Genomic DNA, 144,179 nt, shown 5'->3' with positions numbered 1-144,179 from the left:
CTAAATCCTAAAACAACATAATGTTAAATGATAAAGATTTGAAGTGGTATTACAAAGATTAATGCAAATATATAATGAATCCTTGTAAAATATTTTATTTAACTGATTCATTAAGGAGGGATCCAGTAAGATTACTCTAAGAAGTTCACTCCACTGATATAGGGCAATCTGAATTCTGAAATATGCTTATTAGAATATGCAAAATCATCCTATACAGTATACTTGTTAAATTCTACAAGATTCAATTGCTTCCATTTCTAAAGATAAGATAAATTAGTTTTATCAGTTTTCTACAACTTATAGCTTTAAAAAGTAGTTCAAAAACAATGGGTGTAGATAAGGCAGAATATGTACAAGATATGAGACTTCACAATCTTTTTTTAAATTTATTTTTATTTATTTTTTTATTGAATCATCGTGAAAAAAGTTACAAAGCTTTCAGGTTGAAGTCTCAGTCACTCAATGATCAGATCTTCATCCCTTCACCAGTGCACATGTTCCACCACCAAGAACCCCAGTATGCCCCCTCCCAAAACTCCACCTGTGTGGCTAGTGATCTTCGCTTTATTCCCTCTATCCTTTGAATACACTCAATATTACAACAGAATACTATTATTATTTAGAATTTCCCCCCAACAATCAAAGCTGGTGAAAAGGTATCATTTGATAATTTGTTTTCCATTGCTGAGAATGAAGAATATATGAGCTCGCGCAGCTGCTGTCATGGCCGCACAGTTTTGGATTTCTGATATTTTAGCTCGGTTCACAATTTCGTGTGAGGCTGCTGCGGATCTCGTGTGGGCAGAGTGTGCCGGTAACACCCCCCTCCCAAGATCTCCTGTTCGCCATGTCACTGCAAACTCGTACCTCTGGGTAGTGGGGTTCTAGAAGATGGTGGTCGCCACATGGTTGCCGCCACTGCCCCTGCCGTCACCCCCACCGAAAGAAACTGTCGAGAGAGAAAAACCTTTCCCCTCCCGGGACGGCATGGGGTTGTAGTTTAGTTCACAGTCTAGATGCATTTCTATAAGGAGCCGCTGCGTGCCCAAAGTGATTAGAAGTCCTCCAGGATCATAGTCTTTAAAGAGCAGAGGAGCCATTTCACGCGCGGCTGCTCCAGATCTTGTGTGAGCGGAGAGTTTGAGACTTCACAATCTTTAGTGATAGAGTTAAAATTTTTCTCTATAGACAATGCACTAACTCATTTATAATATTTTTATATTCACCCTAATTTACTGAAGCAACTTGAAAATTTTAAGGCACATATTTTCTATCTATATAAATAATATTGCAATGGCAAGTTTAATATGAGGATTGCCAGAGGGAAAGAAAGGGGATAGGAGGGGGTGCACCAATTTTTTTCTATAGAAAGATCGCCTAGAATTTTGGTGTTGGCTGTGATGAGTCTTCCACATAGAGAGGAATGACTCTCTACTCCCAAAATTAAGCAGTACTGTAAGTCAATGATAAATCAATAACCTTTGATGAAACAAAAAGAAATTTCTAATTTGTGAACTAGAAAAGATCACTGTATCTAAGGCAGTTATTTTCATATTGATTTTAGATTCAGAATCTTTTGTTCAAGCAAAATGTACTAAAAAGGAGGATCTTCCCTGACCCAAAGCCGGGGTGTGGGGGTGAAGAACTAATTACAGAGCCTCCATGGACTCTTTTCTTTTCTCTCTCTCTCTTTTTTTTTTTGCTTTGCTTTTTTGTTTTCTTGAGCCACATTCAGCAGTGCTCGTGTGTTCATGCTCAGTGCTTAGCCTCTCTCTTTGTTCAGGGATCACTTCTGGCGTACTTGAGAGACTACATGTGGTGCTGAAGATAAAACCCAGGTCGGCCTCATTCAGGCAGGCACCCTACCCACTCTACTACTGCTCTTGCCCCTCTTTTCTCATTCTTGAAGTGACCTTCATATTTCAATCTCGTATGCTGAAAGTTTTATCTCACTTGTGTGAGACACACACAAAATCAAAGTCATTCAAAACTTCTTGATGTCTCCTCAAATTTCTGCCATGTCTTTAGCCCAAATTCTATTTAAGATACTAAAAGAAAATGCTAACACTTAGGTCATGTAATGATGCTCTAAGAAATTTTGAAATATAAAGCAGGTAAGTTTTCAAAATATAACAGCCTTTGGTACATGAGGGTCTGATATGCTATCAACTTTGAGGAATATTAGAAACAATATGCAGAAAGAAATAAACCAGATGCAAAAGATTAATTACTACTCAAGCCTGCTTATATAAAGTTCTAGACTGGCCCATTTCTTAGAGACAGAAAATATAAGCATCATTAGTAGGGGCTGATGAAAGGAGGGATCAAAGGTTATTGCTTAATGGGGACAAAGTCTGAGATGATGAGAAAGTTCTGGAAATCTATAGTAAGGATAAATTTATAACATTGTAACTGTATTAAGTTCTATTAAATTGTACACTTAAAAATAACTTAAATTGCTACATTTGATATATAATTTGTAATAAAATAATATTTAAATGACATGTTTGTTGATGTTAAACTCAGACTCATGACAAAGAACATAAGCACATGAAAGATATCTTGTAGTGATCATATTATTTTATTTTATTTAGGACTAAAAATACCCAACAATGTTTACATTACCTATTAGTTAGAAACCTAGTAGATACCTCCTGGTATCTAGATGTTCTGTTCCTAATCTACTATTCTTAAGGAGATCCTATAGAAACCTTGAGTTTTTTCATTCCATAATTTTCCCACATCTCTCAAATGCTGAAGCATAGACCTATCTTCCATAGGTTTGGTGGTATATTTCATTTAAATTAAATTGCTGATGTGATCTTATTATTTATTTATGTGTCATTGGGGGGGACTTTGGGTCATATCCAGCAGTGCTCAGGGCTTACTACAGACTGTGCTCAGGAATCACTCTTGGTGGTAATTGAGGGACCATATACAGTGCAAAGGATGGAATTCAGGTCAACCATGTGCAAGGCAAGAGCCTGAGCTCCTGTTGTATGTCTCTGGCCCTACTGATGTGACTTTAAAATAACAATTGGTTTTATTACACTCACTGATGAAATGCAAATAACTTCTTTGTGGTTACCAAGTAGCTATAAAGAATATCTCAGTCAGAGTAGACATCTAACAAGATTTATTTAGTAAACAAATACATGTAAAGGTGTTAATATATAGATTTATCTTTCTTCCTTCTGGCAGTCACATTAGCACTGTAGCACTGTCATGCTGTTGTTCATTGATTTGCTCAAGCAAGCACCAGTAACATCTCCATTGTAAGACTTGTTGTTACTATTTTTGGCATATCGAATATGCCATGGGTAGCTTGCCAGGCTCTGCCTGGCGGGCGAGATACTCTCTGTAGCTTGCCGGGCTCTCTGAGTGGGGCAGAGGAATCAAACCCGGGTCAGCTGCATGCAAGGTAAATGCCCTACTCGCTGTGCTATCGCTCCAGTCCAATTAAAGTTATTTAAATAAATAGTTTCTGCAAAAGGGATAATTAAAAAAGATATGCATGCATTTTATGTAATGAAGATGCCAGTGAAATGTGGGAAGGTAGATGCCTGGCAATGAGTAATATGAACTATGTATTAATAAATTAAATAGCACATTTAATTTAGGGACTAGGGAGACAGCTCATGCACTATACAGCATGAATTATATGGAAAAGACCTGCAGTTCAATCCCTAGTATTGCATAATCTCTGGCACCGTTAAATATCCCTGGTGACCCCCAAGCTCCTCCAGGCCTGAGCACTGAACTGTCTCTCTGGGTCACTCTGCCAGAGTAAGCGGTACTGAATTGGTTCTCAGAACACTATGGACTCCTGGAGAAGTCCATTAAAAAATGCATCTGGGCAGGACAGAGAACTCAATGAGCTGAGTGCAGGCTTTGCAAGCAGGAGGTCAGGTCCAATTCCTATCACTACACAATTCTGTGCACCACCATAAGTGACCTAAGCACAGAACAGGCGTAGACCCATGAGTACTGCAAGATATGATATCCATAGCCAAAAAAAAGTGGAAACAGAAAACCACACATAGAGACTTGCAAAAATAGTAGCTGATGTCACTGACAGCAGTCTTAGTAATAAAGAATAGAAGTTGCAGCTATCTCAGATGAATCAAGAAGACGGGTTCTAGACATTTGACTTCCATTAAAATCATGCTCAGAAAATTAGGCTGGGAGCTGCATGTGAATCCTGAACAGTGTGACAACCTAGTAAAATGAGATCCAAATAGGGAGCAGCATTTCATAATAAATAAATGCACAGTATACATCTGGAAATGATACCAAAAATTCACAACTTGAGTGAAAAAGACAATTAATTGGTAGTGACAACTGAGAAAAAATCAGGTGGTGCAAGTATCTGACAACAATTTAAGACAACTGTGACATAAGTGCTTCAACAATTAATTAAAAGTTTTCTTAAGGAAAATGAAAACTAGAAAACTCATAAAATAACAGAAGTTATAAAATGTGTTAAAGGTTCAGTAGTCCAATGGAGATGACAGAGAAGACAACTGGTGATCTTGAGCCAGAAGAAACAGATTCACATATATGCAAAGACATAAAATAGGGAGAAAAACAGCATATCTATAATACAAGTCTTAAAAGAACCTGAAATTAAACAAAATCCTATAAGACAGTAATAAAAGATACTATATATCTACACGATATTTAAGTTTATTACATAGTAACAGGAACCAAGAGAGTATAGCATTATGGAGTTATAAACATAGGTCAATGAATTATAAACTATGAGGTCATTTTTGCAAGCTACATGCAGAATAAAAGCTCAATATCTAGTCTAAGGTTCCCCAAATTATTTGTTTATTGTCCTCTTTTTACAAAAAAAATTTCATCAGTATCCCACAAGAAGTATATCTTCTTTACAGAAACAACCTCCAATTGCATCTGCTGTTACAGCCTACCTTGGATCATTCCAGCACCACTTAAAGTGGGTTTTACTGACTATGGGAAACACCAGTCTAGACTAAAGCCTCTTAAACTTTCTCCATTCCTAACCCCACTATTGTCTGAGAAATTTTTACACAAACTTCCTATAAGGAATGAGGAATGTATCCCATTGATCGCCGAATTTCTTGAGCGGTCTCAGTAACATCTTCATTTGTCTTAGCCCTGAGATTTTTAGATGCCTCTCTTTACTCGTCCTTCCCAAGGATGCTGCATTGGAGGCTCTTTCAGGGTCAGGGAAATGAGACCCAGAATTATTGCTGGTTTTGGCATATGAATACACCATGGGGAGTTTGCGAGACTCTTTCCTATGGACAGGAAACTCTCAGTAGATTGCTAGATTCTCCTAGAGGGAGAAGTAGGCTGTAAGATGTTGCTTCCAGGATCTTGGTTGTAAGTCTCTGGATGTTGGCCGTTGGTGAGATTACACGGTGCCGGGGGCAGTCCCTGGGTGTGACCGCCTTGCTACTGGAAAATGGGAGTTTTGGGCAGAAGAGGCCCAGTCCCAATCTGAACAGGCTTGGAGGTCTCAGCCTTGGGTCCCATACACCTGGGTTCCTCTGCCCCTACCTTCATACCTGAGGCTCATCTGAACGTGTGGAGAGGGGCCTTAAGCATGGTTGTAGCTAGGCTACGGAGGTCTTTGGCAGCAGGAGCTCTGCTCAGGGCAGGGAGGGAAACTGGAGCCCAGCCTCTCCGAGGGGCCTCCAGGAAGACAGCCAGGTGCGTGGGCAAGAGACTCTCTGTGTCACTCTCTTCCAGGAGCTTGCTTTTAAGCCTCTGGATATTGGTGGCCGTTGATGGGATTACTCTCCCCACCTTAGGCCAAAAGATGAAACAGCAAGTAGGGATTTTGACTTGCATCAAGTTGACCCTAGTTCTATTCCTAGCATCACATACGGTCCCCCAAGTCTCTCCAGGGGTGATCTCTGAGCATAAAGCCAGGAATATCACTAGGTAAAACCACCACACCCCCCAAAATGGAATTCTTATATGGATCAATTTAGAAGGAACTCCCTAAATTCAACAGTAAGAAAAGTAACACTAATTCTCCAATTATAAAATGAACAAAACACAGAGAAATTCCAATGAAGAAGACACATAAACTGCAAACAACTTATGAAAAGATATAATACTTCTCAATAAGGAGGAAAATGAATAACTGGTGGATAATGTTATTGTCAGTACAATAGTTGTGAAATTATTGTATAGCTTTAAAAAATTACAATTAGAAAGAACCAAGTGAATGTAGCAACTGTTTTTTGTTTTGATAACTTACATGTAAAGCAATGATTATCTCAATGAAAAATTTTAATCAAGAAGAAAAAACAGAGGGGATGGTGCAAGAGCACAGAGGGTAGAGCATTTGCCTTGCATGTGGCCGACCTGGGTTTGATTCTTAGCATCCCATAGTAATTCCTGCATGCAGAGTCAAGAGTAACCCCTGATCATTGCTCGGTGTGATCTAAAAAGCAAAAAAAACAAAAAAAAAGAAGAAGAAAAGAAGAAAAAACAGATTACCAAAACTCAGCAAAAATTAAAATTAGAAAACTATACATATGAATCAAAAATTTAAACAAAAGTCATAGAAGCAAAAAATGGGAAAAAGGTAAAGGAATAAATAGTTTTATCTAGGTAATCAAACATCCAAATATTGTGAGGCTAGAAACTGAACAATTCTTACCTAGACACTAAAAAACAATTATGTAATTCCAACAAAATTCTACTGAAAAATGACTTGCATATAGTTTTGCACATTGCTAGACTATCAGTCTAAGTGTTAGCTAGAATAAAGGCATTTTCATACAGTTTCACACAAAACTTGCCACATAATCTTTTATTAGAAATCTACAATAGGATGTATCTTTCCAAAACAAGAAGATAAAGAAAAAAGCATTAGAGGATAAAGAAAATAGGATAGATCACACACAACACCACATATACACACACATACACACACAAGCACAGCCCAGAATGCTCAGAACCCATCAAAGAGGACAAACTGCCAATCATAGGAAATGGAAGTACTCTGAGAAGTTAGATAATATATTTGACCTCAATAAGATGCTTGTTGCTCTAATAGAACTGATATTAATTTGTGATAAGTAGAAATAAACATAAGCAAATGATCACAGTACAGTACACTATTACATGATTGAGCGCTCACTAACGTAGACACAGACACTAATGTAATCTGTGCATTGTTGCTGAGCCAAAACCAATCAACAAAATCTGTTTTAGGACTTGTAGAAGACTGAAGGCAGAAAAGGGTGAGGTGTTAGGAAGCAAAGAAAACTTTTATGTTTAAAACAATGTGAAGGTCTTATCTTCCATATTTAAGAATCCACATCTGAAGATGTTTTAATTGCAACATAAATATTTATTTGAAATATATTTCAATATTAACATTATTTTAAATACGAAAATTAATAGAACAAATACTTTGTGTGCACAGGTAAAATAAGAAGAAAGGTTTATAATTAGCAGTCTTTTAACCCCATTTTAATTTTAACCATGGAAGTTTTACTTTAATAACTAAATTAACAGTAACTAAATTAAACAATGTAAGTAATTTGAGAAACTTGCAAATTCCAAAAAACTAAACTGCCTCTATTATCCTGCCACCAAGAGGGCATCAAAGCCAAAATATGGATCTATTTTCTCAAATTATAGTGCAAAACTTTAAAAAATAATAGCTGTTTCAAACAAACACAAAACATTCAATTACAGGATCTAAACTCTTCCTTTGGAAAATACTCTTAATCGGCAAGCACTCTTTTGAAAACACTAACATTACAATTGACATCGCAATTGACACTGGGGAAATCTTGGCAGGAAGTGAATTGAATAGCTTGGAAAGAAATCACCCACAGCTGTCCCTGCCTAGATTTATCCAAATTTGACCATTTAACATGAGAAAAACAGAGGAGCCACTAATTGAGAATGATAATCAGCAATCTACCTTAGGGTCACATTTGTGGAAGTTAATTCATTTTGATTAAGCCTCCAAACCATCAGTGTGAAGCTTGAAGCAATATTTCACTTGCTTGCTATTTCACTCTAATGGATTACATTATAGCTTATGATGTTTAGTTTTTTAATTAAAAATATTAACTATATATTATATCTAGTTACATTAACCTCTTTTCTCTAAAAACATTCCACCTTTACAGCAAAATTACTATGCCCGAATCTCCACCTATACAAGTAGCAGGCCTCACAGAAATCACCTCATATATTTTCAAGTTATTTATAAGGGTACCAGCTGTACTTTTATTCTGTGATCCAAGATTTGAAGTGCAGTCATAATGTCTTATTTATTTACCTTTAACAGAATTTTGTCATTTCTTCACCACTAAAAAGTAGGCCAACTTGCTAGCCTAAAGTTTAAGGTGTTAATTTTGGTACACATTCCATCTAGGACCCTGTACACTGAATTGGATTTCATCCATGCACAGACATTTCTATTTACCAAGAGCAACGTGTCTGGGGACCTTTGGGCATTGGAATCATTTCCAAACATCTGCCATAGGCCTAACAGTGAAAATGGGGTTTAACAATACAAACTCAATAAAATGTTTCAAAGTTATGTGAGCATTTTCCTACTTGTTAGGTTTGTGTTTGATTGATGCCTAAGGCTATTGTATAAATTTCCATAATTCATGCAAACAATACTAAGTAAATCACACAACAAAAACAATCCTATTAGACAGTCAATTCTCTTGAACATTGTTGACTTGGCACCATTTGTTTTATTATAATAGGAGCTTTAAATGTAAAGTCAAAGGTAAGTATATTAGTAATGTATGCAGAGCAATAGGGGCTTTGGTATTGTATATTGGGTGGGGGGGAATAACTTTAGGCAGAAACCTAAACTCGCCTAAAGGTATAAGGGCCTTGGAGACAGAAACATCTCTGAAACAAAAAAAAACCTTTTGAGATTCAGAATGTGACTAGGACTTTGGTTATGACTAGATCTTCTGGCAGGAGAGTCTCTACTACTAGAACAAAGATCACGCTCATAATATATATTCTAAAAGACATCAGCACAGTAAAAAGCACAGTAGAAATTACATCTGTACCTATATATTCATTGCAGCACTGTTCACAATAGCCAAAATCTGGAAACAACCCAAATGCCCTAGAACAAATGACTGGTTAAAGACACTTTAGTACATCTACACAATGGAATACTATGCAGCTGTTAGGAGAGATGAAGTCATGAAATTTTCTCACAAACGGATAGACTTGGAGAGTATCATGCTAAGTGAAATGAGTCAGAAAGAGGGACAGACATAGGACTGCACTCATTTGTGGAGTATAGAATAACAAATGAGTTCTATACTGCACTCATTTGTGGAGTATAGAATAACATCATATGAATATAGAATAACATCCTTGCCCTGACACTCAAGGACAGTAGATACAAGGGCCAGAGGAGTGCCCCATCATTGGAAACCTGCTTCATGAGCAGAGGGGAGAAGGCAGATGGAATAGAGAAGGGATCACTGAGAAAATGAGGGCTGGAGGAACCAGTTGGGGTGGGAGATGCATACCGAATGTAGATAATGGACCAAACATGATGACCTCTCAGTGTCTGTGTTGCAAGCTATAATGCCCAAAAGTAGAGAGATAGTATGGGGAATATTGTCTGCCATGGAGGCAGGAAAAGGGTGGGAAAGGGGGGGGAGAGTATACCAGAAATATTGGTGGTGGGGAATGTGCACTGGTGGAGGCATGGGTGTTTGATCATTGTGTGATTGTAACCCAAACATGAAAGAAGCTTGTAACTATCTCACAGTGATTCAATAACATTTTTTAAAAATTAAAATAAAAATAAAATAATTAAAAAGACATCAACAGCTCTAAGTCACCCCTCTTGACAACCACCCTAGGAAAATACTTTTGAAAAACTATATAAATTAACTTAGCAGAGGAAAGGAAACTATTTCTCTTGAAATTGTAGCAGGGCCGGAGCGGCCAACGCTAACGCGGCCGCAGTTATTTTTTTTTACCATTCCATGCCTTCTCCTTTGGCCACAATTGATAGAATTCATTCTATCTGTGTCTTAGTGGGCGTGGTCTAAAGTGGGCGTGGCCTCCTCTCAGAGCGGCCAACGCTAACGCGGCCGCAGTTATTCTTTGCTACCTCAGCTCAATCCGTACTATGTATTCCTTTGAAAACTCACTTTTGCGATCTCAAACATTTACGCAAAATAGCCAGTAGCTTAGGCTGACAGTATAAAAGCTATCCGTGAATAAGGGAAGTTTAGCACAATCGGAGCCCCTTCTTCCCACAAAAAGGAAGAGGAATAAATAACTACAAGGTTCCAACTCTGCACTTCCGTGACAATATGAAGAAACAGCGAAAATCCCCTCCACCAAGAGAGGGAGAAGAAAAGATACTAGAAACCTCAAAAGAGTCTCCCAACATCTACGACCTCTCAGATAAACAATTCAGAGAGGAAATATGGAGGAGAGTCGACCTACTCCAAGCAACTATGGAACAGACATCCAATAAATTAAGGGAGGAGATGAATCAAGCGCTGCAACGGTCTACCAAGAAAATACAGGAAGAAATGAGAGCAGAAATGAGAGCAGAAATTTCAAACCTTCGAACCGAAGTCTCACAATTAAGCAATCGGTAGATGAAATAAAAATCTCACTAGATGCCCTCAACAGCAGAATGACTACAGCCGAAGACAGAATCAGCGAGCTTGAGGATGAGCTGCAGAAAGCTTACAGACAGCAACAAATAATGGCCAAAGACCTCAAAATGGCTATAGAGCGAATCAGAGCCCTGGGGGATGACTTCAAGAGGAACAACATAAGAATCATTGGAGTACCAGAACCACAGGGAAGTAACCCCAATGAAAAAAACATAGTCAAAGACATCATCACTAAGAAATTCCCAGAGCTGGAGAAGGCAGGCGTCCAGATACAAGAAGTCCGAAGAGTGCCAGCAAAAAGAGACCCAAATAAAAAGACTCCAAGGCATATCATAGTCAGAATGGCGGATGCTGTAGATAGAGACACAATTCTACAAGTAGCAAGGTCAAAGAGGGAAATCACATACAAAGGAGCACCCCTCAGATTTACGGCCGATCTGTCAGAAGAAACCCTCCGAGCCCGAAGACAATGGTGGGACATAGTGAAAAAACTCAACGAAATGAATGCCTCACCAAGAATACTTTATCCAGCTAAACTCTCACTCAAACTCGAAGGAACCATACACTATTTCTCGGATAAACAACAGCTCAGGAACTTCATAGACTCAAAACCAATCTTGAAAGAAGGTCTAAAGGGGCTACTGTAAGACAAGGAGGAGCCCCATAAGAACAACAAATCCCACAGAAAGATGACACAAAACCACATCACAATAATCTCTCTCAATGTCAATGGACTAAATGCACCTATCAAAAGACACAGAGTGGCTAAATGGATCCGGAAATTAAACCCAACATTCTGTTGCCTGCAAGAAACACACCTGAACAAACAGAGTAAACATAGACTCAAAGTCAAAGGATGGAAAACAATCCTCCAAGCAAACAACCCCCTTAAAAAAGCTGGAGTGGCCATCCTGGTATCCGACAACATAGATTTCAGGATGAAAAAGATCAAAAGGGACAGCGAAGGTCATTTTCTGTTTATCAAGGGATATGTACAACAGGAAGAAATCACACTCTTAAACGTATATGCTCCTAACAAACGACCGGCTAAATATTTAAAACGACTCCTAACAGACTTCAAAGAGGACATCACTAACAGCACAATTGTAGTCGGAGACTTCAATATGGCCTTATCACCTCTAGATAGATCCACAAGAACAAAACTCAACAAGGAAACACTGACTCTGAATGAAGAAATTGAAGAGAGAGGCCTAATAGACCTATACAGGGCCTTACACCCCAAAAAGAAAGAATACACATTCTTTTCCAGTGCACATGGAACATTTTCAAAAATAGACCATGTACTGGGCCCCAGAACATACCTCAATAGAATCGGAAAAATAGAAATTGTATCAACCATCTTTTCAGACCACGATGCGCTGAAGATAGAAGCTAACCACCCACAAATACGGAAAATCAAATCAAACACCTGGAAATTAAACAATTCCATGTTGAACAATGAGTGGGTCAAGAAGGAAATCAAGGAAGAAATCAAAAGATACTTAGAAACAAATGAGAATGAAGACACGAGCTACCAAAACCTATGGGACGCAGCTAAAGCCGTGTTAAGGGGAAAATTTATAGCTCTCCAAGCATTCCTCAGGAAGGAAGAAAGGATCCACATAGATAGCTTGACTTCACGACTCAAGACCCTAGAAAAGGACCAGAGAAAGGACCCCAAACCAGACCGAAGGAAAGAAATAATAAAAATTAGAGCAGAAATTAATGACATCGAAACCAAAAAAACAATCCGAAAGATCAATGAAACAAAGAGTTGGTTCTTTGAGAAAATAAATAAGATTGATAAACCGCTAGCAAGTCTCACAAAGAAAGAAAGAGAGAAAACTCTAATAAATCGAATCAGAAATGAAAAGGGGGACATCATAACAGAAACCAGTGAGATTCAAAAGATCATTAGAGACTACTTTGAAAGTCTTTACGCCACAAAAAAGGAGAACCTAAAAGAAATGGATGGATTCCTTGATTCCTATAATCTCCCAACACTGAAGAAAGAAGACCTGGAATACCTGAATAGACCCATCAATGTTAAGGAAATTGAAACGGTAATCAAAAACCTCCCCAAAAACAAAAGCCCAGGCCCAGATGGTTTCACTGGCGAATTCTTCCAAACATTTAAAGAAGACCTATTGCCTGTTTTCCTCAAACTTTTCCAGGAAATTGAAAAAACAGGAACTCTCCCAAACAGTTTCTATGAAGCACATATCTCCCTAATACCAAAAGCAAACAAAGACACCACTAAGAAAGAAAATTACAGACCAATTTTCCTGATGAACACCGATGCGAAGATCCTCAACAAAATACTAGCAAATAGGATCCAACAACTCATCAAAAAGATCATACATCACGACCAAGTGGGATTCATCCCAGGGATGCAAGGATGGTTTAACATTCGGAAATCAATCAACATAATCCAGCATATCAACAAAAGTAAAGATAAAAACCATATGATCATATCAATAGATGCAGAGAAAGCATTTGACAAGATCCAACATCCTTTCATGATGAAAACCCTCGCCAAAATGGGGTTTGGAGGAACTTTCCTCAAGATAGTCGAAGCCATCTATCACAAGCCTACGGCAAGCATTATCCTCAACGGGGAAAAACTAAGGGCCTTTCCTCTGAGATCAGGCACAAGACAAGGATGCCCACTCTCACCACTCCTCTTCAATATAGTACTGGAAGTACTTGCGATAACTATTAGACAAGAAAAAGAGATTAAGGGCATCCAGATAGGAAGGGAAGAAATCAAACTCTCACTATTTGCAGACGACATGATACTATATCTAGAGAAGCCTAAAACCTCTACTAAGAAACTCTTAGAAACAATAGACTTATACAGTAAAGTTGCAGGCTACAAAATCAATACCCAAAAATCCATGGCCTTCATATATGCAAACAATGAGGCAGAGGAAAGGGACATGAAAAAAGCAATCCCATTCACAATCGTGCCCCAGAAAATCAGGTACCTCGGAATCAGCTTAACCAAGGAAGTAAAAGACCTTTACAAAGAAAACTACATAACGCTACTCCATGAAATCAAAGAGGACATGAGGAAATGGAAACATATACCCTGCTCGTGGATAGGGAGAATCAATGTTGTCAAAATGGCAATACTCCCTAAAGCATTATACAGATTCAATGCGATCCCTATAAGTATACCCATGACATTCTTCAAAGAAATGGATCAAGCAATCCTAAAATTCATATGGAATAACAAACGTCCAAGGATAGCTAAAACAATTCTTGGGAAAAAGATGATGGGAGGCATCACCATCCCCAACCTCAAACTTTACTACAAAGCAGTAACAATTAAAACAGCATGGTACTGGAACAAAGGCAGAGCCGTAGACCAATGGAACAGGGTGGAATATCCCTACACACAACCCCAAATGTATGACCATCTAATCTTTGATAAGGGAGCAAGAGATGTGAAGTGGAGCAAGGAAAGCCTCTTTAACAAATGGTGCTGGCACAACTGGACAACCACATGCAAAAAAATGGGTTTAGACCTTGACCTGACACCATGCACAAAAGTCAGTTCAAAATGGATTAAAGACCTCAACATTAGACCACAAACCATAAGGTACATTGAAGACAAGGTCGGCGAAACCCTCCACGATATTGAAGATAAAGGTATCTTCAAAGGTGACACGGAACTAAGCAATCTAGTAAAAACAGAGATCAACAAATGGGACTACATTAAACTAAAAAGCTTCTGCACCGCAAGAGATACAGTGACCAGAATCCAAAGACTATCCACAGAATGGGAAAGGATATTTACACAATACCCATCAGATAAGGGGTTGATATCAATGGTATATAAAGCACTGGTTGAACTCTACAAGAAGAAAACATCCAACCCCATCAAAAAATGGGGCGAAGAAATGAACAGAAACTTTACCAAGGAAGAAATACGAATGGCCAAAAGGCACATGAAAAAGTGTTCTGCATCACTAATCATCAGAGAGATGCAGATCAAAACAACTTTGAGATACCACCTCACACCACAGAGACTAGCACACATCCAAAAGAACAAAAGCAACCGCTGTTGGAGAGGATGTGGGGAGAAAGGGACCCTTCTTCACTGCTGGTGGGAATGCCGACTGGTTCAGCCCTTCTGGAAAACAATTTGGACGACTCTCAAAAAATTAGATATTGAATTCCCATTTGACCCAGCAATACCACTGCTGGGAATATATCCCAGAGAGGCAAAAAAGTACAATCGAAACAACATCTGCACATGTATGTTCATCGCAGCACTGTTTACAATAGCCAGAATCTGGAAAAAACCCGAATGCCCCAGAACGGATGACTGGTTGAGGAAACTTTGGTACATCTATACAATGGAATACTATGCAGCTGTTAGAAAAAAGGAGGTCAAGAATTTTGTAGTCAAGTGGATGGGCATGAAAAGTTTCATGCTGAGTGAAATGAGTCAGAAAGAGAGAGACAGACATAGAAAGATTGCACTCATCTATGGTATATAGAATAACAGAGTGGGAGACTAACACCCAAGAACTGTAGAAATAAGTACCAGGAGGTTGACTCCATGGCTTCGAGGCTGGCCTCACGTTCCGGGGAAAGGTCAACTCAGAGAAGCGATCACCAACTACATTGTAGTCGAAGGCCATGTGGGGGAAGGGAGTTGCGGGCTGAATGAGGGCTAGAGACTGAGCACAGCGGCCACTCAACACCTTTATTGCAAACCACAACAGCTAATTAGAGAGAGAAAACAGAAGGGAATGCCTTGCCACAGTGGCAGGGTGGGGTGGGGGGGAGATGGGATTGGGGAGGGTGGGAGGGACACTGGGTTTACGGGTGGTGGAGAATGGGCACTGGTGAAGGGATGGGTTCCAAACTTTGTATGAGGGAAGTATAAGCACAAAAGTATATAAATCTGTAACTGTACCCTCACGGTGATTCTCTAATTAAAAATAAATAAATTTTTTAAAAAAATAAAATAAAATTATATTGTTTAAAAAATCAAAAAAAAAATTTGATAAAAAAAAAAAAAGAAATTGTAGCAGGTACAGATGTTCATATTCCTGTTCCCAAACAGAAGAGAAGGGACTGGAGATAGAGTGGCCAAATTCAGTGAAAGATTTGATGCTGGGGAGGAGGAGGAGGAGAGAAAGAGAGAGAGAGAGAGAGAGAGAGAGAGAGAGAGAGAGAGCAAGAGAGAGAGACAGGGAGAGACAGAGAGAGTGACAGAGAGAGTGACAGAGAGAGACAGAGAGAGACAGAGAGAGAAAAGAGATTCTCAGATTTGGGGAGAGCTCTCATAAAGTAGGACTCCAGAGAGAGGCAAAAGCCCTTCTACTTTTATGCCCTTTTAAGAAAGTTGAGAGGGTGGGTCAGCATTTCTTTATTATGTTCCAAAAATGCTGTCTAGCAAAAAGGATGCCGAGATAATTCTTTTCTGGTGTCAGGATCCAACATGGTCAAGGTTGTCCAAATTATTACCCTAGGTCACCCATGTGACATTCCATACTGGTAATATTTTGGCTTAGAGCCATATCCCTAATCTTGCCCTCCTGTTTCCATGGTTCCTATCATTCCCCTCTCTTCAACAGGGAGCTCCACTTGTGACAGGGGAATAGGGATCAAGAAATCATCTGGCTTTTCCCTGCTAAAAATGGTCAAAGTTTTGGGTAGCAGATGGAATACCCTAAAAAATAAGCAGTCTGTCCATGGGCTCTTTGTGGAAGTCAGACGAAATACCCAATCCCAGCTGTATCAGTAACTGCAATTTAGAGATTTTGAACAGAAGTAAATTTTACTAAGGTGTTTGAGATGCATGGGTCAAGTATTTAAAGTGTATAAAAAACAAAAGATCTCAAGCTTTATTAAATATTATTCCTCCCTTCTTGAAGTAGTTCTTCATTTGATCCTTTAACCTGTGGGGTGAGAACCAGTAGTTGAAACTATTCCCCCTTCACCCCCGTTCTGTGGCTTTGAGAGCAAGACAGGGGCATAGATACCCCTCTTTTAAAGGAACAGAAAAAGGGGGAGACTTGAAAGAAACTGGAAGGTCTTAGAGGTTATTCTTGTCTTCTAGAGGGATCCTTTCCAATTAGGCAATTACAGGTTGCTAGACCACAATTTAAAAATCACTGAACCGAAAGACTATGATTCAATGGGTCTTCTAACCCATTTTGGCACCCAGAGCAGCTTCTTACAGAAATGCTTCTAGACTGTGAATTGTGCTACAACCCTGTGCTGCCTGGGGAAGGATTTTCCCTCTCTACCCTATCTTTCTGTGGAAGATGGCGACAGTGGCAGCACCCACGTGGCCAGTGCCACCTTCTAAGACTCCCAACAGAGGTATGAGTTTGCAGTGATGTGGCTCACAGGCGATCTTGGGATGGGGGTGTTACTGGCACACTCTCCACCCAGATAAGATCCAGAGCTGGTGCAAGCAAAACGTACCCGCTGCTCCTTAAAGACTATGATCCGAGAGGTCTTCTAACCCATTTTGGCACCCAGAGTGGCTTCTTACAGAAATGCATCTAGACTGTGAACTGAGCTAAAATATCAGAAATCCAAAACCATACAGCCGTAATAGCGGCTGCTCAAGCTCACAGAGTGTTCATTCTCAGCAATGGAAAACAAATTATTAAATGATGCCTTTTCAGCAGGCTTGATTGTTGGGGGGAAATTCCAAATAATAATAGTGAGTTCTCTATTGAAATATTCAATAGAAATATCTGTTGAAATATTGAATGTATTCAAAGTATAGAGAGAATAAAGTGAAGATCATTAGCCACTCAGGTGGGGGGTGGGAGGGGGCATATTGGGGTTCCTGGTGGTGGAACATGTGCACTGGTGAAGGGATGGGGGTTTAACTATTATATGACTGAGACTTAAACCTGAAAACTTTGTATTTTTTTCACGGTGATTCAATAAATTAATAATAAAAAAAAATCACTGAACCATCCCAAAGTAGTTCAAGCCAAATCCAGGCTTTAAAGGATGTGGCTGATTTTACTTCAGAATCTTAACTTAAATTTTTAATTTAAGTTTAATTAACTTCTCACAGTGGAGACATAACTGGTGCCCGCTCGAGCAAATTGTGAACGATGGGACAACAGTGCTACGGTGCTACTTTATTATCCCTTCTTGGGAATGGAATCTGGTTTTAACACAGAACCATGCCTCTAAAATGAAACATGGTTTTCTCTCCACCTTTACAATTAATATAACAGATTATTTTTCCTTAGTAAAAGTGGCAATTAATTTCCATGGGCACAGTTAAAACTGAGTAACTCACTGTTTGAGGCTACTTTGTTAACCTGTTAGTAGACAAACTTCCTTACCAAGTTTCAGTAAGATCCCACATTTTTGCTGTATTTATGCAAAGATACTGCCTTGAAGTACTAAATACATTAAAGACATCAAGAAGAGATAAGTGAGTGCTCTGTTCTTATGATAAGGTGCACCTTGCCTATTTGCTATGGGTCATAGGTCAGAGGGATAATTATTAAAATCTGGAATAGTGATTCAGGCACCTAGACATGGAAGAGTTCCCCATGGCGATAGAATTCCTGTAAAGTAATTTAATAGAAAGGCCCCCATGGCAATGGAAACTCTGGGAAGTAACACAACCAACTAGCCCTAGGGTTATTAGGACTTGCCTTGAGAACGTAGGAATTAAGGCCTGATAGGACCTTCTCTTGGTACAGTGCAGACCCAGAAAAGGCTGCACCTTACTTGGAAAGAGACTTCAGTGGGAACAAGGGCAGAAAATATAATTTCAAAGAACACCATCAACTACTCTCAAACTCTATCTCCTTGACAGCCACCCTAGGAGTGGACTCTTGCCTAGGTAGAAAGCCCCATGGGGGACAACTTGGGAGAAATCCTATAAAAAACAACGTGAACACAGGAAGTACATGCTTATGCTGTCAGCCCATGTACTGCCTGTGTTATGTGTTGTGGCCAAGTGTACATGTGTTGCCCACATCTCCCCTCTTGAGATGTGTACTTTCATATGTTCATATCTAATGTTGGAATGTGTACTGGGGCTCTTTCACGTTTGTGTTCTCCCTTGAGCACATTATTCTCTCTCTCCCTCTCTCTCTCTCTCTCTCTCTCTCTCTCTCTCTCTTTCTCTCTCTCTTTCTCTTTCTCTCTCTTTCTCCCCCTTCTGTTCCTCAAAATCTCCAAATAAAACCTGCTTTTACTTCACTGATTGTCTCCTGACATTATTTTCTGTAAGAAAGACAAAGGATCCAAATCTTGGGTAGGGCCTAGGACTGACTTTCCTTTTCTACAAAGAGCAATTCCCCCTCCAGTGAGTCAACAGCTCCCTGAGATTAACTCCTAGTCAAGCAGAACAGGTGGACCTCAGGTGTGGCTTAACGGCTACTTACTAGGACTGGCATGACTTGAGGTCCATGTCATGCAGGGGCTCATTGCAGAGTTTATCAGTCCTAGACTTCCTAGTGCATCCCAGAGTGGCAGAGGTAGATCGGGAGAAAGCAGGAGATCCCCTTCTCAAAGCTGTTGCCTCTCTCCTCTTTTAGTCACATAAGTCACCTGGAGACCCCACCAGTATCAACAGTAAAATATTACAACAGTAAAAACATTTAATGGTAAAAATTGATGCTTAGTATATTTAGTCCTATACTGAAAATCCCCACCTGTAATTTTTTTAGTGTCTACTTTTTCTCTCAGGGCACTATAATTTTGTCTTTTGGTTCCATGATGAGTCTATATTCTGGAATATCTGTCTAAAGACCTTTTAACAGACTTTCTACCAAAATACATATTAGAACAATTATTCAGAAGCAATTTAAAAGATTTTCTTATAACACTCCAGTTTGGCCTTATAGTTTCTTTACCAAAAATTAACCCTCAAACTTTATCTACGCATTCTTTTATATTCATCCTGTCCATTACTTTTTTTTCCATTCACAACCAACCAGTGTTACTTTAAGAGAGAATTTCTTTCTTTTCCTCCATAACAATATCTCTATCCATTATCTCTCTTAAAATATGTGCCTACTATTTTTATGGTCACATTTTAGAGGTTTAACCTCCTTAGTACACATTGATTCCCTAAGGAATTTGGAAACTAATTGCTAATCATTTCTTTCTCCTTTAGCAAGACAAAAGTACCCTACAGTACTTGTTAAAGGCTTTTTCTGCAGACTTCTATATACAAGGCATCAGTTTTGTAAATGGATAAAAACTTTAGGATGCTGATAATTAAAGATCTTATGACACATATCACACTTGGTGAGAAAGTTTGTTCCATGTTGTGAATTAACCAGAACAAATTAAAGAGAAACACTGAGATAGGTTACTAAGTGTACAACAGCATAATCTTAAAAGCAATGTGAAAACTATCTATCAATTTTACTTTATTGTTCAAAAATGCTCCTGATACCATGACACTTCACTAAATTGTAATCCCTTAGCTGGGGGCTGGATGGTAGCTATTTCAATGCTGATGCTTTTGACCAATCAGGGTGTAACTATCAAAGGCTGGTGTGGAGAGAGCTGGTGGGGAAAAAAGTTTGCAGAGTAGATTTGAGGCAGGCAGTTAGACAGGGAAGGGCCCCCATGACAATGGAATTCCTAGGAAGCAATAAAACCAACAGCTCAAGGCTGCAAAGAGCCCACCTGATGAGCTCAGGAGTCTGATAAAACTTCACCTGGAACCAACAGACCCAGAGAATGCCAGAATCCCTCGAAGATAAGATCCAACAGGAACAAAAACCAAGGAAAGGAATTTCAAAGAAGATCATCAATCACTCCCAACTCTACCACCTTGGCAACCTAGTATTGGACTCATAGCTAACTGGAAAGCTTGGGGGAAAACCCTATAAAAGTCACCTGGAACAAAGGAAGCGCTCACATATGCTGCCTGAGCCCACATGGCCAATCACATGTGGTGTCCTACCACATGTATCACCTGCACCTCCCCTCTTGAGATGTGTACTGGGTTCTCTCCGCCGTTGGAGGAGCCCACATTCTCTCTCGTGAGCACAATACTCTCTCTCTCTTTCTCTCCCTCCTTCCCTTTCCTCAAAAAGCCTCTAAAATAAAATCTGCTTTTACTTCACTGCTCAAGTACTTTGGAAATTCTTTTCTATAAGAAGGACAGAGACCTTTAAGGGCTGGGTAAGCCCTAGGACTGACTTTCCTTTCCTGCAATGAGCCATTCCTTGCTCTAGCCTGAATCCATAGCTCCTGGAGAAATCCCGTGGTGGGGATTAACTCCAATGTGGAGAAGCTCAAGTGGGCATCTGGTGTGGCTTGATGGCTACATTGTGGGGCTAGCTGGACTCTGGCCCATACTGTGCAGGGGCTCATACACAGACTTTATTAGTCCTTGCCTTCCCTGTCAGTCCTGGGATGGCAGAGGTGGATCAGGAAAAAGTGACCTTCTCTCTTCTCTCTGCCTCACATAAACTACCTGTGTGTTTGTGTGTGTGTGGGGTGGGGGAGAACCAACTTCACATGAACTCTCTTTAAGGAAAGATTTCTCTGTAGCATAAGATGGTGTTTGATAGCATTTTTACCCACAGTAGAAAATCTTTCTAAACTGGAGACAATACTTTAAAACCTGCACTTTTCTTATCAACTCTATGTAGACATCATCTGCATACATGTATTTAATATTGTTGTAAATCTTTTCTGTCATTTCAACAAGGTCCATAGTCATTTCACCAAGGGATGTCATTGTTGCAGGCAGGAAATTTGGGGCCTCTGGTAATGTGGACTGGGAAAAACACTGTGTCTCTAAGCAAAACCAGCCCACAGGCACAAAGACCTTTGAATACAGAACACATCTGAGGACTCTTAAAGGAAAGTCTTTGAATGCAGAATTCCAGGCCAGAGCATTGGCAAGGACCCCCTGGGAAGAGAGGCTCCAACCTGGAACAAAGAAAGACTGAGCTAAGAATAACAAAGAAAACAATCAACAGTTCCAAGCTCTCCTCCTTGACTACATCCTAGCAACAGACTTTGAAGAAGAGTTTGGGAAAACTATAAAAAAACAAATTTTTCAGAGGCTAATGCACTCATTTCCTTATTCTGGGGGTCGCCCACAGCTCTTCTAAGGATGTGTGTTTGAAGTGCATGGTCTATCTTGAGAGTGTACTCTCTTTCTGCCTCATCATATTTCCCAGATTACACGGGTCTTGCTTTACTAGTTATCTTCCTCCTGACAGTTGTTTCTGCTGTCAGAAGAACCAGAGGATGAAACCTGGGCAGAGGTAGGTTTCACCTTTCTTTCTCCTGCAGAACAAATTCCTTGCTCCAGACTGAGGCCATGGCTCTAGATGGTGGGGATTAATTCCCAGGTGGTGAAGAATAAGCAGACTCGGGTGCAGGGTCAAGCTGGTGAGCACAAGCATCTGTACTTCTTTTCTCTATACTCTAAAGGGTCTTCAGAGTGGGGGAGGATGTTTATCAATTCCACCCTAACCCCCCAGCTCCAGGCACCTTGTGGGTGAATAAATGGGTAAGGAGTAAGAAGATAGATCCCCCTCAGGAGACTGTTCTTTTTCTTCTTTCAATTTCACATAGGTCATCTGCAGCATAATCACGGAAAACACTTTGTTTGCTAATCTCCAAGAAGCCACTCCTCATCCATTCAAGTTTGATTCTGAGATTTGCAATCATTCAATCACAACCTCAGGCTCTACCTAGAATTCCAGTTCTCATGCAGTTTTTGACACTGCAGTACTTCCTCCACTGATGTCTGGAACCTACAACGTCATCCACGAGGGTTGCAATCAACTTCTTTCACACTTCTGGGGATGTGGATAACCTGGCATCCACCCAGGAGAATATTCACTGTCACCTAGAACAGTGAATCTTTTCTAGGACATTTCTCTCTGGTTCTGGCCAAAGCCATCCAGAGACATGTCTATGGCAGCAACGAAGTTACAAAACGTATTTCTTCAATAATAAGAGCTGAAAGTCAAAATCTTGATCCTGGGCTGCAAAATGGATGCTGTTGTTCATAGGTATGGAAACATTCATCTTCTTGTACATTCCCCTCAGAGCTCTTGGGTGACCATGCAGTGATGAGAAGCAGCACTATTTTGAAAGGAGTCTTTTTTATTTTCCCTGAGCAATAGGACTTACAGTGAGCGTCAACTCTTCAGTAAATCATTTTGTAAGCTGAAGTGCTATCATCCAGGTTTTATTGTTCCACTGATAGTTCTAAGATCACTGATACATGTGACTACACTAAATGGAAAATTTTCAATGTTTACGAAACAACCTTCTGTTGGAAAATGATCCCACTCAGAATTTTCAAAGCTGAAAAAGAGTTATTATCGTCTTGCTCCAAAACTCCAAAGGATATGTTGACTCTCTTGTTAAGGGCTAATTCAGTTGAAGTTAATATTCATTTATCAGTCTGAAGATCCTAAGAATCCGTTAAAAATAGACTTAACCTCATCATCTGACTTATTTGTGTTTCACTTAGTACTTTTAGGTTGAAGAGATGGCTTATTAAAGCTCGTCAATTAGCCTCTACAAACCTTTCTTTCAGTGTACTCACCTAATATTGAGACCACTTGAACTTACTCCAGAGTAGAGAGAGAGCCCCAATACACATCCCAGCATTAGATCTGAAAGTTACAAAAGTACATATATCAAGAGAGATGTGGGTGACACATGTGCTCAGACTTTATACTACATATCTATAATAGTATTTTGTGATCAGTGATTATGTATAACAGAAAAATAGAAATCAAGTTCTGTGTTTTCCTGATTAAAATACAGAATACTATTACAGAGCTGCCACAAAGGTTTCCTATAGCCTATAACTATGATCAGAAATATAGTATAATATCTTTTATGCTACATTTGTCCATTCTAGGAAAAATAAATAGCTGTCTTACAATGATCATCTCTTAGTCATTCATTCCTAAACTGCCTTTATTCTTGGCCACATACTGAGTCAATATGTTGACTTCCTTCCCTCTTCACATACCCCTATGTTTTATCTCGTGAGACCTCCCACCCAATTCTATCCTCTCCATGAACCCACCAATTAAATGACAATTACAAACCGAAAATCTGGAGTCACTACATTCTCTATATATCACATAGCATCCTATCTAAAATTAAATCCATCTACCATGTGATTCTTTTGCACATTATTCTAGTCCAGATTACCACTCTGTCTCACTTGGAAAATTGCAGTCGACTTCCATAGGTCCTTTTGCTTGAAAGTGACTGCTTATACTCCAAAAAAAAATCGGAAACACTAATCCAATTTCACTGGTTATGTGTCACATGATATTTTTGTCTTTCTCTCCATCTTCATTTTTTTCTATCTTCTGCTTCTTTGTGTTCTCAGATTCTTACCCTATTCATAAGTTGTGTCCTTGATTCATATGCACTAGTCAATCTCTTTTCTTGTCCCTTTACTCGTGAGTGAACCATGGACATTTCTTTTTTAATTAACTTATTTTTTAATTAGTGAATCACCATGAGGGTACAGTTACAGATTTACACATTTTCGTGCTCGTGTTTCCCTCATACAATGTTCGAGAACCCATCCCTGCACCAGTGCCCATTCTCCACCACCAATAAACCCAGTATCCCTCCCACCCCATGGACATTTCTTAAGTTCCTTTTAAGCCAAATATGTTTTATTAGATAAGACATACCCACTATGTATAAACCTGAAGCCTTCTGTTTTTCCTCCTCAGAAACTATATTAAATTGAAGTTTTGCATTTAATTATATAAAATCTATCTAATATTAGAAGGACCACAAAGTGAATATCTCAGGCTTGATTGAACATATATGTTTTTTATTACAACTATTTGATTTTGCACATGCAGAGAGGTGACGTCCATTGACAATAAGTCAACAGAGGGTACATCTGTGTTCCAACTCACTCTTGGCTACGGACTACTCTTTCTATCATTAGAGAGTATAAACTCTATGAAGGCATAGGATTTATTTTGCATTGCTTTCTGTATCTTAATACCACTGAACTGGCATGCAATAAGTATTCAGTATACTAAATTCATATAACTTAGTATTAAATAAATGAATGAATCAACAGGTGAATAAAATTTTGGATCCATATTGATCATGTGTGAGATATAAAGAATATTTTTAGTTATGCTTTAAGTTTAAAAGATAATTAAATACGAATTATTTAACAAAGAAAGTCACTGTTAAATGTTCTAGTGATTTGGTCTTTTATGTCCAATAGTCCACCACAAAAACTCAAAACATGAAAGTTTAAGTAATCAGTAAGGGTTTCTGTTGTGCCCAGATCCTTTTAAACAGAAGAGAAAAATAGAAACTAAAGAGAGAAGTCATGTTCCAATGTTATACTACTTTTTGGCAGAAAAATATTTTTGTATGACTATTGATGCTTTTTATTGATACAAATACAAACATCACATATATAAAGAATTGTAATCTTTTTATCTACTAGAAAAATGAAAAAAGCAACTAAAGCAATCCTCCATTTTTAACTACTAGACAGTGATTATATAAAGAAAAGCTACAAGTAAGAATTATAAAGACATTTGTTGAAAAGGAGGACTTAAAACTTTAGAGTTGCCAATTAGGGTAGGCCTTAAGCTTCACTTAAAAAGCTATTGTTTTTTTTTCTCAGAAAAAAAAAGATGCATTTCTGAACTTGCAGTCAAGATGATGAATTGAGCATACAGGGATATATCATCTCTTCTCAATTAAGGCTAAGTGAGGGGGAAATATAGCTAAAGTTGAAGACAAAGGAGAAAAAAAATCCATCAAAAATTGAAATTATGTGAACCATGGAGAAAAATAACTAAATATATGCTCTGCTAGGTGAAGCTTTAAGGAGATCTAGGGAAGATAGTTCATTTGGAAGATCCTATCACTAGTCTCAATGTAATAGCAAGAGCTCCCTGCACAGAGCTGGGATGAGAGGAGGGACATTACTTAAGCAAAAGGTGACCTGAATTTTATTTCAGCAGCCTAGTTCCAGCATCCTGAAACAAAGTGCTTATCCAGGATTTGTGTGGGAAGAAAGACTGCATTGCCCATACCAAATGAGAACCACAAGCCTTGATGATCAATCTGGGGACTTGAATTGGCATCGAATTCCAGCTATAGTCATGTACCCATAACTAACTTTAAATTCAGGACAAACCTCATATGTGTTGGTCCAAAAAAGTCAACGCTTAGTGACATCACAGCTGTTGCAAGATCATAGTAGCTTGGACTCACGGTAAGTCACACAGCATTTCTCAGTATCAATGTCTAGTCAAATGAAGTTAGTTTCATCCTATATTGAGAAGGAATCAGAGAACTTTATTGGGTTTTCTGAGTAAAATCACAATTACTGCTGCTTTCTTTACAGTATTACTGCACAGAAAACTAAAGAAGTATACTTGAAATTGTTTTGATCGCATTCTTAATAAATTCCAGGACATAGATAAAAATATATATATCAATTACTATCCATAAGAATAAATAGCAACTCTGTTCTTTTGGTTTCTTGGACAAAAACATTTAGTCATCCACAAGTTCTCAAAATTCCAGCATTTGGAGAGAATATCTGTCAGGGAATCCTGGTTCCTGTACTTGATTTATAAGGCCTATATCCATTTTAATGAGGGGAGGTCTTATTCCTGTGAAAAGAGGTCTGGTTCCTGTCCTGGATTTTTGCTCATTATCACCATCAGGGAAAGCTGACTCCTGGTCCTGCTTTTACCAGTCTGTGTACTAAATCACCCTGACATGTTTGTGTGCTCTATCACCATGTCATTTGCAACTCTACCTGCTCCCTCCCAGCCACAAGTGCAGCCTATTCCCAAGCCCAGGACTGAGCTCTGCGTAAATGGGGCTTGAATTCTGGGGAGCTCACTCAGCCTTTGAAGATGACTCCACTGAGCCTGAATCTGTGCTAAATAAACTCCATCTGTTGTTGTTTTGTTTTGTTTTGTTTTTCTTGTTCTCCTGTGTATATATCTTTGTCTCTTTCTCTTGCTAGGATTTCTGCAACATACCCCGTCATGAGTATTAAGAAAAAAGTTCATCAAAAAAGAGATCAAAGAGGAAATTAAGGGGCTGGAGCGTTAGCACAGCGGGTAGGGTGTTTGCCTTGCACGAGGCCGACCCAGGTTCGAGTTCCAGCATCCCATGTAGTCCCCTGAGCACTGCTAGAAATGATTCTTGAGTGCAGAGCCCGGAGTAAACCCTGTGCACCACCAGGTGTGGCCCAAAAAGCACAAAAAAAAAAAAGAGGAAATTAAAACTACCAGTAAATTTCTAACCTAGTTATTTAAGAAACAAATTATTGATAGAACCATCTTCTGCATAACTAACCAAATTGGTAAACATGTAGTAGTTTCAAGATTTGAAAGCTATGGAAAAAGAGCAGTGCATTAGAGACAGCTAGTAGAACCATACATTGATAGTCATTCAGAAAATAGTTTGACATTCACAACTGAATGTAAGAATATGGCTGTCACTCAGTTCAATTCGGCAACTGCACTTCTGGATTTAGACCTAACAAACTCATGCATGTATATATAGAGGCAAGTACAAAGTAGCATTTTTCCTCATCAGCAAAACCAAGAGAACATTCTAAGTGCCTACAAATAGAGAAATGATTAAAAACACTTTTAGATAGGGAAAAATCTCTGGAAGGAACTTCATAAAACAGATACATAGTGGAAACATATTAAAAGCATAATGCAGGGCCTGAGGGACAGAACAATGGATTGAATGATGGACTTGTAATTGGGTGACCAGGGTTTGATCCCTGGCACCCCACTTGTCCTTCCATGAGGGAGCACTGAGCACAGAGCCAGGGGTAAGCCCTGAGCACTGCTGGTCAAAAACCAAAACAAAAAAACAAAGCAACAAAATTTCTAATGCAGCAAGATGCAAAACGATCAAACATTAATTAATTAATTAATTAGTAATTGAAAGCTGGAGCTTAAAATAATAATATCTTCTGATTGTAAATGCATATGCATATAAAATAAAAGGATCACTGTCACTGTCATCACATTGGTCATTGATTTGCTCGAGCGGGCACCAGTAACATCTCCATTGTGAGATGTGTTGTTACTGTTTTTGGCATATCGAATACGCTACCGATAGCTTGCCAGGCTCTGCTGTGTGAGCGTGATACTCTCAGTAGCTTGCTGGGCTCTCCGAGAGGGTTGGAGGAATCGAACACAGTTGGGTGAAAGGTGAACGCCCTCGCCCTACCACTGTGCTATTGCTCCAGCCCCTATTAGAACAAAAATATAAAAATACAATTTCATGACTGTTAAAAGTGAGTATGAAAAGCAATAAATGAGCGTTCATACAAGTTACTAGCAAGTGTGAGCCATGTGGAGGAGGGAAAGAAGAAGGGAGGCATCGAGAAGAGACACCACTCAGGACACTGATGGACTGAGACATCAAAGTATAATTTCTTCTGTCTGAGCAAGAACAAAAAAAACTTGGACGTTAGTTTCAATATCAAAAGAACATATTAAAGAATGTGGGTTCACAGGTCATGTGAACCCACATTCTTTAATATTCTTTAAGAAATGGTTGTGTCTGCTCCCTTCCACCCTCTTGGGGTCTATTTATCCACTAAACATTATTTTGCAGAGATGGGATCAGAAACTCCAGATGGGAGATGAGTCAGGAGAGTGGGATGGGCAGGAATTTCTGCATGTAAGCCACGTGCTCAGTCAGATCCCACTGTTCTCTGAGTTGAGAAGAATAAATAAGCTTCCCAAGCACCTGCTTTGGTGGCCATGAAATGGTTATCTTCAAGAAGGTGTTCTTTGAATATAAAGGCTGGAGATCATGAAGCCTTGTGCCAAGTCTGACACCCTAACATGTCCCACGCCACCCCCCATAACTCCCGCCTTCCTGAGCTTCACTCATTTATATGATGACTACTACAAAAACAGAAACTCTGTCTCCTCTGAGAAATTCTTGGAGCCAAAAAGGATAGCTTTTCATCTTACCTTTGCAACGACTCTGAGAGGACACTTAGCTTTTCATAGATGTAAGATAACAGAAACCAAAGAGAGAACTGTATGTACATATACATATGTGTACACATTTATGTCTGGGGGTGTGCAAATATCTCTTGTAACATGGATGCAATGATGCCTTATATAGTTTCTTTAGCAGATGGTTATGGAACCAAAGGTTCTACTAAATTCCTAAAATATTATATCAAAATGTTAGTACTCCGAAGGCTGAGGAGGTAGTAGAGGGTTAGGGTATATGTCTTGCATATGGCCCCGTAAAGCCCCACCACCAGCCCCACGTGGCATTCTGAGTAATGCTACTTGAGCCGTGGAGGACCCCAGTCCTGCGGGGGCCTAAGCAGTAAGTGCATCTTTGGATGCAGCAATGAATTGGCAATTTGGTTAACCAAGTATCTCCAGGAGTGGCTCCTAAACACCCTGAACACTGTTTGAGAGTCCTTCTTACCAAAAACAAATAATAATACTTTGGGTAGCTTAGCTTTCTAGTATAATAATTAGTGGGGAGTGTTACCTATTAATTAGAAACATTTCAAAACTATGGATACAGGTCTTTCAATTCAGAAATAAATATTTAATTTTATTAATACTTTAACTTAGTGATTTTTTACATCTATTTTTTTTTACCACATATATGAGAAAATATGGCTGCTCCTCCCAGACTGGAGTATAAAATGAGGCCCCCATAGTCATGCCAACGGCCTCTGCGCCAGGTTGTTTTCATTCTGGATGCCCCAGAGTGGGGCAGGTGATAACCCTCCCTGCCTCAAGGGACCCAGCCCCTGCAGCTGACCTCCACTACGCAACAGCTGCCACGCTCCACATTATAAGACACTTCCTACCCATTTTCCATAATTACCACACCGTATTTGATGGAGTTCAGACAGTAGGCAACAGATCATAGAGAGTATAGTATATACATATTACACATAGTATAAACATATATACACATATATATGTGTGTATATATATATATACATATATATATATATATATTTTTTTTTTGGAGAGCCCGGCAAGCTACTGAGAGTATCCCGCCAACACAGGCAGAGCCTTGCAAGCTACCCATGGCGTATTCAGTATGCCCAAAACAGTAACGATTGGTCTCATTCCCCTAATCCTAAAAGAGCCTCCAATCATTGGGAAAGACGAGTAAGGAGAGGCTGCTAAAATCTCAGGGCTGGGAAGAATTGAGACGTTACTGGTGCCTGCTCGAGTAAATCAATGAACAACAGTATAACAATGATACAGTGATATGAGATAACTTTCTTTTCCATATGATTTCTACTTTTTTTTCATAAGAATCTCTCCCCCCTTTCCTTTTGACACTTGTAGGTATGTTATGAATTAGTCACATGGTCTCTAGAAAAGGGTGCTATTTAAGTGTTATTTTAGGAGAAAAAACTAGTCATTACATTTTAAATTACTTAAGTCAAAGTAAATGTTAACAGAAAAGATTCACCAGAAGTCTATTCTAATTATTAAAGTTCTCTCTTGAATTTAGAATTAAAGCACAGATAAAAAAATATTAACAAACAACTTATAGTTATAAGTATAATGAAACACCCACAAGATAATTTTTATAAATTTGGAGCAGGAAAAGTCTTCCAGAGTATTAACAAAGGTTATAAATAAAAATACTGATAGTTCTACTAAAAAAATTTAATTTCTAAAGGGTAAAAAAATAATAGACACGATTTGAAAAACAGGCAAAAATATGTAAAAGGTTAAGTCTATGAAACATGCAATGACCAACTGATAACAAAAATGTGTTCAATCTCACTAAAAATGATATTAAAATAGAAATGAAATATTTTAGTTACTACAAATTTGGTAAATAATGATGTTTCAATTTGACTTCAGTAGAAAGAAGCTCTATCAACCTTCTGATGTATTCTGATAATACTAATACAGATTAGTATTATTTTTTCTATATGGAAATCTATAATTATGTATACAAACTATAGTATGAGTATTATATGGATATAGCCTAAAAATAAATCACATACAAGAAGAAAGATATATATGCCAGAATACAGACTTCATCATTGTTTACATGAAAAATTATAGGCAGCAACCTTCCAACACCTACCAAATACAGGCAATGGAATATTATTTAGTAAACACAACAAACACAATAAATCAGTATGGGAAGACGTTCTGATGTGGTGTTGAGTAAACTAACAGTTTATGTTATATCCGAGTGTACGGCATGGCATGGATGTTTGTAGATTAAAATATATTGGTAAGATATATGCAAATATTTTAACCATGATCTCTAAGGAGTTAAGAAAATTGGGTGAGAATTTAATTTTCTATGTCACATACTTTGGGTTTCTGAGGACTTTTTGTTTTCTGTTTCGTATTGAGGCCATGCCAGCTGGTGCTTGGAGCTATTTCCCTAATCTGAGATTTGTCAGGGCTTTTCCATCAGTCCTTCTCACTTTGATGATTTAAAGTTTATCTCCATCTTGAAAATATTTTCAGCAGGAAAGGACAAAAAAGGCACATGATGCTGAAGTTGAAAACTGAATCCAGGAAGAATTCAATGTTAGTGAGTTTTGTGCTGCTGCTACTGCTATTGGTAGTGATTGTGTCATGGCTGCTGTGGACAGTCCATAGAACCCACTCAGTGCATGATGCTCAGAGACCAGCTAAAGCCTGGAATTGAATCTTGGGCCTCACACAGGCATGGCATGTATACTCCATCACTGAGTCACATTACCAGACCATTTGCTTGTAATATTGACGCATCCACATCATGCATCCCCTAGATGGTGAAATCAACTTCTCTCTTGTTACTGTTCATCATCCACCAGCAAATCTTCATGTTATGAGATTTCTGATTCTCCCTAGACTTCATTCTTCCACCCTCTGTCCCTTTGCAGATCAGCAGCTGCAGCAAAGACTCAGATTCAGAAACATATACAGGGCACCTTCTAATGCACAAGGAGGGGAATAAACCCATTTACACTTGGCCAGGAGGGCTAGGAGAGCCTATCAACAGTTCTCTGGCTGCCCACAGACAGTTCAGCTGCATTCCTTGGAACGAGAAAGTCAAACAATTTCTAGAAGGTAAGTACTAATAATTACTGGGCAGATGTGACACATTGTTTGTATTTTCCAGGGAATGGAAAAATTAGGACGCATATTTTGGTGGTTTTGCTTGTTTCTCTTGTTTTGTTTTATTTTTAACAGACCTCCTTTTCATGTTCCTTATGGAGGACTAACTCTTCCTTCTATACTATATGCTATAGTTAGGTTTTCTTACAAGATGATATAGTTAGGCTTTCTTACAAGATGATAGCTTAAAAGTTGCTGATGAGTCTATTTTTATTTATTTATTTTTATCGAAATAAACATTCCTTGTAGAGTAAGCAAAAGCAATGCTCATAGTTACATTTTTAACTTTCACGGTACTTTAGTACAGAAGCTTGGCATAAACCCTTGCCTCAGCCAGGCAGACTATGATGTGAAATAGGTCTCAGGAAATCTGGCCACGGTGAGATTTGGAGCACTAACACTCACTGTCAATGTTGAAAGATTAGACAGATACAATTTAGAGAGAGCAAATATACTCCAATGTGAAGATTACCATAAAAAAATATAAATCACCTACTTGAAAAATAAAACAGAGACAGATGCTGCTTTACTTAAAATTCCAATGTATACACATTTAGAGACAGATATCAACCAAATTACATTGGATTTTTCTTACTGAAAAAGCTGGCTTATTGGCCTCCACCTAGTGTGGCTTATGTGTTATTGTCTATCACTTTTGAATCTTTGTGGATTCAGTATCTGCAGAATATTTAGTGGACTTGGCTTAGTCTTGAAATGGTAAACAAACTTTTTTTGCTCTATTCTTGACAACTCAGTGGAAAAATAATCTCTCTCTTTCTTTCTCTCACCCTCCCTCCCTCCCTCCCTCCCTCCCTCCCTCCCTCTCTCCCTCTCTTTCCAGGGATCACTCCTCCTGGTATGGCTCAAGGGAATATATCAAGTGCTGGGAATCTAACCCAGATTGGCCTGTACAAAGCAAGGCAAGTGTCAACCTACCCTATCCGCTAAACTATTTCTCCAGCCCCCTCAAGACTTAAGTTTCTAAGAAGAGGATTACAGTAGCAAATAACAGGATAAAAGAGAGCATTTTAAACACAAATGCAAGCTAAAAGAGATGAGCAAATAACACTTCTTCAGTAAATGAGGGAAAAACTATTCCATAGTGAGAATATTAAACAGTAAACACTAAACAGTAATATTTAGTGGACTTGGCTTAGTCTCTGGTACACCAGGCTCCCCCGTTCCTGTACTATCAGCAGACAGCACTGATACAGACTCCCCAATCTTTCCTCCTCCATTTCTTCTCAACCCGCGTTCTCATTCAAGCATGGTCTCTGAACACTCCCATGAAAATAGGAGTGAGACCACATCCCTCCTCTTTGTCTGTTTTTGGTGGTCTTGCTGCTCTGTGAATTCCCTGGGCACCTTCCTGCCTCTTTTGCACCTGTTACTTCTTTTCTTTAGGGCAGTTTACTTCCATACACACCAGGCTAGTTCCTTTAGCTGTTTCAGCTTTTTCAATCTTTGATTTCATCTTGTCCAACAGTCCATCCCTGACACCCTATCTAAACCCATAATACCCTACTCCCTGCTTTCTTTCCAGCGCACTATAAGGAGATGGGTCTTGGAGATAGAGAGAATGAAAACAATCCAGTGGGTTGTTTGAAATTTCTCTTACATAGGATGTCACACATTAGCTAAAAGAAACAACTAAGGGTGGGGATAAGGATACATGTAAGCATTGGTCATTATAGAGATCATGTAGGCAGATAGACTATCAGTGTGGCCTGAACATGTGGATAGATGACTGGAACCAAGAAAAAAAGAGCTCAGAAAAGTCCTTTCTGAAACTATATATAAAATCATGGCACCTATCACTCTTTGTAGCCTCCCATAATTTATTTTTATTTATACCCCTCCCACTTCCTAACATTCTATGACAAATACTTTTTTAAAAAATTTTATTTTATTGAATCATCATGACAAAAGTTACAAAGCTTTCAGGTTTAAGTCTCAGTCATATAATGACCAAAACCCCATCCCTTCACCAGTGCACCTGTTCCCCCACCAAGAACCCCAATATACCCCCCTCTCACCCCCCACCCCCGCACCTGAGTGGCAAATGATCTTCACTTTATTCTCTCTCTACTTTGGATACATTAAATATTTCGACAGAGAACTGACTATTATTATTTGGAATTTTCCCCCAACAATCAAACCTGCTGAAAAGGCATCATTTGATAGTTTGTTTTCCATTGCTGAGAATGAAGATTATAGGACCTCTATAGGTTTTGGATTTCTGTTGTTTTAGCTCAGTTTACAGTCTAGATACATTTCTATAAGTCTCTGGGTGCCAAAATGGGTTAGTAGACCTCCTGGATAGTGGTCTTTAAGGAGCAGAGGGGCCGTGTCATGCGAGGCTTCTCCGGATCTCATCTGGGCAGAGGGCATGCCGAAAACACCCCAGTCCCATGATCTCTTGCGTGCCACATCACGACAAGCAAGTACCTCTGGGTTGTGAGTCCTAGAAAATGGCGGATGCCACGTGGGCATTGCTGCTCCTGTCGCTGCTATCATCCCCATAGAAAGAAAGCGTTGGGAGAGAAAATCCTTCCCCCTCCCCAGGCGGCATATGGTCAAAGCTCAGCTCACAGTCTAGATGTATTTCTATAATCTCTGGGTGCCAAAATGGGTTAGTAGACCTCCCAGATCATAGTCTTTAAGGAGCAGCGGGGCCATGTCATGCACTGCTGCTCCGGATCTCCTCTATGACAAATACTTCTATCCCAACACTTTGATTGTTGTTTCTCCAGTGGCCCCAACCATTCTCAGTTTGGAGGAGGTATTCCAACAAAACTTACTGAGGTCATGACAAGCAAAGGTAAGAAAGGAGAGGCTGGAGTTGAAGTTCACCTCAGCTACTATTCAGAGGGTCAACATGGATTTATAGCTTTTCAGGACCCATTCTCAGAGTTAGAACATTTTCTCACATTTTCAAATTTATGAGTACTTCCTGCTCTGAAGGAAAACTTATGATCACTAGAAGAAATGCTGAGCTTTCGTTATGGGGTAAGACCAAAGGCCCACAGGGGGACATAGTTTTCTTCCCTCACACTCCTAGAGAGGTCTAAATAAAACCTGACTCAGTCTATACACAATCAGGAGGAGGGAAACCCCTCAGTTTCTAAATTAGAATTTTTTTCTTGTTATTTGCATCTAAAACTATGCCTGTAACCTATATTTTACGCTATGCTTTTAGGAAAATGTGCATTTATGATAAACACTGAAATATTAAGAAATTTAGCACTTAAATTCTAAACTCTGCTTACATGAAACATATGTGAATCCTATATATATCATTAAAAATGTTCAGCTAATCTCCTACTGCCATGATTTCTTATCGTTAAGGTAATAAAAAGGAAATTAAATTGCATGTTTTCCATACAAATTTGTATCTACCTATAAAAAGGAAACAGAGAATACCATACATACCTAGTATGTGTTCTTTCTTTTTAATTGGCTGTTTTCCTATATTCTAACCTTCACAATAGTAAAATAAAATCTATATATTCTTTCCCCCAAATCAGATAGAAAAGTTTTTTTTGCAAATACTTAAACTTCTGAAATTGTGAAATGTCAAGATCTCATAAAACTTACTTCTAAAGCAGAGACAGGAATATCTGAACATGCTGGAACTAAGGTAGAATTTTAAATACCCAGATTTTTCCATCCTAAGGCAACCTCTCTAGTCAGTGTGCACTGCTGCTATTTTTCCATCACACATAGAATATCCAATAGCTTTTTCCCACTGGAAAAGAAGACCAAAGGCATCATTGCAGAGATGGCAGATAGCTCCAGGTCTTAACTAAACTTTCATGGACTTTAAGTGATAAACAGCAATACTGTAAGTTCATTTCATATGATGTTACTTTTTGATTCCTCTCTCAAATAAATTAAAAATCATAGTCTGGATGTTAAAATATTTCCTACTCTAGTTCTTTTTCTGTTTTTAACATTCTGTTGGGCGTTCGTCTTTCACACGACCGACCCGAGTTCAATTTCTCTGCCCCTCTCGGAGAACCCAGCAAGCTACCGAGAGTATCAAGCCTGCACCAGAGCCTGGCAAGCTACCCGTGCATATTGGATATGCCAAAAACAGTAACAATAAGTCTCTCAATGAGAGACAGTTACTGGTGCCCGCTCGAACAAATCGATGAGCAACGGGATGACAGTGACAGTGAATATTCTTAAATATACTGTTAAATTATATGGTCTACAACCAATTTTTATATCATCATTTCTATAAACAAGAGTATAAATAGCATAAAATCCATAAGACAACTATGAACTCCTTTATCTCAAATATGTTAGGAATATACTTAGGACTATTCATCTCTTTATAAAATAACATTTCAACTCTAAGCCAGTGGTTTTCAACCTTTATATAGTAATGGATAGGCTCTTTCAGTGAAAACCACTGCTCTAGTCCACAAACTGCACTAAATTTAGGAACAGTCTGGCACTGCCTATAGATCTATTCTGGAAGGTTCCAGAACAGCATTTTTAAGAGTATTTTCCATATATTCAGAAGCTCTTCTTCTGTGACAAACACAACTATAAAGGAAGATTATACTGTGGACTGTGTGGACATTCAAGGATTTGGGGGTCATCACTGCTCACCCAGGACTTTTCCTGATTACAATATGTATTCACATATGCAACATATGCACTCTCTCTCTTCTCTGTCTCTCCTCCCTCATTCTCTCCCCACCTCTCTCACACTCTTTCTTTTTCCCTCCCTCCCTCCTCTCTCTCTCTCTCTCTCTCTCTCTCTCTCTCTCTCTCTCTATCTCACACACACACACACAAACACACACACACACACACACACACACACACACACCATCAAGAGAGGTACTATGCTTTGGTCTGTTTCAAAGAAAGGGATTGGAGAATTTGTCCTGCGTAGGAAAGCAGAGGTACTGCATGTTTCATTGAAATAGCTCAGATGTTATCCTTTATGAATGAAAGGCTTCTGTGAAACTTGATTGTGAAAATTGTCTGCCTACGGGAATTTAGAGAAAAAAGAAAGCTATTTTAAGTGGGTGTTTCCTGTATGAAAAAAGGAGTATGATGACCCATTGTCAATTTCAAAAACTGCAGTTTTTGAAAAAATCATGACCACAACCACAGTAACAAAAATACCATCAGTAATTCACTCTTCCTATTCCACAAAACTTGGCCAGGCATAGCACATATTTTTGGCTGCATCTACATTTCTGATTAATTTTTTGAATGCAGGAAATGTACAATCATGACATTTAAAAAGAAATGCACACTGACGCTTATTCCTTCGACTTAGAGAAAAGAATAATAGCAAATTTCATCACGTTAGAATACATACACAGAAACAGGGCTTGTGTGAATGATCATTTAAAGCATTTTCAAATGCATTTAATTCAGTCCTTGAAATGCATTCATACCTTCTATTGTCTACATTGAGAATTACTCAAGTGTATTGAGAGTGAGGAGGCCTTTTGTGTGTATACTTGTATACTGAAACAATAAATTTAAATTCTTTCAGAGAAACCCATATGACTGTTTCAGTGTTAAATGGAGTCAAAATCACTGGCACATACTGCATGAGACATAAACAAATGTAGTTAGTAGGGAGAATTTTTTTAACATGAAGATGCTTAAAATGCATTTCCAGAAATTGCTCCAATTTTCCTTAATCTCTCAGAACAAGATCTGACTTCCTGAATTCTTGTTCTTATCAAATAACAGCAATGTTGTCACTATGGAGCAACAGGTCAAAGAGTCCCATGACTCCTTCTTGACAGTGGAGCCTGCTTGTGGCCTCTGAGTTCAGAGGTCTGAGGATTCTGATGTGGGATCTGCCCCAGGTTACAAGAGTCTCTCATGCCTCCAAAGGCCACCTCTTTAAGCCTGGCCTGTGAAAGACAGAGTAAGATGCAACAGCATGCACCCAGGTCCAGGTGTTCCTCTTTATGCAGGTAGTAGTGGTAGGGAATATCAGGTACCTCTTCCCTTTGACCTGTGACCCCAGCTGGCCTCATTAAGAAATTCAGGAGCACATTAAGGAATCTGTGCATTGTTCACCAACACTAGAATCATCTTAAACAGACCTTTTTTTCTGATGATCATTTCACAAGCTCATCGTATGAAATTTTTGTAAGCAGAAAGAACATACAGTGAAAAGTAATTATAACATAGAAATTAACCTGTTTTTTTCCATCCCGTGAAACCAGAGATTCTGTTACCTTAATGATCACTAATAAGGATGTGGGATTTTAGCAGAAGGAACTCTGAAAACTTAGGGGTGGTCAGAGTCACTGTCAAATTTATGAAGTTACCTATTTTGTGGCTTTGAGCATTTTTGTAGTAAAAACAGAAACAATGATTGTCTATTGGGCAAGGTATTGGGCAGAGTTTGAGTCTGATAAAATTACTGATAATGATCCTGAGATAATAAAAGCTATTTCAAATGAACATATCTGAACATTATAGTCCTGAATTCAGAATAAAAATGAACTATTGAAAGATTTTCAGATTTGCTGCTTAATTACTCTAAATCAAAACAAGTGGGTTGCCTTTGATAAAGCCGTGTTCAACTGAGCAGGACATGACATTATCTCCTGAGCTGCTTGTCAGAGAAGATCCAAGTTACAGCCCTGATCTAAGGAAGTTCTATGTATTCATTTAATTCATTTACTTCACTCATCATCTACTGGATGAATGAGTAGCAATCCTTCAACTGCTATTCTAAATCTCTCAGCACTTATCAGAAAAGGCTGAAAGCACCTAACACTATCAAATGGAATTTTCTACTGGGGTGCCTTCCACAATTCACAGGAATTAAAGAGGATCAGGGTTGCCTCATCCATAGGTAGAGTGTGATCCTGATGGAGGTATATGGAAACTTGCCCAAACTTCATGATTCACCCTGTCACTGGGTATAGAATGAAAACTTAAAAGCCAAAGAACCATATGCTGGTTTGTGTGTTTAGATTTGCTTCCTCACTGTGAACAGAAGATGTTAGAGAGTTTCTGCTAAAGACATTTGTACACTCAATACTCTGAGATTGATTGCTTGGAGCTTCACAATCTGTGGTGATAAAGACTGCTCCCTAGCCCTCACAGGCTTCTCCGAATCTCAGAATGTCTGCTTTAATCAAGGGATGGTTGAAGAATGACTGTAAAAAAGGCATTTGCTAACAAACCATTATTTTCTATAGGGTCCAACATTTCAATAGTATTAACTGGCTGTGATGTCTAGTTTCCCAAGACCATCAGCAGAGGAACTTGAAAGACAATCACATTTGGAGGCACTTAAGCCATAAAATGGTGACTGGATAACAACAATGTTTCAGTCTGAAGAGATGGATAAATCTAAGAGAGGTTGGCCCACAAAAAAAAGACAGACAATGGTGCTGTGGTTTATTTTATCTGCTGCCAAATGCATATATGGGGAGCAAGAAATTTCAAAGGTCTTGACACAACTAGAAAGGCAAGCCTTACTCTGCTACTCAGTGCTTTAAATGACCCTGGGGATAGTGACTAACCAAAGATGTAGCTTTCTCACTTGTAAAATGTAGATAAGAATTTTCCTCTTGTGAACTTTAAAAATTTATGTGAAATAGGATTTCTGCAACAGAGTAACTCTGTCTACACAGAAACACAATCTGCCTACACAGAAACAATAAATAGTGACAATTATATAAACAGACAAAAGAGGAACAGAAATAAGCCTGGTATGGCAATTTTAAGATAATCAGTATATGGATGCAGTGTCACATGACTCCACTTATTGGAAGAATGAGAGCCTGGCAAGCTACCAAGAGTATCCCGCCTGCACAACAGAGCCTGGCAAGCTACCCATGGCATATTCAATATTCCAAAAACCAGTAACAACAAGTCTCCCAATGGAGACGTTACTGGTGCCTGCTCAAGCAAATGGATGAACAACGAGAAGACAGTGCTACTATTTGGTAAATTTTAGAAGTAAGAACATCAAGATCCACTTAAGAGACTCTCAATGATTGAATCAGAGCAAAATCTCAGTACTGATATTGTAGTAGATAGTTCTTTCTGTAGTACAAGAAATGATCAAATGAGTAAGTGAACGACTGTGGATACTAGAGCAAAAGAATGATGAAAGCCTAGAAACAAGTCAGGTAGAGATGTGGAGAAAAAGCACCTCTTATTCACCTTCCTGAATAAGGTGAATATCTTAGCTGAGTTGGAAATCTCAGCTGATTCAGCCTCTGTGGAAAATAGTAGGAAGATTTATATATGTTCTGACCATCCCAATCTTGTATCCAAAGAACATAAAAACACCAATTACAAAAAAAAAATATGTGTAGACCTATGGTCTTTGAAGCATTATATGTAATAGTCAAGATCTGTAAACGGAATAAGTGCTCAACAGTAGGTGAGTGGGTGAGTGGATAAAGAGGTTACAATGTATGTTCACGATGCACTGCTCCTCAGTTATAAAAACAAAAGGTGAAAGATTCTATTGCAACAACACTGATGCAACTAGAGGATGCCACGTTAAGCAAACTAAGTCAGAGGAAAAAGTCAAATTCTGGATGATCTCACTCATTTATGGTTTATAGAGAACAATGCAAGGAAAATAAACAATGATCAATGAATACACTTATACTCTGCTAATGGAACTGAGATTTCCTAAAGTGAGGGTGGAAGATAAGATCCTATCCACTGTGAGACAAAGATATTGGCACTCTGGTGATTATTATGGTAGGTTTTATTTTAACCCATAAAACATAAACATTGATACTCTTGCAGTACAAAACACTAAAACAAGTCAAATAAAAATAAATAAATAAATAATATACAAGGCCTACTTTCTTGAGCTTAAATTCTAGAAGGGACAAGAAAATGCAAGTATCTTTATAATGTTGCATAAGTCATTTTGAGTGGGTATGTCATAGTTTCCTCATTCTTTTTGATAAAACCCATCATTATCTATAAACCCAACTATATCAAAAATGATTATGGTGAATAAAACAATGAGATATCATCTCATGTTCCAGAGACTGGCATACAACAAAAAGAACAAAAACAACTAGTGCTGGCATGGATGCAGGAAGAAAGGGATTTTCATTCATTGTAGGTGGAAATGATGACTGGTCCAGTCTCTTTGGAAAACAATCTAGGCAGTCCTCAAAAAACCAGAAATTGAGCTTCCTTATGACCCAGCTACACCACTCCTGGGAATATACCCTAGGAGCCCAGAAACTACAATGAGGAAATTCATCTGCATTTCTGTGTTCATTGCAGCACTATTCACAATAGCCAGAATCTGGAAACAATCCAAGTGCACAAGAACAGATTACTGGATAAAGAAACTATGACACATGTACAAAATGGAATACTATGCAGCCACCACGGAAAATGAGGTGCTGAAATTTGCTTATAAATGATTGGACATGGAGAGTATCATGCTGAGTGAAATGAGTCACTAAGAGAGGAGCAGACATAAAATGATTACACTTATTTGTAGAACCAAAATTAATTAATTTATTAATTAATTAAATAAACCTAGGGTGAGACAGGTACAAACAAGGACTGTAGAAACAAGGGCCAAGAGGACTGTTCCATGGTTGGAAGCTTGCCATAAATGGGTAGATGGGGAGGGCAGTTAGGACAGAGAAGGAACCAACGATAATGATAGTTGGAAATGATCATTCTGGTCAAGAAGTGAGGAAGTAAAGATATATATGACAACCTTTCAGTACCTGTATTTCAAACCATAATGTCCAAAAGGAGAGAGAGAGAGAGACAGAGAGAGACAGAGAGACAGAAAGACAGAGAAAGAGACAGAGACAGAGAGAAGAGAGACAGAGACACAGAGAGAGAGACAGAGAGAGAGACAAAGAGAGATGACTCCCATAGAGGCATGCTGGGGTGGGGTGGTAGGGAAATGGGAAATATTGGTGGTGGGAAATGTACACTGGTGATTGGATGGGTGTTGGAACATTGGATTATTGAAAGCCAATCATTAAAAAATTTTGCTGTGTATCTCAGTGATTCAATTAAAAAAATAAATCAAAAGAAAACTAAATAAAAAGATTAAAACTTGAATTTAGGAGAATATTTTATAGCTCTACTGTAATATCTTTTGGGGGCTGGTTCACATTTTACTGTGTTCAGGGATTACTCCTGGTTTTGTGCTCAGGGATCATTCCTGGGAGTTCTTAGGAACTCATATTTTGTGCCAGGGATAAAACCCTGACTGATTGAATGCAAAACACTTGTTGTAATATTTCTAATTCTGTTAGAATATTTATAACTCTATTTTTGTTTTGTTTTCATCTTAGTGTCACACCCAACAGTGCTCAATGATTACTCCTTGTGGTGCTCAGAGAACTATATACAGTGCAGTGGAATTTGTACCAGAGTGTGCACCATGGAGTAAGTGCCTAACCTTCTGTCCTATCTCCCTGGCCCGAAGAATATATATATATATATATATATATATATATATATATATTATATTATATTATATATATATTTGCTTTATGGGTCACACCAGCGATGATTAGGAGTCACTCCTGGCTCTACACTCAGGAATTACTCCTGGCAGTGCTCAGTGGACCATATGGGATATGGGATGCTGGGAATCGAACCCGGGTCGGCCGTGTGCAAGGCAAACGCCCTACCCGCTGTGCTATCACTCCAGCCCCAAGAAGATATATTTTAAGAGTGGATACTTTTAGCATCCCCCCTCACCCAAAATATAAGCATATAGATTCCAAAGATATACTCATTATCATAGATAACCCCAGCAATCTCTAGCAACAATACAAAATCAAGTTAAATGAAAGTTTGTTAGAAAATATTTGCAAACATACAGTATTACAAACATAAACCAGGAAATTGACAAACCACCCATGTTAAAAATGGATAAAGTTGATGATAAGGTGTTTAGAATATCATAAAATGAAAAAATGAAAAAGAATTACAAGCTCAGTAGTAGTGAGAAAAATATGCAAACTGTTAAAAGATTTTGTCCTGTAATTTGACAAAATCTTGGCAGACTGACAGCATTTAGCACTGATAAAGGCTTAGAAAAATACTTTCTCTCATACACTATCTACCGATAAGGCTATAAATTATAATGATTTTTTTCTCAAAAATTGTAATACAAAAATATTTATTAAACTTTAAAATTATATTTCTTTTGACACCCAAAATCCTACTCTGGGAATGCATCCAAAAATATAAGCATTTCAAGGTATATTTATATGAATCTATAGGAACATTGTTTACAGTAGAAAAGAATTGGGAACAGATCAAGGTTGAAGAATAAAGTAATATTAATCACTCCCACTGTCATTGTCATCTTGTTGCTCATCAATTTGCCCAAGCGGGCACCAGTAACTTTTCCATGTGAGACTTGTTGTTACTGTTTTTGGCATATCGAATACGCCACGGGTAGCTTGCCAGGCTCTGCCATGCGGGCGAGATACTCTCGGTAGCTTGCCGGGCTCTCTGAGAGGGGCAGAGGAATCAAACCTGGGTCAGTCGCATGCAAGACGAATGCCCTACCCACTGAGCTATCGCTCCAGCCCAATATTAATAATAATTACTATTATTAAAAATATCTTATTCATTTATATTATTCCCATTTAACAGAAATTACTTTAATCTCTTAAAAAGAACAAGGTATATTTGTATGCACTATGATAGGTTGCATGTAAAAATATAATTTGAAAAATAAGTTTCCTAATAATGTGCATATATAATCTTTAATTTTTCTTTTTTTTAAAATTCTTTTATTGATTCACCATGTGGAAAGTTACAAAGCTTTCAGGTTAAAGTCTCAGTTATACAATTCTCAAACACCCATCCCTTCATTTAATTTTTCTTATCACGAGTGAGAGTGCACTTAGTTTTAGAAGCCAGTGGAATTAACTGTGTAAGATGAGCTATAGTTAGAATATGCTCACTTCAGCATCACATATACTGAGAGATCTAGCTAGAAGGCTAAGTTAGGGGACTAGAGAAAAATAACATGGGTTAAGACACGTTCTTTACACGTGGACAATTCTCATTTGATCTCTGGCAACAAACAGTCCTGTGAGCATTGTCAAATTGCATCCCTGGGCCTTGTACTGAACCACCAGCCCATTTGGTTCAAAACTGCCAACTGGGAATCTCAGGCTTTCCCATATGAGCACTGCCTGGGAAATCCCAGAAAAGATATATGTAAGTTTTTTAATTTTCAAAAAGACAGATTCAAAAGAACAAAATACATATATGGGGCTAGCTACAGCATCAGACCTAGATCCTATATTTCCTAGAAAATTAACCAATGCATTGCATTGCTGTAGTTTTCTCAAGATTCTGCAAAAGCTACTCCTTTAATGGTGTATTCCCCATTTCAGAAAATGGAATTGTTCATATTCTGTGCTCCATTTGATTTCTGCACCTCTCCTTCTCCAATTCTTACCACACTGTGAAGTCCAACACCTTTTGGCAAATGTGCAAATAGCATAGGAACAGTTAACGTAAATACATATATTCTCATTTTGTTCTTTGCATACTCTATTCTAATTGAATCCCATTAGATATCTATAAATTTCCAAATATTCATTATTATATTCCTTTCTCATATACATAAAATACTTTATAAATATGATTAAAATCTTATTAGTATTTTCCACTTTGTTATAAAATATTCTAACACCCCCCAAAACACAAATTTCCTTTTACAACTATAATTCTATTATCAATTCATGGCCTATCTTGCTTCATTTATATTTTTTCTCATTATTAATTTGAAAGACCAGACCCAGTGGTACTCAGGGCTTAGTCCTGGCTCTGTGCATAGGGATGACTCCTTTCTATGCTCAGGATCAGATAAAATCCCAAATATCAAACCTTGGTCAACTATATTCAAGGCAAGTGCCTTACTTAGCCTTTGTGCTATCTCTTCAATTCCTGGCATGTAAAAGGGACTATTTATTTTTTCACATGTTACAGAGACAGCAGCAGCTCTAGAAAGAGAATAAATGCTACCCTTTTGCCAGTGACATTTACATTTATAAGGGAAATTCTATTTATAATGGCAAGTCTTCTCTGAATCAGGATGGAGGATGAATATAAATCTCTAGAAACTCTAGTGGAGGTGTGGTATTCAATGTACACAATCTCTTTATCTTTATTTATTATGCCTCCTGATGAAAACTCAAAACAGACTCCTACCCCAATCACATTTTCTTATGTCTTTAAGTTGACATGATATTTAATGGGAGGAAATGGGCCATTTCAGGGAGTAACTCATGCAGGTATGCAGGAAATACATATATAACTAAACTTCTGTTTGTTTTTTTACTCTAAAACTGTCTTTATCACAAGGGAGGAAAGAGAAATTATTTTTTCTTCTCAACCACATTACCTTTTGAAGCACATTATATATGTTTTACCTGTAATATGTCCAGTATTTAATTTCTCTAAATGATAAAATTCTTTTTCCTAAGGCAAGCACTACAACTATGAAAGTGTGAATCCAGGACAGGGGAAATAAAACTCTTTTTCAAAAACATACAAAATGACATCAGTCATTTCTTAATGTCATTAAAACATTTTTTATTATCAAAAAATAAAAAAACTTTATTCCTTTTTAAACTTCTAGTTCATGCCTGGTGAAAAGAAATTTAATGCAATTCTGCATTTTTCATGAACTGAAGGTAGTATGCTTGGTGTAGGGAGGACACAGTTCAGAGCTCAGGTGACTTGAATCGGGATGACTGACAGTAGGGAGCTGACACAATGAGCCTCATTTTTGCAATCACATCAGAGAGAAGGCGTGCAGCTAGAACCCCTGCTCCGGGTCCTTCCCAGTGGGGTTTGCAGGGAGTTCCAGAGATCTGTGATCTCCCTGCCCCTGTGCTGATCATCACAATCAAGACCTGATTACAACACAGGAAGGTGGTACTTACACATTTTTGTGCTAAACACCCAATTTTACCTCTTTATTATGTAATTGCTGATTGATTACTGGAAAGTAAAGTTAATAAAGAAGTGCTAAGACTCTCTTTCCCACAGGAGTACAATAATGACTAAATTATGCAGTATTTTATAAAATGGATAAAAACATTATATTTGCAATTTAAATTTAAATATTCTACAGCCCTAGAATTTCTATGCCTTGATAGAATAATAGCAACCTTAACAATGTGTATAATCCACAATATAAAATTAAGCCACAAGGATTGATTTCTCTGATCTATCTTCACAAGCTTTCTCTGGAGGTACAAATGGTGAATGGATTCATCCTCAGCACAAAAAGTGTTTTTTTTGGTTTTTGGGTCACACCTGGCGTTGCACAGGGGTTATTCCTGGCTCTGCACTCAGGAATTACTCCTGGCAGTGCTCAGAGGACCATATGGGATGCTGGGATTTGAACCTGGGTCGGCCACGTGCAAGGCAAACGCCCTACCCGCTATGATATCACTCCAGCCCTGTCAGCACAAATAGTTTTAAGAAAGGTAACCCGGGGATACCGGGGCAGCCCCACCTGGGGCCGGTGCTCGGCCCGGATGCCCATGCCTCTGCAGAGCCGGTGGAATGGAACGAGCGGGAACCAGAGACAGCTTTAGGAATTGGGGTTCCAGAAAGTGCTTGCACCCATGTATGGAGACTGTGAACTAACTTTGGCTACATGCTGTTCCAGGAAGGGAAATGATTCATTTTCAAACTTAAATCTTCGCGGACTTAATTACTATAATACAGAAATTGTATACCGCAGTAGCGGCTGCGCGACATTTTATCTCTTCATTCTCATCAGTGGAAAACTTATTATCAAATATTTCCCTGTTAATAGAGCTGTATTCTTCGGGGATAAATTCCAACAAAAATAGTGAGTCTGTTTTGAAACTCTAACAATAGTGAGTTATGTATTGAAATCTGGAATGTAATCAAGGTAAAGAGAAAAGGAAGTGAAATTATCACTCACGTATGGGGTGGGTTTGGGGGGGAGGGGTGGGATGTATACTGTTTTTTTGTTTGTTTGTTTGTTTTGTTTTTGCTTTTGTTTTTGTTTTTATTGGTGGTGGAATATGGGCACTGGTGAAGGGATGGGTGTTTGAGCATTGTGTAACTGAGATATAAGCCCGAGAACTTTGTAACTTTCCACTTGGTGATTCAATAAAATAAATTAAAAAAAAATGAAGTTGTGGCTATTCATTAAATTTATAAAAGTATTATAAATATATTATGCTGTTTAAATTGTAACAACTGTACAAAATTGCCTATTTGTCTTGTACTATTTAATGTGACAAAGTAAATGGCACATGTAACTGCACGCAAATGGGTGAAATACAGTTATTCAAGGAAAATAAAAAAAAAAAAGAAAGGTAACCCACTTCAAGTAACCATGATTAACTCTATGCCTCCACAATAAGGTAGGGGTATATGAGTATTCCACTCTTTAGCTTTCTGGCTTGCATAAGAGTGCCACAAGTTTAGAACAGAAATAAGGATGGGATATTGGCTTTCATGTAGAGAATTAGTAAAATGACTAAAACTAAAAGCAATACCTGGTAGTACTGGGGAAAAAAAGAACCAGTAATGAAATGCAATCTGCTCTTAGTACTTACTAAGTCTGTAGTTTTGTGATTTCAGCACATTTCATCTTACCTGTAAAAAAAAAAAAAAAAAGGAGAACAGAAGTAAATCATTTGCAAGAATTCTTTTAGTTAAGAACTTTGAAAAATTAAATATCAATTATATGTTATACTTATCCTTCATTTATCATATTCTATCTAAATGTAATGGAAGAGCCTGGCAAGGTCCCCATGGCTAAATACAGTAACAATGATGGGTCTCATTCTCCTGACCCTGAAAGAACCTCTAATGCAGCACCGTTGGGAAGGACGAGTAAAGAGAGGCTGCTAAAATCTCAAGGCTAGAACGAATGGAGACGTTACTGGGCCTGCTCGAGCAAATCAAGGCTCAACGGGGTGATAGTGATAGTGATAGTAATCTAAATGTTAGATGTTTCATTCAAAAGGTTTTTGAAATATCACCAAAAAGAAACTTAGTTGTAGCTAGAAGGAAGGAAGGAAGGTAAGAAGGAAGGGAGGGAGGGAGGAAATAGAGGACCAGTTTGACTCATCAGATGAGAAATTTGATCTACTATTTTAATTTGTATATTTAAATATTATTTTCATAAGAAGGTTTGTTGTGATTTGTCAAATGATGCAAACACAAAACTCATTGATGCAAGCTTCAGGTGGGCAGCATCAAAAACAGATCAACAACCAGCAAAAAAACAAAACAAAACAAGGCGCTGGAGAGATAGCACAGCGGGTAGGGCGTTTGCCTTGCACGCGGCCAACCCGGGTTCAAATCCCAGCATCCCATATGGTCCCCTGAGCATGGCCACGGGTAATTCCTGAGTGCAGAGCCAGGAGTAACCCGTGTGCATCGCCAGGTGTGACCCAAAAAAGCAAAAAAAAAAAAAAAATTCAATATTTAATTACCAATCCTTTCAAGTTGATTGCTGCTCCATTTATTCTCAAATAGCAAAGAAACTAATTTAGGATGACAGATTGTCAACTAGGAAGAATATTTTTTTCCAGAATAAACTTTTCTTCTGAAAGCAAAGGCATGTTTGGTTTGCTATTTCTATGTATTATTCTTTCACATGCAAAATATATAGTAAACAAAAATAAAAGTGAAAATAGTGCATTCCCCTCTCAAAATTAGAGTCACTAAGTAATAAAATAAGTTACAACAATTTTGTATTATGCTTAAAAGGAAATGGAATAGTATTGGGCACAACAGAGATTGAGTTTATCTATAATTAGGTGGGAAAAGAAGGAGAAAAATCAAAGAACAAGAACAATCTTCTAAGGGAGGGAATGTGCTTAAGACTGGTCTGAGCAGATGAATAAAAAAGGCAAAAAACAAATGGAAAAGTCTTTCAAGAAAAAAATTCGGGGGAGTTAGGTGATACAGGGCCGGGAAGAAAGAGAAAAAAATTACAGATGATCTCCTAGATATCTTCAATACTATTGTTTTATATTCACAAAAATCTGAATATAATACTATCATTTAATAGATTAGAAACAGGTTCAGAAAGGTTAATGAACTTTGCCCAAAGTTAGATAGCCAATAAGCAGCAGAACCGACAACAATTAGTCCCTAATCTAAACAAACTTAAAGCCACAATTTAATGGAATATTTATTTATTTGGAAATCATTTTTTGTCAATGCACTGGGCATCAAAACTACAGTTAAAATTGGTGATGCCTAAAGATCTAAGCTACAAGTCCCTGTCTGTAAGGTATCTGCCACGGTTTTGGTGCCACAGAAAATAGGGCGTTTTTAAGTTGATCTGCAGGAATCTTTTGATGTCTTTTTTTTTTCTTGGCTTTTTGGATCACACCCGGCGATGCTCAGGGGTTATTTCTGGCTCTGCACTCAGGAATCACTCCTGGCGATGCTCAGGGGACCATATGGGTTGCTGGGAACCAACCCGGGTCGGCCGAGTGCAAGGCAAATGCCTTACCCACTGTGCTATCACTCCAGCCCCAAGAATCTTATGATGTGTTGCTTCCTGTTCTTTCTAGGTGTTCATGAGGTACCCGGAGTTCATCCTAATTAGAACCTCCCAAGCCACTGGCCCCAGTCTCCATGAATTTGCCTATAGGAAGGAAGGAGCCAGCACAGAGCTATCTAGACAGAGTTTAGGAGACATTCTTATCACAATGGCGCTAGCTTTGTCATCAGAGGAAATCCAGGTTCAAGAGTTCTGCTCGTTCCCTTTCTAAACCTTGGCCGTTTTAGGCTTTAATCCAGGATCAGGATAGGTTCCCAACTTCATTTTCTGTAAGGGGTCAAAGGCACCCAGTAACAAATGACTCTTCCCTTAGTGAAGTTCTTGGAGAAAGCAGTCAAGTCAAAGGTCCTCATTACTTTCTCTCTTTGAGATTCTTCTTGCCCTAAAACTGCATTTCTGTTCATTTGTTATTAGAACAGGAATGAATGAAAAGAAGATATGGTATTTTAAATGAAATACTATTCTTTACACAACATAACTTGGCCTAGAGGGTATTATGTTAAGTGAAATGAACTATATTGAGAAAGACAAAAATATTCAGATATAAAAATTAAAGAAACAAAGTAAAAAATTAATCAAAGTGAAAACAATCCCTTAAATATAAAGAAGATATTAGGGGTACTGATGGGGTGTGGGTTGGTGAAGCAGATAAAATCATTAAATGTGGGGCTGAAACCTTTTGGTGGAGATCAGAAGATAGTTCACAAAGGTGTTGAAAAACTACATACCTGAAAGATATATAATATAATAAACTACTTTTTCTTAAATTAAAAAATGCATTCCTCCCCACTTCTAGTTTTTATTCTACCTGGTACTGATGCAGGCAAGGCAAGAAGGTGCAGCGGCGGGTCTGGGTATTGGTTCATGATTCCCAGTTTCTTCAATATTTCAGTTTTTGTTTTTCTCATTTCCAAAGTGGACCGTGTATATTATTTTTAAATATTTTTATTGTTCAAACATTTTTTATTTTTTATTGTTTTAATATTTTTATTAAATCACTGTGAGATAGACCCTTACAAAGCTGCTCATGATTGGATTTCAGTCACACAGAATTCCAACAACCACCCCTCTACCAGTGTACATTTCCCAGCACCAATGTCCCCAGGTCCCTTCCCATCACCCCTCAAACCCTCTATGGCAGCCACTTTGCTTCTTCATCTTTCTCTCTCTCTCTTTCTCTCTCACAAGCATTCCCAGGTCCCCTCTCGTCATCCCTCAAACCCTCTATGGCAGACACTTGTCTTCTTTTCTTCATCTCTCTCTCTCTTTCTCTCTCACTCACTCACTCACTCACTCACTCACTCACTCACTCACTCACTCACTCACTCACTCACTCACTCACTCACTCACTCTTTTTCTTGCTCGATCACTCTCCCCCCTGCCCTTTAGGTACTGTAGTTTGATACTGAAAGGTTATCAAAAATATCCCTCTACTTACTTTTAACCCTCATTAACCTCTTTCTTGTCCAGCATGATCATCCCCAGCTATTATTGTCATACTGATCTGTGTAATCACAAGACGACTAAGAAGCCCTATGCTCTCTCTTGCCACCTGTGTTTAGTGGTCTCACGGCGCTCTCCCACCCAGATGGCTGATGTCATGGGCAGATGAAGAAGGAAACGAGGGCCAGATTGGTTGGTGATCAGTTGCGTTTTTTCCATTCTCCCCACGCGCCTGTTCCAATCTCACTAAGCCCCCCATTCTAGTCTCACACTGTCCCTCATTCCCGTCTCCTCCTGTCTCTCTCTCGCTGGTCTCTCTGCGACCCGACTTGCCACCTTGGCCTCTCTCTAGTCTCTCTTCAACTCTCCGAATTGGGGGTAGCCACCACACCCTGTCTGGTAGCATAAAAAACATATGAAAGCCCTTCTTCCTCTCAAGGGCAAAGTACCACTTATGGGTGCTTCTGGTCTCCTTAGTCCAGTAACTTAATTAACATCTTAATTAGCATCTTAATTTTACTTCTTAATATTAGTTATTTTGTATGGACACTAAGAAATACATTAAGCTTGTAAGATGGCTCTCCTCGGCACATCTCAGTATAGATCTCAGATTACAGTGCTCAGGCCAGATTAATCTTTCCTAACATTAGTAGGGTCCAAAACCAGCTGTTACTTTTTGGATCATGACAGAATTTGTCCATGACCATGCTCTTAACTTAGAGTTAAGTATTATGGCACTTTGGCCTGGCCCAATTCTATGTCAGGGTACAGCTTGCCCTGGGTCCATCTAGTACCTCATCGGGACCCTGCTTTTGGGGTGCTAGGAAGTAAGGGCAACTGAAGCTCAAGGAGAGAGAACAGATGCCCAGGAGTGAATATTATTCGGAGTCAATTAACTCCGAAGTTACAAAAGCAAAGCATTAACTGTTTTCCTGTGACTATACTAAAAGGACATTGCTCTGAATTAACTTTACAAAGACTTAAGGAGAAGAGAAAAGCAATGTTTACAAGGTAACAGTGTCTGATTAGGAAATAAAGGTGATTGGCTGGTTGGGAAAGCAGAGCTCAAAGAAAGAGGTTAAAGATAAACACAGAGGAATTAGAGCACTGTGATGGGAGTAACCCAATAAACCGAAGCTTCTTGTGGCAAGGCAGAAAGGACAAACCAATGTTATCCTATACTGATCTTTCTTCTGTCTTACCTACTCTCAGCGCCCCTCCAACACACGCACACACACACACACACACACACACACACACACACACACACACACTTGTGGTTAGTTCCAACCATAGGTTCTTCAATATTTTCAAGAATTAAAATATCGACTAATAAAGATGCTCAGATTCAGAATTGGAAAGTAGAAAAGTTTATTGGAAAATAGAAGAAAAAAGAAAGAGCTCCCCAAGTGCAAGGGATATAGTAAAGGACTAAGTTAACTTGGACCATTTTTTGTGAGATTTTTGTAGGAAAACCATATCAGTGTTAAAGAGAATGCAGGGAATCTGCTGGGTGGTCGGGCTCATTTGTCTTTCTGGTCACCTGCCTCAGGTATTGTTCATTATCTTGGTCTTGTGACTCCTAGTTCTGGAACAGAAGAATATGACCCTGCGGAACTCCAGGATTATTAGAGATAGGGCCTTAGAGATGAAGTGTGTTCGGTCCATGAGGAGAAATGGAACTGCTGGTGAGGGGCAAACTGTGGGCTCCCCTCTTGTTGGCAAGGGGAAACTGAGGCTTCCTCTCTCAGTACTGGAAGCAAAACTGCCTTCATTCTTAAGAACTCTAATGTAGCAAAGCCAGTGTTTTCTAATATTACAAATCTCACCCATCTGTTCTAGTGTATGGAAATCTTCCTAGGTTCACCTCAATTTCAAACCATTTCTGTTTCTTTTTTTTTTTTGCTTTTTGGGTCACACCTGGCGATGCACAGGGGTTACTCCTGGCTCTGCACTCAGGAATCATGGGGCCATGCTCAGGGGACCATATGGGATGCTGGGATTTGAACCCGGGTCGGCCGCGTGCAAGGCAAACGCCCTACCCGCTGTGCTATCTCTCCAGCCCCAACCATTTCTGTTTCTAACAAGTCTTGTCTCTGGGTGCTGAGCACTGAGCAGAAGGACTATCTCTTCCAGGTGCTAGTGATACTATAAAGACACTCAGGGTTTGATGGCTCTTGACAGGCTTTTTATTTATTTTTTCTGCGGAATCCTCTCTGCAGTGCAATTATCAACTGGATAGAAATTGTAATCACTGTTTAATATTTTTAATCAGATTTTGGAAAAAGATCTCGGACAGAGATTTTAGGAAAAGATAGCATCAGATGATTATTTAACAAAAGATATTCACGTGTAGCCTTTCATTATGCCAGATAGCTTGCTTTTCATGCTTTTGTTCCATTCTGTACTGAAATTAGAGGGGCATTTGATAATTACTTTCACTATGCAAAATGTGAATGTGGAAAGGGGTGGTAATGAAGTAAAGGTGATTGACATACAGCCTAAAAGAATCATTCGATTTTTAATCTATTTCCTGAAATGAATCTTATGCCAATATTTAGGGGGAAGGTCCCAAACAGTGTTCAAGTGGCTCCAAAGCCACTTCTGGCAATACTTGACCAACCAGGTTGGACAGTTCAATGCTTGAGTCTGATGACATGACAGGGAGGAGTGGGGGGAGTGGGAACCAGGTCATGTCTATGGTGCACAGAGCTAAGTGGTGCCAAGGACAGAAAATAAGGAATATGCCTCTGAACTATCTCCAAGTGATCAGGTCAATTTTTCAGACTACTCTACATACCTATTTCTTCCCAATCAAATTAACATCAGCTGACACCTCTTGGTACAACATATAAGTTGATTCACTCAGTTGCTAGAGTTCCTCCATCAACCTACATAAAATGTTAAGTCACGATTCCCTTAGCAACTGCCTAAAACATCTAAAGATTATTAGTTTTAAATTTAGTTTTAAATGTTGCAAAGCTGTGTTCATTTGGCTTCTAACTTTGACTATATCCCAAATGACAAATTAAGAGCTATTAAAATCGAGCTTGTTTGAGTCCCTCTCTGAGGTCTGTTTTTTCTTTTTAATCAAAATAAAATGGGACCTAACAGCTCAAAGGCATAAGGTTTATTTTATCTCAAACAAACACAGCTAGAATATTAGACTCCAGGAAGAAGAAACGCTTTTTGGAAAGGCTTAACATTTTCTTACCAGCAAGCATACTTGCTTTGGAAAACCTTTCAACCAAACAATGATTTGCATTATCCCCAGCCTTCAGTTTTCCTCCAAATCCTCTTTTGTAGGCATTTCCTAGCTTTCTCCATATTGTTTGACAGTTGTGTTATTTTAGTCTGATTTCTGCAATTTTACTTCTCGGCTGTCTGGATGATTTTATTATTTGCTATATTCTCTCTTTCAGATTGGGGGTTTTATTCTGGTTTTGGCTGTCTCAAGTTTTGGCAAGCTGCTGCTATAAAATACAAGAGGTTTGGAAGCAATGCAGATGGCAAATGTAGTGTGTGCGCTTTCATTCATGATGGGCTTCCGTCTTTTTATAACAGGCGGGAAACCGGCCAACTCCGATTTCCTGTGCCCACTTTTGACATATTTAAGCAAGACTGCAGTAGAGATTTGCAGCTCTGAATGTTTTTCAGTTTGCTAGGCTCTGGTGGTTGGGATTTAAAAGAAAAGGATTCTGTTGAAATTTAGCATGAATCTGCCCACATTTCTAAATTGGTCAATTTTGAATAAATCCACTTACCTTTGAAGTTAATGTCTCCTTCCATTTGAAAAGTGAAAGAATTACTAGTATTTTCTTTTGGTTGTCATTGTTTGATTTTCTCTGAGCTTGTACTCATAAAACGAGTCCCCTTCCCTACCCAATGACTACCTCTTAAAGCACAACCCTTAAAATGCTAAGATGAGTTCTTTCAACTCAAGCTTAATAATCTTACTTCCAAAAGGCACGCATAAAAAAATACAAATATTTTTCACAATAATTAGATCCCAGATTAAAGTTAGGTGCAATATTCCTTTATAGAAAAGAACTTTGGTCATGTCAACTGCAGAGCAGAAGAGATTTGGGGCTGCTTGAAAATAATGGCCGTACAAGCACAAACTCCTGCAACAGTGAGACACTGACTTCAAGGAAAATACCTACTTCCAACATGTGACAATTACAGCATAAGAACTGAAAATAATGAAACTGACAGTGACTCAGTTTCCCTTGACCATATCGTTTATCTCTGAAAGATAGAAACCCAGGGAAAATATAATTCTAATTTCTGAATCATCCAAAATCACAGCACAGAAATATAAAGGCATTTGGAATAAGAAACATACATCTTCACAAGTAAAACCTATTTTCTGTTGAATATGCTGGGTCCACTGACTTCAGGATCCACTACTAAAAAGCACACAACTTTGCTCCTGACCGCACTTAAATAGGATGATGAATAAGCAACCCATAACATGGTAAATGTGCCCTCCCATGGTAGGAATTAGCATCCCTTGGGAATTTTGAATGCATAATTAATGAAGCATCAAACTAAGGAGCACAAGACAAGGATTTACAAAATCTTTCACCCAGAGTTTGGGTGAGAGAAACCTTCAGGAACTTGGGAGATGGTTATGACTTGGGGTTGATCCTCTGTACCACAGGAAGGACCCCCAACACCAGTCCCGTCAGGGTGCTGGAGTCCTTTGAGCTTTACCACCTCCCAATTGCTCACCACCATTACTGGGTGTGGCCCTGGTGCTCCCTCGCATGACAAGACCTGAACATGTCTCATCCCTAGGCCCCTGCATTAAACCCCAAGCTTGGTTGGCTTAGCAACTCTGGGAGAGTACCATGGGTTCCCTCAGTACTTCTTTTGGGTGCTCTCGTTATGTTCCCCCCGCCCCCAAATCCACAAAAATAAATATACTCATCAGGGAGGCAGTTTACAGAAAACGTTTGCTTCCCTGGTCCTGATTACAGAACACCAGTGCTGCTCTTTTGCCTAGTTTAGGTGTCAGAAAAAGCCAAAACAACAAAAAATGATCCACTTATAACCAGATGCTCCATAGGTGGCGAGTTCGAATATGGAAAGTCCCATATGCGAAGCTGCTTTAGAGGTTCTTTTGATCTAGAACCCCAGTCTGACAAAGACAGTTCTGCTGCACATGTCTCAGACAGGTTTTCTTTTGGACAGACTGACAGTTAAATAAATAAAAATATTTTATTTATTTAACTTGATCAGGATCACAAAGATTATTCAGACACAAATGTAAGGTAAAGAAAATAAATCCATTAGTTTTCCTCAGTTCAGATGTACTCCAACCAGTAGATAATTTATATTTATTTGTATTTAATTCTACATGCATGCAAACTGAAACGGAATTAAGGAGGTTTTAATACAAAGCTAAAGTTTACTTGACCCAAAGAGCACTTTCCATGTAAATCAGAATGCATGAGTAGAGGTCTAGTTTTATTACATTGTAAAAGTGCTATTCAGGGGGCTGGAGAGATAGCACAGCGGGTAGGGCGTTTGCCTTGCACGCGGCCGACCCGGGTTCAAATCCCAGCATCCCATATGGTCCCCTGATAACGGCCAGGGGTAATTCCTGAGTGCAGAGCCAGGAATGACCCCTGTGCATAGCCGGGTGTGACCCAAAAAGCAAAAAAAAAAAAAAAAAAAAAAAAAGTGCTATTCAGGATATTCAAATGGCACTATCCATCTCATCTAAAATTATTGGATAAATGTCAAAGGAAAAAATTATAAAGAAATAAAGGTAGTTTCTGAAATTATATATATATTTATAATTCAAATGTTCAATAGAAAACTTATAATGGCAGAAATTTGTCAACTTTATACTGATTGATGTACTTATTTCAAGTTAGAAAGTTTAGCTCATTGTCAATATAACTGAGGAAACTTCCCCAGAAATATTTAAACTAAAATATTATTTTCTGTACAACATTCCAAAAGATACAAAATAGATTTGGAGGGAAAATACATTCCATATTCTTGGATAAGAAAACAGAGCACTATAAAAATAACAATTTTCTCTAAGTTACTTTATAAATTTAATACAATCTCAATAAAAATACCATAAGAATTGTTTTTAGAGTTATATAAGTTCATTTTAAAGTTCTTGTGGGAAAATAACAAAACAATAATAGTCAAAGAAATCCCAAGAGTGAGAGGGCTACTTCTTCCAGATATTAAAATATTTTATAAACCTTCTATAATTAAGCTACACAATATTGGCACAAGTTTGAATAGACTTACTAGTGGAACAGAATTTTAAAAATCCAGAAATGGATCTCAGTGCATAAGGAAGTTTAAAATATAATAAACCTAGAATCTCAAATAAGTGCTGTGAAAACTGTAGAGTCACATGGACTAGTTTAAATTTAGATCATTCTTCACAGCATGCATCAAGATAAATTTCAAATTGCATCAGAAGCTGAAATGAAAAAAATATACACATGCATGTACAAAATTAAAATTTATTTATAAACCAGAATCAAAAACACTTTTATAATGATTATGCTTCACTATCTGGAACTAACAAGGAAAAACTAGTAAATTTCTGTACATTAAATCGTAATGTTTACTTAGTACCTAGGCACACACACATAAAAGGAGAGTAGAAATTCAAATCATGAGTTTAAAAAATATAGATTTAATAACTAAGAAGGACAAAGGACATTCAGTATTTTAGAAGGAATAGATCAAAAAAACAACAAAAGGAATTTATAAAGAAAAAAGTGAAGAAAACGTAAATATGTTCAACCTTATACATAATAAAAATATAAATTAAAACTTTTCTCCAATAAGATTTCTCAATTATCACATTACAAACATCTAAAATTTTGACAGCATGCTACAAGCTTGTTCTCTAGGGAGTCAAGTGCTCTTATGCACTGCTGGTGAGAATGCAAAGTGATGCAACCCTAGGGAATTTGATGTCTAACAAATTATATACATAATTACCCAGCAATTCCACTATTGGAACTTTCCCCAAATTATACAGACAATAAGCAAAATGCTGTATTCAAAGATTATGTATGCATAATTCTTATTTATAATAATAAAATACTAGGGGAAATTGATGTCCACAATTTAGGTTTAAATATACTGTGATGGGTGTGATGTTGGAATTAGGTCCATGAGAAGCCATTGCTAGTAGTATTGTAAACAAAAGACTAAAAGTAAAATAAATATTCATTTTTTGAGTTTTTATTTTGGAGTATGATAAAATCTCACATAACTAAGAAATAAATTAAAGCTATATATTAACAACAGACAAAAGCATTTCTGTACTAAAAATATATTAAAGCAAATAAACCTAACTGTACATTAAGATCATGGAATGACGATACAAACAAATCATTTAAGGGATAAAATATATTTTATTGTATCATCCTTGCAGTATATATTCAAAAAGCAAAAAGGGCTATAAATATAGAAATGGCAAGCAATGGCTATAAATACAGAAATGGCAAGCAAACCTTATAAAACATAACTAGAAATCAATTATATATCATAAGAAGAGCTCACCAGTCTTTGCTCTGGTATGCATGACAAGCCTACTTATCTGTGCATCTAGATTTGTGAGTGAAGTATATGGAATTAAAGCAAAGCAGTAGGTACTGAGGTCCAGCCCCCATCACTGCTGTTGGCTGACCTGATTCTAAGAGACTCTGGATCCTGTAGTCCCTAACATCTATCAATATCTTGATCAGGATAAAAGGCCCCTTCTGGGAAAGTGTAGGCACTGCAACCAGAAGTTGAGTCCCTGTGTTTTAGGATACCAGCAGCTGGATTAGCTATGTCCCTCACTCTCCTCCTCCAGGGAACTAACTGAGGTCAGAGGGCTGACTGCTTGTCTGGAGACTGAGAACTGGAACACAGGTTTTTTTAAAACAAATAAATAAGAATTCAAACTATCCACAAATAAGTGGGGGGGCTGCATAACACACTGCCACCCTGCATTGTTCCTTTCCCACCTACTCTGATCACTACCAACAGGGTGATCCATTATGCTTTAGGACCTCCTCATGATCTTCTCCTTCCACATTTCAGTCATAGTAACAGCAACAACAGATCCAAACACTAATGCTATTGTACCATCTATAGGAAACAAAAGGAGTAACCCAGAAACATGAGCAGAAAAAGTTTAGCAGGCAACCACTGTAAAATAAAATAGAATTTCTTAAAGAAAATAATAAACCACTGGTGAGGTAAAACAAGGTGACATAACTGGAGCATATAACAAACAAAAAACTTAGAAGAGCCATCATTGTGAAATTTTATGCCTTTAGACAACCACAAAACATAGATAAAGAGCTCTGCTCTATTTTTTTCATGAGTATACTTGCATTTATATAATAAGGTAACTTTCTTATTGGGAAGAAAGTTGATTTAGTTATTATAGCTACCAGGGCTGGAGTGATAGCACCGCGGAAAGGGCGTTTGCCTTGTACGTGGCTGACCCGGGTTCGATTCCTCCACCCTTCTGAGAGAGCCTGGCAAGCTACCGAGAATATCCCGCCAGCTCGTTAGAGCCTGGCAACTACCCATGGCATATTCAACATGCCAAAAACAGTAACAACAAGTCTCACGATGGAGACATTACTGGTGCCCACTTGAGCCAATCAATGAGCAATGGGATGACAGTGACAGTGATTATAATCACTGTTCCTTGGCAGTAGTTACCAAGATCATTCCATAAAACTAATTTCTGCACAAGCAAATTATAACTTATTATTTAGTAGTTCTTTTAGTAGAAGAAAATTAGAGTATTCCGTTTCCAGGGGTAATGATTTGAAGTTAACATGCATAGAAAGTATTCTAATGTAGATCTTCCTTTTCTTTGATGTACACTTCTTTGTTTTTATTATTTTTAATTGAATCACAGTGGGATACAGTTACAAAGCTTTCATGATTAAGTTTGTCACACAATGATCAAACACCCATCCCTCCACCAGTGTACATTTTCCACCACCAATGTCCCCAGTATCCCTCCCTCCTGCCACCCCTACCCCACAGTACTCCCCTCCTCTATCGATGGCGACAATTTCCGTCTTACTGTGTCTCTTCATTTGGGCATTAGGGTTTGCAATACAGACACTGAGAGGCCATCAGGTTTGGTCTACTCTTAAACAACTCCTACCATTTTTGTTGTGTTTTTTTTTCTTTTTTGGGGTCACACCTGGAGATGCACAGGGATCACTCCTGGTTCTGTGCTCAAGAATCACCACTGGCGGTGCTCAGGGGGACCATATGGGATGCTGGGAATCGAACACAGGTCAACTGTGTGCAAGGCAAATGCCCTACCCGCTGTGCTCCAAACCCCAACTCCTAACTTTTAAGAGCACAAGTAATTCTTCATTATCCGCCAGTCAGAAAATATTAAAAAATCTCTGATTAGAGATGCTAGGTATGAAGAACACACTGAATGAAATTCAATTTAACCTGGAAAGTGTAATAAGCAGACAACCTGCAGAGGAAAGAATACCTTAACTTCAATATAAAATGATAGAAATTACTCAAAGAAAAAAATTAATGATTTAGGTAAAATAAAGAAATACTATTTGAATTATCAAACTCCCTTAGAAGAGTACCTCTGACAATAATGGGCATTACAGAAGGTGCAGAAAGATCAATGCCATGTTTCAAGAAATAATAGCTGAGAACTTCCCAAACCTACGAGGAAAAATAACCATACCCAGTTAGAAAGTTGAGAGAAAATCTAAGCTTCTGAAGGCAAAATGACCGACACCAAGATATATCATTGCTAAGTTATCAATAGTCAATGACAAAGAAAAAATACTAAATGGTGTCGTAGGAGAAGGGTGTGACATATAAAGTCACTCCTATCGGAATTTCAACAGACTTCTCAGCAGAAATCCTACAGGTTAGGAAAGAGCATAAGGACAGGCATTACTAAAAAATTGAAACCACTGGTCAACAAATACTTGCAAAACTATCATTCAAATAAGATATATATTTTTCAGGCAATAGAAAATGCAGAGAGTTTTCCAACATCAGACCTATTCTACAAATAATGTTGAAAGGAATTCTTCTACATAAAAAAGAATGAAAGAACAAAAAACTTTGATCAAGATGATAAATAGTAATGCCACAGCTTAAACCTAAAAAACAGTATTGTGCAACAATAATATAATAAACAAGGAAAGGAAGAAAGGGACAGAACCTGTGTATTTATCATAATGAGTCAATATTAACACACACACAAAGATTATTTCAGATACTGGTAGGTTTGAGGTAATCACAACATCAAATTTGAAGCACAGACATTTGGTAGGAAGAAACTGACAAAAAGAACCAGGAATAAATGTTGAATTATATTCAGTTGTCTTATTTGTAGTAAAAATGCTGGCATTTGATTTTTTAAATAATTTTGAATATATTTCAGGATTAAATAACTAAGAAAATATTGAAATGTAATTAGAAGCCATATTTTCAGCCTCAACTTCACAATTAGAGAAGAGCGATTTGACTATAACAGCAAAGTTAGCTAGGTAACTAATAATTTACAAACTGAATTAGCCATTATTATATAAAATTATGAAATATTTTACTCAAATAATATTTTAAACATTCACATTGTTTCCACTGTGTAGGTATAAAAGAAATGATTAAGTAGCAACATATAAACTCCAAGTCCTCATGTTAATACCAAACTGTCATTTCTCTACTAAAGAACAAGAATGTTTCAGGGAAAATGGGTGATTCCAAGTGTCTGAAGTTTCAAAATCAGCATCCACCATCACATACCAACCCCTCCTCCCTTGTGTCCACTATGCTCTCCCCTCTGTAAGCTGAAATCTGTAGGGTGAGTCTAAGGATTGGTCTTGTGACAGTTCCTGTGATTTGTTTCTTTATAATCTACATATGACTGACATCATCATATGTTTTCTTCTCCTATCTGCTGTCATTAACTCTTCCTGACATTCTTTTTTCCAAAAGCCATAATGTGAAACATAAAATTTCACCTTGAGTTATGGTTTAGTAGTATTCCAGTGTGTGTGTGTGTATGTGTGTGTATGTGTGTGTGTGTTGGTGGGGGGTGAGGGGCTACTTGGGCTGTTTACACAATAGTTAAGGGCTGAATTACCTTGATTATTGTACAAACAGCACATCACATTGATGAGCAAAGGGGACACAAAGTCTTTCAAATTGGTGTTTATATTCTTCAGTCTGATGCTTAGGAATACAAATGTTGCATCATACTGTAAGTCAAAATTCAACAACTCAAGAAGCTTCCACTGTGATTTCCAAAGAGTAGAGACCAGTATAGACTCCCACCAACAATGCACCAAGGCTCCATTTTTTCCAAAACCTGGCTTGTACTTAGTGCGTCTGATTATGTAATACAGGTCATTGTCACATGCATAAGGTGATAGTCATTTTAGTTTCAATCACTATATCAAAGAAATCTGAAATTAGAGAACTGGGGCAAGACCTATTACCTTCCTGATAGGGTTCATTTTTGTTGTACTATGCCAAAAACAGTAACAATATGTCTCTCAATGAGAGATGTTACTGGTGCCCGCTTGAACAAATCGATGAGCAATGGGATGACAGTGATACAGTGATACTGTCTCTGACTATGGGTTTCTGTTTATGCTAGCTTTTCTTTGAAATAGTTAAAGGTAAAATAATTTTTTCTAGGAAATTTCTCTACATATGGTGCCTTTAGAGATCATATATAAAGATGCCTTTAAAGCATCTATGAAAAGCAATCAAGTTAATTTTAATTTTGCCTGTATCACTGTATCACTGTCATCCCGTTGCTCACCGATTTGCTTGAACGGGCACCAGTAAGTCTCCATTGTGAGACTTGTTATTACTGTTTTTGGCATTTTGAATACGCCATGGGTAGCCGCCAGGCTCTATCGTGTGGGCAAAATACTCTCAGTAGCTTGCCAGGCTCTCTGAGAGGGATGGAGGAATTTTGCCTGAAGTTAAAGAAATTGTTTCATATTTCATATTTATAAATTAATTAAAAATATTTAAAAATTTTTCAAGGACTGGAGCAATAAATAATAGCACAGCAATTAGGGCATTTGGCTTGCGTGTGGCTGACCCGGTTTTGATTCCCCCATCCCTCTCGGAGAGCTCGAAAAGCTACCGAGAGTATCCTACCTGCATGGAAGAGCATGGCAAGCAACCCGTGGTGTATTCGATATGCCAAAAACACTAACAACAAGTCTCACAATGGAGATGTTACTGGTGCCCACTTGAGCAAATCGATGAACAATGGGACGAAAGTGCTACAGTGCAAGAAAACAGTAGATGAAGGACCCAATATACTCAGTCACAAGTTTCACTTGTAATAAGTAGGCCTTTGGGTCACTTTTATAAACCTGATAACTATAAATTCAGAAGCGAATAGAGTGATAAAAAGGACCAATATGAGCCCAAGATTAAAGTGGCTGCCTAAGAGACTAGTTAAAAAGATTCAGTTCCATGTAGTAGTCATTTCAAAGGACAAATAGACCTATATGGAAAAGCATAAAGCAAGAAAGTGCTGTCTGCTGACTGTGATACTTAAGAGAGGTTTTATGATAGGTTTAGTTTTGTCTCAGAAGCATACAGTCTGCTTATATTCATTTGTGTCATTACTGACGACCAATAAATCAGCTTCTACAGAAGATTACTTTAGTTTCTTCATTTGTAAAGAAAAAACCAGAAAGCTCTTTCCTTGATCAGAATACTAATAGAAACTTATTTTCTGAAAAGTGAAACTATACCTCAGTAAAGTTCTATGGGAAATCTAAAACTATTACCAAAAATTTTTAAAAAATCTGAATTCAGAAATAAAATTGCCCTCTCATGGAATCATCTAGAATATTTAGTTAAAATAAACAAAAAAATCATTAATTGCATTTCTATCAGAATAAAAGATTATGTGGATCCCTTTTGGTTCTATACTAGAACTGTGAACAGGGCTGAAATTGGAACAGCTATTGACTACAAATCCACCAATGCATTATCTGAAATGCACATTCCCCCTAGAAACTGAGTTAATCACTCATCATCCTCTGCCCTTAATCTGTAACATGATCTCTGGGTGTTTTCCTCATCTCAGCCAGAAAGACGGATGTATGCACTGTAGCAAATAAAATCATATTTCAGAATTCTTGGACCAACAAGGAAAATGACATAAAAAGAACACTGGAGTGTGAGCCACTTCAATAGCCCTTGATGAAGCTACAGATTCTTTAGGAATGGTTAAGAGAAGAGCTCTGGTAACGTTCAAGGTGTACTCATGTATGTTTATATCCTTGCTAGTTCTGTTAAGACCAGCCTCTCCTCTGAGTTGCATATAAAATGTTGAAAATCACCTGCAGCAGCACTAACTTGAAAAGTCAGACAAGGTGCCCATGAAAGAACATCAAAAATGAAACATTAAGATGGGTATGGTGTTTTTAAATCATGACACAAAAACAGATGGCCATAGGATTAAGCTGGTAATAGAGTAGGAATGGAATGAGAGAGATCCAGCCTAATAAAACCAGCAGACAAGGGCAAAGACAAAAAATAGATGCTCTTGACCTCAGTATGAGAAAACACTTAAGTAAGAGATGGGGATGTATTCCTTCCACCCTAAATCTCGCCCTTGTTTGCAAGCTCTAGCCAAGTGGCTCTGGGAGTGTGCTTTTAAAGAGTAGACAAAAGCTTATAGTAATCTATAGAAGTCTGTTTCAAATCCTACCATTTAAAAATATATTGTAAGCAATTCAAAAAAGTTAATATACCCCGAAAACCAAAGACAATATTTCTTTTAGAGAAACTTTAAAATACAGCTTTAGGTCTTTTAAAAGTTTTACATTTTAGATATAGTTTTCTGATAATTATGAATAAATTGTCATTGCCCCATAATATCATTTTATTTAGCAACATATACTATCAATATGCTATAATAGGGGGCTAGAGCAATAGCGCAGTGGGTAAGATGTTTGCCTTGCATGTGCCAACCCGGATTGGATTCCTCCGTCCCTCTTGGAGCACCTGGCAAGCTACCTGTGGCATATTGCATATGCCAAAAGCAGTAACAAGAAGTCTCACAATGAAGATGTTACTGGTACCTGCTCAAGCAAATCTATAAGCAATGGGATGACAGTGACAGTGACAGTGATGCTATAATGGGAAAATATTTTTTTACGTGTGAAACAGCCTGGATTTCAGAAATTTCCTAAGAGACTACTAATGAGATTTTAAGTTTTAAAAATATTATTTTTTGTTTTTATGTTTTTGAACCATATTCATCAGCAGTGCTCAGGGCTCACCTTTGGCTCTGTGCTTAGGAATCATATGTGATGGGACTCAGTGAACCATATGTGGTGCCAGTGAGGTCAGGAACAAGGCAAGCACCTAACTGCTGTATTTATCTCCCTGGCTTCTCAATGAGCCTACAAAGGTAAGAGGAAATCCTAACAAGCACCAAGCAATTCAGCTGTCATGCTGATTCACCCTGGATTCTTTCCTAAGTCAGTTGACAACTGTTAAAGGAAGAACTGGTCCCAAACACAGTCCTTCACGCCAGGCTCAGTAAGATGTTATACCTTGACTCAATATATTTTCTGCATTTTCCAGGGTGAACATTTTTTAAAATTTTATTGAATCACCATGACATAGTTGCAAGCTTTCATGTTTGGGTTGCAATCTCACAATGATCAAACACCCATCCACTAGTGCACATTCTCCACCACCAATATCCCAGGTATAACCCCCTTTCCCACCCTCCTCCTGCCTCCATGGAAGACAATATTCCCCATAATCTCTCTCTACTTTGGGGCATCATGGCTTGCAACACAGACACTGAGAGGTCATCATGTTTGCTCCATGATCTACTTGTGGCACACATCTCCCATCCCGACTGATTCCTCCAGCCATCATTTTCTTAGTGATCCCTTCTCTATTCCATCTGCCTTCTCCCCTCTGCTCATGAGGTAGTCTTTCCGCTATGGGGCAATCCTCCTGGCCCTTGGATCTACTGTCCTTGGGTATCAGCCTCATGTGATGTTATTCTATACTCCACAAATGAGTGCAGTCTTTCTATGTCTGTCTTTCTCTTTCTGACTCATTTCACTTAGCATGATACTCTCCATGTTTATCCATTTATAAGCAAATTTCATGACTTCATCTCTCCTAATAGCTGCATAGTTTATAGGTTACCCTCTTAGTTGGAACTTTAGTTTTTCAATTTTTTATTACTGAATCACCGTGAGGTACGGTTACAAACTTAGGAACTTTCGTGTTTGCATTTCAGTCATACAGTGATCGCTTACCCATCCCACCACTGGTGCCCATTCTCCTCCACCAATGTTCCCAGTATCTCTCCCATTACACCCACCCCATCCCCCACCACGCCACTCTGCCTCTATGGCAGGGCTTTTAAGCGGCTCACTCTAGGATTTTCCATGTACTAAATGGTATTATTGAGGTCATCTTCATGGAAAAAAAAACTCCCACCTGTCTTCTCTATAAGAGGGTGCCTTTGCCTGAAGTAATTTTCCTTTTCTCTAACTAATGACCTGTTCCACCCTTTTTGCTGTTGTTATAAGATCTTCCTTTGTTTATGCTCTGCCTTTGTACTTGATTGACGGAATACTGACTGATTTTATGAATCATTTCATTAAGTTATTCAGATCTTTACCTTAGAAAATTTTTCTGGATTTTTTATTTTACATTGTGCTTTGTTTATTTAGGAACTATTTCTGGGTGAATAAGGCTGCCTTATGAGTCCAAGTTTTAAGAGCAGAGATCACTTTAGCAATTAGCCATCCCCAAAGATGAGCTCAAAGGTGGTTTTCTAAAGAATAACTTCAACACTTATTGTGACACAGAAATGCCAGTTTACTTAATCAAGTATACATATGCAAATTCCATTTCCTTTTATTACATGACTTCTCTCTACCTATTACCCACGTAGATAAATCATTCAATATGCTTCAAATTTTAGCATCAGGGCAAGGGATGTGGTTCAATTGGTAGAGGCACTGGGCTTCTCCTCAACACTGCAAGGACCCGAACAATGGCTGGAAGCATTGCAGATATGTAAACCTTAACTGATAACAACAAAATGCTCTTGGGCAGAAGACTGATCAGCGATAAAATGCCTGCCTTGCACTTATTCAACTCTATCCAACAAATTGCCATTTTGATCCCCAACTGTGACATCTCTAACACACTGCAACCTTGCAGATGTGAGCACCCTAACCTTGTGAGTCTCTCTCTCTGTCTCTGTCTCTCTCTCTCTCTCACACACACATATGCACACACACATTGCACATTGCAAGGTGTTTTATTGGGCACATTAAAACCCAAGTGTTTAGGTACTTCAGCTGAAGTATGTGACCCTCTATTGATGGATTTGGTGTTGAACTCATATACATGGCAAACCACCATTAGCAGTATTTTACATGGAAGAATCTTAATTGGTATCAAGATAAAATAAGCAAAGTATGTGAGCCCCTGGTCAGTGTGTAGCTGAGGTGCAAAAACTCAACAACCAAGTATGTGTGCAGTGGGGTGGGAAGTGGGGAGTTGGACAGACTGGTCATCACAACAATAATAAAGAGTTATGTGAAAGGAATTGTGCATTTCAAGTCAATGAATAAAAGGCTGCAGGGTATCAGGAAATATGAACAATTATAAGAAAGAGTTCACTTGTATCACTTGTCATTCCATTGTTTGTTGATTTGTTTGAGCGGGCGCCAGTAATGTCTCCATTCGTCCCTGCTTCATGCTATTGTAGTCCAATGGCATCTGCTCCCTTCAGGAACACGAAGAGCCTCAAACCATTCATTCAGGGTCTTGATGAAGGAGTCTGACCATCTCATAGGTGGGCGGCCATGTAGTCTTTTGATGTCCCATGGAATCCAGTCGGTAACAGCTCTAGTCCAGTGGTTGTCTCTAAACTGCATTACGTGTCTGGCCCATCTGATTTTCGACGCCTTGGCAAATGAGACAGCACCCCTGATTCTTGACCATTGGCAGAGGTCGGAACTCTAGATTCCTTCTCTCACTTGAGTGAAATGTGATACTCCAAGCATGGCTCTTTCGATTCCTCCATGGGATACTCAAATAGCATTCTCATCCTGTTTTCACAAGGTCTCTGATGTGTATGTTAGCATAGGAAGAATAGTGGAGTTGAAAAAATGTGGAGTTGAAAAGATGTACCCAGAGCCAGAGGTTCTTCATCCTCTTAACAACTTCTTCAATGCTCTCTTCCTCCTGCACAGTTCAGGTGTCAGTTCATTTGTCATGATGAGTTCTCGACCTAGGTACACATAACTGCTGCTGCACTCAGACTCAACGGTCCAAGTCGGCCAGCATTCATGCCGCTTGGCTGATATTTGGTTGTTATGAGAATGGTGTCATCAATGAAGCAGAGGTGGTGTAGTTGCCAACCATCTATCTTCACTCCCATTCCTTCCCATTCCAGCCATCCCATGATGTTCTCAGGGGCGGCACCGAAGAGTTTTGGTGAAATGGTATCACCCTGCCAAACCCCTCTCTTTACGTTGATGATCACTTCTTTGTAGAATGGTGAGATCCTGGTGGTGAATCCGTAATACAGCTCCAGGAGGATCTTGATGTACTGAGTTTGAACACCCTGTTTGGCTAGGGCTTCAATGACCTTTTCAGTCTCAACAGAATCGAAGGCCCTTCTTTAAATCGATGAATGTTAGACAGAGCCGCATCTTGAACTCTCGCGAAACCTCAATGAGCTTGGTCACCATGTGGATATGGTAGATTGTGCTGAATCCTTTTCAGAACCCAGCTTGCTTGCATGGTTGGCCTTGATCTAGTGTTCTACAAATCCTATTCAGGATGACTTCAGTGAACAACTTATAGACGATGGACAACAGGCAGATTGGGCAATAGTTGCCGATGTCGTGGATGTCTCCCTTCTTGTACAGATGGTCCTGCTGGTTTTCCACTGGGACAGAACCTTGCATTCAGACAGGTATCATGTGAAGGCCGAGCCAGTGTATTAACTAGTCCTGGAAGCAGATTCTTTACGTGTTCGGGTCTGACCTTGTCTGGGCTGGGTGCTGTACATGTCTTTACTGATGAAATGGCTTGTCAGATTTCGGAAGGGAGAATGCTGGGAACGACATATCCAATCTGCGAAAATACCAAAGTATGTGGGCAGGTGGACATAGCTATCAAAGAGATCCGAGTAGAAGTTGTGGATAATCTTTTCCATTTTCCTTCTGGAAGATGTTATAGATCCATCAGGAGTTCAGAGGGCAGTCATCTTGGTCTTATAGTTGGCGAAGGACAGGCAGGTGTTGCGAATACTTTTCCCAGCTTCTGCCCCATTGCCAACACTGCTGTTCTTCTCTTTTTGAGGTCATAATTGCTTCTCTGCACATTTTTGCAAGCTTGGATGTTAGCTTATGATTGCTGAGGCTCATGCCAGACCACGTTGGCAAATGAGCACGAGCATTTTTGAAGACAGGTGATTTTTTGTGCCTTTCTCGCTTTCTGCATTCCTCGCACAATCATGGAGGTGCTGAACCAGTCGATCGTATTCCTCATCAATGTTGTCAATGATGGCATTTTCCCATATTGCTGCAGTAGTGCCAAAGACCTTCCAATTGGTGGTCACTCTGAGAGTTCTCTTCTTAAACTCTGCAGCCCTTTCTCCCTACTTCATGAAGTAGAATTTTGCATGAAGGAGACAATGGTCTGATCCCATTTGAAATTTTGGGACAACAGCAACATTGGTCAGGCAAAACCTTCTGTTGAATATGACGTGTTCAATTTTGTTGTGGAACTGTCCAGCGGGAGACTCCCATGTCCAGCATTTAGATTCGGCCTTCTAGAACTGCGAGTTACCATGGATGGTCTTAGTCAACATGATGAACTCAAACAGTCTCTCACCCTGCTCATTCCAGTCTAGGTTGATGGGGAGTTCTTTGGGTGACCTTCTAGGTCCTATCTTGATGTTAAAAATCACTAACAATGATCTTGTAGAAGGTGTGGGTTTCTTTAAAGAACTTCTCCAGCTCCATGTAGAATTTCTCAATTTCTTCTTCATCATAGTTGGATGTTGGTGCGTAGACAATGAAGATAGAAAGTGCTGGCAATGAGTCACATCTATTCAAGTGTAATCGTCTGATTCTGGTTGTTAGGCATTTGAATGAATCAGTGCTCATGGCCAAGTTTGTGTTGACAAGGACACTGACACCACTGATGCCTCTACTGTCACATGTTCTGAGAAAGAGTTCTCCCGTGTCAAAAATGGCATTATGTGATCAATGCCTTCTCATTCGGTCAATCCAATGACATCATACTTGATCTTCTGTGCTTACACCATAAAGTCCTCAATGAATGCTTCTGATAGCAGCGTATGTGAGTTAAAAGTGCAAATAGTCATTTTAGTCATTCTTTGTTTTGGCAGCCTAGTTTGGCCCTGAGATTTTATCAGCCTCTCCTTGTTCATCCTTCTTAATGCTGCCATTCTGTGGGCTCTTCCAGGGTCAGGGGAATGATGCCGATTGTTATTAACTGTTTTTGGCATATCTACTGCACCACGGGTAGCTTGCCAGTCTCTGCCATGCGAACGTGATACTCTTGGTAGCTTGCCATGCTCTCCGACAGGGAAGGAGGCTATTTGGGCAGCTTCCAATCACCATTATAGGTGTTCCGATGGTTCACACTATATTTGAACCCCATCAAATATGGTGTGGTAATAATGGAAAATGTCTAGGAAGTGTTTATGATGTGTCACGCGGTCCAGAAAGCATCCTGGAACGTGGTGGCATTTGGGTAGTGTAGGTCGACTGATGAGGAATTTATCAGGTGCTGGCAGAGTGGGTCTTCTGGCTGTGACCGCTGTGTCCATGAAGATTGGTGGAAGCAGGCAGAGGATCTCTGTTTCTGGGCCCCATTGCGCCTAGAGTCCATGGTCACAAAGTTCTGTATTACCTGGTCTGTGGGACTTCATTCATGCGTGAGTCTCGGCCCGAGCATCCAGAAAAGCAGCCTGGAACATGGCAGCAGTTGGGTAGTGGAGGTCGGCCGATGAGGAATTCATCTGGTGCCGGCAGGGTGGGTCTTCTGGCTGTGACCCCTGGGTTGCCGGAGATTGGTGGATGCAGGCAGAGGATCTGTTTCTGGGTCCCGTAAGGAAGAGTTATAAATTAATATTCCCCAAATATAGTATCACTCCGTGATACAGAGAGTCTCTTGCCTGCATGCCTGGCTGTCTTTCCGGGGCCCCTCGGAGGGGATGGGCTCCAGCTTCCCTTCCTGCCCCGAGCAGAGCTCCCACCGGCTGAAGACCTCCGGAGCTTAGCCACAGCCATGCTCAGGGCCCCTCTCCACATGTTTGGACAAGCCTCACGCATGAAGGTACCGACAGAGGAACCCAGGTGTGTGTAATCCCATCAACAGCCAACATCCAGGGACTTAAAAGCAAGTTCCCAGAAGTGCACGGCTGCTTTGCACTTATAACCTACTTCTTATACCAATATCTTATAACCAATATCTTATAACCTACTTCTCCCTCTGGGAGAAACTGGCAAGCTACTGAGAGTTTCCTGCCCACATGGGACAACCTCGCAAGCTTCCCATGGTGTATTCATATGCTAACGACAATAACAAGCTGGATCACATTCCCCTGACCCTGAAGAGCCTCCAATGTAGCATCATTGGTAAGGCCAAGTAGAGAGGCTTCTAAAATCTCAGGATAAGACAAATGGAGAGGTTACTAAAACTGCTCGAGGTATTCGATGATCAACGGGATTTCGTGATTGTGATAGTATCACTATTAATTATACTGAAGGTGATAACTAAGAAGCAGAAATATACAATTTCAGGAACAGTTTTGCTCAGATTTAACTTAAGGAAAACAATTAAACACACACACATATATATAATATATATATATATTATATTATATGGGCTGGAGCAATAGCACAGTGGCTAGGGTATTTGCCTTGCATGCGGCAGACCTGGGTTCAATTCCTCCGCCCCTTTCAGAGGGCCCAGCAAGTTACTGAGAGTATCTCATCCATACGGCAGAGCCTGGCAAGCTACCCGTGGTGTATTCGATATGCCAAAAACAGTAACAATAAGTCTCACAATGGAGACATTACTGGTGCTCTCTCGAGCAAATCGATGAGCAATGGGATGACAGTGATACAGTGATACATATGTATATTATGTAACATATAATATATATATGATATATATTATGTAACATATAATATATATTATATATATATGTATTTCCTTTACCTACTTTCAACACTCAGTTCTTGTCCAGAGTGATCATTTCCAGCTAATGTTGTCAAAATGGACCCTCCTTTATCTTAACTACCCTCACCCCACACATATCCTTGTAGTAATTCCCAACCATTGACCAATCCTCTTGGACTGTTTTCCCTGGCTTTGGATATTAGTTTCATACTTTTTTTTGACCCAGTGATCACTCCACCCTCAGTAGCCTTCAAAGTTCTGGGCCACCTCCACAGCTTTGGGGCAAAGTCCCCCGCAACCTTCCCCCAAGTTCTCATGGCCCCTTCCTGTCCCTTTTCTGCTGCCCACATTTTTACTGCTCTTCCAAGTACTTGGGGTCTGATTCCTTCATTCCTCCTGGGTGTTGCCTTGGAATACCTCCAAAGTGGCATTTTTCACCCAAGGAAACAGACAGAAGTTGGAGTTGTTCCAGAAACTCTGAATGGAGGACATCTATGAGCAGAAAGCTATGAAATGAGGGTGGGGTGAGGGGTTGACACATTAAATTCATTTCTAAAATAAGACATCTTAAAATTTAAAAATGAGGCTTAAATTTTTGTTTGATTTGTAGTTTGGAAGCAAGGATTTTATAGGCAGAAAAACCCTGTGTTGCTGCTGAAATAGGGCTGATCCCATTTCCATCTATAGGAATAAATAAAGGAAGATGGTAAAACAGCTACTAGAAAAACTAAGTTTGCTCCTGCTAATGTTAGCCATCACTTTTGGCAAGGTTCTGGTCTATTATGCTAAATCATCTAATTATTTTCTTTCCAGAAAAGTTCCCATATATAACCAGCTCTTGTTATAGATTGTGGTCCCAGGGAAGAAATAGGAAACTGTTCTTGCTTCAGGGAGGAAGAAAAGGAGAGAAAAATGAGTCTCACTATAACCGACATAACACATACCAAATCCATCACCCATAATATACTATGAATTGTAGGTGAAACACTAGGTAGACCCTTTGTCCCCTGAAAAGTTTTTCTCCTGTCAAATGGTGACAGGAATACAAATTGCCACATTGCTGTTGGCTTATTTGTAGAGGAGGGTGGGGTGAAAGGGATATCAAAAGGATTGTCTCCTGGAAATGTTTTTATTGTCTTCAGAGGTAGGATAACATCTAGATTTGCTGGCAAACTGAATTCTTCTGAGAATCTTAACAAATTTATACCCCTATCTCTCACCTCTTCCTCTCTAGTGTATTTCATAGGCAGCTTTGCTGACTGCCCTACCACAAATAGACTCTGTCACTTAAGAAATAGGCCTGTCCTTTTATAGGCAGATTGATGGACTAGGTGCCAAAGTTTTAGAGTAGCAGCATGACCAGGGCAAATGCTCTTCATAAATTCGGTATTGACAGAGTACCTACTCAATCTAGAAGATTCTGTTGTCAAATATCTTCTATCAAGGTATAACTGCAGAGATCAGGACAGAAAGCTACATAGTAAGTTCTGAGAAATGAGTAATTGAGCCCAGTACTCAAAATGAAAAGTTATTAATGAACAATTTAATATTAAAAGCGGTTCAAATACCTACTCTAAGCTGATTATCTCTAAAAAAAGAGAGACTAATAATTGGCTATATAATAGGCAGAGATCATTCTGGCACAACAGGTTTTCAAGCTTGATACTTTTAATTTTATTTTCTGTTTTATTTCTCAAGTCTTCAGAGACAAAATAGGTTAGTAAAGTAGAACCAAACTTAGTAAAGTTAGTAAGTTAGTAAAGTACAAAAAAAATGAACATAATAAAAGATTGAAATACATCTCCTTGCAATTCAAATTTAAGCATACTTAATAGAATTTTTGGAAAAGTAACTCATATCCTGCTTAAAAATGTTGCTTTGGGAATCCTAAAATAAGGAATAGGTTCTCTATCAAAAAAGCACCAAAATCAAGACATTCCCAACCAACAATTCTAGTTTTATATACTGAAGTCTAATACTGGCACTAACATTTGTCTTACATGTTGGTTCTCTATGACACTCATTATTGATTTTCAGCAATATAAAATTATGTCAATTATGAAACACACTAGTATTTTATATGAACTAGAGAAATTGAATATACTGTCTGCTATAAAGATGAATTCTTATTCCATAGATATTATTACCGTATTTTTAAAATGCACCTTTCAAAACTGATTTTAAAAATTACCTCTGGTTCTCCCATTATTAATGGAAGCAAACAGCTAACAAGATAGAGGTAAGTAGGACCTTTGCTTACAATCACTTCCTTCAAAGAACACTTATAGTTTTGGAGGCCACAAGGAGAGGTTTACTTGAAGCTGCTTTCTATTTAATATCTGTGTATAAGACATGCCAACACATTCTATCTGCATCATATTAAATTTTTGCTAAATTCAAAAATTAAATTCAGATTTGTGTTGGGTGTGTGAATCATACAGACATTAAATAAAAGCTATAATCTAGAACCTAATGAAAACAATCACAGAACTGTTCATGATAGAACATTAAAAAGATTCAGTTTGGCACTGTTTAGTTTAATGATGTTTAGTTTGAACTTTCTTTTAAAATATCACTTGTATTTGGGCAGCTGTCATCCTTCAGAAGTTTATATTCACCTTTTATCCTTCCTGTTCCCTTGAGCAGATCCAGCTAAATATGCTTTTGAACATTTCCCCCTTGAACTTCTGTAGAAATGTCCTTACTAGAGTCAGAGGACTCTAGTCAATCCTGGAATGTGAAATCGTCTGACTAAATGAACCTGAAAGAAAAATGACAGAGAATGAACTTTTCCATCTGCTATTTCTAGGTCATTTTATTAGTACCTAAGCTTTGTTTGTTTGTTTGTTTGTTTGTTTTCTCCCTGAAAGAAACTCATGAATCCTTATCATCAAGTATTTAAACAAGAAGCAGAAACTCCTAGCTGGGCTTTCAGCACAAAAACAAAAAACTCTGGTTGCAAAAATATTTATGAAAACATACTTTCCAAGAGATCTTGGTCTTATGAAACCTCTCCTATAAGTTCCAAGGATCAAATATCCATTTTATTTTTGACATCTTCCCTTAAATATCAAATGAGTGTTCCTAGCATGCTCATAGCCAAATCACTATTCCTACCCAGTTTCTCCTGATCCAATTCTCACTTGTTATTATGTGACCCTGATATCCACTCATATGCTCAAACAAGAAATTCAGGACTCTTTCCTAATCTTTCATTTAACTTCACCTTCCTACATCCACTCCAGTAGTCCCACTTATATTCCAAACCCTCTATTCCCATTTCTCCTTTTATTAATAGTAAGCTAAAAGAGTCTACCACCATCCCTGCCTGAATTCTTTAGCTGATTTTCACTAGAGTCCCTCATCATATTCCACACAAATGTCAGGGTAATTTTTTAATGCAAATGGGATTCTGTTACTACACTATTTTCCAATGCATCCCATCTAATAGTTGCATTACTCTCTGTGCCTTAGTGTTTTCATCTGTAAAATGAGACCAGTGATAATAATTTACCTCATAAACAGCTATGAAGATGAAATGCCTAGAATACAAATATCTACTTGAACAGCACTTTACCTTTACAATATGAGAAAATGCTATCAGAAAGTTGATGGTGGCGATTGATAGCTTAGATGTAAATTCTGAACCAAGTCTGAGCAACCCTCCCCTGCCTCCCTTCCTCATGTCATCTCCATATTCTGATTCTCTAGAAGTCTAGTGTTCAATGAATGTATTTCTCAATTATAAGAGGCTCACTTTCTTCTTTTGGTCCAATGGACCTTTTGTCTTCTTATAATACTGGATCCCAAACCACCTCTCTGAGCTTGTTCTTTTCATCATACACATCTCAGATTCTTATCTCTTCTTTAAGAGACTACCCTGACAACCCAAAGTAAATGTCTTTCAGTGACTTTCAGTGACATCACCCAGTTCTGGATAAAGAAGCTATGCTAGATATATACAATGGAATACTACACAGCCATTAGAAAAGATGAAGTCATGAAATCTGCAGATACATGATGGATCTGGAAAGTATTACACTGAGTGAAATGAGTTAGAGGGACAGACAGAATGATTATGCTCATCTGTGGAATTTAAAAAGAAAAACATTGTAAAAGAATAATGCCCAAAGACAATAAAAACAAAGTGGGGCTAGAATAGTAGTACAGAGAGTAAGGTGCTTTCTTTGCATGTGGCCAACCTTGGATCAATCCCTGGCATCCCATATGGTCCCCTGAGTTGCATTAAGAGTAATTCTGGAGTGTAGAGCCAGGAATAACCCGTAAATGTTGCCAGCTATAGCCCTTAAATCAAAAAACAAAAAATAAAAACAAAGGGCAGGAGAACTGGTCCTTCGCAGGATGTTTTCTACAGTGGTGGAGGGAGGAGGGAATCATAAAGTGACAACTAAGAAAATGATAAGGAGAAGAAGTCAATTTGGATGAGAAATGGTGCTAAAAGGAAGAAAACAGGGGAGCCTGGAAAAGCCCCCCACCTCCGTGGCATATTCATATGCCAAATATAGTAACAATGATGGTTCTCATTCCCCTGACCCTGAAGAGCCTCTAATGCGGCACCATTGGGAAGGACTAGTAAAAAAGAGGCTGCTAAAATCTCAGAGCTAGGATGAATGGAGCAACATTAACTAGGCCCGCACAAGCAAATCATTGATCAATGGGATGCCTGAAACCAAACCATTAATAACTTGGTAACTTGGTAATTCATGGTGATTCAATAAATTTTTAAAAGAAAAAACCCACATCTGCTGAGAGAGCTCACTAGTACAGGGTGGAAAGGTAGGGGATTTGAGAGTTCCTTGCACATGCTGGGGAAGAAGAGCGTAGACACAATCAACCAGGAACCTGAGAATGTCTGAGTTCCCTGTGTGGTTAAAAATTTTCACTGGTAAGAGACACAAAACTCTGGTGGCAGTTTCTGAAGAAGCTGGACGGGATAGATGGAGAAAGAGAGCAAAGTTCTAGCTTAAGACAGTGCACATGATACAAAACTGCCAGGGTGACCTCCCAAGTCCCCCAGTTTGGTTTTGTAGGCCTAGAGGAGTTTCCTAATAGCCTCTTTCACCTGATGTGAAAGAGGACTAGAATAATCACATGAAGTCAGTGCAGAGCAGGGCCCTTCTACAGGAGGGGTCCTTTTAGTATTTTCAGTCTACAAGGAGGCCAATGCTCTTTGCTGAGCAACCAACAGGCTTGAGGTATTTTATTCACACACTGCCCCAGTGCTGTTGTCAGTAATTGTTATCATCATTAAGAGATCATGTCATTAGTGACATGGGACAGGATGCACCCTGCACAAAGCGCAAAAATTATTTTCAACTTTTCCTACACAGAAGTCTTAAGATAACTAGGAAAATTGTAAAAAACTAAAGAACGCCGAGGGGCGAGTGCACTCGCGGGCTCTCCGGGCAGCTCTGTCTCACCACCCGCGTTCGGTGCTCTGGAACCGCAGTGTGTGGACTGGATCGGGACGGCCGGTGGTCAAGGACAGGCGAAGGAAGAACGAGGACCAAGCTGGTTGCTGATTAGTTACCGTTTATTCAATCTTCAAACTTTCTCATCTCCCGCCCTCCCAGCTCCAGCCTCTCTCTGGATCTACTCCTCAACTGCTGCCTCTTTCTGGCTTCTCCCTCTCCTCCTCCTTGTCTCCCAATCTCTCTCTCAGTCCGTCTGGCCCTCGGAAACAAGATACAAAACCAAAACCGAAGCCTTCTTTGGGCTGAAAGCACTCGGATTTACATCCCAAAGACCAGGCTGGGCTGCAGCAAGAAATCTACATGTTAATTACAAAATAGACAGCACCTGAAATTTACATCCCAAAGACTAGGCTAGCACCTTAGATCTGCAGGTCAAAGATCAGCTAGGTTTATGTGACAAAACTCCAGAAGGCAGCTGGAAAAGGGGAAATATTCCAACAGAAAATCAACAGTTTATTTATGCCTGAGTTGCAGCCAACATCACAAAAAACAAATCACAATTTGGAAAGATTACTCATTCTAGCAGAGCTTGCCTGGGACTTTTTATTTTTTCTTTTTGCAAGTGCGTGATATCTCATTTTAATTATAAATGGCATAATTAATAAATTTACATCTTCGTTCTTCATTGCCCTCAATCTGTCCGTCGTATGATTCTCCCCTTTGACTTGTGTCTAAATGACAGAGCAATTTTGGTAAGGAGCCGCATTGGATTCAGTGGTAAACACATTCATCTTCCCATTAGTTCTGATGAAATCTATCCACAGTCAGGTTATGTGCCAGGACACTGATATATGCCATGAGGACGCACTGCGCTGAGCTCCATTGCAGCAAAGTCTTAGAGATAGAAAATAAATTAGAACACTTCCTCCAGAGAAAATGAACTAAGAGGAAAGATTTGAGTTCTCTTGGTTTAGTAACTTTGCTTAGAGTTGGTTCCTCATGGAGAAATTCAGTGAACGTGTTCTTAGCAGTTCTAGAAAATCTTGAGTTCTTTTAGAACCAACACTATGGTCTAATGTAGCAAATGGTGCGCTGTCGTCCCATTGTTCATCAATTTGCTCGAGCGGGCACCAGTAACAACTTCATTGTGAGACTTGTTTTTACTGTTTTTGGCATATCTAATACAAGTGAATTTTCTTTGGGAATATAAAGCCCAAGAGAATACATCTGCAAATAAGTTTCAAGAATTCACTATGATTTGACTCTTAAAATAATAGAATATGTATATTTACTCTTGCTTGACTTGAGTGAAATCTAACTGGAAATACAGAAAATGTGAAAAATTATGTTCAAAACAAAGAGGGAGTTGTCTTCAACTTATAGAAATATACAAATTTTAGGCCAGACAAGATAGGATATTCCCAGAAACATGAAAAGGATAAATTAAAGCAAGAACTTCAAGCAGGAAGCTTTTTGGTCTGAACCAAAAAATTGCCCTTGAAGAAGGTACTAACAAGACTATTAATTTTTCTAGTAATTCCTAGTTGTGTCACTGCTAACAATAGCTACATGCAGGCACTAGAGACCTTGCCTGAGTGAGTAGAAGCCATTTTTGTATCAGACTGATCACAAGCTCCTGTTTGCCCATCCTCTCATGTACTATCTGACACACACAGACACACATTAGAAGCCCATAAATCAATTACAAATCTTTGCATTTGACATGCAAGGCAAGCACCTTGCTATACTATCTCTCTGGCCCTTCCAGCTCCAATTAGCAGAACCCTTACATTTTAACTCTTGGGTGGTTTCAGAAGCTGGTGTGTATTTGAAACATGGAATGTTTCCCTCACCTAACAGCAGAAAGATGGCACACTCACAAGTGCAAGTCAGAGAAAGTTACTTAAAACAGAAGATTTAGGGGCTACAGAGAGTCAAGAATCAAGAAGATCACAAACAATAAATACAATTGATAGATATGGTATTATTTGACAAAGCACCTAAAGCAGCCATAACAAAAATTTCTATGAGCATATATAAAATGACTCTGCACAGAGACAGAAATATTTGGCAAAGAATAACTAGAAAGAAATTTCAGTATTATAAAATAATTGAAATTAAAAGCTTAGTGGATAGTCTTATAAGCTGAGTGGAACAAACTAAAGAACCAGTGAACTAAAAGAGCAAGTAGTAGAAATTGCCCGATCTGTACAATGTAGTGAAAAAAGACAAAAAGATAATAAATATATCATAACGAATCTGTGAGACTTAAAAAATGATAAAATATACATTTCATGAGAAAGGACCAAAGAAAGAGTGTGAGGTTAAAATGCATCCAAGCATCTATGGTGTTTTATAAACATCATCAATATGGCAATACATAAAACTACAGATTCAGAAAAAAACTGAATGTACATAAAAAGATAGCAAAAAGAAACCATGCATAGATACACCATAAGTGATTCTTAGAAAAAATTATACTAAGGGGAAAAAAATCTTAGAAAATGATGGAAAAAAATGACAATAAAAGAAGGGTACAAGAAACAAACTGAATGACAATGGTTTTCTTATTAAAAGCTATAGAGGTCAGAAAAAAAAGTGACAATATTTTTCAGGCGATAAAGAAAAGGACTGCCAGCCTACAAATTTACCTCTTATCCTTTAGGAATAAGAGGAAACAAGACATTCTCAAATGAAGGGAACTTGTTGTCAATGTACCTACCCTAAAAAGAGAGCTAAATAAACTTTTCTAAAGAGAAAGACAATTTATGGTAGCAACGAGAGAGAAAATATATACTAAGTAAAAATTCTTCAGCAAGTACACTAAAGTTTCCTTATATATGGTTTTCTATACTGCTCAATTATAGAAGCAAAACAAAAATATATCTGTCTAGTATTTACTGAATGCAGAAAGAAGAAACACTTAATACTATTATAAATAAATGATGGTAAAGTGACAAAAAAGGGTGAAATTTCCATAACCGTCAAGCTGGTTAAATGATAACAATAGACAAAACGAAGTTTGTGTTTGCGTGTATGTATGTAATATTAACTGAAGCAATTTTTAAAAGGCTATGTAAACTTAGCTAAGTATTACAGATACATAAAATTTTAATCCTAAAAATACTCATAAATGTAGGAGACGAGAATATCACTGTATCACTGTATCACTGTCATCCCATTGTTCATAGATTTGCTCAAGCAGGCACGAATAATGTCTCCATTCGTCCCTGTCTCAAGCTAGTATAGCTTGATGGCGTATTGGGGGCTTTTTCAGGATCAGGAGAATGAGGACTATCGTTGTTACTGTTTTTGGCATATCAAGTATGCCATGGGTAGCTTGCCAGGCGCTGCAGTGGGGGCGGGGTACTTTCTGTTGCTTGCCAGGCTCTCTGAGAGGGATGGAGACTTTTGGGGTGACCTCTAACCGCCTTTACAGGTGTTCCCAGTCTATCGAATGTAAGCTTTTGGTTGACTGGCATGTTGTAACAATCTGCACACTGACAAACACGCACCTGCCAACATCTCTAGGCAGCACCTGGGACATCTTCGACCTCGGGTTGATCTCCTTGAGGTTGATGAAGTGTGCCCGGAGGCACACTTATATATAGAACTAAATATGGAAAAGAGGAAAAAAAAGTATAGGATAATAAAAACTCTAACATCAATAACTATGTTAAATATAAATGACCCAAACATACAATTTTTTTTCTTTTTGGGTCATACCCGGCGATGCAAAGGGGTCACTCCTGGCTCTGCACTCAGGAATTACCCCTGGTGCTGCTCCGGGGACCATAATGGGATGCTAGGAATTGAACCCGGTTCGGCCGCGTGCAAGGCAAACGCCCTAACCACTGTACTATCAGTCCAGTCCCCCAAATATGCAATTTAAAAGGCAGAGATGATAGTGGATTTTAGAAATGCTCATTGTTATACTTTTTATACATGCAAGTTTAAAGTTAAAAACACAAAACATAAAAAAATAGATATCATACACTATCACACATACTTTAAAGAAAAGCAGGCTTAAGTATCATCATATTTAATGTACACCTGGGAGCAAAGAAAATTACCAAGACAGGGAAAGTCACTAGACAATAATAAATGGGACAACAGACCAAGATGAAATTTTAAATATATATGAGTCAACAATAAACAAAGTGTTCAAAATCAAACCTAATGGTACTGCAAAGGAAAACAGGTATATTAATACTAGTTGGAAATGCAACACATATCTCTTAACAGAACAAAATATGCAAGGATATACAGTAACTCAATTCCATCAGCCAAGCCGGAAAAATAGTACAGCAAGTAGGGAGCTTGCTCTGCATGCAGTCAACCCAGGTTCTATCCTTGGCATCCCATACGGTCCCCCAAATAAAGCAAGGAGTAACTCCTGAATGCAGAGCCAAGAGTAACACCTGATTATCACTGGGTGTGGCCCCCAAACGAACACAAAAAATACCATCAACCAACAGAAACCATGTGCCCATGGAACATATACAAGGACAGCTACACCCTAGCTAACAAACTTTAAAAAAAAACTTAAAAAATTGAAATCATACAACAGGCTATTCTCTTAATGGAGATGTACCAAGAAAAATGAAGTGGAAATTTTTCCCAGTGCTTGGCAACTTAATTTGATCTTCATTAATTTGCAATCAGACAACAAGACTCACCAAAAAATTAACACATTAATATAAAAATACAACCTGACAAAAGTTGTGGCACAAAGTTAAGCAGTGCTGAAAACAACTTTAAGCACTTATAGACAATAAATTGGAAAATATTATAAGGGCTACAGGAATAGTTCAGTTGTGGTGTATATAATGTACAGTCTACATGTGTAGAATTATAAGTTTACAATGAAAACAAAAAAGGAGAAAAGGTTAAGTTTTCTCAACTGAATAACCTGGAAAAAATAAAGATAAAAGTAAACCTATAATATGAAAATAAATGTAAATTATTAACATAAAAGTGAACATTTTAAAAAACAGGAAATGCAATGAAACAAAAACTTATTTCTTTAAAAAGAGCAGGATATTGACAAATACCTTAGAAGATTGTTAAAAAATACACACAGAAAACCCAAATATTAATACCAAAAATGAAATAGTGAATTCCGATCCAGACTCTGTAGTCATAGAAAAGATAATTTGGAAAATTCTATGAAGATGAAACAGTTCTGAAAGCAAGAAAGACTTGACAACTGTAATGCCTTAAGGTGAAGGACAGGCATCACTGTATAGGCAGACATGCCAAGAAATCCCTATGATAAAAGCACTTGAAGTTTCCAATATACCCTCACCACCAAAAGGAACAAGAAAATCACGATGTTGAAATTTATTGCTTATCTCTTTCAAATAGCCCTTCCTATTTTCTACAGATCCTACCAATTCATCAATATGTGGCTCAAGCCCACCTTCTCCAAAAGTCCCTGTCAATATCTGGAAAGTCTTAAAACTCCCACAATGAAATGAAACATGTAATTTAGGATGGCATGATATATTAGCACATATGATTCAGTATTATTTTATATCAAGAAACAGACCACTAATTTTTAATGACCCTCTGAAGTTCGCAGTCTGCTATACACACAGTAGCCCTATAGGTGTTAGACAAAGTCTTATTCACTTATTAAATGATCATATATATTTTTAAATACTTTTCCAGTATTAAAAAATTATACCTAAGAAGTTGTACATTTTTATGTGATACAAACATATGGGTATACTGATTTAGATGAAAAAGAACATTTGAAAAATGTTCTTTGGTGCTTTTATACTAAAGTATAGAAATAAAAATGCTAGAGTCTTAGAATTATTTACTGCTATTATTGAACTATTCTTCACAGAATGCATGCATGAAAAGCACTATACTGCCTTTACTAGCAATAAAACTAAGATCCAGAGGTGTTGAAGGAATTACTTGTTGTTGAATGGAAAGTCAGCTATGTAGCTGATGCTCAATTTTATGCATGTATCTGTATTCATTTATTCATCCTTTATTGAATCTATGTTCCAGTTCTATTTTTAAAAAATGCCAAGAAATAAAAGGCCCAACTCCCATAACTTTTGGAGGAGACAAGAGATTCAAAAATATATTGCATTATCTTAAAGTATTTCATATATAAAATCTTAAATTATCCTTCCCTTAAACCACAAACTTCTCTCCTTATAGAAGAGTTCATTTTTCAGTATCTGTATACTTATTAATTTCATTACTGAAATCTTGCCTCTGAGCTTATATACTCTTCCACCTCCACCCTGACTATCGGACACTTCCTCTCATCTCGTTTGGTGTGTGTCCTAAACTAAAATACTTCAGTTACTCACTGTTACTCCAATCTTCCTGCACTTCATTTTTTTCTATTCATTCATTAAATGAATCACAAATATATACTTAAAATATACCTTTTATAGGCACTAGCCTAGGCAATGAGAATAGAGCAGCAAATGAAATCAAGTGCTCTGGGGTATATGTAATTGATTAATAAAGTTATCTTAAATTCTCTTTAATATTCATAGTTAAGGGAAAAATAATTCACATAACAATGTATTAGTACACTGATTAATGCATGATCTATTTTACCTGGTATTTAAACTTAACAAGTCCTTTGTGACTCTGTTCCTTATCCCAAATATCTATCCTAAATGTTGCCTTCCCCTCAAATTTTCTACCACTGTATCTCCTACTCCATGTAAATTTTTTTTCACTAAGAAAAAACAAATTCATCATGTATTCATAGTCTCTCCTGTTGTCTCATTGTTCTCCTGGCCCGGTGAATTCCCCCACTGTGGGCCTCTGTCTTCTCCCTAAAAACTCTACTGGCTAATCACAACTTGTGTGTGCCTTCAATCTCTATGATGAGGCTGGAGAAAGAGGACAGAGGGTAGGGTGTTTGCCTTGCACGCGACCGACCTGGGTTCGACTCCCAGCATCCCATATGGTCCCCTGAGCACCAACAGGAGTCATTCCTGAGTGCATGAGCATCTCCAGTTGTGAATCAAAAAAGCAAAAAAAACCAAAAAACAAAAAACAATCTCTATGATGAGTCTTTCAATTTTCTGCTTTGCCCATGAATATAAATTTACTTAAATCTTCCCTCTCTCTTTTAGGGACGTGGGGGACACACCTCACACTGCTCAGGGCTTCCTCCGGTTCAGTGCTAAGGAAATCACTCCTCGCAGGTGGGGGGTACCATATGGGATGCTGAGGATGAAATCCAAGTAAGCAAGTGCTTATGTGCGAGGCAAATGCCATTCCTGATGTAGTATAGCTCTAGCCCCCAAATCTTCTCTTTAATATTACAATAAACATTATCTTCTCTCATTCCTTCCTGTAGTTATCATTTGATGCCTTTTTTTCCCTTTAAGGACAATTGAGAAGACATTAAATAAGAGAAATAAAAAAGTCCAGTATCACAGGAGGTCCTGTGAGGGATTGATGGGATACTCGGTCCAAAAAACTGTACTCACTTCACATAGACGTAACATGGATGTCAGCATGACAATCTTTGTGAGTCTTCTCTGTTTTCTAAAACATTGTGAGAAACTCCTTGGCATCATCCTCTTATCTGTGGTCAGTAAAGGTAGAAGCAGCATTTGACCACTATTTGTCCAAGGCACATGCAGTTAGTCTGGCATAAGGCCCGGGCTGGGGAAGCACAGCACTTGGGTGCAAGACTGATACCTTTTGACAGCATGCCGGGGCTAAGAGAGGCATCTGTTTCACCCAGGATTAGTGTCTTTAATGAGCAAACATGGTGGAGTTGGCTGGCCCTTCATATACTCCTCTCCTAACCTGTCCTTTCTAACTCTTTTCACTGAGAACAAATTTCCCTCTGAAGGTCACCTTTCTTTGGGTTTCCAGCCCCTTTGTGAACATCTGTCTGAGTATCATATTATCCATCCCTTGAAGGCCAGTACATGTACAAGGTAGAATTATCAGCTGGAAAAACAACAGTCTCCTCTACAAATATAACCACACAAAGATAACAAATTTGCATTTGATCTTCACAATATCTACAAGATACAGAGAAGCAATAGATGTAAGAAGTTCTAACCCTTTTTCCACCAACTGCAATATCATTTCCATTATTTCTCCAGGCTCCCATTCTGAATTCAAAGCAATTTATCTAAAGTTCAGACACTGTCACTGTGATTTAGTTTCAGTTTTATGGCAACTGTGGGTCTCTAATAAGTATGCTCCTTTCATTGATTTTGTTCCCCTTCAGCTGCTGCTGTAAATGTAATTGAAATTTTTTTTGTTTTTTTCCTTATAACCAAACTTTTTTTTAACTGACAAGAGAGCAATCAGTGTAGTAGTAGTCTATGAGTCTCATACGCTTCATTAATAAGAAGGTGTCTTCTGTAATAGGCATTCGCATAATTTCCCATTAGCAAGTTATAGGCTAAAAAATAAGCCCAAGAGCTTTTCTCCCCATTATATTATTTTAGTGTATCAGTTCATGTCATCAGTTAGAGTGAAAGGATCCTTTTCAATTTGGAGGGCTACAGTATAAAATATATTTTCATTTTGGAAAGTCACTCTAATTGCTGAAGTTTTTCTGTGATGATAGACAACTACATTCAAATAAGGCTGTCCTGCTGCTCATCCAGGAGTTAATTTGAGACTGAAGTAGTAAAAGAAGCCAAATACTGTTTTAAGGTAAACATAAGTACTTCCTAAGGAGAAAGGCAGTTATCCCTGACATAGGGAGAATGACAGTCTTGCCTGTCATAAGCCAAAACCCAGACAGCTCCTGTCTCATATGCATAATCCTTGGAAACATAGACTAAAAGTGACAAGTCGAAGGGCCAGCTACATGTCACTCATTTCCTTTTTATTTTTCCTGAACTTTCCACCCTGATTTTAAATGCCACTTTCAACATACACTATATTCTCATGTGTATTTGGTTCTTTTTGGATGACACTAATCTATTTTACTTACCTATTCCAATTTAATTCTACATTTTAAAATATTTTTTAGAATCAGCAAAATAGATTACTCCTTATTTTGTCTCAATTTTTAAAAATGTGGGTTTACCTAACATTAATTCCTCTCAATTTTGTAAAAATTGTGTTAAAAAATGGCACATACTCTAACTCATAGTATTTTCAAAATAATAACAATCAAAGCTTCTTTGAAAATACCACTCTTTCCTTATCTATGTATTTATTTATATCAGGTAATGCAGTTTTTATTAAATATCCTCAAATCTAACCTACTACTGGGGCTGGAATGACAGCACAGCAGGTCTGGCTATTGCCTTGCATGAAGGTAACTCAGGCTGAATCTGGCAGCATCCCATATGGTCCACCGAGGACCACCAGGACTGATCCCTGAGCACAGAGCCAGGAGTAAACCCTGAGCATCACTTCTAATATAGACCCAAAAGAAACAAACAGAAGCAAGGCATATTATCGTGAATAATAAATCATTGTTTTATATACAACTAAGAAATCACTGCTATCAATTATTATATGTTCAATTTCAAATATGATAGAATTTGAAAATAAAATCAAAGAAAGATTTGTCTTCATGGTCTCTGAATATAAAAAAAAACTGTTACTATTGCTGTAAATTCACATCAGTAAGCCTGTCACATGTTTCATGACTTGTTTTTTTAGTAAGTAATTGAAGAGCTATAGATTCATAAATATAACATACACTCTAATTGTACAAGTCAATGGATTGCAACAAACTTAACACATGCATATAACAAGCACCTAAATCAAGAAATAGGATATGATCGGTACCCCCAGAAATTCCTCCTGTGCCTCTACTCCGTGCTACTCCCTTCCCAGAAAAAAATTGCTCTACTGACCTTGAATAGATTCGTTTTATCAACTTGAGATCTTGATATGAATGGAACCATGGAGAATATACAGTTACAAAGTGCAAACTCAACAGTCAGTTTTGTCCATTCTGCATCCCATATGTGATGCTAACTCATTTGTTGCAGGAAGATATAGGGCCTAATTATAAACACAATGTGATATTCTACTACATATTCATAGCATTTATCCTATTTTCTCCTGGGCATTTTATTTCTAGTTCATGTATTTTTATCTTTACGAAATGGCCAACTTTTCATGAAAATGTTTACAATCGAAACAAAGGACCAGCTCATGGTAGGTTTAGCAAGTAAAATACACAAACATTTTTAACACAGATCAACTAATTTTGTGCTGGTTTTATCCTAATATAGATGGAAGCATTTCAAAATTAAATTACTTTCCAAAAACAAGAATATTATACAGGTCATTGGTTAAAGTCATAAATTGAAAAAATCTCATTTCCAAAATATTACATGAAATGAAAGAGATTTCTGAGTTTAGAAGACAAGTGCTACCATGTTCATTTGTTGTTGTTGTTGTTGAGTTTCTTCTTTTTCTTTGTGGGAGGGGGAGGTCATCCTCAGCAATGCCCAGTACTTAATCCTGGCTCTGTGATCAAGGATCACTTCTGATGGAGTGTAGGGTACAATTATGCGGTACTGCAGATCAAACTTAGGTCAACTGCATACAAGCAGCTTAACATCTGCTCTATCTCTGGGCCCTGTCTATTTATTTTATTTCCTATCATCTCTTGTACTTTCCAATAATACTATGACATAAAAAGCATTCTCGAAATCTGTTTAATCCATTGGCACATGTTCCAATTTTTAAATACAGATTTTAAATTTTGTATTTGAGGGCCAGAGCGATAGCACAGCAAGTAGGGCATTTGCTTTGCATGTGGCCGACCTGGGTTCAATCCCCAGCATCCCATATGGTCCCCCAAGCACCACCAGGAATGATTCCTGAGTGCAGATCCAGGAGTAACCCCTGGTTATTGCTGGGTATGACCCAAAGAGCAAAAAAAATAAAATGGTATTTGAAAAAAGTTTATTTATATTAAGAATAACAATTTTTCTACATACAAATTTCTACAAATAAATAAACCACTCAATGGTAAGGCTATACTCAACTGATAAAACTAAAATAGCAAATTACTCCCTGGCATCAGTATTTAATTCCAACAATTTTCAGAAATATCTGAGGGTTGGCATTCTTCTTCTAAAATATTAATTTTCAGATTAGAGGACATGACTGTATTTCCCCAAAAACAGGTGACCTTCTTAAAAATTAAGGAAATCCTCCAAGCATGATGTGTCTGCTCAGTGGATTTGGCACAGCCCCCAAGGAAGAAAGGTGGCAACCTGCCTGTGGGTCTTCAGATGCTCAGAAGGTGCTAGAGACCCTGAGCCTTGAAGTCAATAGCAAACCACAACTCCCAAAATGAGAGAGAGAGAGAGAGAGAGAGAGAGAGAGAGAGAGAGAGAGAGAGAGAGAGAGAGAGAGAGAGAGAGAGAGAGCGAGCGAGCAAAAGGGAATGCCCTGCAACAAAGTTGCGGTGGGGGTTGGGAAGGGGTGGGGGGTGGTGGGAGCGATACTGGGATCATTGATGGTGGAGAATGGGCATTGGTGGAGGGATGGGTAATTGATCAGTGTATGACTGAAATGTAAGCATGAAAGTTTGTAAGTCTGCAATTGTACCTCACGGTGATTTATGTAAAAAGAATTATATTTTAAAAAGTCCTTAATAAAAGAAAACAATTAAAAATAAAAGCCAGAATACAAGCAATCCACTTTTCCCCTCTCTGGAGAGTAGAGATAATGATGCCTTCCTCTAAGGACTATGTGGTAAAGAGTAAATAAAATAAGCTAATACAGGGAAATCCTTCAGAGCAGTACAATTTCCATTTCCTTCAGCTAGTGATTCTGTGAACCCTTCCATCTTCACAAGATCAGTACATTTACACATTTTTATCAGCATGCTCTCTGTCTCAAAAGAAGTCTTAGACAAAACTAGAAACAAACTAGTCAATATCAGAGTAGAGGGTGGTTCAGCCATAGGTTTTAGGGCAAAAATCTGGTCAACTTGTTTGACACTGAACAAGATACTTTTCATTCACATCAGAAAAACCCTGAGGCTTAGAAACAAAATCCTTTGAGTGAAAAAAAAACAAATCTCATAGATGCATCTGTTAACCAAATTCTAGAGTCTGCTAACCATCACAGACAAGAACTGCATCTGAAAATTGCATCCAAATTACTTAGTATTAAAGAGATACCCCCACTTCTCGCCCCCCAACGCACACACACACACACCCCTCGCTCTTCCTTTGAAGGGAAATGGAAACTGTGATTCACTGGCACATATGTATTATTTATTGCAGGTTTTTATATTCTACATCACCTTTAAACTTTTCTCCTGAGATTCAGTAATAGGAATTTCTTGAGACTGCCTTTTAAGATTTATTTATTCAATTCGTTATCATTTACATTACTTTCAAAACATTTCAACTCTTCATATTTCACTTCTGACTATTTAAATTAGGAAGAAACACTCCTCTTCAAAGAGAGAAACTCTGTCCTAGAATAAAAATACACACAAACATCTATACCAAAACTGGAGTTGGTTGAAGGGAGAAGGCGAATATGGTGCCTAATAAGACAGAGAGAGATGCGATTTAAAATCTGTCCCCAGACACAAACACTTAATTTGTTTGCCTTGGCAGCCCATTTGTACTATGTCACAGCAATAAAGTTATAAAAATTGAAGTTGAAATTAATCTATTTCCTTTCAGCTCTGAGTATGTCCTTTTCTAATCTTGCATAAATGGTACTTTGATATAGGACTGCTGTTACAGTGTCAGTATTCTAGAAAACATATTGTTTGCTTAGAGAAAATATGCTGCAAATAGTTTTACAGAATCAAAATAAGTCACTATTGATGAGATTAATTAAAGATTAATTAAAAGTGAAAAGGTGGGGCCGGAGCGATAGCACAGTGGGTAGGGCGTTTGCCTTGCACGCGGCCGACCCGGGTTCGATCCCCGGCATCCCATATGGTCCCCCAAGCACCGCCAGGAGTAGTTCCTGAGGGCAAAGCCAGGAGTAACCCCTGAGCATTGCTGTGTGTGACCCAAAAAGCAAAAATAAATAAATAAATAAATAAATAAATAAATAAATAAATAAATAAAAAATAAAAGTGAAAAGGGATTGCAAGTACCAAATGTCTCCTGTAGAGCAGGCCCTCCTTTAGACTTATGTCTCTCTTTATCTCTCTGTCTTTCACACACACACACACACACACACACACACACACACACATGATCAATTATTCTATTTTTAAAAAATATCAAGTTTGTGTCAAAGGGTCTATAGCTATTAAGTGGCTTATCAATAAAAAAAAATTACCAATCAGACTAACATGAAAGGCCATGACTGGGTAAATGAAAGAACTAAAGGAAAAAAATGTATTTTTCCCTCCACAAGTGCAGTTATGAAGTTTTTTCTATTGCTCAGTGAAGGCCAGTCAATAGAGAAACAGGCGGATGGTCAACAAAGAGCTTTACTGACCACAAGCAGGTGAACTGGAAGATGGTGGACACAGGTAATCCAAGCATTGATCTTATCTGCACTGTCTCGGGAGCATTATTTATAAGAATAGAAAACAGAGAAGCACAGTTTTAGAAAGAGATGGTTGCAGATTGGCGGATACTAGCATAATCAGCATCATCCACTGCCCCTTGGGAAGATCCCCTGAGAACCTGTATCTGTGAATCTAAACCAAATGCTTCTGAGTCAGGTTTCCATCTGTCCTTATATTGGGCTTCAAGGAAAAGGACAAGATAAGGACTACCTGCTCTTGCCCAGAAGGCCTTGCGGTGTTTTACTTTTACATTCAACCATTTATCTCTCTGTGGCAAATGTTCTGAGGACCACAGAGTGTGGGCAGGTAGGAATAGTTCCATATGCACAGCAGCCCTGGGGACTGAGGTCAGGGTCTCACTCCTGCCCACTGAAGCATTTCTTCAGCCTCTGAGTCATCTTCAGAGACTCCTAGAATAAAGTCGTAATTGTATATGAAAGGATTCCAAACGCTGTTTCAACATCCCTCTCCTAGGTTTACCGACAGCCCTCTACAGTGCCCACTTTGCAGCAGTCTAATGAAATGAAGAGATCCATAGGCATCAGTCTGCTTTCCTCTTCCTTGGAGACAAAGGAATCTAGTGAGAAGCCATCACTCAGTGTGACTTCCTTCTTCATAAACTCATGTTGATCTGATTTTATAACTATAACCTCAACAAACTGCCAAAGGGATGAAAAGATGAAATGATGTTCTTTTTTCATTCAAAAGCCTGGCTACACATCTGGGCTTCATAATTATTTGTCTAAAATAAATGGACTCGTCAGTTAATTTCCTGCACTAACAGTAGTACATAAATTAAATTAGAATCTCAATCACTAAGGAATAATGACATCAGAGTTATGGATTTAACCTTTCTATTGACTCAAACAGGTCTTTTCCGTGGGAAATAGCAGTAGATAAAAACTATGACTAAGACACGGCTAATAGCAATTAACGTGCAAGGTCAGAGACCAAATCACTTTTAGCCCCATTATGAGTATTTCCTGGTTTCTAGTTTGATTTTGACCACGTTAATGGAGATGTCAAAGGCCAGCAGACCACACCGAGTCTATTTAAAGCACCATTCTTCGTGGCCAGATGGCCCTATACTGCAAATAGATGAAAGGCAGTAAATTTAATATTCTGACAAGTCTTGCTGGTGCTTTCCACAAGAGAAGCTAATAGATTTTCTTTGGCACCGCATTTGTTTTAATCAACCCTGCAATATTCTGAATGCTTGTGTTCACCACCCTCCCCCTCATTCTCATGTTGAAATCCTGCCCCCCCAACAGAATGAAATTAGGAAGTGAGGCCTCTAGGAGGTGTTTAGATCAGGGGTAGGGTATGGGGGTGTTTCGTCATGAACAAGATTCATGTCCTTAGTAAAGACAGCCCACAGAACTCCTTAGCCCTGTCAAGATACCAGGGAAAGGCAACCTTTGGAGAAGGTCTTCGTCTGATCAGCTGGCACCGATTCCCCAGTCTAGCCTCCGGAAACAAAGTTTGAGATAGCTTAACATCATGGCTAACTGGAAGGACTAAGACAGTCTTTTCTTTAAAGACTCTAGAGTTGAAAGAGAAAGGACAGAGTCAAGTGTCAATAGGTAGCTTATGCTTGCTTATTAATGGATTTTTAAAAGCCTTCAATCTAAGGAAACAATGGGAAAATGTCTCAGGAAGCAATAAAGACTATGCAACTAAAAGGGAAACTAAGGCATTCAATTAGATGATATGTTTTCAATTAGAAAACCAAAAAGAGCAAGAGGCCTGGAACAGAATACTTAGATAGTACAAAGTTCTTCCAAACTCCCCAGCGACCTTGCAGAAGTACTGCAGAAAAACACTGGAAATGAAGATAAGAGCCTACAGGAAAATGAGACCATCATCTCTGTCCTACTAAGATGAAATGTGTCAATAATCTCAAATAAAATTACTAATATCTCTCAATCATATGGCTCTTAACAACTAAATACACACTCCTCATTGTAAAGTTAGTATAATGATGATGCCTATTTAACAGTGAATCCAATTATTGGTTGTTAATTCGTTGGTCAAAAGTAATCCAATTGGGAGCTGAAGCAATAGTATAGTAAGTAGGGCATTTGCCTTGCACGCGGCCAACCCCAGGTTCAATCATCAGCATCCCATATGGACTCCCATGCACCGTCAGGAGTAATGCCTGAACACAGAGCCAAGACTAATCCCTGAGCATCACTGGGTGTGACCCAAAAAGCTTAAAAACAAAAAAAGTAATCCGGTTAGTAAAAGCCAGTTCTTGACTTACACTCTTGTCCTTCGACAACAACTACCATGTTTTACTTTACAGCATATTATTTTTAATCAGTGATTGTTAGTGTGGCAGGTATGAAGGGGAGGATTGGGAAGCGTTTGTTTTCTGTGCCCTTTCCTGTTAAGGGTAAGGATTATTTTGCTGGACCAAATTTAAAATGTTATTTTATAATAACCAGAATTGATAGGAGATTGGGAAGAAGAAAACCTTAAACCTCAGGGGGGCAAAGGTATTTGCATAATCTAAGGCTAAGGTAAATGCACCACATGTGATAGGGTTCAAAGTAGGAGGCAACCAATCTTAGAGGGAAATATACATTTTTTTACAGATATATATACATATATATATATATATCACACAAGGCTCAACCTTTAACATGTAAGTGATCTCTTATAGAAGGGCTTAATAACCCCTGGATGAAATGCAGCAATCTCCATACTCTTCACTCTAAGGATTTTTTTGTAGCATTTTCAGCAGTTTTTCATAACAAAAAATACAAAATATATTATTTGGGTTCTGCTTTGGACCAGGGATTGGGGTACAGGATGGAAACATCCAAAAATATGGTGGTAAGATTGGTGTTTTAATATTAAATGTAATGAAATATTGTGAACTACTTTATAAAATAAAATATATATACATATATATACATATATATATATATATATATATATATATATATAAAAGCTAAGGTAGAGGAGAGAAGCTCTGAAGGCTCATTTTACTAAGGATGGAGAAGCCAGTAAAAGAATTTCTTTGAGATGTTTGCCAAGACTGCAAGAATGTTTAAAACCATCTTCAGAAATTGTAAGAAGTTATCTGAGTATTAATATACTAACATAATTTGTAAACAATTGTTTCTGCTTTCATTTGGGGCACACATTTCCTTACTGGATTGCAGTTTGGTGAAGGAGTAGAGGGTGGGGAGGATGGGGTGTTGGTCTATTTTGGCACCCTGGGAAAACTAGACCACATAGGTTATCAGTAAGTTTATGTCAGTTCTATTTGTTTAATGGTTGCTTTCTTATTCATAGACTGATGGTAGCAGATATAGCACTAAAATAAAAAGTCTACAAATATACAGTAAATCAATCTCTGCAATATTTTCTTCACTGACACATTCTACCTCAGTCAAAATGTTCCCTTAAAGCACTTCGTATTCCTTGAAAGTGCTTCAGATTTTTTTTTGCTCTTGGTAAGAGCATGACCCTCCAGAAACGATTTCCAGTGTTTTCTTAGGAGTTATCAGCATTCTACTCTATAGTTCCCTTTGAAGTGGAAGAGATGTGCTTATAATTCTTCTTAAATCATGCATGAATTTGTGTGTTCATTTTTACAAGCATTCACTGGGCTTTAGGCATCTTATAAAGTAAAAGAAAGTATCTGCATAGACCAGAGAGATAGGATAGGGACTAAGCCACTGGTCTTGCATCCCACTAACCCTGGTTCAAATCCTGGAAGCATGGATGGTCCGTGAGCATAACCAGTGGTCAAAGCCAGGAAAGACTCCTGAGTATTGCTGGGTGTGTCTTCTGCTACCTACAAAAATGACTATCTCATATCTAAGTAGAAAGATTTTATATGGAATCAGAGGATAGTGAAGATCCAAATTTATATGGAAAACAACCTATATAAGCTATAAATCATGAAAACCTTGGTTATGTGAATTCTTCTTAGGTGTTTTGATCACTCCCACTAAGCTTAAGGCAGCTGAAAGGATGCTGCAAAAGGCTCATTAGCTGACTGTCAAAGCAAAATCACTGCTAGCTTCAGCCATTTGGAAATCAAGCCAGAACATTTGGAAGATTGCCCAGCAGGCTGCAAAGAGATCTTTCTATCACAAACCATGAAACAGTTTTGAATATTTGTGTTTAATTGCAGTCTTCATTTTTGTCTCTCCCTGACCATAAACGGTAAAACATGTATTTCATGTATTTTCTCCATGACTTTAATGAGAATTTTTTAAATAATAGTTAAATTATGGTTTTCGTTTTTATGAAGTAGCAACTTCACAAGGCTAGGAGTTGAGATACTTGAGGAAGCTGTTTGATAAAGCAACTCTTTAATAGAGAAAAAGCCTAAAGAGTTTAGTCACCCACCAGTGACAAAAAGAAGATGCCTTCTTGTTCAATCAATGCTTTCAGTAAGTCTTGTTCCAGTATCATGTCATCCTCTCTATCATGGCAACTCCTTTTCTTACAATCTACTGTGTTAGACTAGGTATTTCAAAGTTCTAGACAAGGGTAACTGGTGTCCCTTTCTACTCTGCTTTGATTATAGAGCTTTTTACTTCCAAAATGAAGGCTGACTTCCTTCCAGCTAATAGTTGAAGTTCACTTAAAATGTGCACTGAAGTACTCTAAAACAAACCAACATAACAGTTTTGCATAAGTACTCCTATCAAAGAACACTGATCCCCTCAAATACTACTTGTTCTAGAATCTAGAAAGATAATAATATAACAAGTTAGAAATGTAGGCAGTACTGAATACAGTTAACTTTACTTCAATTAAAATTAGCTGTTACTAGTTCATTAGAAATTTAAAGTGATCACTTAATTTGAAGAAGATTTGATGCAGCTTCATCACAGATGTTATTTATTTATGACCCTTTTATCCTGTCACATACTTCCATGATCAACTATTTAATTGGTATCTAATTGCTATCTGATTTCCATTTTCAATTTACTACAGCTTCTAGATTCTTACTGGAAACAAAGTTAAATTATGTGCAGTTCTGTATGCTCTCCTTCCTCTGTCCACTGTCACAAGACCCAAAGCCAATTTGAGGAGAAAAGGCAGAGAAAGGGTTAAAAAGTATGTTGCCTGAATTTGTCTCTTTGAAGAGTTAAGCAAAAATTATAGTGGCAGCTAGCAAGTTTCTTCTATAACTAGGACTCTAGATATTTGAATACATAGAATAAAAAGACCATATTACCCCCATCCACCTCGATATATAAGTAATTTTGAAGTACTTAGGACTGTAATTCTTATGCTGCTATGTGTCTGGGGGAAGCAAAAAAATTATTTCTGCATGGTAAAGTAATTGGTGTGTCTATGTATTAACAAGGAATATGCATAATTTCAAAATCAGGGTTGGGTGTGGGAGCTGTAAGCCTTGTATTTTACAAAAGAACACATTGCCCTTCCATAAAAGACTTACAGAGATTTTTGTCTTTTGTCCAATAGCTCCAACAAAATAGAGCTAAAATTTAGTTATTTCCAAAATGTGTATGCTCCTTTTGAATTTAATAACTAGCATTTGAGACAGAATCTACTTGAAGGAAAAAAGAAGCCCAATTTTGCCTTCATGAAACAAAGCAGGTTTTCTCTACAGACAAAAATGAATCTAATAAAAGCCAATGACTTAACAATCTAGAAACTGTTCATGAGTTAAAAAAAATCAAGAATCCAAAGTCACCTTAAAAGTAGTATCATAATCATATGGTGTATATGATAAAGAGTTGAAAACTTTCCCTTTATATAATCTAATGCATGTAATGAGTCTTCTAGTAAAAATAAATTTTGCCTAAGATCATAGATACGACATAATTATTTTCTGAATACTTGATTATGAAATAATCAACTTCATTTCTTGCAATGATAACATAGATAAACAGCCAATAAAATGAAGTCACAATAGCTCAAAGTTCAGAGGGTTTTCAAAGCTTTAAATCAAGGCTAAGGCACTTTGAAGTTGAAATGATTTCAATTAGTCTTGATACCTGCAGGTTTCCAAATTCATCACATATATTTACTTTGCTAATTTCCAACATGCTTCAGTTTTCTAGCTAGGAGATACAGAGCTCCGAGGAACAATTTTTCTGGCCTTAGTTAATGTGAACTAGATTCACAGCAGTGATATCAAAAAGCACTTATTTCTTGCTCTTTCTAGATCTACAGCATAATGAGAATTCCCTCTGATTAGTGCAGATATAAATTTAATACTGAAATATTTATGTAAAACACGTCCAAGCAAGAATTTCTCCAAAACCATCTTTCTGGATTCCCATCCAGAGGCACAAAATTATATTTACTTAAGATATAATTAGAAAAAAATAAGGAAGTCAAAGAAAGAAACAGCAATCTCTGCTGTCCCACATTGAACAAAATTTCATGTTTGGAACCATGTAATTATGCTCTCAGTTATTTCATGTGTGGGAAGAGGTGAGAAGGGAAAGGGGTTATGGCAAGAAATAGGAATAGTGACTCGGGGAATTAAAATATTAGTTACATTACAGATATATTATCTAATTTAAGCTTTCAACAACTTTATTAAAAAAGTATCATTAATTATCAATGTGACCTACAAATAAAGACACTGAGGCAGAAAAGCACCACTGAGGAGATATGATCATGCAGTAATAACTGGAAGAGCACAATTTAAGCCAAATCCTAGACCAAAACTGAGTCTCTTAATATTACTGATTAATTTTTAATTGTTAATTAACTATTAATCTCAATCTATCTCTTTCGAGATTTTCAACACAGTGCCACTAGTTTTCTATTAACAGGGAATTTTAGAAACCTTGGAGTCTAAAATTTCCAACTAAAGCTTGTGATAGCAGTACTGACAGTTGTACAAAATACAATCTGCCTTCCCTGATCACTGGTCCCCTGTTCTAGCTGGAGAATGAAGACAGGAATTTTGTCAAAATTTCCATCAGATGTATGGTATCATGCACAATGAGATGGAGGAACAGCTCTGTTATCCCATGTAACTCCCAAAGCTTCCAGAAACCTTTAAAATGTATGGCCTGGGGACTGGAGAGATAGTATAGTATAGACACTTGCTCTGCATGCAGCTGACCCAGGTTCAATCCCTTGCATCCCACAAGGTCCCCTGAGCACCACCAAGAAGTGACTTATGGATGCAGATTCAGGAGAGAGTCCTGGATATAAACAAGTATGCCCCCCCAAAAAAATGATAAATAAATAAAATGCACAGCCTGGTAAATCTGCCATTTTATAATGAGTGAAGGAGGAGTCTTTAAGTCATTCACCATCAGAAATTATAAAATCAATGACAGGTCAATTTTGTTAGATCTGCTACCTTCCAAGTCTTCTCGCATGAGATCTACCTTCCATACCAAAAGAGTCATGACAGGGTGCTCTATTTGGCTATCCCCTACATTCTTTGATACACAAAGTTTACAAACAATGAATAGTACTTTTAAGATGAAGAAACTTTGTGCAATAATATACACAATGGAATAGTATGTAGCTGTCAGAAAACATGAAGTCATGAAATTTGCATGTAAATGGATCAACATGGAAAGTACCATGTTGAGTGAAATGAGTCAGAAAGAGACAGACATAGAAAGATTGCACTCATATGTGGAATATAATGTAACTGAGAAGTACAAGTTGGCAATGATGCAACTTCTGGCAGTTATCTCTCTGGACTTAGTTACTAAAATACTAGAATACAGAAACCCAAAACTGAGAGGCCACTAAGTGTTGTCACTTGACCTCATACCTCTTCATTCTCAGCAATGGAAAACAAATTATTTAATTATTCCTTTTCAGCAGGTCCGACTTTAGGGGAGAGACTCTCCAAACAATAATAGTGAGTTTTGTTGAAATATTGAATGCAATCAAAGTGAAAGTAAAGTGAAATTTATTAGTTACACAGGCGGGGGGGCTAAGGGTGGGGAGGGCTGGGGGTGTGGGGGAGCGAGGTAGAGCTATACTGGGATTCTTGGTGGTGGAATATGTGCACTGGTGAAAGGATGGGTGTTCGAGCATTGTATAACTGAGACTTAAACCTGAAAACTCTGTAACTTTCCACATGGTGACTCAATAAAAAAAAATTTTAAAAATATGGATTTTCAACTTCTCTAAGGAAGGAAGAGGAGGTACAGTCAGAAGAGGAAAAGAAAACCTGATTTCAGGCCTGAACAAACAGCTCTATATGGCAAAGATTTAAGACCAAAATCTGTGCACAGTGACGATGTTCCCTTCACCAGACTGAGTCTCATCAGGAGCAGCTCGGAGGGTGGCGAGTGACCTCTCCCCCACCCTTGAAGAGTCCCAGCAGCATGAACTGCCTCTGGCACCAGCTAAGCTCATTAACTGGCCATGATCCAGAGACTCGTAAAAACTCTCAAAAGAGATCAACAAGCTTGCATAGATGCTTTCAGACTCCAAAGTCACGATCCAGTTGAAAATTTAACTCCAGCAGTACCACCCCATTCAGAATTTTAGAATTCCTGGAGTGCATGGCTGCATTTGCAACCACACCACATCCCAAGATTTACACTACTGATATACCAGGAATAAGTAGCACACCACATTAGATGGGATGTAACGTAGAAGGCAACTAATCTTGATTAAGAACATAGTAACACACAATGCTTAATCTGTAATAATATATTAGTAATATCTTATGCAAGGGCTTTTAGAAAACCTTTTTGATCATTTTTAATGAATTACTCATAACAAGCAAAATAAAATACATTATTTAGGGCCTTCTACTGGGGCTGGCTTGAGCAGTGGTCGGTAAAATTGGAAATAATAGTGGTTGGAATATACAATGGTGATGGGATTTGTGTTGGAATTTTGAGTGCTATAAATAATAAACAACTTTATAAAACTAAATAAATATTTTTTTATGAAAGAAAGAGGACATGAATCACCAGAAAAGAGTTCCTCTGGTCACACAAAGACAGACCACCAGAGAGGAAATCTCAACAGCACAGGTATTGAAAAATACATCAGAATCAAATTCCGCAGGAAGAGAGAATTACTCTAACCTAGAGGTGGCTCCCCAGAAACCAAACTATAAAAATTAAAATGGCAGTCTAGAAAATTGTATGTCCAAGGTGGGCATCTTTAAGAAGTGATAGCTGAAGAAGTAAACTCTAGGCTCTCTGTCCCTGATTGATCAGAGTCGCTTGAACTACATTATTCTCCGAGCCACAGACACACCATAAGTTCCAGAGACTTAAGGGATGTAAGCACCACCTTTGGCTAGTAATTTGCTTATGCTGACTTAAGGAGCAGCCTCCAGATATTCATAATGAAAGGAAAAAAAGGAAAAAAACATCTGAGTAAAAACATTCATGGTTGCACTCCACAGGAGAATTGACTTCACAGAATTAGTTCTGAGGAGTTGCTGAACAATTTGACCAAGCAAAAAACCATATGAGTCCCAGTGGGGGAATCTGTTTTCTGAAGTATTAGATAAACAAACTACATTTCCTACAGAAAATGTTAGTTGTCTAAATATTAATAGTGTCTGTTAGGATGGAGAACGGGAATCAAGTTCATAGGAATTAAGGAGACAGAATTCTTAGAACTTGATGAGGATTATTTGGGTAAGAGCTATAAAATAATACTGCCTTGCGCTAGTGAATGAATAGCAAATAGTCTCAAATAGTTCAGAAATGAGTGTCTGGTGAGAAATAAGACACTAACTTCTTGCATGCACTAAGTGTAGAATAGCTGTAAGGTGTTCAAGGACAGAGGTTACACAGATGCATAAAGGTACGTATCTTTTTGTTTATTTTGGGGCCACACCAAGCAGGATTTATTCCTGGTTCTGTGCTCAGGGATCATTTTTGGTGGTGCTCTGGGGAATATATGGGTGCCAGGGATCAAACCTGTGTCAACTATGTGCAAGACAAGTGCCCTAACTGCTGCACTACGGCTCTAGCCCTCAAGTTTTACTCTTCATAACCCCTGAATGTTTGAGTTCCTATTTTCAGACAAAATGCATTCAGTAGCACAAACAGAAAACTTACTGGTAAAGTTTCAGTCAAATAGCCTTAATTCTATAGCCATTAGGCAGTGTTTAGTCTCAGAATTTGTTTGTGCATTGAACAAGGACCCAGCTTTTACAGCTTTCTGATCTACCAATCTCTGTATGTTAGAGATGTCTCCCATCTTGGTTACAGATGAACACTATAATAAGAATCATCTCCCGGCATTCTATTGTCTCAATTAGGAAGAAATAGGACTTAATAGTATTCTCTTGGATTTACTTTTATCTTTAACTTTGTTAAAAGCTCGTTTCATGCACTGAGAGTACTACATTTCAAGTACTGAGGGTCATTATCATCATCATCATCATCCTGTTGATCATCGAATTTCTCAAGCGGTCTCAGTAATGTCTCCATTCATCCTAGCCCAGAGATTTTAGAAAGCTCTCTTTACTCATCCTTTCCAATGGTGCCCCATTGGAGGCTCTTTCAGAGTCAGGGGAATGAGACCCAGCATTGTTACTGGTTTGGGCATATGAATTCACCATGGGGAGTTTGTGATGTTCTCCCACATGGGCAGGAAACTCTCGCTAGCTTGCCAGATTCTCCCAGAGGGAGAAGTAGGCTATTAGATGTCGCTTCCAGGAGCTTGGTTTTAAGTCGCTGAATGTTGGCCATTGGTGGGATTATACAACGCTGGGGCCAGTCCCTGGGTGTGATTGCCTAGCTACTGGAAAATGGGGAATCTGGGTGGAAGAAGCCAGGTCCCATCCAAGCAGGCTTGGAGGTCTCAGTCCCGAGGCCCGCACATATGGGTTCCTCTGCCGGTAGCTTCATGTGTGAGGCTCGTCCGAACGTGTGGAGAGGGGCCTTGAGCATGGCTGTGGCTAAGCTCCTTGCCACAGGAGCTCTGCTCGGGATGGGGAGGGAAGCTGGAGCCCACCCCCTTCGAGGGGCCCCAGAGAAGACAGCCAGGCACTCAGGCAAGAGACTCTGCTGAGGGTAACACAGGCTTAAAAATAATAGCTTTCTTCTTCTGTTTAGTAGTAAAACCCCAATGTTCAAAAGAAAACTGCCTGTATAAACAGCCCCTCAACTTACAGCAAATACTAACTAGAGGCATTATGTGTGACTTATAATCAGGTCACAGCATACAATGACTAGACAATTACTGGTTTTGATGTAATGAAGGTTGGAACTTATGGATACACAAATCTCAAAGCATACTTATATCTAAGGAGTAAAAAATCAAATATTTGCTGACCAGAAATGCAGTAATAATCCTTAAACAAAGCATGGCATTAGCAAAAAGTTCTGATGCTGCTATTTCTGTGAATAACTCCCACTGCTGCCACAGACACACCATTCTTCTGTACGGACCTACATTCCTGCTCTGACCTGTCAGCGCTGGAGCGGCCAAGAACAATGAGAACTCACATCCAACAGATGAATCATTTTATCTTTGTTTAATTCCTTCTCTAGGGTGAATGATCACCAATAGAAAACACAAAGGTCTGCTTATTTTGCTTTCTCTTGCATTAATCCAACTCCATGCTTTTACACAGAGTTCAGGGTGTGTGATGCCTTCAGTAGCAGAGAGCCACCTCCCCAGGCCTCCCCAGCAAGGGATCAAAGAGATGGGGTCTAACACAGAGATGGTCAACATGGCCCATTTAATGCAGAGCTGTTTTACAGAACACCTGAGGGGGCTCAAGAGTATAGGTATAGGTACAGGTATAGGGCTGCACATAGGTGTGACTGTTTATTTACAGATTATTTACATTAAAGTGTTTAGACATAGGTAAGTCTCTTGGGGTTATTAACTCAAGGAGATACTCTGTCTCCCAGGGGCTACATGGAGAGATTCATCCAGGGGTGACAAGCACTATACTATTTATCTCTTTTCCTTGTTACTTAATACTTGCAGCTATTTGGATAAACATAGTAAGAGAATAGATTCCAAAACTTTGTTCTCTGGGCTCTCAGGGAAAGCAAGGCTTTTACCATAAATTCCAGATTAAGTCCTCAGGCAGGTTCTGCTTGTCATTCCCCATAGGGGTCCTGTCTCTTAAGTCATAATGGCTTTCATCAAGACCATGCTTTTTTGCTTTCTAGACTGTCCCATTTTGATGCTGGGGTAACCTTGCCACTCATCTGGGTCCATCCAATTCCCATGGTAAGGACTCCTTTTGGGGGTGTTAGGAACTGTGGCAACCAAAGCTTGAGTCAAGTAATTCTAACAGATGCTCAGGAGTAGATATATTTCAATCAACTCTTAAATATTAGGAACACAGCATTAATGGTCTTTCTGTGTTTAAGCAAAGAACATTGCTATATAGTAAAATGTGAAAAGATTATAAAGGAAATAGGAAAGTAAGTAATTCACTTCAAACACAAAGTCCAGAATCACCAGAACTTACGGTTTATAAGCAATCAAGACTGACTTGGGGAATTGTGACAGTGAGAGAAAAAACACAAAGGGAAGATTAAAGATAAACTCAAGGGATTGGGGGTGCTCGCAAGAGTACTATAAGCTTCTGTGGGGTAAGGAAAAGGCAATTCACTTTAGGGATTTTAACCATAAAACACTTAGGGTTAATATCCAACGATTTTTCTTGGATTTTTCAATATTTTCAATATTTCCCTCTGATACCCTGAGCAGCTAAGCCATTCCTCACGTCTCAGAAATCCAAGTCAATCTCCTCTTAGGACAATTCTTTATTTATACAACCCAATAATTTTCTTCCACAGCATCTTTACTGCCAGCCCCTGAACACTGGATCACTAACTGTTGGCAAGCACTAACCAATATATACAACCCATTTGTGACACAAGACAAAGATTTTTCTGCTGTCACATTTGATTCTAGAAGTCTCCTTTATGAATTGTTAGTGGAGGGACTTATGTGTATGATAGGTTAAGCTAGATGTCAGGCTATCAGTTGTGCATACAGGATCACTCTATCACTGTATCACTGTCATCCCGTTGCTCATCGATTTGCTCAAGCGGGCACCAGTAATGTCTCCACTGTGAGACTTGTTGTTACTGTTTTTGGCATATTGAATATGCCATGGGTAGCTTGCCAGGCTCTGCCCTGTAGGTGAGATACTCTCAGTAGCTTCCCGGGCTCTCTGCAAGGAACTGAGGAATCGAACCAGGGTCGGCCATGTGCAAGACAAATGCCTTACCCACTGTGCTACCAGTTTAGCCCCCCCGCATACAGATATGCTCAGATAAATCACAATGTATTTCCATCTCACATTGTCCCAGTGGATTGTTGCAGGCTCTGCCCAGCATCATGTCTTAGTAGATCTGATCATATCCACCTCATTATATGGTTATTTGTGTCTCAATCAGGCACTCAACTAATTGTGGATATTCTACTTCAAATAGAAAGCAGTTCCCTGACTTTCTGATCTTGCTTAAGAATGATGAGAATCTGGGATAAGATTTGAATGGCAGATGCTAGGATCTCATCATATTCAAGTTTCAAGGAGCTACCCAAACGCTTACTTTACTAAGATTTTGAATCCTGGGGTATGTTCATGTTTTCATCTCAATAAATGCCCCATAAAATCACTCTTGTATTCTGTATCCCGCACTACATATGTGAGGCTTAAGCAGTTAAGAGTCATCGTCATACATATGCTTTCATCTCCATATGGCACCTATTAGGTAGGCCCTTACATTTCTTCAGTGCATGAGGTATTTTTCTCCTAAGCATAAATTATTTTCATGCTCAGGTTCCTCTGAGTTTATTATAATAATCATTATTGGATTATAAAAAAGAAGGGTAGCAGAAAATGAGCATTGAAGATGCTGAACAAGAATTTCAAGATGATGTTTCCACATACAAGGCCAGTGCCTTAATTCTTATATTAACTCTTTTTTTTAAGGTCATGGGTCATCTCTTATTTTTTAAATTTAATTTAATTTTTATAAAGTAGTGCACAATATTTGATAACATTTAATATTCAAACACCAATCCCATCACCATTATGCCTTCCCACCATCATATTTTGGATATTTCCATCGTGAACTCCAACCCCTGCACCCAAACAGAATTGAAATAATTTATTTCATATTGTTTGTTATAAATAAACCGCTGAAAATGCTCCAAAAAAGTTTCCTTAGAGGAAAGTGTGTGAAGATTGTTGTATTTCACCCAGGGACCATTAAAGCCCTTCTATTAGAGATAACTAACACATCATTAAAGGTTGAGCCTTGTATGCTTATGTAGCACGACACTGTAGCCCTGTCATCTGTTCATCAATTTGCTCAAGAGGGCACCAGTAACATGTCCAGTGTGAGACTTGTTATTGTTTTGGGCATATCGAATATATGTAAAAATATATTTCCCTCTAATATTGATTGCCTTCTACCTTAAACCCCATCATATGTGGTGTGCTATGCTTGGAATATGAGTGATATTAGATATGAGATGTCCTGGCTGCATGGTCCGGGGATATCACCACAGAACTTGTAGAGAAACTAAAATAAAAAATGGGATTAAGACCCACCTATTAGGTAATAGGCATTGGCTTCATCATTGGATTCTAAACAATTATACAGGTTATATATTCTTGTTGCACCTATCTCACAAATAAATCAAGGAGATATAATTAATCAGAATATAAGCTTGCTAAGTAGCACAGCTAAGATATGAAGGAAAGTCAGTCTGAAAACATAGTTTCTAGCCACCACAAGTCTCTAGCAGAGTATTTATAAGCACTTCTTTAATTCTGATAAATATCATACATTTCCTGCTCACATTTTTTATTATTTTTTTTATTGAATCACCATGTGGAAAGTTACAAAGCTTCCAGGCTTAAGTCTCAGTTACATAATGCTCGAACACCCATCTCTTCACCAGTGCACATATTCCACCACCAAAAACCACAGTAAACGTCCCCCATCCCTCCCCCAAGCCCCCACCCCACATGTGTAGCTGATAAATTTCACTTTATTTATCTTTATTTTGATTACTTTCAAACAAAAAAGAGTGATCATGTTTCAAATATAGAGATAGTAAACATATAACTATGATAATGCATTGACACAAGAAACATTTACTTGTTCTCTCTCAAAGTAGAAAAGTGACCAATTCCACTTGATTTTTATAGATTATAAAACTACTCAGGAGAGGAATGTTGAAGCTCTATACTAGGATCACACTCTTACTACTAGCTCAGCCACAATTTTCTAGAAGACCATCTACAAATGCTGCTCTAATTTTGATCAGACTCCTACATTTTCTGCTCACATTGTTTTCTGTATATTTCATTTGAGGAACAGTAAAAGAATTATTTTGAACATTTTGAATCTAAAGCATTAATTGCTACTAGTGATACTGATAAATCCAATAGAAAGAGGAAGATGAGACATTTCACAATTATAATCCTGTCTCTCAAAAAGTATTGAATACAAGTAGCTCTGTTACTTTGGGTAAGTGTTCTATAAAACACTTAATTTCTACTGATGAACATCTTGCAACCCAATGGGTGGACTTTTTAATTTCTTTCACAGATTAAATCAGAGGCAATGCAATATCTTTGTTTTCTCACCACTGAATAATAAAAATGAAGGAGTAAAATGAAATGCTCAGGGTATAACCTGAAGCAGCTCATAATGGGTCAACACATTCCTATATGTGATACCCAAAAAGATGTCAGAATCCTCTTATTTCACTGGAAGACCACTTAAAGAGCTGGAGCACATGCTTTTAAATGTGGAGTCCCATATCAATCCCTAGCACCACAAGGCCTTATAACCCTATGAGTTCAGCACGACTAAAAAATAACTAAATAAATAAGGAGGGGAAGAAAAGAATCCTCTTACTTTTTAGTTTGCTTACTTTGTGGGTATGGGGGGTGGGTCCTTTCAATCAGTATTCAGGAATTCCAGAGGCCACTCCTGGTAATTCTCTGTGAGTGAATTAGTGCAATGGCTTGAGGATGTGGTGCTGCTCAGGATCTGTGGTGACAGGGATTACATGAAGGGTTATAATCAGCTGTACTCAAGGGCTGCAGTTGATTATGCTCAGGGGACTAGGAGGGACCAAGGATCAAATCAAATCAACAACATGAAAGGTATGACCCTTCATCTCTACATTATCTCCCTGGGCCCAAGATTTCTCTTATTTGAACAGTTGTTCCCTCAAAGTATTTGGCATATGAGAGGAAAGAAAGGGTCTTTGGGTGGCTATTGTATATTCTCTTTTCCAGAAAGAGAGCCCCACTGGATGCATAAAATCACACAGCATGCAACCATAAAACCAATAAAGATGTGCCCAGAATGAGCCGAGGGGTCAGCAATCCTGGCATCAAGTGAATCTTTGACAATTTTCACTGATCTGAGAGTGGATAACACTCTCTCTTTTCACTTGTGCTGATGTGATGTGTCTTGAGATTCATGACATCTGTAATCGTTATGGTCTAATATTGAATTGCAATTTCTGCATGGTTGATACTACCCAGAAGAGTCTCTTGGGCCATCTGGTCCAGAAACCCACAAAAATAAACAGAGACACACCAACTATCCAGGCTGATGCTAATCCTTTCTCACTTTAGAAATAATCTTCTTGAAGTACTAGGATTCAATGTGAAGTAAAAAAATTAAAGTAGCCCATTTCCTAAACATTCTTTTTTTATGTTCTTTATCATCTCATCAGTAATATTATTCACTAAAAATTTCAAATTTTTCTTGAGCTTAAAACATTATAAGTCTTAAATATTAGTTATATTCATTCTGATTGAAATAAATGCAAAAAATATTATGTTCCACATACACTGCAGATCATCTCAACTGTCACTATTTTGTACATATTTCACTTTTGACTATCCTAAGATTTTAAAATGCCCCTTTTTAGATGGAAAAAAAACAATAAAATGAGTTGATTTTTCCAGCACCACATATAGTGTTTGTGTCAGGCTGGGCCTCACCGTCCTCTGACTTGAAGTTCAGGCTCTTTGCTTTGCATCATGCTGACTCAATGGCATGAAGGGAAGGCAAGATGAATGGGCAATTTTAAAAACATATTGCACTTTTTGGCTCCATGTGGTGATTAAGATTTGAAGAGAAAACAAAGCAAGCCCAGTGCTTCATTGCCCCAAATTCTTCCTTCTGGGAGCTTAATTACTTGAGCAGGCATGTTTCTCCTCTCCTGAGGTTTTCTTATCCTTAATCTTCACTCTCATCTGCATTATCATTCATTCCACTTCTGTCAGTGGTAGTGACCTCCTCAGAAGTTGGGGCAAAGGGGCAAGATGAACTTTGGTTGCATATAATCAACTCTGTACCTTGCATTAGTGAAGCACTCACAACTTTTTCAAGGCACTTTCCCAAGCCTTACTATTTTTAACCTTCACAAATCCCTGTACTAGAAAGGCCTAAGTTGAATTTATTAAGATTGTGGAGAGCCCGGCAAGCTACAAAGAGTATCCTGCCTGCATGCACGGCAGAGCCTGGCAAGCTACCCGTGGCATATTCAATATGCCAAAAACAGTAACAACAAGTCTCACAATGGAGACGTTACTGGTGCCCACACGAGCAAATTGATGAACAATGGGATGACAGTGCAGTGGTGCAGTGGTACAGTGCATTCCATGATCATAAAATCAGAAATATTTCATATGTGTACTGCAATGAGAGGGGAAAGAAAGAATGAAAAAAGTATTAGTCATGGTAAAATACTGTCTTCCTCCTACTATGATATCTCTCCTTGACTATACATTTGCACTGCTAGCATGAATAATATTAAGTGTATTCATGCCATGCTAATAAATGAACCCTGCTTCAATAAAACGTTCTATTTTATCCATCACCCTAAATAATGGGTTTGCGAAAGCTGTCATTAAAGTTAGTTCAACATTCCAGTCCTCAATGAATAGAATAAAAAGTGACACTCTCTTGATTAGAATTAATTTCTTTGCATGAAAGAACATGCAATATTATCTCCCTAATGGTTCCAAAGCCCTTGGAATAATGGATAAGGCAGTTAAAGTAAATAAACAATAATAAACATGTACCCAGGACGGGACATGACCTTTTAAAGCTAGAGTCAGAACTCTGGAGATAAGCAACTCCTCATAGCAGACAGACAATGTAGGTGGCCAAAGTCACCATTGTTGGCAATCAGATCATTGCTAATGTGTCTTGTTGGGATTAGGGATTCAATAGGCAGGCCACAACTGCCTCCAACTCAACTGAGTGGGCTAGTCTAAATAAATCTGAAAGAAAAAAAACCCACAAAAAAGATCCAATAACCCTGTATTGGAAAGTTCACCAACTTTTAAAGGTCACTAATAAATTACAATAGCTGCATACCATGTGGAAACTTAATGATCTTAAGAATGAATGTACCTCTCTAATTGTCACCTTTATCACAAAGAATGTTTTAGTCACCTACCTGATGAAGCACTTGCCTCTTAACCTACCTCACTACACACAAACACACATACACACACTTACATATACATAAAAAGTGGGGGGTGGGAGTTCCTAAAGGTTCTCAAATATTATGCAAGCACATAAAGTAAACTTTTTTCTTTGTACTTGATTTTGCAGTATATAGACACAAACTCTGACGTCTGATCTTCTCTCCACTCTCCACTCTTACATTTCCAGTACATTCTTAGGCTTCCTTTTTCCAAAAGTAGAGTCACTATATCTGCCCACTTGAAGATGAAAATAAGACAGTACAGAAACCAAAACATGTTGGTAAATGCCCCACTCCAATTCACAAACTAAAAATCAAATATTTAATACATATAACAAAAAAAGCTATTGATATTACTAAGGAAAATGGTCTTAAAATAACTAAGAACAAATCAACAACCCTGTAGGAAAGACAGACAAATAAAAAGGGAACAAACCAGTATGACATGGAAACTGCTTATATGCTTATAAAAGCTATTCAACTATTCAACTATTTGTCATCAGACAAACAAAATAGCATTTTCTGTCTAATTGAAAGAAGGAAAAAAAGAATTCCTGGTGATTGCCATAGTGTAGGGGGAACAGACAATTCTGTTTGTGGAATGAAAAGTAGTATAACTTTTAGGAGAAGAAATTTAGTATACAATTCTATGGAGTAAATTAAAAGGATGGCAATTTTTTAAATATTAAATAATAATAAAAATATAATATTTATTTTTAAATGTAGCACTGTACTACTGTCATTCATTGTTCATTGATTTGCTTGAACAGGTACCAGTAACACCTCCATTGTGAGACTTATTGTTAGTACTTTTGGCATATCGAATATGCCAAGGGTAGCTTGCCAGGCTCTGCCATGTGGGTGGGATACTCTTGGTAGCTTGCCGGGCTCTCTGAGAGGGACGGAAGAATTGAACCCATTTCAGCCGCCCACGTGCAAGGCAAACACCCTATCCACTGTGCTATCACTCCAGTCATGCATCTTATTTTTAAATAGTAAAAATTATTTTTAAGCTCAAAATAACATCACATTATAATGTTACATAAGTTTCAGATATACATCTTTATATCTTGATAATACTATACAACACTAAGTTCACTGCTAAAAGTCTTATAAAATGGAATGAAAGTCCAAATTTTGTATGTGAACAAATTATAGATATGTCATATATATACATTATATACATATAAAGTAAGGTGCTTTCCTGGCATGCAGCTGGCCCAGATTCAATTCCTGGCACCTCATGCAGTCTCTTGAGCACCTGCAGGAGTGATCCCTGATGTCAGTGCCCTGCCAGAAGTAAGCACTGAGAGGGGCTAGGTGTGACACAAAACAACAAAAACAACAAAAATAAATAAATGTATTACGACCTAAGCAGTGCCAACATTGTAATACATATGCATCAATCAATTTGACAATAATTTTCTATACTTTTTCAAAAGATTAATAAACTAAATCAGTATAGCCACATCAATTATCAGAATTAGAGAGGAAAGAAAGGGTGAAATAAGTCCAAGTCATGATAAAATATTGTCCTCTGCCTTTCAAAGGACCTTTCCATTCTTTGGACTTTGTTTTCCAACTCATCGAAAAGCATTATGTTCATGGACAGTCTGTCCATAAATGTTAACCTGACACACGAAAATCAAGTGGCCAACATAATTGCTTGAGGGTGATCTCTATTGAAGATTCTGACATCTACAGGATCCTTTAATTTTCATAAACCAATAAACAGGTCAACAGATAGAAGTATATTTCTGATGTTGTGAGATTTGCTACACAAACAATCTGTGTCTGAACAGCAAGTCCCATTCCAGTCTTAAACTCTTCCGTCAAGGCCTTCCATAATTCTGAGGCAATGAATCAGGTGTCATGGCCTTAATGGATGAGTACTAGGAGACTCTGTACTCAATTTCCTTGTGCCATTTCTTCATTAAAACCAAGCTTGGGTAGTTTTCTAAAAGACCCTAGAGAATTGGGCAATTCATTGAATTTTCTCTGCTGCATTAAAATAGCAGCCCATTGGGTACCACTTATATTATATTTCAAAGATCAGTAGAGCTCCCTACTGAACGCAGGAGAAATTCATAGTCATCCTTCTAATGTAAAAGACTTCTGAGTCAGTGTGATCAGTTCAGATTTACTCCTAAGTATATGGAGATTTCTTTAGGACTTCCAAATCTTTGGTCACCGATGTCACAACCGTGAGTACACTAAGCTAAGGGAAAGTCAGATACAGAAAATACTGCATGTCTAAAATGTACAATCACAAAAACATCAAGGTTTATAAAATAAAAAGGAAGGAATGTGGGAGAGGGGGGAGTATTGGACGAAAAGAGAAAAATGTTAAAACTCCTGATTCAAAATAAATAATTTCTGGAGACGTAATATACAACATGAGTATATCTAACCTTGTATGATATATATGAACTGTTAAAAGTAAATCCTAAAATTTCTCATCATTATAAAAATTATTTTCTATTTTTATCATAACTATCTGAGTCATAAATACTAAATTTATTGTGGCAATTATTATACAACATACTTCAGTTGGGCCATTATGTTGTGTACTTTAAACTTATATGATATATGTCAGTTATGTGCCAATAAAGCTGGAAAAAAATCTGTTTCTCATAGATAAAGCAAAATGAAGAGTTTATATACTTCTTTCTGGAAGGCACATACGTTCTTGAAGACTGAAATACAAAGAAAAAGTGAAGGTACATTTTGCTTGTGTTTTTGAAACAATTTCGTTTCCAAAAACATTTTATATCCACTGATTTAAGAGCCTAAATCATAGAATATCAATAAATATTGGTAGCCTTTAATATGAGTTGACTTGCTTAAGCTTGAAGCAGGTTGGGCAAGAATGAGTGAATTGTTTGATGTCAACAGAGTAATTTTTTCTAAAATAAATGAGCCATGAGGATGGTACTTTCTCAAGTAGAATTGGTAATGGTGGATAAATAGGCATATATACACCACACTGTCTATTTATAAGAACAGTCTTGACATTTTACACTTTCTAAATATGCTTCATAATCCTTCAGTACTAGTCAGTTCAGAATATAAGATAAAACTTAAAGCAAATGGAGAACTATTATCAATGAAGTAATATCTTAGGGAATTAATTGACTGGTTCTCAAATGGTATATTCTTTCACTTCAGCTAATTCTGATCTTGGCTTTGATACTAAGATGAGATGCTTTCCAAAGTTGGAGATTCAAGGCATATAAACATGAACAGCAATGAAACCCCAGACGACATATACTATGATCTCAACAGTTTGCCCAGACTTAGAGAAAAATAGCAAGACCCAATTTAACAGGTAAAATAAAGTTACTTTTCACCACTAGGTAGCTCTATATACATAGGATGTTTAGTCTTGAAATAGAAAGCTTTTATTCTTTAATGACTTCCCAAAGGCAACAGGAACTGAGATCTGATCTTCAGCAGGATGCTTACCACGGAGAGCAGAGAGCCAGAACAACTGGGACAACAGTGGAGGGTTGCAGACACTGGTTGAGGGTGTGGTGCTTCACATATGTAACCCACTAATAATTACAGTTTTGTAAACCATGATGCCTCAAATAAAATTAAAAAAAATTCAAATACTTTTATTCTTTCACAAAAGGTCGGAGACATCTGGCCTTAATGTTGTTTTATGTTGGCAATAAAACATGTTCTCTCTTTGAAATTAAACTTGAGCATGAGTTAAGAAAATTGCCAACCTCAACTTAGTTAACAGAGCTGAGATTTATTCCTAATATTTGTTCTCCTATAATTTAATGGCAGTCTAACAATATCCAACTTCCTTTTAGCATTTTGCATCAAAGTATAATAAAAAAGATATGGTAAAGGGGCTTTTAGCAAGGGATAAAAACTTTATGAGTACAAAGTCTCTAGTTAAATGCTTGTGGATGCTTATTTAGCTGTTTTTCTTCATTAAATATGAATTATAGCTCTTTAAATGCTGATTTGGAAATCAGGAAGGTTTAGTTTTACTCTACTGCTTTATATCCATGGGCAACATAAATCTATTTAAAAGCTGATTTAAGAGAGCAACTTGAGGAAGCAAATTGCTGGTGATTTGATCCCTTGAATTTTTCAAGCTACATAATCAGAATCAGGTTTACTGAGAACCAGAAATGTTTATTTGAATGCGGTTGAAAAAGACAATTATTTCTTAAAAGCATAGAATGGATAGTGGTGGAGTCGAGGGCATACTTCCAAAAACTAAACACATGTGAAGCATTTGGAACTCCAACAATGCCCTATCAAGGGTAGACTGGGTACACAGCAAGTCTAAAGAGAAACGGTGTACCTAATGCAAGTTTTAAAAATATTCTTATGTTGGTTTTTTTACTGTTGATAGCTAGTAAAATTACAATGCAAAGTACAAGATTATATTTTTATACTTAAAGCAAGCCAATATTTTTTATTTTGCTCAGAGAATCAAACTAATCATTTAGAATAGGAAAATGTTTTAGAATTGCACACATAGTTAGCAACATACTGTCTTTAAGATCCAGGTTAGTCAAATCCACAAAGTCCATTTTTTCAAATCTTCCAGTGAATAAATAAGGTACAGATATCACTTTCTTTTCACATAACCCTTCAACAATATTGGCCAAAGTGGCATCAAGGATTGATGGAATTGAAAAGTATATTGTGTATCACGGAGTATTGCTTTTATTTATCTATTAGTGTCACTTTTAATAGTTTGCACTAATAAAAGTAAATAGTGAAGTGACATAAGTGAAGTGACACAAAATTATTTACTTCCCATTTTCCTGAAAAAGAAAAACTGACTTTCTATGCACATGTACAAACAGGCAATTTTCCCAAACTTCTGCAACACGAACACATACACATACACACACACACGCATCATTCATTAATTTATTCTTTAATTTGTTGTGTTGTTGTTGCTTTAGGGCAATACCCAGTGGTGCTCATGGTTTACTCTTGGATCTACACTCAGAAATCACTTCTAGCAGTTCTCAGGGGACCACATGAGGTGCCAAGGATCAAACTTAGGTCAATCAACCACAAGGAAGGCAACTAACTTACCAATCCTGTTACTCTGGCCCCTCTTTAAATATTTTTTCAAGTTGGATAGATAGTACAATGGGTAAGGCACTTATCTTGTATGCCACCAAATCAGATTTGATCTCTGGTACTGCATCTAATCCCCCAGCCCTACCAGGAGCAATCCCTGAGCACAGAACAAGGAGTAAGCCCTGGTTATTGACAGGTATGGCACAAATTTTTCTTTAAAAGATCGATTTTTCAGTGCATAATGATCAGAAATAGACTCTAGACTATATATCTTTATTTGCTTTAATAACTATGTGTCCAACTGTGGGTCTTGGGGGCTTTCAATTTCAACTATTTATAATCAACCCACCTTATTAAAGCCATTTTTGACAGTTTTTTGTTTGACTTGCATGCAAATGATCTTTGCCAACCTGCAATGACATGACAGACTGGGAAAGATCCTTTAGAAAAATAATTAAACGATAAAGGGGAAAATATTGTTAGAGAATTCTTCTTTTAAAAATTAACAATTATAAAGGAACAACCACTCACAGTTAAAACAACTATATTTTTATTAATTAATTAATTAATTTATTAATTTATTTATGTATTTTGGTTTGGGGTCACCCCTGGTGGACCTCAGGGCTTCCTAATGGCTCTGTTACTAGGGATCACTCCTGGTAGGCTCAAGGAACAAATGGGGTCCCAGGGATCGAACCTAGGTTGACTTTCTACTATCATTTTGGCCCCCAAACAATTATATTCTATTTTTATTTAATATTTTTCTTTTGGAAGAGCAAGGATGAGAAGTGTAATTTATACAGTTGTTTGCTCTAATAATTTAACATGTTAAAGATGCCCAACGATTCAGAAGCAAGCAAAAAACTGTTCACAAGAAAAATATGCAAATTTATGGACCCAATTTTGTGGTTAGGAACTACAGTAATATAAAAGGACATTAATGTTTGTGTATAAAAGATTTTTTGCTGAATAGGAAATCATACAATTGGTGAAGTATGATAGTTGTTAAAGTTATTTCAGAGAAAAAATTAGTTTTCCTTTTCTATTTAATTTAAATAACTCTGGTCATATTTTAAAATTAAACTTATTTATACATAAAGACTAGAGTTGCTATCCTGATTAAAATAGTATTCATTTTAGTACAGAAAACAGAAAAACTGAATTTAAAGTAACATAGAATTAAATATGAAAACAAGTTATAATAAATTACTAGAAGGGAACTAATTAGGGGCTGGAGCGATAGCACAGCAAGTAGAGCAATTGCCTTGCACTCGGCTGACCTGGGTTCAATTCCCAGCATCTCATATGGTCCCCTGAGCACCGCCAGGGGTAATTCCTGAGTGCAGAGCCAGCAGTGACTCCTGTGCATTGCCGGGTGTGACCCAAAAAGCAAAAACGACAAAAAAAAGAAGTAATTAGTTATAATTTATGGTATAATCATGAAATATATATGAGGAATATATGATTATATATATAATATGTTATATACTATATATGAGGACATATATATTACGTAGGTTAAATAAACAACCAATTCTTTGACTGGGAACGTTAATTCCTAAATTTTCCTCTTGAAACAGTTTTATGGAGAACCAAACTTAACTTTGTACTATCTCTCTGTGGCCCTTGAAATCACTTTTCTGAAAGGGTATAACACTCCAGTATTTATACAGCATTACTTATGGTAGACAAACCATGAAATCTAAATACCCATCAGCAGATGACTAGACAAGCTGTGACATTAACACCAATGTAATACTATTCTGGTGTTAAAAATAAAGATGGATAAAAGAATACCTTATGGGCAAAGTTGATGGAAAGTTACTAAGTGAAATAATAAAGAAAAATCCAATTATCAAATGGGTTCACTCACTCATGTGAAATATACTGAAGTAAATCAGAAAAAATAAATAAAAGAAAAAAAACAGCAAACCTAATGCTAAACATGGTGAGAGCAGGGAAGGTAATCTTGAATTTTCATAAAACTGTAAATCAATGACAAATTTATTTAAAAAAATTTTTTTAAATAAATTTGTCATTGAGAATTTGTTCCTAACCCCTGTCACTTCACAGCCAACTTGCCACTCTACAATCCTAGAGTCCTAAGATTCTAGAACTCTAGACACCTACTTAGCAATTCACATTTTCACCGCATTTGAGAACAATTAATTCTTACGAAAACACTGTACATTATATGCATCTTATAGTTAAGTAAAGGAAAACTGCTTAGCTTAATTCAGGGTTCATAGGTAATAAGGCATCCAGCGAAGAAATGGAATTCAGTCTTTTGAGTTCTCCAAGTCCAGAATTTAAGGTGCAATATTTTTCCTAAATAAACACAAGAACTGATGGTGACTATGAGTCATGTATTCAAAATATAAAAGGGGGAATGAGCCCCTTTTAGAAAATTTATAATAACAATTTGTAATCAGTCAGGATGAAAGATCCTTTACACTGAAAAGCCGAGTGAGTCAGAATGGCATGGTGCCAGGGTTCGCCTCAGACCAAGGATATCTCTTGGGCCACTGCTGTGCAGAACTATAACCCTTAGTCTAATGGAAGTGAGTGGGGAATGACTTTTATGATGGAGCCGGGTGGGATGGAATTGGGGGAAATGTCATGAACCTCTATAATTCCTCCTTTCACTCTTAGGTGATTGATGCTAATGAATACATTTCAGTAAAGAAGAAAAAAGAAGAACTAAAACACAACACCCAAAAGAAAAAAAAGTAACCAACTCCCCCCCAACTCAAATCTCTTTCAGACTGATATTTCAATTTCATTAGGATAATGAAGAAAAATGAAATCTCTGGAAACCTAATGCAAAACCATGCACCACACTTATTTATCTCTTTGTAGATTTATCAAACACTGCTCAAAAGAGACAGGCAAAACAGTATTTTGGAGTTTATAAGGAAAACCATTCTCTAATTTCCTCAGAATTCAAATGAAAGCTGTGGTTTGAAGCCTCTGAAACAAATTAAATGTGAAGTTTAGAAAGGATTAATTTCATAAATTCTCTAAGTTGCTGATGAAACCATCTGGCAGTTGGAGAAAGAACATTTAAGTCTAGAAGAAAATTTCTTTCCCTAAAATGATAATGACTGAATATTATAACACCAGGAAAATAAGAACTAATGCATTTTTTATTATAAAACAACAAATGCTCTGGACTTTAAAGGCATGCGGGGGTTCTGTTCCCTTCCGAAGAAAGACAACACACCACACGTGGGAGGAACATTCAACACCTTCAGAGATACCTGAAGAGGCATCTGGTCTTCAAAGGGCAACTAAAGGATTCACGCTATGCTTTTCTGAAGTGAAAATACTGGTCCAAAGAAATTTGAGGATATTCAATGCACTAAAATGTGTAAATTGTACACAGAGCACTGAATTCGGTTCATTCTTGCTCAAATTATTATATGCCCCCAAATCCTACACACATTCTCTAGGGACTATTCCTATTTATCAAGTAGGGGGTGTAACAAGAGCATGGATTTCTTGCTCATTTAACTGCCCAGGTGTTTCTCGTCATGCTGAGAGGCAGGACTTTGCCAAGTATTTTCATAAAAATCTTCAAATTAGATTCTCAAATTGGTTGCTGCTCAGTTTTATTATCTTTACTACTTTATTGAAGAAAATATATTCTATTTCAAAGTAATTTCACTCAGACAAATAATTTTAAGATGGTTCTTAGATTTGAATGTTCATAAAATTCCCTGAGAGACCAGGAAAACCTGCAGCTACTCAGAGCAAAACTGCTTTCTGGGACTGGGTCCACGTATACTTAAACCCTGTCCACCAGACTAGTCTTCCCTATGCCAGAGATAGAGGGGTTAAGACGCTTGCCTTGCTCAGGGTTGACTCCAATTTAGTCTCTGGCACCACATATATTCCCCCAAGTCTCACTTGTATGATCCCTGTGCAGAGAGCCCTGAGTACGACCAGGTGCGTCTCAACATCCCCTACCACCGCCCCACATCCAATGTCTACCAAACCCAGGTGCTTTCAATTCAGAAGGAGTTCTGAAACATCAGACCCAGACCAGAGTGCAAGGACAAAATTCCATTTTCTCACGTGTGGGGTGTGGAAAATTACAGGAGGTATTTTACCTCTGTATGAACCCATTTTTCTCGCTCATTAACAGGGGGTAAATCAGAATATCTATGTCGTAAGATCCTTATGTGACTTTATATGGTCTGAGAAATGTATCTGGTTTATCCTAATACACCAGAAAAGACAGTTGCTAATCCAATATTCCACTTAAGGAGGCATGGCAGAGAGCTGAGTGATGCTGCCACCTCTCACGATGCAGTTATGTGTCTGTTTCAGAGGAAGCTTCCACAAAGGTACTGCAGGACTTATAAGATGTCAGGCAGGAAAATGGGTTTTTAATGGTCGTACCAAGGCCCAGAAGGACAAACTGCTCTCTGCTACCTGGATGGCCCCACCCACCACTATTGCTTTTGCAAACCTTCAAACCTTCACCTCAACTTTGCTGGAGGTGTCTAAGCTGACATTTCAGCCAGTTTCTTCTGTAGCCCATTCATGACACATCCCTAGCAAGCAATGCCAAGATTTTCCTTACACTGCTCTTATGAGTTATTTAAAATGGCAACGTAACCTATTACTCATATCCTAGGCATTTCTCTAACACAACCTCCACAAATTGTACAAGTACAATCCTGGCAGCCTGACAGGGCAGTCTTGCCCTGGAAACTAGGAATGGAACAGGTTAAGTGACTTGACAAGGTTCACAGCCAGAAAGCAGCAACACTGAGACTCTTAACTCCCGGTCTGAAGCCCTGGGGTTCAAGGTAAAAGCTGAAAATGGCCCCAGATCCCCTCAAACATAGGAGATCAGGCTGATGATAGTCTTAGTAATAAGTGAGGAAACTTACGAGGTTGGTGTTTGGGGTCTGCAAGCCAAGTAGATCTCCACAGCACTGTCAAATGACCTTCTCTCCTTCCGCTTGTCTCCTTGGAAAGCCTGAAGCTATTGGTTTTTATTTTATTTTATTTTTTTGTTTGATTTGGGGTCCTACCCAGCTACGCTCAAGGCTTACACGTCACTCTGAGCTCAGGAATCATTGCAGGATGTGCTCGGGACCATGTGGGGTCGGGAGGATAAAAGCCTCAGAAAAAGGGTGTGGACTGCACGCAAGGCGAGTGCCCGCTCAGTGCACCAGCTCTCCTGTTCTACCTGAGGGTATGGAAACAGTGGGCAGAGTTTGCATTCCTAGGAACAGAGTGTGGCGAAGGACGAGAAACCTCCCAATCCAGGGCCAGCTCTGGAGGCTATATGGGTCGGGGCCCCTCTGTGACCTTTTCCAACAAAGTCCACTTTGCCCCAGGGTCCTTGCTGTTTAGAAAACTTCTCTGCAATAGTCTCCCATGTGCCATCACATTCTGCTCTTTTCATCCACACCAAAAGCTGCTCTGCACAGCTCCTGGCCAGGCTAGTTTCTGTAGCCTTGTATTTGTTAGGACGTTGGTGCTAGCTTGGTCCCTGGTCTAACATTCTCTCTAAATTACTTCCCCTCCACCTGTCAAATCTCAGTCACCACTCCATGGACTACTGAGTCATCTCAATAGTAACATCAGGTTCCAGAAATCTCAAAAATGCACCTTTACTTCTAAAAAAGACTCTGGTCTCCACGGCTAGAGAGATATAGTAAGGGACTAAAGGCACTTGACTTGCATGTGACTAAGTCCACTTTGATTCCGAGCATCACAAGAAATGATCCCTGAGCATAGAGCCAGGAGTAAGCCCTAAGCACAGCCAGGTGTATCCACCAACTCCAACCTCTGCGCCCTCCTCCCCCCAACCAGGACTTTTGCCTCTCATTTTGCTACATCATATACCTGAAATTGTTCTAGTCACTGGCCTCTAATCTGCCATGTTAAATCCTGTTTTTTGAGGTATTTCTAAGAACCACTAACAACTGACTATGAAGACCAAGAGGTCTTTGACTAACAGTTAGTAAAATGGCATAAGACTGGCTAACAGTTTCAAAGTTTACATATGTAAGGTGGCACTGATCCAGACCGAGTTTTGTTTTGTTTCTAAAGACCAGAGTACAACTACTTAAGTGCTGTTGAGGGAGAAGCACCTGGAGCTGACGGACACAGAGAGGAGGCTCTTGCAGGGCTTCTAAGAGCGATGGTCACATGAATCCTGAGACAACTTTTATTCTCTGCAGTTTCAAACAACAATAAAAAAGTAAGACAGAGCAAAACTACGACTCTGGCCCCCACCTGTTTTGCCCGCTACTTAAATGCAAAAACAAAACACTACACCAGAACGTTCAAAAAGTCCTCAGCCTTTTCCACTATTTTTTTCTGAATTTTTTCGAGGAGAAATGACAGTAAGATGAATTCAAGCAAGATGCACTCCTAAGTGGCATCAATTCTCTGTGTGAAGATGATCGCCCTTGTACTTGGAACTCGCCTTGCATTTGCTGTCTCATTGTCCTTGCTACACACATGCTTCACTGTTTCAAAAGGAGAAAGTGCTTTGAGTGTTCTTTGGACTCGCCACTCTATGAGTGACTTCTAAGAAATGAAATAATAGTGATTGAAGCTCTAGGAGCTGCTTAGGTCTTGCATTGGTGTCTATTTAGTTATAGAGATGTTTAAAATTTATTTATTTAGGTCTGCAGTCAAATAAATGCTCTACCCCTGAGCTATGCCCCCACACCTAAGGTGATCTAAAGCTGCCCTCCCTGATCAGATACAGAGCTTCGCCTCCTGCTCCTGTGCCCAGGCAACCAGATGTCAGCGCAGCATGTTTGTTCTGGCTCTGTCTCAAGGGTGAAGGAGCATTTATGCCATGGGGCAACATTTAGACAGGGGAGTAGGTAAGACTTTTTTATAGCAGAGCAGGTAGGGCATTTGCCTTGCATGTGGCTGACCCTGGTTCAATTCCTCTGTCCCTCTCAGAGAGCCTGGCAAGCAACCTAGAGTATCCCACCCTCACGGCAGAGCCTGGCAAGTTCCCCATGGCATATTCCATATGCCAAAAACAGTAACAACAAGTCTCACAATGGAGACATTACTAGTGCCCACTTGAGCAAATCAATGAACAACGGGATGACAGTGCTACAGTGTTACATTTATTTAGCTCAGGGTTTGGGCTATAACAGCAGTGCTCAGAGCTTACTCTTTTTATTGATTTTTTTAAATTTTATTCCTTAATTAGTGAATCACCATGAGGGTACAGATACAGATTCACACATTTTAAAACTTGTTTTTCCCTCATACAATATTCACAAACACATCTTTCCATCAGTGCCCATTCTCCACCACCAATAAACCCAGTATCCCTCCCCCACAACCACATCTCCCCCCCACCCCACCCTGCCTGTGGCAGGGTATTCCCTTTTGATCTCTCTCTCTCCAATTGGGTGTTGTAGTTTGCAATAGGGGTATTGAGTGGCCATTGTGTTCAGTCTCTAGTCTACTTTCAGCACGCATCTCCCTTCCCGAGCAGGATCTCCAACCACATTTTACTTGGTGTTCCCTTCTCTATCTGAGCTGCCTTTTTCCCTAGCAAGTAAGCCATGGAGCCAACCTACTGGTACTTATTTCTACTATTATTGGATATTAGTCTCCTATTCTGTTATTTTATATTCCACAGATGAGTGCAATCTTTCTATGTCTGTCTCTCTCTTATTGATTCACTTCACTTAGCATGATACTTTCCATGTTGATCCACTTATATGCAAAGTTCATGACCTCATTTTTTCTAACAGCTGCATAGTGTTCCATTGTATAGATGTACGAGAGTTTCTTTAACCAGTCATCTGTTCTTGGGCACTCGGGTTTTTTCCAGATTCTAGCCATTGTAAATAGTGCTACGATGAACATATAAGTGCAGATGTCATTTTGACTATACTTTTTTGCTTCTTTGGGGTATATTCCCAGTAGTGGTATTGCTGGGTCAAATGGGAGCTCAATTTCTAATTTTTTGAGAAGCGTCCATATTATTTTCCAGAAGGGCTGAATCAGTCGGCATTCCCACCAGCAGTGTAGAAGGGTCCCTTTCTCACCACATTCTCTCCAACAGTGGTTGCTTTTGTTCTTTTGGGTGTGTGCCAGTCTCTGTGGTGTGAGGTGGTATCTCATGGTTGTTTTGATCTGCATCTCCCTGATGATTAGTAATGTAGAGCACTTTTTCATGTGCCTTTTGGCCATTCGTATATCTTCCTTGGGAAAGTTTCTGTTCATTTATTTGCCCCATTTTCTGATGGGGTTGGATGTTTTCTTCTTGTAGAGTTCAACCAGTGCCTTATATACCCTTGATATCAACCCCTTATCTGATGGGGATTGGGTGAATATCCTTTTCCATTCTGTAGACTGTCTTTGTATTCTGGTCACTGTATCTTTTGTGGTGCAGAAGCTTCTTAGTTTTATGCAGTCCCATTTGTTTATCTCTGTTTCCTCTTGGTTGGTCAGTTGTGTGTCATCTTTGAAGAAACCGTTAGCTTCAATATCGTGGAAGATTTTGCCGACCTTGTCTTCAATGTACCTTATGGTTTGTGGTCTGATGTTGAGGTCTTTAATCCATTTTGATCTAATTTTTGTGCATGGTGTCAGGTCAATGTCTAAGCCCATTCTTTTGCATGTGGTTGTCCAGTTGTCCCAGCACCATTTGTTAGAGAGGCTTTCCTTGCTCCACTTCACATTTCTTGCTCCCTTATCAAAGATTAGATGGCCATACATTTGGGGTTGTGTGTAGGGATATGCCACCCTGTTCCATTGGTCTGAGGCTCTGCCTTTGTTCCAGTACCATGCTGTTTTAATTATTACTGCTTTGTAATAAAGTTTGAGGTTGGGGAGGGTGATGCCTCCCATCATCTTTTCCCCAAGAATTGTTTTAGCAATCCGTGGGCATTTTTTGTTCCATATGAATTTCAGGATTGCTTGATCCATTTCTTTGAAGAATAACATGGAGATCCTTATAGGGATCGCATCGAATCTGTACAATGCTTTTGGGAGTATTGCCATTTTGACAATGTTGATTCTCCCTAACCATGAGCAGGGGATATGTTTCCATTTCCTCACATCCTCTTTTATTTCATGGAATAGTGTCTTGTAGTTTTCTTTATAGAGGTCTTTTACTTCCTTAGTTAAGCTGATTCCGAGGTACTTGATTTTCTGGGGCACTATTGTGAATGGGATTGTTTTTTTCATGTTCCTTTCCTCTGTCACAGAGCTTACTCTTAATTCTATGCTAAGGGATCATTCCTGGCAGTGTTCAGGAGGCATATGTTGTGCTGGGGATCAAACTTGGGTTGGTTTGTGCAACAAGACACCTTACCCTCTGTTCTATCTCTCTGGCCCTTTCTTTAGATATAAATAAGAAACATATCTTCCAAAACTCAAAATTTCTTTGAATAAAATTTCCTCTCTCCATACAACATTGGCTCCTTTTCTAAACTTCTTTCAACTCAACAACATTTTAAGTAAGTTAATGTACAAATATATAACTATTGTTAATGCTTTCATCTAGGGTAAACTTATCAACTTAATATTTGTAGTAAATAATGAGAATTATTAACACAAGGGCTTAAAGTACAGCAGTTAGATCATTTCCCTTGCAAGGGGCCAACCTGAGCTTAATCCCTGGCATCCCGTATGGTCTCCAAGGTTACCAGGAGTGATATCTGAATGTAGAGGCAAGAGTAAACCCTGAGCACCAAAGGCATAATTTTATGGCCCAAAAAGAGAAAAAAGGAAAAAAAAATAAAAGAAAAGTGATATTATTTAAACTTTAGGTTCTCCTTTGTTTTAAATCACTTTCTATTTTTAATCTGGAGAGAGTATACAATTAGCAATTTTTATTCACTGAGTTCTAGAACAGGACATGCTATCAAGATCTGTCTACAGTCACAATCATATTTGAAACCTGCAATAAAGTAATATTAACACTGCAGGCAGTTCTAAAGAATATAAAGAAATGACATATAGATCTTTATGTGTTCACCAAAAATATATGTCATAATGCAATATTACTTCAATAACAAAGTAAATAAAAAAATCATAACACAAAAATGAAAGCTTTCAATTACTTTCTCATAGACAGAATGGAACTTTTTAAACACTTACATATCATAAAATTAAAAGAGTTAAATAGAAAATGAAAAGGCACAAAAAAATAACAATGTGTCGAAAAATGTGTATCAAATGTTAGGATGGAAAAGGCTTTATGAAGCAAGACTATTAATAATTTTATGACACAAATTTGAATTTACCAATATAAAAATGCATAAACACTACTAAATGGTAGAAATCAAAGCAAGGGTACATTTTCTAAAAATGTGGTAGAAAACTGCAATATTCTCAACAAATAAACATACTAACAACAAAGAAACAATGAATATGAATAAGAAATTCACAAAAAAAATCACTGCACTGTAGCACTATCCTCCATTGTTTATTAATTTGCTCGAGCAGGCACCAGTAATATCTCCCATTTGTGAGATTTGTTGTTACTGTTTTTTGGCATATAGAATATGCCACGGGTAGCTTGCCAGGCTCTGCCGTGTGGGCGGGATACTCAGAGAGCTTGCCGGGCTCTCTGAGAGGGACGGAGAAATTGAACCCACGTCGGCTGCATGCAAGGCAAATGCCCTACCAGCTGTGCTATTGCTCCAATCCACAAAAAAAAAAAAAAAAATTAACAGACAGAAAATGTGTATTAGCAGTATTTGATCCTCACAGTGCTCAATGATACAAATGAAGGGGCTGGAGAAAGAATACACAAGATTTAAGGTGCTGGTCTTGCATGTGAGTGACCCTGATTCCAACCCTGACACTGTATATGGTTCCAGGAGCCCTGTCAGAAGTGATCCCTGAGCACAGAACTAGGAATAAACCCTGAACACTGCCAAGTGTGACTCAAACAACTCTGCCCCCCCCACACACATACAAACACAAAAGCAAATTAAAATACAACTTCAATCATTCGTTGGACAGCTATTTATTAAGCATTTACAATGTGCCAGCTCAATGGCTCTCAAAGTGTGGTCTCTGCATCACTGCTGCAGGGAAATTTGAGAGAAAGATGACTTATTAGATCCTGTAATTTTAAATCAGAAATTCTACAAGTGGGGTTCACCAGTGAGTGATTGAATATGCCAAACTGATTATATTTTAGCACTGGAAAGTGTCAGACCCTCTTAGGTGACAGAGATTTTAAAAAGTCTCTTTCCCTGATAACTTTTTTTCTGGGAGAGGGAAGTAAGACAAACAGCAAACAGAAAACAAAATAAGTGAGTGATAGATTTAATCAGAGTGATGGAAAAACACCATTATGGAGATTAAGCATGTCAGGTCAAAGGCCAGTTATACTTGAAGTGCCCAAGATGATTTCATGGAGGTTATTCTTGAACCAATTGATTAATAAGAGATTTAGCATGAGTTATCTAGAAAGACTAATCCAGACAAATAACCAGTGTAGAATCCTTATCAACTAGAAGATTTGTGAATAAAATTATAGAGATAATATGAAAAGTGGAGGGGCCATAGAAATAGTACAGAAGTTAATGCACAAGTTTTGATGCAGCTGATTGAAATTTAAACCCTGGAACCACCTGGATGCAGCCTCAGTTGTCCCTGGAACAGAACCAGGGTGGCTGGAGCAATTTCCGGTGGCATCGGGCTTACCGAGCATCCCATCTCCATGCTGTCACACTAGCTCACAGACCCCATTGGCTAACAATCACCTGAAGGGTCCCAGGGCCTTCCCAGCACCACTTGGATAAACTCTTCTGACTAATGAATAGAATGAGGATAAGACAAAAAGATGAAAAGATCCAGAGACTAAAGCACAAAGAGACTTACAAGCGACTGAAAGGACACACTGACTTGGAATAAAACCAGAGGTAGAAATTGTAATATAATGTTTTATAGTCTTTGTCGTTGCTTTTGATGAATTTTTGGCCATCCCAGTGACCTAGGACAATTTAGTGCTAGGAACTGAGCATAGTTCTTCTGCGAATCATATGCTCCAGCCCCTTGAGCTATCTCCCCAACCTGTTTAATAAAATCTTAAAATGTTCTCTAGTTAAACAGACATACACAGAGAGGGGTGAAGGAACCAGACTGTGAACGATTAGCCTAACATGAGTGATGTTGGGTTAGATCTGAATGGTAGTACTGTGTGGTGACTGAATGTCAGTTAAGAAAATGAACAGAAAGAACATGAAAGTCTTCAACATGAGTAACTGAATGGTTGAGTTGCTATTAACTGAGATGGAAAACTAGCTCAAACGTTATAAAGAGAAGGGCTCAGAGATCAGTACTGGACTCTAGTTTTCAATGTTTACTAGACATAAAAGAGAGAACTATAATATCAAAAAGTTTAGAAAACAAATTAATAAATTTGGGAGAAATATGTATATTAATGGCTCTGAAATTAATCACAATGAAAGTGATATTGAAAAGTAATACAGAAATAATAATTAAATTTCTTCTTTTCCTCCCCTTCCTTCCTTCCTTCCTTCCTTCCTTCCTTCCTTCCTTCCTTCCTTCCTTCCTTCCTTCCTTCCTTCCTTCCTTCCTTCCTTCCTTCCTTCCTTCCTTCCTTCCTTCCTTCCCTCCCTCCCTTTCTTCCCCTCTCCACCCCAGTCTCTTTTTCTTTCAGTCTTGAGGCAGTGCATCAGTATGCAATCAAGATATTCAAAGTGATGTTCATTCAGTTAACAACATTAACACACACACACAATACAACTAAGGAGGAAATCCATGGTCTAATAGCAGGTAGGATAGGGTATTTATTGTTTTTTTGTTTGTTTATGTTTTCTCTAAGGTAGAGATATAGGCAAGGGAAGTCCACTTTCAACTTAACTAGATTCTAATTTTGCCACAAGTCTGATAAAGCAAGAGATATTCAAGGGAACAGGAATGTCTGAAGATGAATTATTATAAAAATTGACTATGGGGGACTGGAGAGATAGCACAGCGGGTAGGGTGTTTTCCTTGCACACGGCCAACCCGGGTTCGGTTTCCAGCATCCCATATTGTCCTGAGAGCACCGCCAGGAGTAATTCCTGAGTGTAGAGTCAGGAGTAATCCCTGTGCATCCCAGGTGTGACTCAAAAAGAAAAAAAAAATTGACTATGGAAGAAAGGACACATAGAGAGGCCCAAGTAAATCGAAAGACACTATAAAAACAATACACTTCTGACTATACTATTATATGAAAGTATTTGAGATTAAATGTTACTTGTTTGCTAATTTGTGGACACTCCTGGAAGTGTTTGGGGGAGTATATAGTGTCTGGGACAAAACCTGGGCTTCCTGTAGGCAAAAAGCACTTCCCCACATTGACCTTTCTTGGGGTCCCTAAGTGCTTATTTCATTGATTTCAATATATAACTAGCAATGTATAGTGTGCATATCTGGGACAGTGGGTATGTGTGTGCATTGTAAGTGTCAGGGCTCCAGTTCAATCCCTCCACCTCCCATGGAGTGTGACCCCAGTATCACCACTGTTGTGATCCCTGGTACCACAATCAAGTGTGTGACTCCTTAACAATGACAAAGAGAAAGCAAGTGGAAAAAAAAACTTTTATTTCTATTTTAGAATCTTCACAAAATCTATTTAAAAATATCATTCTCTTAGGTTATGCTATTCACATATTTCCAGTGAAACTCCTCTTTGCAAAACCAGCAATCAAATAGAGGTAAGAATATAATATTAGAATAAAAGAATTGCTTCTTTTAAAGAAAAGCATTCTCAATTTCTGGGAAGCACTATATTTTCCTTCTCTACATTCAAAATGAATAATATTTTCTGATTTTTTCCCCTAAAGCTCACCTTGTACATTTCTTTCTTATGCTTCCAATCTTCTTTTTGCCAGCCAAGCTGTTAATAGAAGTTTCAATAACTTTGTTTTCCTCTGTTACATACTGAGAAAAGATCACAAGAAAATTGTCCCATTACAAAAATGCATCTCGCAGTGCCTAATCTTGTTGTCCATCTTTGTAGTTACCACAATCGCAAACTTGGTTTCACGTAGTAAGATTGCAGCTCACATACACCCACCTGTGGTGTAAAAACAGCTTATCTCCCCAAGGGGGTATCAGGATTAGATTAATGGGGTGGTGTTCATGTTATGCCAAGGCTTTAGCGTAATTATCTTATCATTGGACTTAAACCAGCGTTTTAACACATTATATTTCAGAAAGTTATGATCTTCCTGTCAGATAGGCAGATAGATAAATGAGACTTCCTGTGTTCTCGAATTGCAATTCAATTCTTCTGAAGTTTTTATATTGGCTTCTTTTTCTCTAGACAATCCCTTATGCGCACATGTATTTACGGCACAAATCTATTTGTGTATAATGTCTCCCTCTGCTCCACTATAAACCAGCATATGCTGAGCACAGTGGCGGCATGCAAGGAGGGATTGTTGGAACTGGACTGGAAAAATGAACAGGCATGCTGAGTCCACACTGGGGAAAAATACTCTGGTAAGAGAGAAAACAATCATCTCGAGATTACATTTTGTCTTTCATAACCTAGAAAACCTTAACCAAATTGAAAACAATGTTTTCACAGCCCCTGAAACAGGAAAACTAAGGATTTCTCTGGGTTTTGATGGTTTTTTTTTTTTTTTGACCAATTCTTACACAGTACTGTCATGTAAAATGTCTAATATTCTTTAAAAATAACGCCAGGGGCTGAAGTTATAGTATAGTGAATAGGGTGCTTGCTTTGCATTTGACCAACCAAGTTCAGTCTCTGGCACCAGACATGTTCCCCTGACCTCTGATAGGCATCATCCATGAGCACGGAACCAAGAGTAAGACCTGAGCACCGTTAGACTGTGACTCAAAAAGAAAACTAATTTATATAAAATTTGTAACAAACCTTATCACTATAAAGTAGCACTCTAGTCCCATTGTTCATCGATTTGCTGGAGAGGGCACCAGTAACGTCTCCATTGTAAGACTTGTTATTACTGTTTTGGGCATATTGAATACGCCATGGGTAGCTTGTCAGGCTCTGCCGTGCAGACGGAATACTCTCAGTAGCTTGCTGGGCCCTCCAAGAAGGACAGAGGGATCGAACCTGGGTCGGCTGCATGCAAGGCAAACCACTGTGCTCCAGTCCACTATAAAGTAAGGTCTTAAAAAAGCCAATAAGCTGTCCTCTTTATGCCTAAAGGAAGGTGGGTGCTTCATGAGAAAACTGAGTGCCCCTCAAACCCCCCAGAGTATGGGGGATTCATTGAGCAAAACAAGTACTATGATGAATGTTCACACACTGTTATTACACTCTGATCAGGTTGGAAGCTAGTTTCATGTGCAAAGTGTAGATTGGAATTTATGCCCTGTATAAAACATAATCAACTTTCATTATTTCTGTAACTTATAGCACTTTAATCTCTTCAAAATAGATGCAATTACTGTTCTTTTGAAAAGCAGAATAGCATAGAAAAATAAAAAATAAGTTTTTTATAATGCATACACATATGTGTATATGTGTGCATGTAAATGTATATGCAGAAAAATGTATGTATGTATGAATATATGTATATACACATGCATATATATGGGGAAAGCCAAAAAGAAAATACTTAAATGTCATTTCTAGGAGACTTGTGTTTTTAGGTTACCTTATTCATTCCTTGGGTGGGAAAAATGGACACTGATAAATCATAGTTATGATGATTTTAGAATAGGTCAAGGCACAAGGACAGAAATTTCATGTGGAAACTAAAATTTTAGTGTTAGAGTTTCTGCATTTTAATTAGAACAATTTAGCTGATCAGAATAAATTGCCTCTAAATACAATGAATAATGTACTTTCCTACGAAATCATCTTTTAATCCTTCCACTTTTACTTCCTAGTAAACTAAAAGCAGAATTTCACACAGAAATAAAATAAGAAGTCTTCCAAGTCAAAAAAAAGAATTAAAAATGCATTTTTATATCAATACTGAAAGTTTCACCTCATAAAGAGTCATAAAAGAAGCCAAAAAGCATATCAAAAACTCCAGATGTCATTATTCTGAACTTAGATAATACTTTATCATAGCTATTCAAGTACAGAAACTCCTTATATAAATTCTTTGGCATGTGATTTCTTCAGTGAGCAAAACTTTTTTCCCATATATATTTGGCAAAATCAGCTAGACAATTGGTGAAATGAAACTCCTACAAGAGTTTCATTATTATTATTATTATTATTATTAAGTTATTAATAGCTTAATAATTCATTCTGTGATTACACAATCTCCTTGTCATACAAGTAAAACAATTCTTTCAAAAAAACAACCTGGTTTGGGACCTGAATGAACTATAGAGGCTGTTTCCATTAATTAAATCAACTGGCTAACTTTATTTTAATTCTCGTCACCTAACTCTGCAGAGTCAAACAAGATAATAAACTAAAATGGTGTTTTACTAATCAAAATAACAACTTACTTTTAAACGTTGAATTTTATGTTAGTTCAATCTGAAGAACTAGAAATTGGCAATTTCACACAAATACATTACAATTTCATACAAACACATCACATAGCATACATTTCCCCGGCCCTGCCATAATTCTATTCTCAAATTTTAGGCTACAAAGTCTAGATAAATCCTGGATAAAGAACATAAATTATCCAGGTTACCAAAAGTTTTTCTAATTGGAGATTCATAATTTCCAGCTACTGTAAACAAACCTACAAGCCATTGTAATATTGACTTTTTTCTGCCTCATTAAAATATTCTTCACTATTGTATGTTAATATATTGTTAAATTAGCCATTACTTCCAAATATAGGTGATAAATAATTAGAATACTTAATACAATTTGTGGTGTCAAAGTAATCCTATTTGTAATGTGCCAATATGCATGTTTAAAAAATATTGGACTCATTGTCACATGATCAGAAAGACAATTTTAATCCTAAAAGCAGGACACATTTGGTGCTTTTTGGTATAATTTTGTCATGATTTCAGCTTTCACATGAATTTATCATTATTTTATCTAAAGTACTTTCTTTTTATTCATTTGTTTATTTAATTTATTTTTTTTATTGAATCACTGTGAGCCACAGTTACAAAACTTTCATGTTGAACGGGTGTTCAATCATTGTATGACTAGAACTCAAACATGAAAGTCTAAAGTATTTTCAAAATCGATGAAGCATTTTAAGGATTTTTCTATAAGTTTAAAGTTCTTAAACTACTTAATAAATTTGTGGTGAGCTACAAGGGTTTGATTCCTGATACTTCATGTGGTCCCCTTGAGCACTTCCGGGATTGATCCCTGAGTGCAATGATAAGAGTAAGTGCCCAAGCACCACTGGAGTAAGCATGGAGCACCACTGGGTGTGGTTACCCTTGCCAAAAAAAAAAAAAAATTAAAATTTTTAGAGTTAGTCTACTTTAATTTGTCAAAACATTTTCCTTGAGAATCCCTGGTTACATCTTTCTGTTTTCAGTTAGAATCGCTACAGAGACTAACACAGATGATATGGACACAGAAATAGTAATTTCTGAATTTTGGGTAAAATTGAAAATAAAATGTGAGACTGGTGAGATTGTACAGTGAGTAGGGTGCTTGCCTTGTATATGGCATACCTGGATTTAGCCAACCTGGATGCAATCTATGGTACCATGTATGGTCCTCCGGAGTGACTCCTAAGTACAGAGTCAAGACTAAGCCCTGAGCACTTCCGGGTATGACAAAAAAAAGCCAAAACAATAAAAAATAATAGTAAAAATTGGGGGTATAAAAATAAAATTTAGCTTGTTGTCACACCCATGAACTCCCTCCAGGTGCCATTTAAGTGCATTAGTGGCCATGATCCAGAGACACACAAATGAAGCTTGGAACAAAGCAGCTTGCTGCAGAGATGCCTCCAGACCCCAGTTATTTAAAATTTTAGAATTTGAGGAGTACACAGCCATGCAACACTACATACAGTTTTTTTTTGTTTTATTTTTCTATTGAATTACTATAAGATAGACCCTTACAGATATCTCATACTATTCATAACAAGCAATACAAAATAATAACTGTGGTGTGATTGGTGTTGAAATATTGAATGTAATCAATTATTGTGAACAACTTTAAGAAAATAAAATTTTAAAATTAATTAAATAAATAAATAAAATTTAAGAAAAATTTCCAAAGAAGAATTATAATTAATGAGTAATACTCATGTAACCCTTTTACTTTTATTGATTAAAAAATTTCATGGTGCATCAAAATTAATAAAATCAGCATAAGTCAATTGCACTTCGTATAAAAGTATCTACTTTCAGTTGCTAACCCCCCCACAGCCTGACATATAGTACTAAGGTGGGTTATGTATGAAATGGTGAGCTTCATACAGAGCAGCTCCTTTTCCTGATGACTAAAAACTTGCAATTTACAGAACACACTGGACCATAATATATTCCATACTTACACAATGTATTTAAAGCACCTATAAGCATTCACCTACAGTCCTAGGGAATGTTCTAAACATACTTAATTTCTCTTTGTACTTTCATTGCAGTCATATTACAGTAATTTTCATGGTTTCTATTTGTTTCTTCTTTTTTTTGACTGCAATTCATGGCTCTTCGGGAAAAGTTAATGTAATACTCTAAAGATTCTGTACACATGACAATGAATAATGATACAACAAACAAAAAATATTACAGACTGTACTTTTAAAATATAGGTACTCTACTTAAGTCCAGTCCTTTTATTACAGAAGGATAAAATACAAAAAGGATAAAAACCTCTTCTTTGGGAATTCTTTTTCTGGACATATAGAAAAAACATGATATCTCTTAAGAAATATGTAGCACTGTAGCACTGTCTCTCATTGTTCATCAGTTTGCTCAGGCGGGCACCAGTAGTGTCTCCATTGTGAGACTTGTTGTTACTGTTTTTGGCATATCGAATATGCCACGGGTAGCTTTTCATACTCTTGATAGCTTGCCAGGATCTCCGAGAAGGACAGAAGAATTGAACCTGGGTCAGCCATGTGCAAGGCAAACAGCCTATCCTCAGTGCTATCGCTCCAATCCCTTAAGAAATATAATACAGATATTATTGACATTGATTTTGTTTGTTTGTGGACCACACCTGGTAATACTCAAGGGTTACTTCTGGTTCTGCACTCAGGAATTGCTCCTGATGTTGCACAGGGGATCATATGGAATATCAGGGATCAAATCCAGGTCAATATGGCAAATGTGCAAGGCAAAAGCTTTATCTGCTATTCTATCACTCTGACCCCCCCAACACTAATATTTAAGTCACATTTTATTTGGGAATTGTTGAGAATCAAACACAGGATTTTCTGCATGTGAGGCATGTACTCTACCATAGAGCTATACTCCCCATGCTTAAAACCTATATTTTGGTGAATCTTACAGATAAAATAAAGTTGTTACAAACGGAAGAACTGAACTTTATTTTCATATTAATAAGCATATCATAACTGAATATGGGCATATCCAGATGTTTAAATACAAAGTTAATTTTTACATGTTACTCTAACTCTAACCCATCAAAGGCCAAGATCCAGAGATTATAAAACCAAGCTCCCGGAAGAGAGCAAATATATAGAGCGAATATACACAGTCTCTTGCCCCACGCCAGGGGCCCCTCGGAGAGGGCAGGTTGAGTTTCCCTCCCCACCCCGAGCAGAGCTTCCACAGTTGAAGACCTCCAGAACCCAGCCACAGCCATGCTCAAGGCCACTCTCCACACGTTTGGACGAGACTCACGCATGAAGGAACTGGCAGAGGAACCCATGTGTGCGGGATCCAGGGCTGAGATTTCCAAGGCTGCTCAGATCAGGACTGGGCCTCTTCAACTCAGATTCCCCATTTTCCAGTAGCTAGGCAATCACACCCAGAACTGCCCCAGGCGCCATATATTCCCATCAACAGCCAATATCCAGAGACTATAAAACCAAGCTCCCAAGCAACATCTGATAGCCTAGTTCTCCCTCTTGGAGAACCTGGCAAGCTACCAGAGTTTATTGCCCACACAAGAGAGCCTGGCAAGCTTCCTGTGGTGTATTCATCTCCCAAATACAGTAACAGATATAAACATGCCTCTCGAAGAGCCTGGCAAACTACTGAGAGTATCCCACCCGCACGGGCAGAGCCTGGCAAGCTACCCGTGGCCTATTCGACATGCCAAAAACAGTAATGATAGGTCTCATTCCCCTGACCCTGAAAGAGCCTCCAATCATTGGGAAAGATGAGTAAGGGGAGGCTGCTAAAATCTCAGGGCAGAGAGGAATAGAGACGTTGCTGTTGCCCGCTCGAGCAACAAACAAGATGACGGTGATACTCTAACTAGAAAGTCATTCCTACTGAGTTTTAGTCCCATGCTTTGTTCCCCCCACATCTGTGTTAGAGTTTAAAGTTGTGACTATGAAAGTTCTTCTGAGAGTTATGTGGTAGTTAACTGTTTAGTATGAAAATAACCCCCTCTCCTTTCCACAGAGAAACATTGTCCCTTCTAAGGAAAGACTCTCTCAGCAGCTCTAAACTTGAAAGTCTCTATGCAGTGAAGAGTGAAGCAGCTCCAAGGTCACACTTTGGATTCCAGTACTGGACTCCAGGAGATGTCGCCTTTCTAAATCTTAGCTGCCAGCTAAAATCATTTTACATTCTATTATAGTATCATTGACATACTACCCTCCCCCCATATTTAATAACAAAGACTGTAGTGGTTTTGGTGCATGCATATATGCACTATTTGTGTTATCTGTTCTCTGAAATCTTAAGTAAATAGAATCATAAAATATGTGCTTATTTTTGTAGGGATCATCTGATTGCTATCAAGAAGAAAATTATTGGGTATTTTTGCTTGTTTGTTTGGGGACCACACTGGCTGTGCTCAGGGATTATTCTGGGCTCTGTGCTCATAGATCACTCCTGGTAATGCTGAGAACCATATGGGATACTAGCAATCTAACCCAAGTTGCTCCTCACCTGGTACACTGTTCCTCTGACCCCAAGAAGCATGATTATTTTGAGATGTAGTAATATTTTGCATGTTTTGTGAGTTCAGTTTTTTTTCTTATTTGTTTTTCATTACATATACATAACAAAATATGCAAACAATTAAATTCTTGTTGAATATTGGGGCTGTTTTCAGATTTTGGCTACAGAAATGAAGCTAAAAACATTTATGCAAGCTTATACATAAACAAATGCTTCCATTTCTTTTGGAGAAATGCTTAGAGTGGAATGTGTGAGTCATTTGGGAGGTACATGTTTTACTTAAGAAGAAACTGGCAACTTTTCCAAAATGATTTACCATTTCACTTTCTCCCCAGGGTTTATGAAAATTCCACTTATTCCAAGTATGCCAACTCCTGAAATAATTGGTATTTATAAGATGACTTTTTAAAATTTTTAATTTGTTTAAATTTATTTTCTTGGTGCTGAGGCCACAAATGACAGTACTCAGGGCTTATTCCTGGCTCTGCAATCAGATATCACTTCTGGGAGTGCTTGGGAGACCAAACAGGGCGCTGGATATCAAACCCAGGTCAACTATGTGCAAGGAAAATGTTCTATCCACTGGACTATCTTTCTGGTCCCAAGATTTTTTAATTTTTATTTTCATAAAGAATCACTTGCACTAAACAATGTCTATGGCAAAAATATAACATACACATACCATTTTAATGTCTGCTTAAATCTTCTTTTGATTTTTATATTGGGTTGTAAGAATTCTACCTATCTTTTAAATATAAATTCCTTATCTATTACATATATATATGATCTCAAAAGTATTTTCCCAATGACTAGCATTTCTAATTTTTGTAGCAGTCTCTTACATAAAGAGCATATATATTAATTTTAATTAACTGATAGCTAACGTTTTTCCTGCATGTGGATCATAGATTTAATATTACCTAAATCAGTCTACCTCTCTGCTGTTTAATGTTCAAAAGTAAATAATATGTCAGCATATTATTTTAACTTTTTACTTTTAAATTACTTATTTTTAAAAAAATTTTATTGTATCACTGTGAGATAGTTCCAAGCTTTCATGTTTGGGTTACAATCAAGTGTATGCTGTAGTGAAAACTTAAAATCTAATATTTAAATAATATAACATGTATAAAATACATTTCTTCTTTTTAAAAATTTTTTTTAAATTTTACTGAATCACCGTGAGATAGTTACAAGCTTTTATGTTTGGGTTACAATCTCACAATGATCAAACACCCATCTCTCCACCAGTGTACATTCCCCACCACCAACATCCCGGATATACCCCCCCTTTCCCAGCCTCCCCCTGCCTCTAAAGCAGACAATATTCCCCATACTCTCTCTCTCTACTTTTGGGCATTATGACTTGCAACACAGACACTGAGAGGTAATCATGTCCGGTCCATTATCCTTTTTGGCAGGCATCTCCCATCCTAACTGGTTCCTCCAGCCATAATTTTCTTAGTGATCCCTTCACTATTCCATCTACCTTCTCCCCTCCGCTCATAAAGCAGTCTTCCAGCTATGGGGCAAACCCCTGGCCCGTGTATCTACCGTCCTTGGGTGTCAGCCTTATGTGATGTTATTTTATACTCCACAAATGAGTACAGTCCCTCTGCCTGTTCCTTTCTTTCTGACTCATTTCACTTAGCATGATACTCTCCATGTTTATCTATTTGTGAGCAAATTTTATAACTTCATCTCTCCTAACAGCTGCATAGGACTCTATTGTGTAGATGTACCAAAGTTTCTTTAAAAACAGTCATCTATTTTAGGGTACTTGGTATTTCCAGATTTTGGCTATTGTGAACAGTGCTGCAATGAATATATAGATACAGATGTCATTTCTACTGTGCTCTTTTGCATCCTCGGGATATATTCCCAGAAGTGGTATTGTGGGGTCATATGGAAGCTCAATTTCTAGTTTTTGATGGACTGTTCATATTGTTTTACAGAAAGGCTGGACCAGTCAGCATTCCCACCAACAGTGAAGGAGTGTCCCTTTTCCCCCACATCCATGCCAAGGTATTGGGTAAATATTCTTTCCATTCAGTGGGATCTTTCTGTATTTTGGTCACTGTTTCTTTTGAATGGTCTTACTGGTTTTCCACTGGGATGGAACCTTGCATTCAGACAGGTAGCATGTGGAGTCGGGCCAGTGTATTGATGAGTACTGGGGGGTGTTCTTCAGGTGTTCAGATTCTTCAGGTGTTCGGGTATGACCTTGTCCGGACCAGGTGCTATATGCGTCTTTACCAGCGAAATGGCGTGTCAGATATCAGAAGGGAGAACATTGGGAACGACATATCCATTCTGTGGAATTTGGTATGTGGGCAGGTGGACATGGCTGTCAAAGAGAAGTAGAAGTCGTGAATAATTTTCTCCATTGCCTTTCTGGAGGATGTGATTGATCCATCGGGATGTGGGAGGGCAGTCATTTTGGTCTTGTAGTTGGCGAAGGACAGGCGATCGTTCCATTCTAGGACATGTGTCCCAATGTGGAATTCTTCGGGCGACCTTCTCGGACCTATCTTGGCATTAAAATCACCAAAATGATCTTGTAGAAGATGTGGTCTTCTTTATAGAACTTTCCAGTTCCATGTAGAACCTCTCAATTTCTTCTTCATCGTAGTTGGAAGTTGGTGCTTAGACGATGAAGATAGAAACTGCAGGCAGTGAGCCACATCTATTGAAGCGTAATCATCCAATTCGGGTTGTTAGGCATTTGAATGAATCGATGCTCATGGCCAAGTCCGTGTGGACAAGGACACTAATGAAACCAACGCCTCTGTTGTCACATGTTCCGAGGAACAATTCTTTTCCAGTGTCGTAAATGGTGTAATGTGATTGATGTCTCCTCGTTCTGTTGTACAAGAAGGGAGACATCCAGGACATCGGCAACTATTGCCCAATCTGCCTGCTGTCTATTGTTTACAAGTTGTTCACTCGTGTCATTCTGAATAGAATAGGCAGAACACTAGACGAAGGACAACCATGAAATCAAGCTGGGTTCCGAAGGGGATTCAGCATGATAGACCATATCCACACAGTGACCAGACTCATTGAAGTTTCTCGAGAGTTCAGGATGCTGCTCTGTCTAACGTTCATTGACTTAAAGGCCTTCGATTCTGTTGAGACTGAGGTGCTCATCGAAGCCTTGGCCAAACAGGGCATTCAAACTCAGTATATAGAAATCCTCTGCAAGCTGTATTCTGGGTTCACCACCAGGATCTCACCATTCTACAAGGAAGTGATCATTGATGTAAAGAGAGGGGTGCGGCGGGGTGATACCATTTCACTGAAACTCTTCAGTGCTGCCCTTGAGAACATCAAGAATGCGACAACTGGAATGGGAAGGAATGGGAGTGGAGATAGACAGTCGGCAATTACACCACCTCTGCTTCACTGATGACATCGTTCTCATAACACCAAACATTAGCCAAGGGGCACAAATGCTGACCAAGTTCGACCACAAGTGTGGAAAGGTCAGATTGCAGCTGAATCTCAACAAGATGATGTTCGTGAAAAACAAACTGGTCCCTGAAGCTCCATTCGCTCTCAACGGAACGAACATCTCCAAATGCAGCAGCTATGTGCACCTGGGTCGAGAAATCAATATTCGGAACGACTTGGTGCCAGAACTGAGCAGGAGGAAGAGAGCAGTGTGGAATGCATTCAAGAGCGTCAAAGAGGTGGTTAAGAGAACGAAGAACCTCCAACTCCAGGCACATCTTTTCGACTCCACCATTCTTCCTGCACTAACATATGCCTCAGAGACCTGGGCCCTACGTAGACAGGATGAGAATGCTATTAGGGTATCCCAAAAAGGAATCGAAAGAGGTATGCTGGAAATATCATGTCTCACTCAAGTGAGAGAAGGAATCCGGAGTTCTGACCTCTGTCGATGGTCAAAACTCAGGGATGCTGACTCGTTTGCCAAGGCATCAAAAATCAGATGGGCCAGTCATGTAATGGGGTTCAGAGATGACCGCTGGACAAGAGCTGTTACTGACTGCATTCCATGGGACGTCAGAAGACCTCGTGGCCGCCCACCAACAAGATGGTCAGATTTCTTCGTCAAATCTCTGAATGAACGATTTGAGGCTCTTCCTGTTCCTGGAGCGAGCAGATATCATTGGGCTGCACTAGCTCGCGACAAGGACAAATGGAGACATTACTGGTGCCCGCTTGAGCAAATTGAAGATCAACGGGGCTACAGGTGATACAAGTGAAGTTTCTTTTGAAGTGCAGAAGCTTCTTAGTTTGATATAGTCCCATTTGTTTATGTTTGCTTCCACTTGCATGGTCAGTGCTGTTTTGTCCTTAAAGATGCTTTTAGCTTCATTGTCATGGAAAGTTCTGCCTACATTTTCTTCTATGAACCTTATAGATTCATGTCTGATATTGAGGTCTTTGATGCACTTTGATCTGACCTTTGTGCCTGGCATTAGACAGAGGTCAGAAACCATATGATCATATCAGTAGATGCAAAGAAAGCATTTGACAAGATTCAGCACCTGTTTATGATGCAAACTCTCAGCAGAATGGGCATCGAAAGAACCTTCCTCAATATAGTCAAAGCCATCTACAAAAAACCCATGGCAAGTATCATTCTCAATGGGGAAAAACTGAAAATCTTCCCTCTAAGATCAGGCACAAGGCAATGTCGCCCGCCTTCAGCACTTCTATTTATTATAGTACTGGAAGTCCTGGCTATAGCAGTTAGACAAGAAGAAGATATCAAGGGCATACAGATAGGAAAGGAAGATATCAAGTTATCACTATTTGCAGATGATATGATACTATACTTGGAAAACCCTAATGATTCTACAGAAAAGCTCCTAGAAACAATAAGTCGATATAGTAATGTGGCAGGCTATAAAATCAACACCCAAAAGTCCATGGCTTTCTTATATACAAATAATGAAAGAGAAGAAAGAGACATTAAAAAAATAATCCCATTCACAATAGTACCTCAGAAAAGCAAGTACCTTGGAATAAGCTTAACCAAAGAGGTGAAGGACCTATACAAGGAAAATTACAAAACACTACTTCAAGAAATAAAGGAGGACACTAGGAAATGGAGACACATCCCCTGCTCATCGATAGGGAGAATTAACATTATCAAAATGGCAATACTGCCCAAAGCAGTATTTAATGCAGTCCCTATCAGGATACCCATGACATTTTTCAAAGAAGTAGACAAAACACTCCTGAAATTTATATGGAAAAATAAACCCCCACAAATAGCTAAAGCAATCCTTGGAAAAAAGATGGGTGGTGTCACCTTCCCCAACTTCAAACTCTATTACAAAGCAGTAGTAATTAACACAGCATGGTATTGGGATAAAAACAGATCTGCAGACCAATGGAATAGAGTTGAATATCCTGTCACAGACCCCCAAATATATGGCCATTTAGTCTTTGACAAATGAGCAAGAAATGCAAAGTGGAACGAGGAAAGCCTCTTCAACAAGTGTTACTGGGAAAACTGGATAGCTACCTGCAAAAAATTATATTTCTATATTATGTAATAATATATCCTGCATTTAGTTGGGTGCTAGGGAACACCTAAATTGGTTATTGAAATCAAACTATTGAACTCTGTTCTTGTTTGTTGCTTTTTACTTGCCCCAATTATTTTTAAATCTAATTTCTCTGCTTTTCAACCTTCATTTGGATGAAGTCATGTTCATTACTATAGCTTTCACTTGTCCAAATGCTCATGTTGATACTTTGTCAGAGGAGGAAGAGCATGCAGGATTGTGTACCTGTTTGTGCTCACACATGACAGTGTGTGCAGGGTACAACATACAGTACACTCTTTCATAATTCACTGTCTACTGAAGAAATTTAAGGAGCTGTTCTCTCTACTTAGCTAAGTTATAGAGTTATGAAAGGCCTCCTTCACCAAAATATCTCCTCTTGATTGGTCTGTCAGAAATTTCTAATTTTCCTGTCACTCCTTAAAGACCTCTGGAAGGTGCTATGCATTTTAACGAGGCTAAAATTGGCTTTCACTTCTTAAGAGTAACATTATTAGAGATTAGTCTATCAAATTATTCCATTAGTACCCATTACCATTTTTAAGAAATCATGGTCCTAAAGGAACAGGCCTTCAGATAGACAGTCTTTGATTGCTAGAAAAAGGACAGAAATAACTAATGGTGATGATGAGATGTCAGGTGCAAATATATGTGGTCAGGCAGTAGGGGACTGCAATATGTCATCTGTGGAAAGCCTAAAGTAAAAATATTAAAGTAATCACATGTACACAGCCATATCAAAAGGTTGTGTCTCAAATTCATGTACCATGCATATCTTCAGCTGTAACGACATTCATATATCTGGTCACTCAGGCCAGGAAGGAAATTCAGAGAAACAGAAGCAAGGATTTTACCTTTATACTTTTCTACGGTTTTGTGTTGTGCATATATTCTGGCACTTAAATTCAAACTGTTAAGACTTTTCTCTGTAAAGACAGAGTAAAGCATTTCACAAGTGGCATCAAGATGTACCAGAAATGACAGATGAGTATAAAGAGCAGATTTCCCTCAAAAAAAGAGAAGATATGAAATGGTCAGTAACGTACAAATTGAACTGGAGTTATGTTAGAAAAGAATAGTTCCTAACTATAAATATCTCAGAGAAACTTATGCTCATAAATTATTTTCAAGTATTTTTACAATTCAGAAAACACTTTGAAAGAGCCCAAGACAGGACAAGTTTTCTTTATCCATGTAGGCAAGAAACAGAATTGAAGCACAGGTCAAAAACCATCATGTCCAGTCACAAAGCCCTGTGTTTCCCACCAATCGTGTATTCACAGCAGCTGACTACAGACAGCAATTTCCTCCCTACCAAGGTTTTTTCTCTTCCCTCCTAAATTCTTTCTACCAAACTGTTCAATATTTCCTGTTTGGACATTAAACTGTCAATGACATCTACAGAACTACCAGATTGATTTATTTAGCTGATACTGTGCTTCATTTTGAACAGAGAGTTTGATTCAATTGCCTGGTAGTTCAACACAGAATGGGCACGACTCTGTTATATTAACTCTACTATGCTCTGTCCTTCTAGGAATCAAAAGTGAGCAAATCAAAGTATAGGAATGTGACTAAAATAGAACCAAGCTTCCGCTGACCCTCTTAAGACATATCAAGACCCTCTGGAAAACATTTTGGCATGAAAAAACTTTTAACCTCTTGTTAAAATCAATTTAGTATATTAATTAGCTATAGTATAACAGTTAATCAAATGTGAATGAAGGCAGCATTCTTGGCTCTATCACTGAATTCATACTTTTGGCCATCCATACATAGTTAAGGATGCTTAAATACTCTTAGCCTTAGTTTTCTGGTCAGTAAAATAGGAGTAAATCAGGACCTCCCTCACATGGTTATTCTGAGATAGAGTAATATACATAGAAGCTAAGGGAAATGACTCAGACGTATAGAAAGCACTTATAAATGTGAGCTACTGTTTGATTACTTTTATCATCTTTATTCTTATCTATACAGTACTTACAAAGTACTGTGTTTGTAGGGAGATTGAGAGAAACAAAATTCACAAACTATGTTCCCAAGAAGCTTAAGTCTCATGAGAAGCAAAGTCTCCATTGAGGAAGCAGACAACAAAGGTGGTGTGGCTTGTAATTCTGATCACTAGGTCAATAAAAGTGCCAAAATCAGGATCTGCTAATCTGACTTTACTATAATAGCATTCTGGAGTGGGCAGTTAGAAAACTTGGACCTCACAGAATAGGTATGATTTCCAAAATTGTGTTAGGGTTCTCCCTGAACATGTGGTATACAGATGTGTTTTGTTTGGCTCACACAGTATTTTTTTAAAAAATTAATTAGTTTCCAAAATTTAAAATGAGATCAGCATTTATCCTGCTTTACTCTTTAATTACCTGCCTGCTTCCCATTATTATTTGAGTTTGCAATCCCTAATCTATGAATTTAACTTCCACTCATATTGTCTCTGATAATGATAAGCTTTGGTAAACATATTAGGGTGATTTATTTTCTTCATGTAGTGTCACAAAATTCTGCTACTTGCATATTAACAAAGGTTGATAAAAATATGCTTTTTGAAAGTAGTCTTTCTTTTTAGAAGCTAACTTGTAACCAGTTCACTCTGGACTAGATTCAAGGAATAAGAAGCACTGCAATTTCTTTAACTGTAATGTCTCTATTGTGCCTTTTTTATTGAACTATTTGATTAGAACTTAATGAGCTATCTTTTATAGGCTAAGAATAGTACATTGCAGTACTTTAGAAAAAACTTGATACAAATTATTGCAAAAACTGGCAACCAAACAAAAACGACTAAGTCCTGACTTGACCTTGGATGAAGCTGAGAGGACCACAGGCAGGGAAATGAAAATGGGTAAGAGAAACACCAAAGCTCATGTTTATACACATTCCAACCAACTGCCCTTTACCTTGGGAGTTCAGAAAGACTTTTCAAGTCCTAAAAAATTGAAGGTGACCTAATGCACTGCACCATACACTGAACAGGGTATACAGTTTGCATGAATCACACATTCTCACAGCCTGGGGAGCAGAACGCTTCAAACCAGACAGAGACTACTGGTGATGACACAGGGGCATCAGGATCTGTGCAAGACAGCTTTTTATTGGGAAGATGGTGAGATGGCCCTGGGTTCCATAAAAGCATGGGAATGGTTTGCTGATTTCACAGGCCCGCAGGGAGGGAAAGTGGAACCCAAGAGGACGCAGACCTGGAGAACTCCAGCTGGAAGCTGATAAGGGAGTTAGATGGGTGTCCTTC

The sequence above is a fragment of the Sorex araneus genome, chromosome 6 (assembly GCF_027595985.1).
Source record: "Sorex araneus isolate mSorAra2 chromosome 6, mSorAra2.pri, whole genome shotgun sequence".
Classification (NCBI taxonomy): Eukaryota; Metazoa; Chordata; class Mammalia; order Eulipotyphla; family Soricidae; genus Sorex; species Sorex araneus.
Note: the sequence above shows the minus strand (reverse complement) of the source record.